Source organism: Canis lupus, chromosome 36, assembly GCF_011100685.1.
Source record: "Canis lupus familiaris isolate Mischka breed German Shepherd chromosome 36, alternate assembly UU_Cfam_GSD_1.0, whole genome shotgun sequence".
Classification (NCBI taxonomy): Eukaryota; Metazoa; Chordata; class Mammalia; order Carnivora; family Canidae; genus Canis; species Canis lupus.
In genome coordinates, this window is record NC_049257.1 from 28,989,942 (window position 1) to 29,125,935 (window position 135,994).

Consider the following 135,994-nt stretch of genomic DNA (forward strand, 5'->3'; position numbering starts at 1 on the left):
AGTGGTGGTGACAGAAACCTCAATCAGAGTGACTGCAATTGCTCTAATTTTGAAAGAAATGCTAGAGTCTTAATTTATGTGTCTCATTCTCAACTCTCTCACCTTCCAGCGGGTCACATCAATATTAAATGTGTAACTTAACTGAGCTCTGTGAGCGTTTGACCACATGAATCGTATTATGTAACACAAACATACACTCCCACACATGCACGTTCACCCCAACGCCCTTTCCTGGTGTTGCTTATGAGTTTAGAGATACAAGATGATAATGAGTATAATATGGAAGCTTCTGAAATGAAACATGTCCCCCCGGGTAATATGTGGGTCACCATATGGATCTCTTCAGCTTTGATCCAATCAGAGCAGGAGCCAAGGAGACTAGAACCCAGAACTCGGTTGCGTCTAATCTTAAGTAGCCTCTTCCTTTTAGCTCATATGCCACATTATCATTCTCTGCAGGTGTCATAACATGAAAAAGTTTGGGAAGTGCGATAAGGAGATTTAACATATCTAACAACAAATCTCTAGTGTAAACATCATTTTCCTCATCTTGACTTGCTCTTCTTAGTCTTGGATTCTCTATCTCACTGGCTTGTTATCGTCACCCACCCAGTCATCTAGGTTGGAGATGTCAGTCGTACATGACCCTTGCCTCTTTCTCACGATCTCCCTAATCATTATCAAATTTAACTTCTAAATATTTCCCCAATACCATGGTCCAATTCATCACCAATGCTTAAATGGATATGGTCTCCTGGTCTTCGGTTTTGTCAGCTTCAAAATTATCCTCCGCGGAGCCCCCTTTTCAAAACAAATCTGATGAAAGCACTCTACAGCCTAACCTGACACAATGGTTTCCCGTCATCAATAGAATGAAGTCCGTGTGTCTCAAAACTGGGTCACAAAGCACACTGCGACACGGCAATGCCTGCTTCCTGAGTTCCATAGTTAGCTACATCCAGTGGAAATTCCAGAAGTATCACACTGCTTATATTTTACGAGATATAACCAATTCCTGTTTTCACTCCTTATGCAGCGAAGCGGTATAAATAGGCCTGGGGGAGAAGGGGATGTAGGTAGAACCTGGTTTGTAACATTTGCTCATTCCTAAACAGCAAATACTCCTGTTACGGCCTACGCCAAGCTACCGGCATGGAGTCACTGAAGATGGACCTAGGAAGACATTCCCAGCAGCACATAATTACGTAGCGGTCCCACCACACAGACACAACAGACATAAGTAACCTTAACAAAGCATAGATAATAGTGAATGTGGTGAAATAATTAGAAAGTGATGAGTTTTCTGTTTATTACTGATGCTTTTAATGTGATCTGTTTAATTGCAAATTCATATAAATCTAATTTTAATAATGGCTGCGTTTAACAAGCAGCACACAAAATTCCTGAAGATTTAGCTGCCAACTTTGGCAAGCCAGTATGAGCGAGCTCCAGCATACCACCGCTTTTATATGGCTTTGTTCAAGGTGTTCCTGCGCCTGGAATGCCATTTTATTCCGTTATCCAGACTCTTTCCTGCCTCTCTGAGGGCCCCTCATCTTGTAAGGCAGGTTATTCCAGAGCGTGATCATGAACCGCCTGCATCGAATCCCCTGTAGTGGTTGCTAAAAATGCTGCTTCTGGGGTTCACCTCCCAGGCCTGCTGAATCTGAAATTTCCTGGAAACCTAGGAATCTGTAGTCCAACAAGCGAGCTTCTGGAGTACTCTCCAAACTCCAGAGCTTGAGAACTCTTTGAGTAAGCTATTTTTCTGCTAAGGTGTCCTATCACCCAGGAAATCTTCCCTGAGTGATTCGCTCCCAGGAGGGCAGGATGGGGAAAGAATCAGCCAAGTCGCAGCGGCTTGAAACAGCACAGCAGAGAGAACTGTCACTGTGCACTGCGAAGCACAGGCCTAGACCAGTCACCATGGGCTCTACCGTGGAAGGCTTCCCAGTCCACACTGGGGACGTTGGACTTCACTGTAACAGCAGCGAAAAATGATTGAAGAGTCTGAGGCCAAAGAGTGACAACCAGTATTAAAAAAAAAAAAAAAAAAAAAAAAAACTACTCAACCTTCCCCTTCCTTGGGTAAACTTTAAGAACTTGAACAAAATAAACCATTCTAAATAAAACGACACGGCCTTTTTTCTCGGAATAATTAATATCTTGTATGTCTTACCAACATGGAACATGATCTCCTGCATTAAAAACAAAAAGAAACAAAAGAAGAAAAACGCAAGTTCGAGTTCTTTTATTCCTGGGTAATGACCTTCCTTTGAGCAGTGATTCTGGTCCTGTTAGATCTTCTCCATGGGATTCCTTTACCCTGATCAGTACCACCAACCCCAATGTTACTCCTCACTCTGCTCACTCCTTATAAAGTTTTTATAGCTTTGACCCATCAACAACCTCAAAAAAAAAAGAAGAAAAAAAAAAAAAATCTTTGATAGACATTCTTATCCTTCCACTGCTACCATTTAAACTTTCCAAAAAAGGTTTAATAAAAATGCTAAGTGAAAAACTAAAAAAGAGGCAATGAATCACCAAAAGCATAAAATAATCTCAGCTTACGAAATGATATATCCTAAAACTCTCTTAAACGTGGAAACAATGGATATAAATTTACTCCAAGATTCCAAAACCAAATAACTTCACAAGAATTATTACATTCACACTTAACAATAAGTAGAGAATTACAGAGTCAAATTGTGATGTGCTTTGTGGCAGCCAGCTAACTTCACTTACCAGATCATTTACTTGTTGCAGCTCACGTGTTTTGCAGCAACTTAAATTCAAATCTGTGCCTCAGCAACACTGTAAGTGATCACCTCGCGGGCATATGTGGAAAAGTTGCAAATGGAGGAACCTTAAAATATGGAAATGCACGAATATCTATTAACATTTTTCTTAAGGAACACATATTTCTTTCCAATACATTATATAAATGCAAATATTATTTTCATTCTGACTCCCTGAACATTGTAGGATCATGGCAAACATTAGCACCTGGAAACATCTAGTCCCTCGTTCACTAAATCTTTCTCTGATCCCTGAAGAGTGATTTATACAGAGTCGACCTTCAATAAATAATCCGTGAATGAATGAAAGAACGAATTTAAAAATTCTAAACATGATTCGGTTTGAAAGTAATATGTCCATCCAAATTTTCCAATTTCATGAATAAATGTGAAGCTTTAAGAATCTTGCTGTGCAATTTGGGCACAGTTAGAATAGAGACATAGGCAAATAAATGTTCTCACAATTAATTACTTATTCAAACTACTTACTCAAACTCATTGATTTGCAATCACTAAAAAAATTCAGATATGCCTCTAATTCCTTTTTATTGTGTTTTAAATAAACAGATTTTGTGAGGTTTTAAAAATAATTTCTGATAAAATGTCAAGGTGGTCTCAATAATTCACAAAGGATACCTTTAACCAAGGAAGCACTTATCTGGGACTTTTAGCTGCTAAATGGTTAAATACATTACCTTTGGTCCTGTAAGTTTAAAGTTGGAGAAAATAGTTTAAAAGAAAGTTGCACAGATTATAAGGGTGAACACAAATCTAAAATATCTCCGTGTAAAAGTTCCCCCTTTGTGAAGGAGAACGCAGAACTGTGTCGCCAGCTCGAACCCAAGACCTGACCTTGACTCCTCATCTGCTTTGCCCTCACTAATGCTGGTCTTCGTTTTTCCTTCAGCTCTTCTTCCAGCTCACCTCTTCACTCATGCAGTGACACCTGAAACCAGCCCTCAGGTGATGGGGACTTTCCTGATGAGACCTCCCCCTGGCCCAGACCTCCCAGGCGGTGGAGCTACACCCCAGACTCCCAACTGCGCAGACGGACCATGGAGTAACCTCTGGAAGACCTACAGTTACGTTTACCTCATTATCATAGCAAACTCCCCACCCAGGGAGGAACCTCAGCCTCATTTACATAACATACAATGTATGTAAAGGCACTGCCCCTTAATGGGTGGGCGACTTCATGCCCCCTCTACATACAACAAGGAGGCCTCCCTATCTAAATATGCATCCCAACCCTACACAAAAGATACCCATCCACCCCCTCTCAGAGAGTTAGAGCTTTGGAAGCCTTCCCAGGATCTCCTTATCTGCTGCAAGTAAAGTTGTCTGTGCAACAACTCACCTGGTGCAGTTCTGTGACGTGCAAACTCATGTGGGTTGGGTCACACTTCCCCACCCCTCCCTTACCGTTAGCATTCCTTCTAAAAGATCTGAAATTATAAACGCTTTCTCGGGACGCCTGGGTGGCTCAGCAGTTAAGCATCTGCCTTCAGCTCAGGGCATGATCCCAGGATCTGGGATCGAGTCCCACGTCGGGCTCCCTGCACGGAGCCTACTTCTCCCTCTGCCTCTCTCTGTGTCTCTCATGAATAAATAAATAAAATCTTTAGAAAATAAATAAATAAACGCTTTCTCCGTCTTTCGAGATTTAAATATATGTAAATCTTCTTAAAAGTTAAATGATCCTCCAAAAAATGTTAAATGAGCTCTTTGGCAGCTTTGTACTCTGGGAAGGTCTTTCTGGGAGGGGTTGGGGGTGGAGGCCTGAACTGTCCCCTTAACCTGTGAACTCATCAGGGAGGACGAAGCCCCAGCTCCCTGTCTCTGTCAGAGTTGAGCCTAGGTGCCTGGGCTCCAAGTTGTAACCTCCTGGTTGTCAAGAAGATAAATGCAGTTTTATTCTTCCTTGGATAAAGACAATTAACATGTGTGTAATGGATTGTATCTGCCTGGCTACATAAAAAAGGAGTATTTCCTTTTGTCTTTGCAATCTCTTTAGCATATTGCCTGTGATGCACACCACAGTTGGGTTTAATGACTATAAATATTAAAATTGTTTCATTCTTTGCTACCTACACCTTGTGGAAAAGATTCACGGGGTTGGCAGGAGATTTTATTTTTAATTATATTTTCCCAACAGGACTCAGATATACTGATAATTTTAAAAATTCATTTTTGTCATAAACTCGGAGTTGAGGGAAATAAAAAGCTATGTTAAGACAAGAAAAATGAGCAAAACAAAAAAAATCAAGACTAAATCATTGAAATGTCTCTTGTCTATTAAAAGTGGGGTAAATGCCATGTACTCGTCCTGGCAAGAACAAAAATTATAGAACTAATGTGCTGTAGAATGGATGTTGGGAAGCAGAAGTTTGAAAAGCCCAGAGAATTCAGAATTTTTGGTCTTAGCTAAATCCATCTGTATAGGTTAATAAAAGGAAATTCAATACTTCTCACATCAAAGCCACCTATTTATTTGAATGACAACTACAAAGGAATTAAACCATGTATTAATAAAAATATTTAGTTGATAAAAATTGAAGCAAACACTCTCAAAAAAGCAGTAAGCCAAAGGAAATACCCTCATCGATTAATATATTGAAACTTAGCTGCCCACGTAGTCTCTAAACTTTTCAAAACTAAGAAAGCTCACGTAAAGTCATCCTCCACTATCGGTACCATCAACGACGGCCACGTGATTGCATTTTACATCATCGAGCGCATGAAGGAAAGTTACTGAAGATCAAAACACGTGCATACGCTTCTTCAATACCAAAGTATTGTCTGCATAATTAGGAGCTTCAGATTTATAAGCAAAAGATTCTGATCAAATAAACAGAGCACAAGAGTCTCAACAATCCCTCGGCCTAAGAAACAGTCTTCTTCCTGAGGCTAGGCCCTGGCCCCTCTTTTCTTAGACCATTTTCTTTAGAAAATTTGTAGTTGTAAATTATTGCTCTGCTCCTTTGAGACGTAAATCTTTCTAACGGCCTCTCATCAGTTTTGCTGCCCAAGAAACCCTTCTCAAAGACCTGGGAACCAACCCTTTTGAAATGTAATCATCAAGAGAAGCCCGTCTCTGGCAGTTTCTAGGAGGGTAGGAGCCTAACTTCTGAGTAGGTACCAATTACAAACACAGATGGCCTAATCATGGAGAAAAACAAAACAAAACAAAACATTTGCAAACTCAGGAAGTAACTGAAAGTGTTCGGCGCATCCCACTGACCAACCTCCCCTACAAACACCTCAAGTACTTTTCCCCTTGCCCACCCAGTGCTTACAACTCATCCAGCTCTCCGCTTCTGCTATCATTCCCCTACTGCAATAGTCTTAAATAATGTCTTTGTCTATTATTCAGCTTGGTCCAATGCAATTTTTGCCTTGATAAACCTATCCTAAGAATTCTTAAAATCTCTACCAAAAAAAGGAAGTTTGAAGAGGCTAAGAACTTTTTAGTCATTCATTTTTTTATGTTTCAGAAAGGATTTTGTTGATTGTAGAGAGAGAGCATAGATGCATATTCCAAGATTATAATATTTATGTGTATATACATATATTTATATATAAATAAAATATTTTTTTGTCAATATATTGAAAGAGACCAAAATATGCCACCCCAAAATATGCCTCTTTGTTGTAAGGACTATTTTGAACTGAAGGCAATTGAAGAAGAGCATCTGCAGGAAAAGCTCTAAGAACTGCATAAATTTCCCTTCTTGTATAGGAAATTTACATTATAAAGGAAATTTCCATTTGTAAAAGTGTCTCTCCAGCACCAAGAAGGACAACTCGTAATTTAATTTAATTTAAACTTTTAATTTAAATCTCAATTTAAGAGCATCATTTTTATCTTGTTAAAATCATTTAGCTAATTATGTACTTAATAATGTTTAGTGAGACAGAGCACAGGAATATAGACGGAACACATTTAGCCAGAGGGAAATGTTGAGTGAGCTCTGCTCTCTTGCTACAGATACCACGTAGGAGTATATTGAGCAGACTCTGCTGCTAATGCAGGAGTTTTTTTATTATTTTATTTTATTTTATTTTATTTTATTTTATTTTATTTTATTTTATTTTATTTTATTATTTTATTTTATTTTATTTTATTTTTTTAGATAATTCAGGAGTTTTATTAATACCTCTGTTTTTCTAGGAGAAGACACAAACCAACAATGTGACTTTCATATCATTTAACCCATGTAATAAAGAGTAAGATGCCATGTTTCCTATTTTGCTAGTTTTTTGATGTGTAAACATTTGTCTGTTTGCCTATTGGCTTGTTCTTCTGTTAGGCACTGAGCAGTAGGTTGTTATATTTGATGAGGAAAAACTGAGAAACGCTAGAGAAGATTATTTGATATTTTATTTCATATTTTAATACATCAACAAAGAAAAATGAGCAAACCCCCCCCCCCCAAGGAGAGCTTTTATTAAAATATCCTCACTTTTCCTATGAAAAGGATCCAAGGGAAAGAGAGAAAAAGCTTGCAAAGATGTTTCAATTTCTCTTTTTAGTTCTTTCTTTGATACTTGAGGCACTAAATCATTTTTCCCTTGTGAATAAAACAATATTCTAAATCCTTTGTTCCCATAGATTAAGTGAGATAAGTGAAAGTCCTCTCCTTTTTTCTTCCAGTGTAGTCAAAAGCAGAAGACTTTCATTCCAAAATCTGATTAGAGCTTAAGCTTCTTCTTGAAGAAACTCTGGTAAGTCTTCCATGTCATCTCTTAAAAGCCTAACTTGTGAATTCCTAGAGTAGATGGAAGGTTGATATCGAAGCCCAAATGACAACAGCAGATTCATAATCACTTAGTGTATGAGTAACGGTAAAAACAGAATCAAATTTAAGAACCTTTGAACCTTACTGTCCGGTATTTTACATGTCGTATACAATCCTCTAATCCATCACAGACCTCGTTTCATTGACGGATCACATACTTAGTTTAATTGGCAAAAATGTAAGAAAAAGACAAAGGCATCAATGGCTTCTAGGTTTTTCTTGGTCTTGAAAGAGTTTTTTTCAATCACTTAGGGCTCCCCAATTAAAACGTGATTAGAGGCTGCCATTAGAAAGGCTAGAAAATATTTCCGTTTTGGTAATGATGGCCACTGCAGGCCCCGAGGCTCCCACCCTGAGCACTGACACTCACACCTTCAGGTCCCAATGAGCTTGAGATTCCCCTTCACCCCTATATGGCTGCACCTCAATTCCAAATTATGTGGACTGAGTCAAGAGACACAGCTTTTGTTCTTTTTCTGAGATACTTCCTAATAATAAGCAACTGACTAAAAAACATTCATAGAATCTCCTTCCTCACACTCCCCATTGCCTCCTCTTCTTTTTGTGTGTCATGCTTGACTTAGTAGTTGGCTTTCTGCCACCCTGTTGACACTACTGCCTACTCAGGAATCCCTCTGGCCTCCAGCTCCTCATCCCAACGGAAGGACTCCCTCCTGGTTCTTACACACCAACACCACATTGGCTCCTGGGTTGCTGGATTATACCTCTTCTTAAAATGCCTCCTAAGATCTACCTTAAAGTCTTTGCCTCCCTTTCCACGTTCTAAATTCTCTTTTCAGCTTTTCCCTGACCTTGAGTATCCTTTCTACTTTGAGGGTTCCCCCAAATACCCTCTACAACCATAGTGCAAGACCTAGATCTCCTTTCCTCAAATTAGGTCACACTGCCTGCACTTTAGATAACATTCAGCTGGGTTTATAAATTATGAAAATGTCTCAAGTTTGGCCGTGCAAATTCTATTTCCCATAGTTTGTCCACTTCTATTTTCCATAGTTTCTTTCTTAAAGACAAGTTTGTTTGTTTGTTTTTAACTTCAACTTGACCTTCCATTTTTAATTTTGGTCTTCCATACTGTAAGAATTTTCTTTAAAGACAGTATTTTCTGAAGACTCCCATATAACCAATGTTTTCCCAAAAGTCTGAGCAAATAAAGCTTTCAGATTCAGAATGTTCCAAGCAACGACTCCTAAATATTCCTTCCTGAAAATAAAAGGGAGAGGGGGCCTGGGTGGCTCAGTCAGTTAAGTGTCCAACTCTTGATTTCAGTTTGGGTTATGATCTCAGAATTGTGAGATTCAGCCCTGTGTCACACTCCATGCCAGACATGAAATCTGCATAAGATTCTCTCTTCCTCTCCTTCTCCCTCTGACTCTCCTCTGCCCTCTCTCAGAAAAAAGAAAAATATGTATATTTTTTTCCTGAATCAGTATTTTTTCTATATCTTGAGCTAAGTTGGTTTCTTTTTTAATTGCCCACGAAACAAAATATTTCATCATATTTTATAGAAGGATTTTACCCTCCAATACATGCCCATGATGAAGATTTACTTAAAGTCCATTAGAGATCTAAAGATTCCCAAACAAAAAAATAAAAGAACAGGGGAAGCCCTGGACACCCAGCACTCAAGCCTTGCAAATAATGATGAGTTGATATCTTTTCATATGTACATAGGTACCCATACATTTTATTATATCCCCAAACTCTAGTTTCTCTCAAACACTCAGTACCAAAAAGCAGAACAAGTAAGTCCAAGTAGATTGCTGAGAGACTAGAGACCATCAGTACAGGTGATCCTGCCAGTGCTTCCTCCTGAACCCTAAAACCAGTGAAGAAAGACGTTAGAAGGCCTAGGAAATGAGGTCCTGGTGCCAATCTCAAACTCAGGAAACATAGACAAAGGGAAAAAACCTGAAGCCAGTATTCTAGAATGGCATAAACTAATAGTAATAAAAATAGTAATAGTAATAATAATAATAAAGAAAATGATATAGCAAGTGGGTGAATAGGGAAAAAAATTCCCAGTGCCACAAAAATGTTTTTTTGCTACCTGAGATGAATGGAGAAGTAACAAAGAACATGGTATCTTCAGACTTCTCCTGAGGCCTACAAATTCTAACAGTGAATGAAAAATTCTTCATTCCAAACATTTAACATATCATAAACTTTACAGTCTCAAATTAAAATATGTGAATCTATGCTATATTTTTCCAGCTAATAAGTTTATTGTGGATCTGATTGAAGTTGTTCAATATTTTAGTACTTCATGAATTATTAAAACTAAATATACTTGTACATGATTGCCTAAAACTAAATCATTACAAAGTCTATGCCCTAAAAAGAATCCTATGCCTGCAAGAGATAGATTAAAAGTGATTAATGACTCTCTTAGTTGAGTATTATCATTTACTATAATTGAATTACTTTAAGAATTTGGCTCAGTAATGTACTATTATTAACTATATACAGAACAGTACAAGTAAAACGTGCCACGAAAACAATGTCTTTCACCTCCAAAAAATTCAGTTTAATTACTTAGCCAACCCAATTTATGATCAACAATGCAGAACAGCCTCTCGGTGTAGGATTCAAATATATGCCATATGTACTGCATTTGGAACACTTCCAGAGCATTTCCTCAATCCATTGTATATTATGACATACCAAACGTCTCCTGTTGCTATAATTTGAATTTTGGAGGCTATTTATATCTGTTATAATTTTTCTCAAAATGACCTAGTTTCATGATTTGCAAAGTACTATGGCTTTATCATTGTTTATTTGGATGGGAAGAGAAAGAAACTGTAACCCTGATTTTTAATTTTATATAACTTTTTTTTGATATTCTAAAGAAAATTACTTATCCTATAAATTATAGAGTATATAATAATATAATTGGACTGAATTATCTTAAGATAACACTGTTCATTAAGCAAGTCTGTGATTTGCAAAGTTGATATACTGAATTGCACTAATTAAACATGTTCTTCAGATACGTTTTTTTCTCCCAAATCTGACATATTTTTATCTGCCATTCTGTTTTATTTGCAACATTCATTTTCTAACAACTTTATAATTTTACATATGGTAAAATTCACCCATTTCACATTTATAATTCAATGATCTTAGTAATTTCACCAAGTGGTGTAACCATCATCAAAAATCAGTTTTAGTACATTTTCATCCCACCAACAAGATCTCTTATGTCCATGAAGTTCATCGCTTTTCCCACTCCCAGACCCAGGAAACCACTAATTTACTTTCTGTCTTATGAACTTGTCTTTCCTAGTCATTTAAGGTAATAATATAAACTGGATTTTAAGTAGTATCAGACCATCTACTGGGGAGAAGGAAGTTAAAGGAACTAGACTGTGATTCATTTCCCTCCTCATTTGGTAGGAGAGTAGAGATTCTCCTGGGGAAAGGAAGAAGGCATGTGTGCCCGTTTAATGATCTTGTAAAATCTTGGTAATTAGACTGCCTACGAAATAGAATAATCATATTTGATGGAAGGTTAGTCTTTATCTATGGAATATTCTGAGAAGGATGTATATGATTTGGGATTATTTATGGTAATCACACAAAGAATCTTTAGATTTATAGGGGGAAATGTCACATAGGCAAGGTGACCATCAGGGTATAAAATGGCTATATTTTATAACCTAAAGGCTATATTCTTCCCACAAAGCCTTCAGCCAAAGACCACGGCAAGGGTATTAGGTTCTAGCCATTTCTTCCCACATCAGTGTCCCAATGGGCAAACTTAGCTCCAAAGTTCTCCTTTGAGTTTACTATGATCTCTATTACTGGCTAAGGCTTTCCCCACCATCTTCTGCTTCCTTCCCTCACTCCTTCCATAGACTTACATCATGGCTTGAAAGCTTTCCTTGCCTAAGCAATGCATCTTTCCCTTTTAATCTTCCACAGGTGTTACCTCTCCATAAAGCTTGTTCTGGACTGAACTGTGACTTGTATCCCCTCAAAATTCAGAAGTTGAAGACCTAATCCCAAATGTGACTGTCTTTGGAAATAAGGAGGACCTTTAAGGAAGTAATCAGAGTTAACTAAGTTCATAAGGATGGGACCCTAATCCAATAGGACTTTTATAAGAGGGAGAGATAGCTGGGTGTGTGTGTCCAAAGAAAAGGCCGTGTGAAGAGGGCACAGTGAAAAGACAACAGCCAACAAGTAAAGGAGAGGCCTCAGAAGAAAACAAACATGCTGGCACCTTGATCGTGGATTTCTGACCTCCAGAACTGGAGAAACTAAATTTCTGTTTAAGCCACCTAGCCTGTGGTATTTTCTTATGGCAAACCCAAGTAAAAAAATAAATAAATAAACAATTTTTGCAATCCTCACTCTCTCATCATTGCCTCCCAGAGAACCTAAAAGTTACATTCTCTAAAAGTAGAGTGTAACACCTTAATCTCACTAAAGGATTGATTCCCTAGTTCATGAGATCAGGCTAAAGCAGATTCCTTTGTATCACAATAAGGAAGGTTTTGCAGAAACACACCTACTTTTGAAGTCTGGTTACAATACAAACTACCCTAATGCTGCTTCCTATCCTCGTGAAATCCAATGGGAATGGAATCCTAGCCAAAGAAAAGAGATAATGTCCACACAAACACTTGTATAAGACTTTTCATTATAACTTCACTGATAAGAGCCAAAGACTGGTAACAGCCCGAGTGTTCATATAAAAGAGAATTAATAAGCACACTGTGGTGCATCCACGGAAGGGACACTACTCAGAAATAGAAAGGAACAAATTACCGACAGCCACAACAGCATAGACGAGTCTCAAAAACATGATGCTAAGTGAGAGAGACTTATCCAGAAAAATCTATAACTCTGCCTACATGAAGGTCTAGGAGAGGCAAAGCTAATTCATAACAAATTTGATCATACTTTGATCATAATCATAATGATTGCCTCTTGGAAGGGAGGAGGACAGAGATTGACTGGAAATAGACTCATGGAAATTTTCTGGAGTGGTACTAATGCTCTACACCTTGACAGAGATTTGGTTTATATAGGGCCATGCATTTTGTGAAACTCTAAAACCATAACAAGTTCTATGCATTTTATCAGATGTACATTTTGTCTCTAAAGGAAAAAAAAAACATAAAAAATTGAACTATAGTTAATGATATGCATGCTAAAGTATTTGGAGACATGTACTGATGTCTGCAGCATCCTTAAAATGGATCCAAAAAGATGGATTGGTGATAGAGGGATGAATGTCATATAGGATAACGCAGTAGAGTAAAAAAATAATAGTAGAAACTAGTTGCTGTGTTAATGCTAAAATTCTTTTCAATTTTGCTGGATGTTTGAAATTTCACATGGAATACTGTTGGAAAAATATGTGTATATGTGTAAAGGCCAACTACATATTTTTCAAACACAGTATTCACACCTAATTTAAACTGCTGCATTACAACCAGCTGCATCTGCCAGCTTTATCTCTAGCAACTTCTTATCCAAATTAATCAAAACTAATAGTTGATCAATTAATCTGTATGTCAGTTAAAAGAGAAAATAACATATATTGATGCATGCATATCTTAGGCATTTTTATTTTTAATTCTAAACATATAGATATATAAATATATAACTTTTTTTCAATTTAAAAAATTTTTCGTTTCTTTATTTATTTGAAAGAGAGAGAAAGCACATGCACCTGCATGCACAAGGACAAGAGCAGGGGAGGAAGGAGAGGGAGAGAATGTTAAGCAGAGTCTGCGCTGAGCATGGAGCCCAACACAGGACTTGATCCCAGGACCCTGAGATCATGACCTGAGCGGAAATCAAAAGTCAGACGTTCAACTGACTGAGCCACCCAGGTGCCCCACATTTCATCGTAGGGTTCATTTTTTAATTATTGTTCTACTAAGTCCCCATGATGCATCATATATTATTTTCTTTTATGGTTTCTTCAAATTCAAGAGAAAACTTGACCTTGCGAAGCAACTGAATGCAGAATTCTTATATATTTTTATTTTTGCTTTTAGTTTTTAGATGCGACCCATTTGATCGAAAAAAAATATTTGGATCTTTAAAGAGTCTTTGCAAATCATTCATTTAAAAGTCCTCTTTTCTTTATCATATTTCATTTTAGGTATAATTTAATTAATAATAAAATCATAAACAATAATATCATAAATCATAATCACAAAATAATAAAATCAGCCCCAGTGGTGCAGCGGTTTGGTGCCGCCTGCAGCCCTTGGGTGTGATCCTGGAGACCTGAGATCAAGTCCCACATCGGGCTCCCTGCATGGAGGCTGCTTCTCCCTCTCCCTGTGTCTCTACCTCTCTCTCTGTGTCTATGAATAAATAAATAAAATCTAAAAATAAATAAATAAATAAATAAATAAATAAATAAATAATAAAATCTTTTAATTAATAATTTATAAATTATTACCTCTAACAGCAAGTACACTTGACATAAAGAGTTTAGGTCAAAAACCATATCACACTTATATAATAAAAATGTTATAACAAATAAAAATTCAATCTGACTTTAGTATTTTTAAAAATTTAGTTAAAAAAAACACTTTTTTAGTGAATGCTATTCAAAAACTATTGTTTGCTTATATAGTAGCTATAAATTCCTTTCAGTACAGTCTCATTTCATTCCTGTTGAGAATTTCTCTCCTGATAAATTCTTCAAAATGCTGACTGGGTGTCTCACATATTACATCTCCCCTTGCATTGCCTTGTCTGATTATTAGAGTTTGAGCTCTCTCTCTCTGCCCCCCATCTACTCATTCTCCCTCCCCACCCACTCCCCCGGTGCATTTGTTTTCCACCATTATCAGTATAGTAGCTAAGGTACATTGGCTCACTTGACATCCATTCAAAATAATGAGATTCCCAGCCCACCATGCACCCAGTATGGCCACATTGGTTAGCTCTGGGCATTGAAAAATAAGTGGAAGTCCTTAGAGAGTGCTTAATTTCCTATATATAGTCGAATAGGGATCTTAAGGAATTTGCATTTTTCAATCCACCAAGAAATATTCAATTATTTCATGCATCCAATATTGTCTCAGTCAAGAAAATATTCCAAAAAAAAAAAAATTTACAGGGTTTAAAATTTTTAAATGGCTTTCTGTGTAACAAATGGTAACAGACTTTGTTATCTAAAAGCCCTATTTCATGAATTGATTGGCATATTTACATATTATGAATAAGAAAAAAAAAGTAGTCACACACTTTTAGTGATAGCCTGATCTTATGCTATCCCTGCTCAGCAGAGAGTCTGCTTGCGATTCTCTCCCTCCCCCTGTCCTGCCCTCAAGTGCACTTGAGCTCTCTCTCTCTCTCCCTCTTTCTCTCTCTCTCCCTCAATAAAATAAACAAATACATCTTTACAAATTAATGAATTAATGTCAACATTGCGTTTCTGGACTCAGACGACCTTTTGCTCTTTCCACGGACTCTGTACTAGTCGGCCTGAGTAACAAATCATAGTTGATACCTGCGCTTTCTCATCAGCAATCACCATAAGAAACAAAACCGAGATGTCAGGAACTCTGATGCCTGAGTAAGTCTTCAAAACTGCCTTCAAAAGTCTGCTTTTAGGATTTGCCTCTTGTCTGTATCTCCAGCCAGGGAGTGAGGAGCAGTACAAATTGCAAACACTCTCCCCCAAACCCTGACTCTTGAGCAGGTCAGACAGTGATATTCTATCCGCACTGATGTTCTCTTCAGCAGCATCACAAGGGCAGGATGTGGCCCAAAGGCTTCCTGCAGGGCAACCCCACAGGTGGTCCTCTTCCAGGCCCCCAGCCCCACCCACAACTCCCTTGACTCCTGCTCTTTTTCCAAAATTGGTCCTTCCGATGCCCAACAATTCTATGAGCTCTTTTGAATATTTTTTTTTCTTTGCTTCAGTTAACCACAATTGATTTCTGTTTCTAGGCAACAAACACAGACCCCCTGGACTCAGACAACAGGAATAGCAAGATGCGTCAAACAGGACACCTTCAAAGTCACACAAGCAATCACAACACCAGGATTTAATGGCAAGTAGGAGACGGTACCAGGCTTTACACTGACATTACTCTACAGTAACTACTTAGACTTTGTTAAGAAAAACGGTCCTGTTTTTCAGACATTCCGAAGTTCTGGCAGGACTCAGAGGAGAAAAGAAATGTGCCAACCACCCACAGTGAATCTCAGGATGCAGCTATGGGAACCCACCCGGGGAGTGAATCAGAATCTTTAGAGGGAGACTGAGAATCTGAATTTTAAAGGCCTCGCTTTGATGTGTATGCAAATCAAAGGTTGAGAACAATTGGCTTGGGTGAATTTTTTAAGAGGTACTAAAACAGACATTACCTGTGTTTTATTATGTGTTTAAAGACTACTTATTAGAGAGAGAGAGAGAGAGAGAGAGAGAGAGAGCACCAGCAGGGAGAGGGGCAGAGGGAGAGGGAGAAGCAGGCTCCTGGCTGAGCAGGGGCCCCGTGTGGGCTCAACCACAGGACCAGAGATGGTGGCCTGAGCCCGAGGCTGATGCTTAACCGACTGAGCCACCCAGGCACCCCACGTGTGCTTTATTAACAGCAGTTAAAAGTGTTATTCTTGACCCTTCCGATTAAAATAGCATCCTGAGCACAACCGCGGTGCTCTATTATAAAGAGCTAATGCCTGAATGTCCCCTTCTAGCTCTATAAATAACAAACTGTTATCCTCTAAAATCAATAATATGAAATCTTCCTTTTTTATGTCCTTCCCCTTTATATCCTCTTCTTCATATTCTCTGCCCTGGTGACTTAACTGATAAAACTAAAAATAAATAAATAAAAAGAGGGCAATAGCACATCCTTCACAAAGTTTTACGCATTGCGGCATGTATCAGTTAAGTGACGAATTGCATACGCTTGTTAGTGACTCAACAACTCGGTTATTCAGTTATTTTGGAGTTTTCAGTCAGCCTCCTTGATTTATTGACTTGGGAAATGACAATACATTCCAAGACCAGAGCGATAACTCTACACGTATCTAAATCAGAAGATAAATTTTATTCTAGAATCTAGGGCATGAGAGAAACCGATGAGAGATTACCAGGAACCATGCACGATCTTCTTATTTCTATAACACCAAGAAGTAAGGGAATAAGTGGACAAATCTATAGTATTCAGGAGAGACAAATAACTACTCCGTTGTTCTCCTTTTTTCATAACATGATTTCTCTTTAATAATAAAGTCTTTGAAAACTCACTTTTATACATCAAAGTCATAATGATACATGGGTGATATCAAATATATCACTAGGCTTTTAAAAGAGTATTTGGATGGGAAATCCCCAGAGTCACAAAAGAGAACAGAATGCATAAAAGGATATTGGGGGCTTACAGCTTACAGAAAGGATCCTAAGGCCCTCTCTTTGCCGCTGCCCTTCCCCAGACCTCCCTCCAGGAAGAGCCAGTGTGAGAAGCAAGCACATTCGGGCGGATCTCGGTACAGGATGTGACAGTCACAGTCCTGGGTACAACAGTTAAAGGTGGGGACGGGGCTGGGGGCCCCGCCCAGCTCCCTGGGGACCAGCTCCCCGCCCAGCTCCCTGGGGCCCCTGAGTATGCACTCCCACCAGCTGCAGGAGAAGAACCAACAGGCGCTCAGCAGCTACAACCCCTACTGAGATCTCTGGGTCTGCTAAGTAGACCGGGCGGAATCACAAAGTTCTTAAGGGTTGGAGCCAAAATTCAAGATTGGCCTTGTCTAATCCAAGGGCCCTTCCTCATCAGTACCATGCCATTTCCAAAAAAAAAAAAAAAAAAAAAAAAAAAAAAAAAAAAAATCACACATCACAAAATTTCACAAAGGACCTGAGCCAATGCTGCACCAAGTCTTAAAGGTGACCCAGCAGCCCTACCCCTTCTACGGGATCATCACATTTAGGGTGAACATAACATGGAAAATCACTTTGATTCTAGGACAGAGTCTATGTCCTTTCGATGTAAACGATCCTCAACATAGTCCCAATTGGTTCACTAGGCAGCAGAATCATGGCGGGAGGAGTTGATTATGATCCAGTGTTCGTCTTCCCACCTGGATGTCATGAGCCTACCTATCTTCCCAAAGACAAGAAAAAAAGAAAGGATGAGGTGGAGGGCAGACGATGAGGGAGGTGACCCTGTAAGTATAAGGCTGTGTGATCGTCAGTCTTGAGCTCAAGTAGACTCTCTTCCCAGGTATGCCCCTCTCACTACATTAGCTGATGGAGACTTTTCCCCAAAAATGTTTGAGTTACACAAAGTTTTATATATATAAATATGTGAGTGTATATGTGTTTATGTTTCTGTGTAGGTATATAGATCAAAAAATGTGATCGTTTGTATCTCTAATCCAGCAGTAATTCGAAAGGCTGTCAATCTCTGCGCTACAGTATACTGCAATGACAGTATACACAACACTGTAGTCTCACATTAATATAGTGAGAATTGAAAAAATGGATAATGACACATTTTAAAAGTCAAATCCTCATGTTTTCTAGTGTAATATATATGATTAAAATTTTCATAGTGTGTGTATATATATAAAGTTTGTTGCCATTTATATATATACACAATATATATATATACATGCATACTGTGAAAATTTTAATCATCTTTCCTTAGCCAAAAAAATTAACTTACTTTAATTTGTTAATAAGAGGAATAGTTCTTATAAATATTCCTTCCAAAAACATATTATACCACACTTTACTCTTTAAAAAAAATCTATTAGTCTATGAACTAAATAAGCAAAATTGTGGGTTATCTATACTACTGGTTACTATTGTGTATATTCTACAGAAAAACATTTGCTTTAAGTAACTGAAATCACCCACCGCTCAGGGAAAAGTTTCCCACACACTGTATTCACTTTCTAAGAAAAACAAGGACGTGCCCTCTTTCTTATATTACAGTCGTCCTCGGATCTACATTACTAGCAAAATTAGTACCATATGTCCTTTGCAATTAGAATTTGTTAAATACCCCAGATAAAGGACCTGCTACAGACTTTTAAGGATCTTCCTTCATCAGAATAAAGACTGACTGAATATTTTTTGGTTAGGAAATACTGGCACCAGACAGCAACCTGGTGTGCAGGTGGAAATAAAAAAGGCAATTTAATTTCAAGAAAATCATACAGGATCCAGTGAAGTGGAAAAGTAGAATAGGCCAAACATGAGTCATCTCCACCACAATTTAATGCCTGAATAGATGTCCTATCAGGAATATCTTCTCAGAACATATTAGGTAATAGATATACAAAGAAAAGAGACTAACTCTAATTACTGCTTAAGAGTACACCTACCGAGCCTCCTACGTGCTCAGTCATAATAGTTTGAGTGCTTTCTACGTGGGTCTGCATTGTATTTGGTAAGAGTTAATAATAGCCGACGGTTAATAAATATGTATTTGTACCAGGCACTGTGCTAAATATTTTACATGCATTATCTAATCTAATGCTCAGAACAAGTACATCAAGTACTATTAACCCCATTTTTTACCGCTGGAATAACTGAGTCTTAGACTAAGTAGACCAAGAGGAATCACAGTGTTCTTAAGCGTTGGAGCCAGAATTCAAAACCAGCCTTGTCTAATCTAAGAGCCCTTCCTCATCACTACCATGTCAGTTTAAAAAAAAAAAAAAATTGCAGATCACAAAATTTTACAGAGGAAGAAAAAGGGCACCAGAGGTAGACAGAGTTTTACAGTGGACTCAAAACTATTTATGCTCCTCGATGATGCCACATACCACTGCTCTGTCAACAAAAAGAATCAGGAAAAAAAAAAAAAAAGATTATTAAGCTTCAGGAACAAAGACTGGCTTTGAAAAAGTAATCCCTAAAATGAGATGCAGATTTCACCATTTCCATTAATCCTTCTCTTATTTACAAGGATGGTGCTCTGTGGAAGCAATACAACAGCAGGAAGCAACATGCCCACGTCTCATCACTCACCAGGCAGGGAGGAATAACATTTTCCAGGCTAAACATTATTTTGAAATCGCTTTGCACTGAGATTGCCAGAAGTAGCTGTCGTGGTTTGCAGTGAAGAAACAAACACATGACTCCTAAGGGGCATAATATTCGGTCCCATGATAAGTGGGACCTGAATCAAAGAACTAAAATCCCAAACTAGACACAAGAATTGTGGCTGCTAAACTCAGATGACGAGTGGAACTTTTAAAGGCTGTTTTTCTAATAATGACTTAAGTACATGTAATTTTCAATCATTTCAAACGGTTTACATCTAATCGCATCCGTCTACTCACATCTCTAAAGCACACAGTGTGCACCTCCAGTAGTTGGGATAAACTCAGAGAGAGGGGCATTATCACTAATTGAGAAAAATAAAGACGGCTCAATTACTCTGAGCACAAATTAAACACATAACAGTAGTTTGGAGTTAAGGGACCTTTAAAGATGATCTAGTCTGACATTTTCTACCTAATGAGAGAAATTAAGACTCACAGATTTGATTTTCTGATTAAGACGGCATCTAACTAGAAAGCCCTTAGTTTTTTACGAATAAAACGTCTAAGTAGAAGAGCGTAACACAACATTCTCACTGACATATTGATGAAGACACAGAATATATATATGAAAACTCAACATCGTAGCCAGACCTCCAGGATCCCAAGTCTTCTTTAACAGACAGAAATCCATCTAGAGACTTGCGTGATCTCTTCTCCCACCACAACTTGAAAGTACATAATCAATCGCTCCTCACAGTCACAGCGCAGCTTTCTGCCCAGGGGTCCTGTCCCCCTTAATAAAAGCACCTTTTTGCAAGAAAGAAAAGAAAAGAAAAAAAGAAAAGAAAAGAAAAGAAAAGAAAGAAAGAAAGAAAGAAAGAAAGAAAGAAAGAAAGAAAGAAAGAAGAAAGAAAGAAAAAGAAAGAAGAAAGAAAAAGGAAAGAAAGAAAGAAAGAAAGAAAGAAAGAAAGAAAGAAAGAAAGAAAGAAAGAAAGAAAGAAGAAAGAAAACAACACTGTAAAACTTTCATTTACATTCAACATACTAATAGTTCTATAAAGAAATTTCATACACTACAAGATTTATGGGACTTAATAACCATAATAAAGGTTGACACATGCTTTCTCATTGCTTATGATGTTGCAACAACATTATACTAAAAGTTGGTAGAAAATACTCGGTTCTGTTGGTTGCGTACCTTAGCCGAAAGTCCTTGGATTTGTACCAGTTATGAAGTAAGCAGGCGTATGATTATTGTTTTATCAAATAACTAGACTCCTCTCTTCACCACATTAAGGTTTCACCTGCTCCAGATATTCAGAGGCAGCCTCCATGGTGGGAACTGGAAAAGGTTAACGGTCAATCTGGTAGACTGAAGTACTATATAGGGCTTCAGTGATGCAACGTGGTGCTGATCACAGAAACACCATCGCTGGTGACCCTCCGTGTTACCATGGGGCACTCAGTTACAGTCGTTTTATACCGTAAAACCACTTGAAGCTTAAGTTAAAGCAAGTCAATACAATTTTCTTTCAAGAATGTTTTGAAATTTAAAAAAAAAAAAAAAAAAAAAAGAATGTTTTGAAATTGTTCCATGGCGACTTGACACAAGGCATGCCCAAGAGCTCTTATAGTTTCAACATAACTGATTTAAGAATATGCTTAATAAAGTTTATTTTAAGAACAAAAATTTTACACTAAGCGACCCACTAGTTCACCTCCATTTTTTTTTTCCGGTGAAACTGAGGCTCATAAGGCTAATAAGCTTGTCCAAGTTCAAATCTACTTAGGACAGAGCCACTGTGTGTCTAATTCCACTATTATTACACCCAATACTGTGCGACCATACAAGATTAGAAACAGTTAAGCTTCTGATTCCTAACACTAGGAAAGAGAGGTCATATAAAGATGAGAAGGCGGCTGCAGGAGAATTGCACACTAGGTAATTACCTCTCCCTTAGAAGGGGAAAAAAAAAAAAAAAAGTTTTCTTTTTTTCTTTTTTTCCTAAACAGTAAAAGGGTTGTATTTATATGAGCTTCGCTTACATTCATCATTAACTTTTCTGCTGAAATTCTGTGAGTGATTAGAGTGAGCCAATTTTTCTTCTGTTAATGAGCCAATGTGCAAGTATTACCTCTAGTTAATTAATCTTAACAAGCAAGCCAGGGTTTCAACTTGGATTTTGATATGTGAAAAATAACTCATTTTTAGGATCTGATCCTGGTAAATCTTACTGAATAACCTATAATTTAAGAAACAGGAAGCCAGAAGTCACTCGCCTCATGGCCTCACTATACTAGAACACACAATTTCAATATCAAAGCAGGTAAAGGCAAGTTTTTTTTCTCCGCTCCTCATCAATGGTTAGTTGAGACACAACGATTTATGATGGGACTTATTTGTGAATGGGTGAATACTGATTTAAAAAGAGATTTTTTTTTTTTTTGTTATTCTAAACTCTGCCTTCAGTAATTAAGATATGTCAGAAGAAACCTTGACACAGAAAAATTACCAGTAAATCATGAGTCATGTTTACCAACATCTGAATTATAATAACTTCCCATACTTTATGTTTATCCGTGATTTTTTTACCCTGCCTTGTTCCTCTTATGAACAAGGGGTGGCTTGCAAAAATACATAAAATATAGCAAGATAGCAGAAATTTAAAGTTGTTTAAAAAATGCAGCAAAAGGAAAATCAGCTCAGGAATGTCTGAAGGAACCACATAAAAAGGAAATGGAGATTAAAAAAGAAAAGTCTAAATATACTAATGTCTTTATTTGTAGCTGACAATCTGTACCTAACCTCTAATGTTGAAAAAAATATACCTAACTCTTGCATTTTTTTAGATTTTTATTTTTAATTTTAGAGAGAGACTTCACGGCCTAATATGGCTTTGTGATAAAAAACAAATATTTAGTCTGAAGTTAAGAAATTACCTCAATTTCAAGATGTTTTATTAAATCTATATAAAATGTTAAAATTTTAATTAAAAATTACATGTAGATAATTAGCTCATCTGCTCCAAAATTATTTTTACCAGATTATCTATCTGTATATATACAGAGATATATTTAGCGTTATTCAGCAAATATTTAAAGTGATTGTAATGAAACCGTTCCATTATTATGAAAATAATAAATACATTATTCTTTTTTTAAAATCCACAAGTTATAATTTAAAAAACATTTTAATGTAGGCATTGGGCATTTGGATGTGCTTAAAGTGTACATTGCAATTGAATCTACTACTAATCTTCTTCACTCCATTGTGTCTCATTTCCTCACCTATAAAATGGGTTATGTCCTGATGTTGTGAGACTAAATGAGATAATTGAAGTTTTCTAGCACAACATCTTACCATCACTCAGGAATTCAATTCACCTTTCCAAGTCTAACTTTCTTGCCTCTCATTCTTGCTCCGTTCCTTTCTTCCTTAAATACTGTCTGATGAAGTTTTGGAATACAGGTGAAGTTTGGTGGGGTGAGGTCCTGAGTCGATGACCACAAAAGAATTCTTGAGATGCCTTTGGTGCAAAACAGTGGTGTTATTAAAGCCCGGGGACAGGACCGGGGGCAGGAAGACAGGCTGCCCCAGACCTGGGAGGGGGCTGATTATATCCCTGGGAGAGGGGAGGGGTTTGGGGATAGGAGAGTCTCTAAGGGATTTTGGAAGCAGGTCTCCAGGACCTTGAGGGGGTCAGCTACTGGTGGGAAAAGGTCACTGATGACCGTCTAATGAAATCTGAGTCAGGAGGCCCTTCAGATGGATATCGTGGGCCATGTGCTTCGGGGGTGATCGCCAACACGTATCTTGGGGGGTAGAGACAAAGGAAGTTTCTAAAGGAATTTTTCTGTTACAGTAGGCTTACAGGGTCCTGGGGGTCAGGCTAGGATTGCCTTCTGCCCTGAGCACACCATGAACATCGAGGCAGTTGCATTCACAGAGGAAGGTCCTTCTGCCTGTTTCCAGGACTTGTCCATGTGCTGGCCCCCTCTTGTGCCTTGTCCTCTGCAAGCCTTGTGTTCCCTCATCACTGTCTTTCCTTTTTTTTTCTTTAGTTCTTCTGTTCAACTGCTCCTTCCCCACCCATCTTGCTCTCTCCCCATCTTCATCCACTCCCAGACCATCAGGCAGCCTTCATATCATATTTCCCAGGGAAGTGCTAATCCAGAGCTCCTGAGGACCTGACCATCTGTTATAAACTCATTCTAATGACTTTCCTAGGAAGTATAGGAAATCCACTGGAAATACAAAACCTGAATCTAGACTTGACATTTCATAGGGCCTGAAGTCAGTAACCACATTAGGCATTACAAATCACATTTATCTGTCCAGAGTTGAAGGGAAATGGGGCATTATCTTGACCTTTTCAAGAGCTAATGAAGGAAAAAAGCTGGGAATAAAATCTGTGAAATCTCGGTTTATGATATAAAATTAATATAAACCGTGAGTTACTTGAGACATAAGTATTAACCATATGAGACATAAATATACACATAGAGTTAAAGGCAAATTAATGTACCTATTTATAATGAAAATATCAACCTTAATCCCACATGGTTCAGAGTAGGTTCTTCTGCCAAAACTTAAAACAATTGGAAGAAATTTTTTTTTTTTTCAATTGGAAGAAATTTTAGTTAAGATGTCTGACTTCTATCCCCTCTCTAAAACTAGTTAGCTTTGTCACCTCAGAGTAATACTTTGGCATCTCTGGCCCTCAATGTCCTCGTTTATAAAAAGAGGAGTTGGGGTTATACCATCCAAATAGCCCCCTTGGCCATGAATTCATGAGTTCATTCTTGCTTCTTATTTGTAAGAATAAGATGGTGACAGTGTGTGCTACACAGCATTCCATTAAAGAATCATTGATCCGCATGGCCCTTGCTTGTAACTATCAGGCTTGTAATGAGAGTCTAGAGCCTCTTCTTTTTTTTAGAATATCCACATGGTAGCACAAAACATCAACATCAATTACACCCTGGAAGCTCTGCCTGCCTTCTTAGTGTTCATTATCCACCCCCAAATGAAAAGCAATGGTATCTGTGAGTAAACATCTCTTTGGTTTATTGCTAATTTCTATGAAAATATATATGATAAATACAAAAGAGAGGCAAAGTAGATAGCTATTTGATATTCAACCTTCTGTCAGAAATTATTCACTCCAATTAACTAGAATGCTGAGGTGTTCCATCTATTTTAAAACACTCATTTTCTAGCCCAGTAGGCTTAGAATTTCAGGAAACAGTATTTGTGTTCTACTAAGCTCAAGGAAAATGATGTTTTCCAAATATCCCTAGGAAATGTTATTAACATTTTGCTTAAAATAACCATCCGTTCATTTGTCCAACATTTAATGATTATCTATGAGTGTGTCAAGAGCTAATGACACCTAGAAGAATAAGACAAATTTCCTGCCCTCCGGAAGCACATGGTTCAGTAAAAGAGGCAGATAAATACACAGATCGTGACAATTCAATTTGATGATGGAGATGCACACGGGGCAGAATGAAAAGTGCCTGGTAGTAAAGGAATTATTCACAAAGGATTGACTAGCTCGGTGCCTGGCACATAACTGATGCTTAATAAGATTTGCTGAATATTAAATGAGTTGATTTTAAGCTGCGAGCTTAAGGCCTATGTAAAGACTTGGAGACAAGATAGGGAAGGTCGTGCTAAATAGAGAAAACAATATCTGCAAAAACATTTTAATATTATACCCTGAGGTATGCAATAGTTTAGTGAGATAGATGAGGCTGAAGAAGTAGACACAGGCGACCACTAGCAGTCTTGAACGTCAAATTAAAACGTTTGAGTTTTACCCTGATAGATAGGGGGATAATATTTGCATTTGAGAAAAAGACTTTAAAATAATTTGCAGAGAAAAAGGATAGAAGGCAAGTGACCAGATCAGAAGAAATTAATCTATACAAAGAGGGCCTGAAATACAGCCTAGCTTTTGGAAAAAAAAAGATAAAAGCATATTGAGAATAACTTAGGAGGTAACAATTGATCACAAGAAGAAGGTAGGACAGAGGGAAGTATCTAGAAAAATTTCTAGGACACTGGCTTGGAAAAGTCAATTAACAGACACCATTCACTCAGAATTTACAAAGGAATACATCAGGAAAGGAAGAAGATAATCCACTAAGTTTTGGACATGTTAAGTTTCAAATATTTGTGTCATACTACCTAGGAGGGTACATTCAGCTTGCTGTAGTAAAATGGATGTGAAACTGAAGAGGACACATTCTACTAAACATAAAAACTTGGACTGAAATTCGTCAAAATTGTGGGCATTAGAGAGATCACCTAGGAATAGTATAGAGAAAAGGACAGAGAATGAGACTCCAGGAGAGGTCAATATACTGGAAAGAGAAAAGATAATCCAAGAGCAGAGTATGCAGAGGCCAGAGGGGGTGTGAGAAGAGCCAAGAAAAGGGGGTGCTAGAGAAGAGGAAAGAGGAAGGGGAGTTAAGAAAAGAAATCACCAGTAACACTGAACTCTGCAAAATGTGAATTAAGAGGAGGAAAATCAACATCATCAATTGATCATCCATATGAACAAGCCAATTCACTAAATTCTTCCCATAACTTATCTCATTGGACAATTCTCAAAACCCTTGAGTTCTGTATTATTTCACCCATGTCACAGTCAGGAAATAGAAGCTCAAGGAATTATGCCTTTCCTAATAAGAGCAAGAAATGGAAATTAAACGTCTGCTTGGTTCTGAAGCCCTGTTCTTACCAGAAAAAACAAAATTCCCAGAAAATTAACATTTTCATCCACTAGTATGAAAATGGAAAAAAGAGGATGGTAAAGTCCCCAGCTTCACCAGCGAGCGGAAGGCTAAAAACCAATGATGGCTGCATTGGTTTGTCATTAACAGCAAGTTAACTGTGCACAAAGAAAACAATTTGTATATAAAGGGTTTTACAGGGGAAAAGTGGCACGTACTGAGCTCATATGGGATTCCCACAGGAAATGGGGGTTTCAGGTCTGAGCGAAGTACAGCCATTGTCACCTTGTGGAATGCAGCACCTGCACGGAGCCCTATCCATACACGGAGCCTACATCTGCAGGGAGACAGGTTCCCCATCTCCTCCCTGTCCAGCTCCCAATGTGGTTTACACACCACTGTCAGATTATATCTTCTAAAGCTTGAGTCCCTTTATTTTCCCTCCTGACTCAAGAATATTGCGGTTGTCCGCTAATAGCCAAAAGTCCAGACTTCAGAGCCAGGTATTCAAATCTATTTATAATATTTTTCCCAAATTTATCTTCATCATATCCAGAGATACTCAGCCAAACTAAATTCATCTCAGCTCCCTGCAGACACTAAGTTTCCCCTCCAATCTCATTCTATTTCTTTTTTCTCCCGGGCACTCCTTTTTCCCATGTCCTCTTGTGTAACTCCTCCTCCTCATGCATCAGGGCCTCCTAAATATTACTTCCTCCTTAAAACTCCTCCTAATTATGCATTTCTGTGTCCTTTAACCACGAGGAAAAAAAACAAAAAAAAAAAAAAACAAAACAAAAAAAAAAAAAACCTCTGAAGCTCTGAACTCAATAGGCTTTTGTAATAGAAACGTTAAATGGATCCTCTCTTGTTGGATTAGTTACCATCTCTGGTATTTAAGTAAATTCATTCCAAGCATTTTTTTCATTACATGGTTCATATCAATTTGACATAATGAATGAAGAACAAAAATCAATTTTATATCCCATAAGGTTCTTCTGCGTTAGGATGCCTTCAACTTATGAATAAAATGTCTTCTTTCGCCAATGCAAAACTGCTACCTCTTAACAAAAATACTTTGAATAATCATCAAATCTATGTAATATTAACTAAGTGCCTGAAGCAAATATAACTTATATTTTATAATATAACTTAATTCCCTAAAATCATAATCATTAACTTACTTGCTATACACATATGTATATATTATGGTGTCTTACATTAAAGCACAATGAAAATCCTGCCCTAAGTACCCAATGTGCAATAGTTTAATCAGACATTCCAAACCACGTTTCCACTCTGGTCTAAAGTATGTTGTTGCTAATTAAAATTTATACCAATAATCCCTCCTTGTACCATTAATGTCTCACTAAACATTTGATTAATTGCTCTATAAAAGCATGCTTTCTACATGGCTTTTAGCATTTGGTGAGAATAAAATATTCCTACTAATAGCTATTTTACATTTAAACGCTAAAGATCTAAGATAGATAAATTTCCAAAAGAGTTCTTATTCCTATAAAATTTACTTTGATCCTGGAACAACTTTAAACTCCATGCAAACATATTACCATCATGAAAGCTTGCTTTCTTCACCACACAGAAAGTTTGGAGGAGGAAAAGGTCTGCAACACGCCATTTGCAGGCTAAGTGATGATGTCGATAAGAAACAGATGTTGGTGTGAGGCTTGGAAGTAAAATTGGATTAAGACTGAAATGTATGACTCACTCATGCTGAAGGGATAATTGAAGTCATCGAAACCCTAAGATAGTGGGCAATTACTATGGAAGAATGTATAAAAACTGAAGGAAAAAGGGCTAAATTCAGAGAGAAAGGCAGAAAGAAGAAAAGAAAGAAAGAAAAGAAAGAAAGAAAGAAAGAAGGAAGGAAGGAAGGAAGGAAGGAAGGAAGGAAGGAAGGAAGGACTGAAGAATTGATTAAAAGTAATTGAGGAACTGCACTAATAATGATAATAAGAGAACTCCTCCTCCCTGAAACCTCCTCACTCCCCTCCTCACTCACTCTCCATCCGCCTCTCGCCCTCCTCCCGCCTCCCCCCCTCCTCCGCCCTCCCTCCCTCCCTCCCCGCCCTCCCTCCCCCCATCCCTCCCCCTTCCTCCCGCCCTCCCTCCCGCCTGTCCCGCCCTCTCCCTCCTGCCCCCGTTTGTCCGGGACCCATGAAGGCTGTGGATATCCAAGTTTTAGGAGGAGAATGAACTGTAATTATTCAACGTGAAGAGAGCAGTTTACTGGAATGGGAGAAGGAGAATCTAGAGCGACATGGGGATAAAATTGAGTGGCTGGACTATAGGTTACTTTGAAGGGAAAATAAGTGGAGAGAGGAAAATTAGAACAGAGTTCAAAGATTCTTTAAAGCAAAGAAAGGGTTTTGGATTTATTTGTTTTGGGCTTTTTGTTTGCTTTTTAAGTTCCCTGTTTTGTTTTTGTTATTGTTGTTGTGGGGCTGTTGTATATTCAATTTTTTGTTTTGAGTTCTATGTATATCTTTCAGTTCATCTTATTTTCTCAACTCACACCATCCTCCATCCCTACAATACCTGACACTCCACTTGCTAAAGTCGCTATAATTTCTCTTCTATCTAATGTCAGAGACCACTTCTCTGTCTCAATTGTATTTGAAATGTTGGTTGCATTTAAAATAATTGATCTATTTGGTCTATAATGTTGTTCAAGGCTGCTGATTCCTTTTTGATTTCCTGTCTGGATGATCTACCCATTATTGGAAGAGGGGTATTGAAGTTTCCTACTATTATTATCTATGTCTCACTTCAGATCTGTCCTTGTTTGCTTTATATATTTAGGTGCCCTGATATTGTGTGCATATATATTTATGACTTTTATATCTTCCTGTTGAACTTACCCTTTTCTTAATACAAAATAACCTTTTTGTCTCCTGTGACAGTTTTAACTTAATCTATCACAAAATGAAAGACAACCTAGAGAATGGGAGAAAATATTTGCAAACCATATTTCCAATAAGGGCTAATATCCAAAATGTATAGGGAATTCCTATAACTCAAAAAAAAGTAAATATAACTTGATTAATAAATGGGCAAAGAAAAAAATAATAATAAATGGGCAAAGAACTGAAGATACATTTCCTCAAAAAAGGCATACAAATGGCCGATAGGTACATTAAAAGGTGTTCAACATCACTGATCAGGGAAATGAGACTCATTCTCATCAGGGAAATGAGACTCAAAGCCACAATGAAATGCCACTACAAACCTGTTATGATGGCTATTATAAAATTAAATTTTTTTTAAAGATTTGCTATTTATTTATTTATTTATTTATTTATTTATTTATTTATTTATTTAAGAGAGAGAGTGGAAGACAGAGAAAGCAAGTGAGCAGGGAGAAGGAGCAGAGGGAGAGGGAGAATCAGATTCCCTGCTGAGCAGGGAGCCCGATTTGGGGCTCAATCCCTAACCCCAAAATCATGACCTGAGCTGAGCTGAGTACTTAACTGACTGAGCCACCCAGGTGCCTCAAAAGTAAAAGTTTTTTGAAAAGATAATGTTGGCAAGGATGTGGAGAAAAGGGAACCCTTGTGCACTATTGGTAGAAATGTAAACTGCTGTAGCCACGATGGAAACAGTAAGGAGGTACCTCAAAAAATCAAAAACAGAACTACTATATAACCCAGCAATGTCCTGTCAACAGGAGACACAGGACACAATTCCTATATATCCACAGGAATTGAAATGAGGATCCTGTAGAGGTACTACTTTACTTCCATGATCATTGCACCATTATTCACAATAGCCAAACATGGAAACCTGAATGGCCACTGATGGATGAATGGATGAGGAAAATATGGTATATAAAATGGAATATTATTTAATCTTTAAAAAGGAGGAAATCCTGCCATTTCCAATAACATGGATGAACCGAAAGGGCATTATGCTAAGAAAATAAGCCAGACACAGAAAACCAAATACTACATGATATCACACCTATGAGGAATCTAAAATAGTCACTCATAGAAACAGAGAATAGAATGGTAACTGACAGGGGCTGGAAGCAGGGGGAAACAGAAATATTAATCAAAGGTACTAAGTTTCAATTATACATGATAAATAAGTCCTAGAGATCTGTAAAGGACGACACCTATAGTTATCAATGCTGTATTATATGCCTAAAACTTTGCTAATACAGTAGATCTTACATTTAGTGTTCTTAACAGCCAACCAATAAATAAATCAATAAAAGGGCAGGAAGAAACTTTTGGAAGTGATGAATATGCTTCTGTCATGGATTGTGGTGACGGTTTCACAGATCAACACAACACTAAATTCATCAAGTTGTATATATTAAACATGTACTGGGGCACCTGGGTGGCTCAGCGGTTGAGCATCTGCCTTTGGCTCAGGGTGTGATCCCAGGGTCCTGGGATCGAGTCCCACGTCAGGCTCCCCACAGGGAGCCTGCTTCTCCCTCTGCCTGTGTCTCTGCCTCTCTGTGTGTCTCTCATGAACAAATAAATAAAATCTTTAAAATAAATAAACATGTACAGCTTTTTGTATGTCAAGGATACCTCAATAAAGTGACCTTAAAAAATAAAATGAAATAAAATAAAATAATTGATCATTTCCTCTATTTTGAAATACTTTCTTTTCTTGGCTTCAATACCCAACTTTTTCCTATTTACCTCTACCTCATTCGTCAAACTTCTTTGTTGTCTCTTCCTCTTCTGCTTAATCTCTAAATTTTGGGAGTGCTCCAGTGCTGGCCATGGAACTACATCTTATCTCTGTATTTCCCTTACCTTTAGGAAACCGCATGTCCTTAAGTACCATCTTTAGATAAATAATTCTAAAACCTACACTTGTTCTAGACCACTTCCTTGAGTACTAGACTCATATATCCAACTGCCTACTGGACATCTCCATTGGTTATTTATTTGGCATCCCAAACACTAGTTGGTCAAAAGAATTCTCAGTCTCTCCACTCCCCAATCCCATCATCTCCACATTCCTCAATCTCTTACCTCTCTCCTCATGTCTTCTCGAGCTCAGTAAACTGCACTATTACCTAGTCAGTTGCTCAAGCCAAAAACCTAGAGGCACCCTTGGCTTCTCACCTTCAATCCATCGTCAAAGTCTATTAACTCTGTTTTTGAAAATATTACCCTACCCTATGTATTTCACTGCGTCTCCACTACCACCTCAGTCCAAGCCCACATTGTCTCTCACTTACACTCTCAAATTGCCTTCTAGTTGCTTCCTGCCTGACACTCTTGTCCTACTTCAATCCATTATCCATTTAACAGCTAAATGAATCTTCTAAATTATAAATCAGATCTTATCAATGCCCTGCCTGTTACTTTTAATAAAATCTAAAATGTTGAACTTAAATTCTTTCCTAAAAAGCCCTTATGCCATCAAGCCTATTTTTAGACCTCATCCTGTGCCACTCCTCACCCTGCCTAATATGTTCCAGCCCAGCCTCAGTTTATAGCCATAGTATTAATTAGTATTTATGTAAAATGCACTCTCCTCTGAATTTTTTCTTGTGGACTTTTTCTTCTTATTTAATTGCTTCTGATTTTTCTTTGTTAATAAGTTATAAAGAAAAAAAGGCACTTGCCTGATCAGTAGCTATATACCACAAACTACGAACAAAGTTAATTTGCTCAAGTAAAGAAATCACATCCAGAGCACTACTTGCTAATGAAGTCACTATCTGATTAAGTCCTTCTTCAAGTGCTGTTGTCTTCTGTACAAAATAGACAAGTTTAATAGGAATGTAATATGAATCATCATTCTTACTTCTTTTAAGTGTGTGATGATGCCACAAACGTCTGAAATCACAGCAGGAAAGCTCTAATGCATTTATTAATATGGCAGGAAGAAGCAGCTCCGGGGCCTTCCATTTGGCCCTCCTTGTCACTAAATAGGTCAGGGAACCAATATAAGCATTCCCACTAATTGTTGAGTACGTGCATTTAAACAATCGCTGTTCCTGAGTCAAGCAGCAATGGCACGTGGCCATCTAACTTGCTGCCACATTTGTCATCCCTCTCTATGTGTTATAAAAACAGAAAAATCCGTGTAGACAGGACTGATCCTTAACTATTCACTTATATCTAGTGCTATCAACATCAGCTTCAGTGCATGTCTCTCCCCTCATATGTGTACAAACACAAGACTGACACAACCGTGTTTCAATCTGACTGAGACTAATTCATATGCCTCCTCTAACATCCAAACAGCCTTGGGTTATGCTATGTGTAGCAATCAAGGCTGCAACTGCTTGATTACACTGCCCATGTGGTTAAACCAAAGAAAGGTAAAGGTCATCCAGATCAGACTTGCCAACAAATTCCAAACTGAAGTTACATATGCTCTTCAAGTTTTATGTTTGTTTGTGGAAGAGAATGGTCCACAGAATGTCCCCTCATTGGGAATAGGGATTGGTTTTGTACAATCTTTGTGCCCCTGTAACATTGGCAAGGAAATCAAAGATCAGCAAGTCAATCTAAACTCCTTTGAAAAGGAGTTTAATTGGTCATAATGGGTAATAGACTGGACTTAGATTATATCCTGCCAGTCTGAGATGAAATGTACTGATCCTCTGAGGATCTGAGGTTACTTACACGTGACCTTACTCACACAAGCCCATGACCTCGGGAGGCAGAGAGGAGGTTAATATTGCAACATGGCCACATTCTGATGCTTGGAGTCATGTTGATAGTATCCTTAATTAAATGTTGTATGAAATAAATTGAGTGGATTTTGTCTTGGCTTCAATCCTTTAGTTTGATCAGAATGATCGATGAAGTGCATATAAGTGAGAAAGTCTGAGTTTTGCCAAGAGCACCTAAGACCAAGGAGTAGATTTACAGGAATGGCATTCCGCCACAGACTCTGAGCAAAACTGTATGCTCTTGCCAGTTCCATGAATGCCAGGCCCTGATTGCTCTTTACCCAAACTATCTCCCATGGTTGTGTTTTCAGTGAATCATTTCGGGTGTGAAGTAAGGTCTCCATCAGTCAAAGCATAGGTTTCCCAAGCTCATTGTTCCTCATCTACAACACAAATCCATAGCATGCACATCATCTACTTGTTCCCTCTGAATCATCCTTCTGAGACGTAGAGAACAGGGGAAATGATGCAAAAGCTATGCCCGTACTACTTGTTATGCATTAATAAAGTTCTTTCTATCTGACCCCAAGAGTCTTACATATTCCATGAAACTGTAACAGGTTAACTTATTAGCTCATAAAGAAAGTAAAATCAAATCCCAGATTCTGACAATAGCCACTACTGGGTTCAGGTTTTAGTCAACTAACTAAGTAAACTCGTAGAACCTCTCCCAAGTACTCAAAAAAACACTGAAGCCACAATCTTTGCTTAGAAGTATCATATAGTGATCGTTTTGGCAAGTTTGGTATCTCCTCCCAGGTCACATTTTGTATCCATCTTCCTGTTGCATATAGAGCTTTCTGTATAATTATAGGTCTAGAAGAAATGATAAAAAGTGGAACTGAATATTTTAAAGATGATTGACATTTTTCAGAAAGACAATTATTTCAGGGGAGCTCATAATACGTTCTTCAGGCAAGGGAGGCTAATCTCAAACAGTAAAAGAACTGCTTCTGTTGGCAAAGGAGGCCCACTGGAACTTGGAAGACTTTAATCTAGAACCATTCAAAACAAAGAATTCTTCAAAATGTAGTTCCCAGCCTCAGAAGGAAGTGGTAATGGAGTTGAGTTGATATGAGACAATCCAGCACAAACCCAGATAAGCAGTCATTTATTGGATGATTTTCAAGCACAATAGTAGCTTAAATTCCACCCCTCCCCCAATTTCCCCCAATTTCCCCACTCCCATATATGCCAAATTTGCACTTCATTTATAGGTATAAGCAAAAGAAGAATTTTGTCCTGTGTTAAAACACAAATTCACAAAATTTAATAAAATATCCGTTGTTTTGAACGAATCAAATGATCTTTCTTAAGATGGAGTTTTAAAGACACGACAAAAGAACAGAAAACATAAGAACTTTAAGTTCCTTAGAGGGATCAATACCACAAAGTAAGAACAAGGGGAGAGAAGAGAAAAACAAGATACTGAGAGGAACTTGCTACAGTTTTGCCTAAGGGTTGCCTGAATAAAATGAGGGGAAAATTGTGTTTGGTTTCCATGTTAAAGCAAATAAAATAAATGTAAACGTCTTTACTAAATTGTCACAATAACATTACTGATTTAAAAATAGGTCATTTTACTGAGAAAGAACTATTATATTTTACAATTGAACTTCCAAACATTGAAGCATGGAAACAAATAAATTCACTGTGACGCTCATGCTATAAAGCATTAATATGTCTTTATCACTCAAATTTGAATTCTACTTCATTCCTCTTACTAGTTGATAGGATTTTCCCCCAATGTTTCATTTAGAAAAGTTTCCAATGATAAGACTGTGCTTATGGCTCCATTCTACCAAAAAAGAAAAGCAAACACGACTTTTTTTGTCTTAGGAAAGTCATTTACAAGCTGTTAATTGGTAGAAGTCAATCACCTGAGAGGCAACCATACAACTGGGAAAGCTCAATCTCTTAAAGTGTTTATTAGGAATATAAAAGAACCGCTGTGAGATTGGGCTAGCACACACACGAATCGGCAAAGTTGGAGTCCCTAATTCCTTTCTACTACTTATTAGAAGAGACCCCACGAGACATTAAAAAAAAAAAATGTAATCCCCCAAAAAAATGCAGAGCAAAATTGCCTGAATGATATGAAAAAGATATCTTGGTAAGGGGAAAGAGAGAGGATTAAGATAAATACCAGAGTTTTCAGAATACAATCAGAAGAGCTGAGACTAGTAATCCCCTGCTGATATATGATAGCAAGCACTGATGTAAAGTACCTTTCAAGATACTGGCACGATGAACTGAATTCACAGAAGAACATTATTTACCTGTGCTGGGTCTGGGAACGTGCTATGTAGAAAATAATGATAGGAATCAAAAATTTCAATCTTACTGACAGTACCTAGGGATGATGCTGTAAGATTGTGCTGGCAGCTTCATCTTAAAGTTCTGCTTTCAATTGTTATAAATTTTCTCAAAAAATAACACTTCAGTGCTGATATTTTTCAACTGGTCCCTTGGTGACTATTGTAAAGAAGATTGAGCAAAATCTATTCAACTGTTTTGTGTATTTCATCTAGTAAATATTTATTATTTCCCAATATTAATCCATAAACCTGTCACTATATGATCAAAATACATTCCCTGGGACCTAGGATCAGATATATTCTGTAAGCACAATAAATAGTGAATTAAGGTTTTAACACAACAGGAAATGAAAACAAAAGATCAGGTAAGAAATACATAATATAAAATATAATAAAATGTATTAGCCCTAGTCACACTCTTAGGCAAAACATATTTGTTAACTCATATGCATATTTTCACCCCAACTTAATAATGTCACATCAAGAAGACCCCTAAGCCTGTCTTAGGAGTAAATTTACTTGGATGATTTCATCTTCTCTGACATCTTACTAGTGTCTAAAATTTCATGATTGCAGATTTCTCTTTTGAATTAAAACATTAAATTGGTTCTTGAAAATGTTACATTAAACCTTTTCATATCTTCCTCCTTTAATGTAAAGCATTTATCTGATATCTTTTTTAATATGAATTGCAATATGGCAAGAGTGTGACCTCTGGAGCCATGAAAATGATCTCTTCCCGTCTCTTTCCAAATCTCTCCCAGGACCTACTTTGATCCAAAATCCCAGGGAGGAAAAAGTCTAGGAAAACTATAACTAATCTGTAGGGTCATCTCAGAAAGAAGGCAAGTTTCCAGTGCAGGGCTTTCTGAGGAATACAGCATAGCTCATGAGGAAACAACAACAAAAAAGATTCAATTAGTTCACACCACGGTTTAATGAAGAGGCAAAGATTAGAGCAAGAAAGAATCTGAGCAGGGTGCCTGGTGGCTCAGTTACTTAAGCATTCGACTCTTGATTTTGGCTCAGGTCATGATCTCAGGGTCGTGAGACAGAACCATATATTGGGCTCCATGACAAATGTGGAGCCTGCTTGAGATTCTCTCCCTCTCTCCCCTCTTCCTAACTTCCCACCCCCACTCACACTCTTTCTTTCTCTAAAAAAAGGAAAGAATCTGAGCAAATTCATCTATCATCACTTTCAAAGTCCCCTGAAAAACATAATACATATATATTAGTACTAAACTATATTGTATATAGATATATAAGAAAATATATCACAGTATATTATATTGTTAGTATAGTACTAGGAACAGTAAACAGTGATATCAACTGATCAAATACATGTGGGCATTTGAGGAAGATTAATTGACAGAGAACGCAAAACAAAGACAATTCGCAGTCAATGAATATAATAAGATAAATCTATATACAAAGGTAAGAACAATTTCAGAGATAAACAAATTTCAGAAACGGTATATAGAAAAATAAATTAAGGGGCCCTGCAGTAAATAAAGAACCTCATAACTCTACAGCTAAACCCAAAGAACCTCTTTATTCTCCTCCTTCCTCTTGCTGAGCCAGAACCAGTAACAGCTTTAGCAGAAAGTGAAGTTTGTCTAGGAAGAGCTCCCGGGGCCAGGTAATATTACACATTAGGGTTGCGCAGGAAACTTTTAAAAACCCCAGTGCCCAGGCATTAGCCCTCAACCAATTAAATCATAGTTTGAGGAATGGGAAGAGACCCAGACCAGATGTCACTGGTCTTTAAAGCTCTGCGGGTGTATTCAATATACAGTCAAGTTTGTGAAGTATTATCCTAAAATAAATAGTGGTGCTAGAAAAGGAAGTAGAAAAAAGCATAAAGAAATTCTAAAATCTAAAAAAAAAAAAATTTAATGAATTCTAAAATTCATTAAATAGAACTATAACAGAACTGTAGAAAAAAATTAAAGAACTGTAACAGAACTGTAGAAAAAATTTTAAGAAAAAAACATTAGTATCAAATACTGTCTATCTGAAGTAGAGGTTCCAACAGGAAGATTCAGAGTTGATTCAGGGTCCAGACTGGCAACGTGCTTGCTTCTAGCCAATTGCCCCCTTAAGCAGTGAGCGGAGTCATGGGTGCCAGCCCTGTAACTAAGAATGTACCAAGGAGCACACCGACTCGAGGATTGGATCTGCTGGCCTGAATACCTTCACAGGACAGGATCCCAAAAGAAATGAAGAAAGGTATGCAAACATTACAAACCAAAAGAAACTGATGGGGGTAATATTAATGTCAGTCTAAATAGAACTTAAGGCAAAAAAATGAAGACATCGACAGAGATAGATGTTACATAATAATAAAAGAAGCAGTTCACAAAAATAAAACAATCATGGCTATCTGTATACCAAAGTGTTCAGTTTTAATACATACACAGTCAAAGTGGGTTCAAATACAAGGAGAATGTGAAAAGATCTGAGTCATTTGGGGAAATTTTAACCCATTTTTGTCAAATATTGAGAGAGCAAGACAAATTTACTGAGTATATCAAGTGCTATAAAACAAAGTTAGCAGGGTTCCTGGGTGGCTCAGTCAGTTAAGCATCTGAGTCTTGATCTGAAGGTTGTGAGTTTAAGCCCAGAGCTGGGTGTGGAGCCTTCTTAACAAAAAAAAAAAAAAAAAAGAAAGAAAGAAAGAAAATAGTATGATGTAAGATCCATAAGCACTGAACCTTTTTTTTTTTTGAAACATACATGAAATATGTAGAAAATTGACCTCATAAGAGATAACAAAGGAAGAGTCAAAAAATGCCAAAGCACTGATTCATATGCATGGTATTCTATGATTTAAAAAAAAAATGTAACTGTAAATCAGCAAGTACAAACAGCCTCCCTTGGGAGGAAGGAAAAAATAGATGTTAATAACAAAAATATTAAGGATTAATTCAGGCACTACGCAGGGGATTCAGCTAAAGTTGCATCAGAGTTTAATTTATAGTCATAAATACCTGTATTTTAAAACAGGAGACTAAAAAAATAAGTGAGGTGTACTCAAGTCAATATGTTAGAATAAGAATCAGAAAATAAATCTACTAAATAAATAAATAAATCTGCAAAATGAAGGTAGGATGAAATAAAGAGACAACAGAAGACATTATAGAAGACAAAAAAACCATAAAGAAAATTTCAGTTAATTAAAGAATATATCTCCAATAAGACTACAGAAAAAAGGGAAGCTAAAACTAAACAATATTGAAAGTGAAAAATTGAACAAGACTTAGGTACACTAAAGATGTCAGGAAATTTGAAACATGGGGCGCCTACGTGGTGCAGTCATCTGCACGTCCAGCTCTTGGCTTCAGCTCAGGTCCTGATCTCGGCGTCATGAGGTGAAGCCCCCACTGGGGCTCCCTGCCCAGCATGGAGCAGGCTTGAGACTCTCCTTCCCTGTACCTCTGCCCCTGCCCACCATGCACTCTCTCTCTCAAATAAATAAATAAATCTTTTCTTTTAAAAAAAAAAAAAAAAGACATTTGAAATGTAATTTTCCAGAAAGAGATCACTAAATTGACCAAGAATAATGGAATTAAGCAATAAATATTAGATAAATTAACTACATATCAAAGTGTCTTCTTTCAAGACATCATGCCCAGACAGACAGCAGCTTTTCAATCCAGTTTTCTTAACCTTACAAAAAAAAAAAAAAAAAAGTCAGCCTTAAGCAAGGATAAAGAAAGACAAGAACTCACATGCTGCTGAGTTCAGAAGTGTTAAAATCACCACAGAGAGCAATTTTCCATCATCTAATGAAGCTGAAAATTCCCACAGATAAAATACAACAGTGCCAACTCTAAGTATTGACAACAGGAAAACTCTTAAATATATTCTAAAGAGTAATATACCTGACCTTGTTGCAGCATCCTTTAAAATAGCAAAATTTGGAGACATTTCGAATGTTCTTCAACAGGAAAAGGAGCACATGTATGTTGTGATACACTCATAATGGATACAGATCGGCAGGTAAAATAAATGATGTAGAGCTACATATTACAACATGGATATTTCTGAGAAACATAATATTAAATGAAGATAAGACATGGCTCACAATGATGCTTACAAGTAGATACCATCTAAATAAAGAGAAGGAAAGAAGGAAGGAAGGAAGGAAGGAAGGAAGGAAGGAAGGAAGGAAGGAAGGAAGGAAGGAAGGAAGGAAGGAAGGAGAAGGAGGAGAAAAAGAGAAAGAGAAAAAGAAAGAAGAAAGAAAAGAAAAAAGAAAAGAAAAGAAAAAGAAAAAGAAACAAGCTCACCACCAACAACAACAAAAATAGTATATGTTGTTTATGGATATATACACCTATAATACCATGTAAAAAATAAAAATTATCTTTAAAAAGTGCTTTCCTCTGGAGAGAAAAGAAGAATATCTATAATGAAGAAATTCAAATAACATAATTAAGGCAGGTAAAGAATATTTGAGGTTAGTTATTTTTTAAATATACCCTGATTTAAAACTACATTTTTAGGGGATCTCTGGGTGGCTCAGCGGTTTGGCGCCTGCCTTTGACCCAGGGCACAGTCCTGGAGTCCCAGGATCGGGTCCCGTATCGGGCCCTTGGCATGGAGACTGCTTCTCCCTCTGCCTGTGTCTCTGCCTCTCTCTCTCTCTCTCTCTATGTCTATCAGAAAGAAAGAAGAAAGAAAGAAAGAAGAAAGAAAGAAAGAAAGAAAGAAGAAAGAAAGAAAGAAAGAAAGAAAGAAAGAAAGAAAGAAAGAAGAAAGGAAGAAAGAAATCTTTAAAAATAAATAAAATTACATTTTTATTTTGGTATTTTAAATATCCTTAAAAATTGAGTATCTCTCTTTGCTGGTAATTTCAAAGTTCCTAAGATATACCTAGCTCTTTTTATAATGTTTGAAACTACTACCCAATTTTTCAACAAATATTCTTACTATGCTCTATGTCTTCTCTTAATACTGAAAAATCCTGAACACTGACCGTAAGAAAATGAAAGCCAAGTACTTGTCCAAGTGTTGGGCACGCAGAAATGCAATCAAATTCCTCATTCTTAGTTGACACTCTTTTCTAATGCTTTGGAGAAATTAAAGACTGTAAGCACTGGCTGATGAAAGGGAATTATGATAAGTACAAAAAGGTAATTGTGTAAACCATGAGATGCTTATTCATTATCTGATAATAACTTCATAGTAACACATAGTAGTTTCCTTGTGTTTAGAAAAAAGCACAGAAAACCTACTACAAAGAAGAAAAAATTTTGTGCATGAGACCCTTGAATATCTCATAAATGCCTATCTGGCAGTCTACTAAAATGACATCTATAGGAGCACCTGGGTGGCTCAGTGGTTGGGCGTCTGCCTTTGGCTCAGGGCATGATTCTGGGGTCCCAGGATCGAGTCCCACATCAGACTCCCTGCATGGAGCTGCTTCTTCCTCTGCCTGTGTCTCTGCCTCTCTCGGTGTCTCTCATGAATAAATAAATTAAAATCTTAAAAAAATAAAAATAAAATGAAGTCTATAGGTGAACATATGCATATATACATAAAAATCAGGGATAATATTTTAAAAACCTACCAACTAGTATGGCACAGGCATCAGACAATCAGACAAGCAGACTGCCAAATAGAAGCTGACCATAAAACAAAAAAAGGAAAATCAGATCCTATTAATAAGGGACTAAGAAAAACTTTAAAAAATCATTTCCTTATTATATATAGTCCAGCTTTTTCATTTGATAGACGTTTCTCAAACTTTAATATGCATATGAATCAACTAGGGATCTTACTAAATGCAGGTTCTGATGAAGTAAGCGCATAGGGGGCCATGAAACCTGTTATTCTAAGGGTGGTCCTCAGTCTATCAAAACAGGCATCATCTGGGAGTTGGTTAGAAATAAAAATTCCTTTAGGGCACCTGAGTGTCTCAGTCAGATGGGCAGCTGACTTGATTTCAGCTCAGGTCATGATCTCAGCATCCTGGGATAGAGCCCCACGTCAAGCTCCACACTCAGCAGGAGGCTGCTTGACCTTTTCCCTCTCCGTCTGCCCCTCCCCCTGTGTGCTCTCTTGTTCACTGTCTCTAAAACAAATAAATCTTTAAAAAAAGAAATAGGGGATCCCTGGGTGGCTCAGCGGTTTAGTGCCTGCCTTCAGCCCAGGGTGTGATCCTGGAGTCCCGGGATCGAGTTCCACATCAGGCTCCCTGCATGGAGCCTGCTTCTCCCTCTGCCTGTGTCTCTGCCTCTGTGTGTGTGTGTGTGTGTGTGTGTGTGTGTGTGTGTGTGTCTCATGAATAAATAAATAAAATCTTAAAAAAAAAATCTTTCAACATCACTTATCATCAAGGAAATGCAAATCAAAACTACAAAGAAATATCACCTCATACCTGTTAGAAAGGCTAAAATGAACAACATAGGAAATAACAGGTGTTGGCAAGGATTCGGAGAAAGAGGAACCTTCTTACACTGTTGCTGGGATTGCAAACTGGTGCAGCCACTCCAGAACACAGTATTGAGGGTCCTCAAAAAGTAAAAAGTAGAGCTACCCTAACCCAAAGAATACAAAAATACTGAAATGCTGATTTGAAGGGATATATGCACCCTGGTATTTATAGCAGCATTATCTACAATAGCCAAATTATGGAAAGAGCCCAAATGTCCACTGACTGATGAATGGATATTATATATATATAATATATAATAGACAATTACCCAGCCATACAAATGAATGGATGAGACCTTGTCATTTGCAATGACATGGATGAAGCTAGACAGTATTATGCTCAGTGAAATAAGTCAGTCAGAGACAAATACCAGATAATTTCACTCATATATGAATGGAATTTAAAAAAAAAATCAGACGAAAATATGAAAAAAAGAAGAGAAGCAAACTATAAAACCGGCTCTTAACTATAGAAAGCAAATTGAGGTTTTGCTGGAGGGGAAATGAGCAGGGGGATGGGCTAAATGGGTGATGGGCATTAAAGAGGCCACTTGTGATGAGCACTGGGTATTGGAGGTAAGTGGTGAATCATTAAATCCTACACCTGAAACTAATGTTACACTGTATGTAAACTAACTGGAATATAAATAAAAAATTAAAACAAAAAATAATAAAATAAACAGTTTAAATTCTAAAAATACTAAAAATAGAGAGAAGTGCTGGTTTCCAGGAGAAGTGGGTAGGGAGATGGGTGAAACAGGTAAAAGGATGAAGAGTACATTTATTGTCATGAGCACTGAGAAGTGTACAGAATTGCTGGATCACTATATTGTACGCCTGAAAATAATATAACAGTGTATGTTAATTACACTTGATTTTTAAAAATAATTTTTAATTAAAAAAAAGAAATACAAGATCTTAGGTGCCCTTCCCAAAACTACTGAAGAAGAATTTGCATTTTGACAAAACCCTTGGACAACTTACATCTCAAACATTAAAGTTAAGAAGCACTATTCTATACAACATATGACCTGAAGCTTCTACTAAATCACAGACCAAGAAAGGCATAGGAAGATTCTACAGAATAAAAAATGAGTCAAGAAACATAGGGATCCCTGGGTAGCGCAGCGGTTTGGCGCCTGCCTTTGGCCCAGGGGACGATCCTGGAGACCCGGGATCGATTCCCATGTCAGGCTCCCGGTGCATGAAGCCTGCTTCTCTCTCTGCCTATGTCTCTGCCTCTCTCTCTCTCTCTCTCTGATGACTATCATAAAAGAAAAAAAAAATCATTAAAGAAACATAATAACCAAACACAACATATGGAACATGGTATATGGATTGGGATGATACTAGAGAATTATTGTTAATTCTGTTAGATGTGATAATGACATGTGACTACAAAGAAAAAAGGCAAAATAATGACTATTATACAAATTAAATAATGGGTATCTGAAGGTAAAGACGTTCATACACAAATCTCTCTACTTTGTATATATGTGAATATTTCATAATAAAAGATTAAATAATGATTCCCAAAATTTATTAATTCATTTACTCAAAAAATAAATATAGAGATATTGTGTTTAATTTCTTTTCATGCCAACCTGAGAATGATTCAAAGTATTCCCATTAGGTATATTTTCCATAGTGTTGAATCCAAAATTTTATGTATCCAAACTCTAATTTTCATAGCACATGAGTATGGTCTTCTATGTAAATATCCAATATGCACAAGAGATAACAGAGAAAAAAAAGGTTGTGAAAAGTTAACATTGCTTCTATTAAAATATATTCGAGGATGATGACCATAATTCTTAGTACCAAAAATGTTTTCTAGTTTTTACAATAGTTTTCTTCACTTGCATGTCAGTTATCTTTTCCTGTCTGAATCCAGAATACCTTAAGAAATCTTGAATTTAGATAGCTCCCTGAATAGTTTCCAAAATGTTACCTATGCATTACTTGTATCGGGATTATTGAGTCTGTTTATGAAAATATAGATTCTGCACCAATTCCCATAGACTCTTAAGTGGGACCAGAGAATCTCGATTTATCAAGACACCCATATGATTTTTAGGCACAATAAAGTTGACATTTTTTAAATCTAAAAATGTGGAAATGCTCTGAATGGATTTCTACATCCAACATCAAGGATTAATTTTCCTCTCAGTATAAACAAATGGAAAACTGGACAAAACATGTAAAATTACTATTTTGAGATATAAGAGAGCAGACAGGGCAGGACTATGATACCTTAAAAAATAGAAACAAATGAGATAAATGCTGGGATTGTTCTAGCTCGGTGCCTGAGGCAGTCTCACCAAATGGAGGAAGAAAATATCGAGTTCAGAGAGTCCTAGGGCTAGAATTTACAGAGGAGAAACTACAAGAGGAAGGAGGAGCAATAAGCAAAAGCTTGAAGATCTACAAGGAGATCCTCCATATTCCTACCTGCATATGCATGTGATATAATCCCACAACACAAGGAAAAAACTCTCAGAAAATACTGGGATAAACAATTCCAGGGCACACACAAGACTGGGAATAATTCCTATTTATTTCAACCAGAAAGGAGAGCTAGACTGATACACAGGGAATTTGATTGGTTCTTCAGAAAGGTAACACCTTGGGAGTGGAACAGCAAGTAAAGTCTATTCTTCATTCCCTCAAAGCTTCCAAGAAAGTGTGAAAGAATCAAACTGATCTATAAATAACTTTGTCAGAATAAATTCCAACATTCTAAAGAAATACAACAAAATTCTTCCACTCAATAATTCATATTTCACAACATCAAGTGCAAATCAAAAAACATCTGGCATGCAAAACACAAGAAAATATGAATCTTTAAATAGGAAAAGAATAATCAATACAAAAAAGTCCAGGTATAACAGAGATTATATAATTAGCAGTAAAAAGCCTTAAATTAGCTGTTAAAAATATAAAAAGCCTCAAGGATTAAAGGGAAAAATATAAATACAATGTCTGAAATCAAAACATACTGGAAGGGAATAACAAGAGATTAGATACTAAGGAACAAATATCAGTGAACTTGAAGACATAGTTATAGAAACTATCCAAAATGAAACAGACAGAAAAAGTAATTTCTTTTATTTATTTATTTTTTTGTTTGTTTTTTAGAGAGAGAGTACGCAAGCACATGCAAATAGAGGGAGGTACAGAGAGACCATCTTAATCAAGCTCCATGCCCAGTGTGGAGCCCAACTCAGGACTTGAATCACAACACTGAGATCATGACCTGAGCTGAAATCAAGAGTCAGACACTGAGCCACCCAGCCATCCCAAAATTAAAGAATAATAATAATAAACAGTGCCTAGGATGCATGTGGGACAACAAAAAAAAGTCTATAATGTATATCACCTTTCCCAGAGAGGGCAAGAGGAGAAAAATTATGTGACAACGTGATGGCCAAAAATTTTCCAGATTCTTAGAAATTTAAACAACGCATATCCAAAAAAATCAACAAAATCCAAGTATAATAAACAAAACCACCACATCAGGGCATATAACAACCATATTTCTGAAAAACAGGCATAAAGTGAAAATCATAAAAGCAACAACAGAAAAAGACTCTGTACAGTGGAACAAAGATAACAATGACAGTAAAATCTTACTAGAAACTATGCCACCAGTGAACAATGGAATGATGTTTAACTTGTTAAAAGAATTAAATTGTGAACAGATTAACCTAAATTCCAGACCCAGTAAAAATATCTTTCAAAAATGAAGATTAAATAGAGGCTTTTTAAAACAAAAGTTTAGGGATCCCTGGGTGGCGCAGCGGTTTGGCGCCTGCCTTTGGCCCAGGGTGCGATCCTGGAGACCCGGGATCGAATCCCACATCGGGCTCCCGGTGCATGGAGCCTGCTTCTCCCTCTGCCTGTGTCTCTGCGCCTCTCTCTCTCTCTGTGTGACTATCATAAATAAATAAAAATTTAAAAAATAAATAAATAAATAAAACAAAAGTTTAAAAAAATAAATAAATAAAACAAAAGTTAAAAAGTTTCACTGTAATGTCATCAACCTAGAATAGAATTAAATGTAAAAGAAAGTTCTTCAGACAGAAAGAAAATGATACCAGATGGAAGTGGTAAATTTATGGATGACTATAAAAGACAAATTTTTATATCTTAATCTTATAAAGATAATTAATTGTTCAAACCAAAAATAGTAACTGTATTTTGTCATTTATAACATGTAAAGTAAAATATGTGTCGTGTCAACGATAGCACAAAAAGGTCTGGGGGAATAGAAATACTGTGTTGTAAACCTCTTTCTGATATTTGTAGCGATGTAACACTATTTGGAGGTTGTCTTTAAAAAGTGAAGATGTGTCTTGGAAGCTTAGAGAAATTGTGAAAGTTTTAAGAAAAGGAGATTTAACTAATAAGTCAAATGTAGAGATACATGTAGAATTATTTTTTAAAACTCAACTAATCTCAATTAATCAAAAAGAATACAGTAAAAGAGGAAATGTGAAAAAATATATATAGGGCAAATATATATATATAGGGTAAATTTAAACCAATGATATTGATACTTACACTAAGTGTATGAATGTAAATAATCTGAAGACTCCAGTAGAAAAACCAAGTTGTCAGACTGCACAAAAGAAGCAAGACCCAGTTACACGCTACCTATACAAAGCCAGCTTTAAATAAAAAGACACAAATAGATTAAACAAAAACAGATGGAAGAAGACATGACATGTTAACACTAACCAAAATAATTTGGGATGACGTTAGACAAAATAGGCTTCAATATAAGGAACATTCCTGGGGATAAGAAGATCATTATGTAATGATAAAGGGGGTCATTTTATCAAGAAGACATAAAGAATCTTTAATATATATGCACCCAAACACAGAGCTTGAAAATACATGAAGCAAAAACTCATAGAACTAAAATGAAAAATAAGCAAACCCATATAGTTGGAGATTTCAGTGCTATTCTCTTGGCAATTGGTACAACAGACAAAACAATCAAACAATAAATTTAGAATCAAACAAAAATACAGAAGAGTGAAACAACACACAGGAACATTAACCAAAAGAAACCACATACTGAGCCATAAAAAACTCTCAATAAATTTTAAAATATTGAAATCACACAGAATATGATTTTTAATCAAAACTTTTCATGTAAATAAACTATAAATCAATTAGAAAGAAATAGTAATATAATAATCCTTATGTATTAGGAAATTAACCAACATACTTCTAAATGACCCATGGTTCAAAGAGACAAATCACAGTAGAAATTTTGAAAATATTTTGAATTTAAGGAAAATGAAAAGTATATAGAATTATAAGATACAACTAAAAAAATTTAAAGTATAGATAGAGTCTGGCACTTTCTCACAAAATGAAACTTATAATTACCATATGACCTAAAAATCCACTGCAAGTTATCCAAAGAACCAAAGACATAAATATATAAAATATGTATAAATATATGTATATCTCTACTCAAAAATGTTACATAAGCATCAGGAGCACCCAGCTGGCTCAGTCAGTAGAGATGTGACTCTTTACCTCAGAAGTGGTAAGTGCAAACCCCCAGTTGAGTATAGAGATTACTTAAAAGCCAAAAATCTTTTTAAAAAATTATGTGAATATTTAAAATTATTTCACACATACTAGGATAATTTTAAAAGGAAACACTTAGCAGAGATAATGATAATGCAACCTATGTAAGACCAGGAGAATGAACATTACAGGGAAATTAAGGTAGAACCTAAATGAATGAAGAGATACACCATCTTCAGGAGACTTGAACGATATGGTATCAATTACTCAAACTATATGATATCAATTGTTCCAAAATAGAGCTACAGATTCAACAATAATGCCAATTAAAATCCCAGAAGGTGATTCTCATAAAAATTGACACGTTGATTTTTAAAGTTATAGAAATGCAAAGAACACAGAATAGCCAAGACAATTTTTAAAAACAACTTTTTGGTTGGAAAACTTTGTATAAATATACAGTAATCAAACCAGTGTAGTATTGGTGTTAGATTATGTGTTTAGATAAATAAAACCGTATCGAGCATCCAGAAAAAAACGACTCATAAGCAATGACTGTGCAAGCTGAAATTGTACGGACTGACCTTAATGATCTATTGGAAGATTTATAATTATGTTGTGACGTTTATAATTTTTTGTCACAATAGTCAAAATTCTCTTACTGTTGACTATAAATATAGAGGGAAATGAAAAAAAAATAGCAAAGCGGGTATTTATTCAACATACTGTATTTTAAAACATTAGAAACATTAAGGACTAGAGTGCTTTAATTCTTCATATAAAAAACCCTCTAAACCGTAGTGTGAACGTGCTTCCTTGTCATATACTACAACACAGAGTTAGCACCTCTTCTATGCCTTAAAAATTGTCATATTCTTGTTTGGATCACTTTCCACCCTTTTATCTTTGGATTTTCGATGATATGAAATATCCCCAAATGTCCATTTAATGTTTTTATGCTAGTGTCACTTTCTCTGGAACATCTTTCTCCTTTTCATCACAACGATTTTCCTCCTGTATGTTGACAAGTTGGCCCTTACTGCATTTCTCAGGCTGCGTATCTAGTCCTTCCAATGGCAGGCAGCATTAGCAGTCCCACAGTCAGCCATTCCCTCTATAGCTCCATTTACATTCGATTGGAATTTCACTTCCAACACTATTGTCTTCTGTTTCTTCACGGTACTTCCAACTTGATTACCCAATTTCCTCTCCCAAGCATCCTTTTGTGTAAAATGTCACATGGGTTTATCGGCGTGTGACAAAGCAGGTATACAACTTCACATTTCCATTAGCTGAGTAATAGGACACTGAGAAAATCAATATATTCTGAATAGAATGACATGATTGGTCAACTAATCATAATGCATATCTGTTATTCATTTATTTATTTATTTATTTATTTATTTATTTATTTATTTAGAGACAGACAAACAGAAACTGAGAGTGCGTGTGAGTGGGGGTGGGCCGAGAGGGGCAGAGACAGAATCTTAAGCAGGCTCCACCCCCAGCATGGAGCCCAAGGCAGGGCTCCATCTCCACCCTGAGAGCATGACCTGAGCTGAAATCAAGAGTCAGCCACTTGACCGACTGAGCCACCCAGGCGCCCCTCAGATGGGCACTTCTAAAACACAAAGGAGTCCGTGTGTCCAATAGGCAAAGAGAATTTTACTTGTCAAACACCTATCCAGGTTATGTGCCAGGAGTCCTCTAATCTATATGCTTTAATTTACATAAAAGGCTTTTGGGGTCCAGGAAGATAAAGGTCTCATTGCAAGTGAAGTCAGCCTGGCACCGGAATTTACATGGTCTGACTCCCGTTTCAGTTCTCTTGACTTTCTACCAAATGGTAACAATTTGCTCTCACTCTCATTCTATTTTCATCATTGCTTATTTGCCCTTTAATCGAATTCATTTCAAATTCAAATATTAAAATGAATTCAAAGATGAAAAATATTAAGCTGCTAATAAACGATACAACTGGAAATTACTTCAAAGCCAAGTCTGTTAGGTGTTCAAATGAATACAACGTAAACTATAGATTCATAAACGGGCATTTATAAGGCATTTTCGGCTATCTCCCTTAGATATGATGTGATAGATGAATTGTATTTAATTATCGGCACAAAGATAACTCATTTGTGAAAATCTTAGCCCTTAGTGCTGACTTTTATATGCCACTGCTACGTGGTTTCTTATTTCCTCATGAACATTAGACTTCCTTAATTAAACAAATATATCATCTATACCTTGTGATTACAATTCAACAATTAAAATCTTGGAGTTAGAAGAAACATCATTTATTTTAGAGGATGCAGAGCTGTTCATCTTTCCCAATAACCAGAAAAAAAGAGGCTCCCTATAGTTCATATGCTGCTGATGAAGGTGATATTGTGTAATCCATCATGAGATAAAACATGACAGGCAAGTTCAAAGGAAGCAACGGCATTTTAACTTTTGAGCCTAATGAAGCATATAGAACAGCAAAGCATTCTGCTTGTTACCATCGCATGATATTGGGTCGTGAACTTTCTCTCACCCTAGGCCCCAGTGCACTTTACTATTAATAACTTCAGTTTTATCCTTGAACTGTTTCTATCTTCCCATATCCCATACATAAATAGGTCTACTTTACATTTTCTTCCACTACTCTTGCTTAGATATTCAGTTATTATCTACCACTTTTAATTTTTTTTTATTCTTTGCCATTCTTTTTTTCAACTTGCCTTTTGAGATTTATCTTCCCATTCTTAAATCTCATATGACACATAGTAAGATATGGTCTGTGTCCTGTTGAAGGAGGTCTAGACCCTTCTGTTGTACCCGGAAATGTGTATTGTCATCATTAATTAAATAGATCTCTACCTCAAACGAAGTTAAATGTTCATAATTCGAGGATAAATTATTTACACTGAGTTCCGAACTGACTACATACACAAAGAGTGCCTATTCACACTGCAGATTATCCAGGTAAGTAACCAGGGCTGAAATAACCCTGATTCCCAGGAAGTTAAAATTTAACAGGAAAAAAAAAAAATCTTACTCTCCTGGAGAACTGGATGAGGATTTTTAATGTAAAATCTGACGTTCCTCATTATTTCCTATGACTTGGAGCCCAATCCAGTAAAAATTCACCAAATATTTCATCAACATCTTACATATCAAAAAGGGCCCAGATTGCTGAAATGACCTTGAATTCGAGGAAAGCCCAGAAACAAGTTATCAGGAAAAGAACATGTAGAAAACTTGGAACTAATATCATGAAGATAAAATACAACAACAGAGATAGACTCGAGGTCAAATAACATTCTAGAAATAAGTAGGCTTAATCATCTAAGAACAGCCTTGTATCCAAAACAGAACGAAAGAACAAAGACACCAGGGAAAATAGCTCAATCTAAGGTTAGACGCTGTCTATAAAATACATTTAAAACAACTAACATGGGGGCACCTGGGTGGCACAGTCGGTTAAGCATGCAACTCTTGGTTTCAGCTCAGGTCATGACTTCAGGGTGGTGAGATCCAACCCAGCCCAGACCCCATGCTCAGCACGGAGACTTCCTGAGATTCTCTGCCTCTGCCCCTCCTCTCACTCCAGCACACATAAGGATTCACACACACGCTTTCTCTCTCTTTCTCAAATAAATAAATAAAAAATCTTAAAAAATAATAATAACTAACATGGAGTTGTTTTGTCTTGAACAATTAAGATTACAGACACATAACACGGTTTCCTATGCATTTGGAAAGAAACTAACCAGGATAAGAATTACCCACTGAGAAAGAACTGCCCAAGTCCCAAACAAGGTAGCCGAGGACCCCAAACCCCTTCCCAAACCTGTTAATTATGCTGACATGATAGCACTAGTACAATGAATCAGATGCCCGCGTCGATTTGTGGCACAAAATAAGCAGCATTTTGGAGACTATCTAGGAATCGGCACCCACTGTTCCCAGAGTAGAAATGGGAGGAAACACTGTGAAGAGAGGGAGCAGTATGGGAAGGGCACGACTTGTAATTTGTAAAAAGCAGGTAAATTCAGGCATGCTTATTTAGAAAATCTCAGGCCTGTAGACCTGTCAGCGCTGCCACGGACCCAGCAGTCAATGAGTGTAAGTAAATCAACATTATCTGACTTCTGTTGCTCCTCCGCCCCTGCTCCTCGGCCTACGGGTACCTCCACAAATTCTTGGACTAGGAATCAGAGGGGGTTAAGTCTCTAAACAGTACTCTGGAGTTGAGCTGGCTGGGTAACCACACTGACAACTAACTAACTTTTCTCATATTCCTTACATCTGCCTAGGAGGTTACCTAGATTAAGGAAAGGTGGGGAGGAGGGTCAGTCAAGTACAGCGGAGTACAGTGGTCCCCCCATGTTCACAGTTGCACTTTCCAGATTTTAGTTCACCAAGGTCAACAGCAGTCAGAAGCAAATAATCCTGCTTCTGTTATCATCTCACATCATAGCGGGAAGACAGGTGGCTACAGTACAATAAGGTATTTTTGAGAAAGAGACAAAGACCACATGTACCTAAGTTGTACCACAGTATATTATTGTAATTACTCTATGTTGTTGGTATTGTTATTAATCTCTTCCTGGGCCTAGTTTATAAAGTAAGCTTTACCATAGGTATGAATAGGAAACAACATCATGGATGTAGGGTTCGGTAGCATCCATGGCTTCAGGCATCCACCGGGGTCTTGGTGCATAACCCCCCAGGGCTGGCGGTAGACGACCATAGAAGGACAGAACGTGGATGTCATAATGAAATTGAGCGAAGGCTAAGAACTGAAGTAGGCACTGGGAGGAAGGGATAGCCAGTGGAAACTTCATCTGGAAAACTATAAATTAGATAACCTGCAAATTAGTTTATCTCAAATAGTTCACATGATTAACAGGCCTATTAATTACGGTCAGGCAATCATCACGGGGGAAAAAAATTCAACTCTCAGTGCCTGAATTCATGGTAAATCCCATGCACTGGGAGTCTAGAGACGTGCTTCTTGACTAAGAATTTGTCACTAAATAGCTAAGTTATCTTGAGAAAAATGGCTATTCTGTACCTCAATTTTCTTATTTTGAAAATGGTCATTTTTATTAGCTTATTTCTTCTAACATGAAAATTCTATAACTCAACTAAAATGAAGTATATCAGACTTTCAGCAGCAAAGAAACAGCGTTCAGTTCAAGAGTTCTGAGTGCTTAGCCCTTGACTTCGGCTGCGACATTAGACCCTCCAACACCACCGACCATCACTACCACATTCTATACTGAAGTTGTTTAGTCTTCTTTCCCGTGTTTCTCCCTCCTTCATTGCACTCTTGCCAAGGGGCCCAAGACCACACACTGATACCCGGACGTCACTAGAGATTGACTCACTGGTCAGCATACGGGTTGCTGGGTGGCCCGTGAATCTTTTCTGAATCTGGTCTGCATCCCAGACTTTTGGAAATGGCAGAGGGGCACAAGTCCAACATAGGACAAGCTATGAAATACAGAAAAAAAAAAAAAGCAATCTTTTCTCGAAGATTAAAAAGAGAAAACCTATATATCTTGGGTAGCAATTCAGGGTGTTGGATACATTCCTGTATAAAATGATTTTAAACGTTTGCCGCTTCCCATGCATTCCATACACACCAACACATACACGTACGCTCACAGTCACACTCACTCCAGGCATCTGCCTCCCCTTATTCTCTAGCAAACCTAACTACAGTCTTCCCTCCAGAATCTTTTCAATCTGAAGAATGACACAAATAACAAAAAGCGATTTGTAATCCCCATGCAACTCTTACGAGTTCCTCGGAAATAAATCCATATGAACCCATCCAGTAATCCTGGAAAATAATACCCATTTCCACCGTTAATTTTTCACCTTTTAATAAAAAGGCTACCAAAGGAAAGGGGAAAGTTTAAACTTTAAAGTAAAAGGAGCAAAATGAAATAGCAGGATCTAGTAGACCAATGTTCTGTCCTCTTTGGTTCCTACGATGACCCTCCTGTCCCCTGAAACCACACAGGAAGCATTTCCACCTACAACACACATGCCAAAGGGGCATAATGTCAGGAGGCAAAGTCACCGACAGTCACTCGTTCAACAGATGCTCATGTATTTTGTATCATACAAAGCGGCTCCGATCAACTTACATTCAAGTCTAACACGGTCAAGATATTAGCTTCCAGAACATCTTGTGTTTGGAGAACAACAGATAATAGCCAAATGAAAACAAGTTACATTCCTGTCTTATCCTGGACCCTCTCTTTTGGAAAGATCGAGGAATCAGACATTCTGGCCTGAAAATCACAACTGATTTATTCCCATTTCTTCAACAGAGCGGTTTTTTCCCTGCTCCAACCGCAGTGGCTTGGGTGAGAGTCCTTGATGATCCTTAAACACACACCTTCGCGTATGTACAAACACACAGCCAGATACAAGGCTTCAGAACAAATAGTCACTCAAAGACATATCTTTAGTTATTTTATACTTGAGAACTTATTTCCAAAGAAAAAAAATTAGTTAATATATATGCCTTACGTGTCTACGGGGATTGGATGTTTCGCAAAGATGATGAGCCAGACATTGGCCTTCCAACAGACTGGAAACTCGGAGTAAGAGCCCAGCAAACCCACTCAAACAGAGAAGAAAAATCTATAACGTATGAATATGAGACAAAAACAGATACCTGAAGGTATTTGTGTATTTGTCATCCCCAATATAGGCTTGTAAGCTCCTTAAAGGCAAAGTTATTGAAACATCCTCATTTTATTTTATTTTATTTTATTTTATTTTATTTATTTTATTTTATTTTATTGTTATTGAAACATCTTCTACCCTCCACGTTATTTAATTCACGACCGTGTTTTCCCCATAGTCCTTGCATAATATATGTTGCTGGAACTGAATACCTGTGCTCAATAAATACAAGAATGATTAATTATCATTGATATTAGCAGAGCTACAAAAATAGACAGAGCTACAAAAAAACCCTTTCCTGGAGCTTCTAGGTGGTTCAGTCAGTTGAGAGTCTGACTCTTGATTTCGGCTCAGGTCTTGATCTCAGGGTCGTGAGATCAAGCCCTGAGTCAGGCTCCAAGCTCAGCAAGGAGTCGGCTTGAGATTCTCTCTAAAATAAATATTTATTTTTTTAAAATGCCCTTTCCCTGGCCAGGCTGTCCACACCGATTATAGGTACAGATGCACTCTAAGAGACCCAGTTCTATTGGCATAGTCTGAACTTTACACTGGAAAAGCACAGCAGGAACACCTTTCTAGAATTTTCTCTTCCATCACAAATATGGCATCCGTTGCTACAAAAGGAATTATCTCTTCACAGTATTCAGAATTCTTTCTGGCTAACCCTCCTGGATTTAGGGGGAAATAAGAAAAATGTTAATAGCATAGGAAAAAAAACCCTGGGGATTATCCTGGATCACCTCAACTTTTAAGAATGACAGAATTTTGAAGAAGAGAAGAAATAATTAGAGCCTAACTTATTTTCTTCTTTTACTCAAGGCCAGATACAAGATAGCAGGTCAGTCCCTAGCACACTCTGACACGTAACAGGAATTTTCTGAGAATATCCTTTGTGACATCAATGAGCATCTTTGTCTGAGCTCTATGGGTGAAATTTCTCTTAAGTTGCAATATTAAAAATAACAAAACGTGTATTGTGAGGAAGTCTTGAAGCTCAAAAGAGATAATATACATTAAAGTGTTTAGCACATGAGGACCCTATAAGTGGTACTATTACTGTAACTAGTAATACATTCCAAAATAACTGTTTTATTCATAGCTGTGAACACTTTAATCATATAAACCATGTGTTCATAGAAGCCACAAAGTGAAAAATCTAATATTTATCTTCAGATACTCATGGATTTCCTACTGTGTCCAAGGCTCCTTCCTCTTTCCGCAGGATAATTTTATGTAATATTCATAACATGCTGCTAATACCTTATGCTCACAAAGAGAAAATAATTCAACTGGTCTTATAGCCACTGGATGATGCAGATTGACGCTTGGTCTTGACAAAGACTCAAGAGCAATGGAAGGAACTTATTAGTCGTCCTTAATGGACCAATGTTAATAGTTTATGCTGTTTATGGCTATTGTGTTTGTTTCTCATTTGGGTTTGTTTTGGGTGTTTTGTTGTTGTTGTTGTTGAGTTTTTTTGGGTTTGTTTGTTTGTTTTTGTAGTTAGAATAACATGAAGTAAGGAAACCCTTAGTGAAGGCACAAAAGCCATAGCCAAGAGTAGTCAGTACACTAACCGGGTCAACCAGGATAATATCTTACTTTAGCTGGTTACTGCCTCAGCAAATTGTGTAAAGGAGTAAATTAGGAAAAGAACTCCACAGTCCCTACCACTAATATCCAGAGTCCGAAGGATCAACACAAAATTATCAAGGCAATAAGCAGATAGTATGAAATCAAGAGAGCATGTATGTGCTAATGAAGGAATGAACAAGGTGGCAGCAACCTGGAAATTGGGCAGGTGCAGCCCTTGGTAAAGCAGCCCCTGGGGAGCAATATCATTGCTGAGTATTCATGGCTGAATCCTTTTTAATAAGTAGGGTGGTGAATACAGAGAACCAGAAAGCTACGTCTACCCGAACTACCCCTGATGCTGCTGTCAAATCGCATTCAATATGTGTCATGAATAAAAATACACTTTTTTCCATGTGTGGACAAAAATCACAAAGTCATTTAGGACAATGCAGTTAATCAGGTTCTGGAGAGCATCTGAGGCTGTAGAAATTGTGTCATTCACAAAATGTAACCCAACAGATCTATAAAAAGATGCTCGAATCACTAATCATCAGGGCAGTGCAAACCAAAGCCACAATGAGATACCCCCTCACCTCACCCTGCCTGTTAGAACGGCTGTTAACAAAATTACAAAAGAAGTACTGGTGTGGACGTAGAGACAAGGGAGCCCCTGGACATTGTTGCTGGGGATGTAAACTGGTGGAGCCACTAGAAAACGGTATAGAGATGCCTCAAAACTTTAACGTTAAAACTACCAGACGATCCATCAACCTCACTTCTGGGATGTGTTTAAAGAAATAAAATCAGGACCTCGAAAAGATACCCGCACTCCCACATTCACTGCGGCAGTATTCACAATAGTCAAGATTCACGCAGAAACAGCAGAAGTGTCCGTGGGCAGGTGGGTAGAGATGCTACGGTGTGTGTGTTTATATACACAATGGAATGTCAATCAGCTTCCAAGAACAAGGAAGCCTTGGCCCCTGCAGCAACATGGATCAACCCAGACGGTAAAATTAGCCAGGTGCAGAAAGGGAAATACTGCGTGACCTCCCTCAAACAGACACTCTAAAAAAGTCAAACTCATAAAAGCAGACAGTGAAGATAATGGAGAAAATGGGGAGATGTTGGTTAAAGGATGCAAACACAGAGTTTTGCAGGATGAATACGTCCTGGAGCTCTCAGGCACAGCACAGGGACGTCGTTTCAATACTGTATATGGGAAGTGTGCTGGGACCGTGTATCTTAAATGCTCGCACCACAAAAATAAAAATAACTATGTCAGGGGGTGGATATGTTAATTAACTTGATTGTGGTCATCATTCCACAACGTATACGTGAAATACACACAATTTTTATTTCTCAACTGTACCTCAATAAAACTGAAAATATTTTTAAACGAAATATTTCTTGGAAATCAGAAGGTTCTAATATCAGAGTTATGACGTCTAGAAAGTAGGATAAAAGGTAACAAACTCACAAGAGAGTTGTCCTTCTCTTTTATTTAAAAGGAAATACTGCACTTCTCCATCTTTGGATAGATTATCACTACTACTAAAAGCCTTATATATGAATTTTTGAAAGCAGTAATGCATCTGCATTACTTCTCTGGCTTTTAAAATCCATAATAGAAACTTAAACGCCTTAGAAAAAGAACCTTACGTATATATGTCTAGGAGTAATCCTACCTAGTAATCATGAACATACTTAGAAGCTCATAATCAGATTTTATTTAGAAACGTCGCTGTTAAAAACGTCAATACTTTGATCCCCCCAGACTCCAGTTACGCTTCTGTAGCGCTGTGGTAACAGAGCAGAATATTTTGTCTTAAGTGAGTAAGCTCCTTAAAGGTAAAGAATCATTAACATTTTCAAGTGTCAAGTTGTCATCTTGCCAAATTTTATTTACAGCTAACATTTTGACGGCAGCAAGACATAGCAGATGTATACAGGAGGCCTCGCTTCCGATTGCAAACTTTCACTAATAACGTGAACTTGAACAAACCATTGTCCTTTCCTGGTCCTCAGCTGTCTTAGTGGTAAAATAAGTTGAGTCGACTTTAGGATCAAGTGGAAAATGCTTTGAAATAAAAGCACTAGAGCCTAGAACATTCTTCTCCAACTTAACGTTGAAATAATGACACTAAGTGAAACAAAAGCGAGACAATGACACTAATTTCAGGAGAAATAGGACCGCGAGATGAGGTTCCATCTAATACACAGAGGGGGCCAATTTAGTCCGTAATCTTTATTGCTAAAGACAAATGCTGAATGGTAATTTGTTCGAGTTGTGTAGCAGGTAATTTCTTGGAACAGTGAGTTTTCCTCAGTGGAATCTTTGAATTTTTTTTCTGCATGCTGAAACCTGAAATGACCTTTCATTTCCCTAATATGTAGCTCAAAAATTGGAGGACTGGATCAAGTTTCAATGCCTCTACTATTGTCACAATGGCTAAGCCAAACTCAGACCACCAGTCTTCCATCCTCTATTTGTGGGGTTCAAGAGTTAAGTCTGTTTGAAAAATTAAACATAAGAAATACATAGTTAATATATATACATCATTGTCCAGATAACAATATCTAATTCTAAAAATAAATGTTTATGTTTTCATGGCTATGCTTCACTTCATTCACAAATAAAAAAAAAAAGAAATCAGGTAAACTTGACCTATATCATTTAGAATGATAAAATAAATGGTTAGCAGACCTTGCTTCTCAAATAAGTATTAGACTTTTTATACTTTTTTGCACAACAGGATTCTGTATCCTTTTATGGTTTGAGAGGTGATGGCCAAGCACAAAGACGTGGGAGCCATATGGGGTATGTACGTCAGGAATTTCTAATAAATGTCTACATCTATAATGTTTCTACCAAATATCTACATTAAATGGATCAACTCTGAAAGACGTGGCATTTTTCAATAAAATTCAGCTTTTGAGCAGTGATTTTTTTAATCTATCCTTCCAGTGAAAATGTTGCTATTAAATGAATATAACTGTACTTCTAATTCCTAAGTACTTTGAATTTCAGCCAAAATACAGCATGATTTTCATAATGTCATTGGATATGGTCATTGCCATTGTCTACAACTTGATTGCTACCATAATTCTTGGTGATTTTAGTAGCCAGGCAGCTCATTGACCTCTACTCTTTAAATAATTTTGATCTCTTCTCCTCTTAAGTAACACGGTGCCCTAAATGACATCTCCCCTTTACGATCTCAATAGTAAACATTACTCTCTTTTGTGCCCACCTCCTCCTCCACATTTCCTCATTCTCTCTGGTACCAGGTTTTCAGTATTTCTTCTACCCACTGGAACCTACAATCTTGCAATTTTGTTTTCACAGCTTACTCTCGCCATTCCTTACCCAGCCTTTGTGTCCGTGTAGGTGCAGGTGTCTGCAGAAAAACACAGAACCACGCTTACTGGTCTCACTTTAAAGTCAAGGGCACCAACCTTAAGTAGCCCCTTCATGCTGCCCAAGCCATCATATTGTATTTTCCTACCATATGTTTTTATTTTCCTAGTATTTTACAGCCTTTTCACTTTCCTCAAACCTTCAATGCCTCCACCCTCAGATTATGACCACCTTCTTTCCTTCTATCTTTGCATGGCCTCTCCATGTATGCCCTAGATCCCAATATCCTCTCCTACACAAGAGTATTGTTTCCAGGAGTTCTCCTCTCTTTAAGGGAGCATCACGTTTTCCCATCTGTATTGGCTCATCCCCCACTAGCACACTGACGTGCAGTTATATATTTCATCTTAGAAGTGACTTCCTGTTACCCCATATCACCTTCACTCTGCCCACCTTTAGAGCAAAACTCATCAAAAAATTATATATATATATAATATATATATATATATTATATATATATATATATACACACACTCCCTGAAGATTTTTTCCTGTTGAATGCAATCCAGTCAAGGCTTCTATTGCATCCAGTCTTGTGAAGTCCTCAGTGATCATCTCCTCATTCTCAGACTTCCCCTTAACTTAATGTATCCATAGCATTTGAACCAGTTAATCACCCAGATTCCTTGTCTAAACCCTTTCTTCAGTTGGTCTCCATGCATTTTGTCTTGATTTCAGTCTCTCTGCTTTGCTTCTCCTTATTTCTCTGCTCTCTTAACATTGGAATGCTCAGTACTTGGACTCCTCTCAATCTTCACTCATACCCTAGGTGATAGCTTCAGTTACGATCTCCTCTATCTGCTCACTGCTCTCAATTTAATAATCAGCCCAGAGTTCTTGCCTGATCTCAAGACTCAAATATCCAACGACTTACTCAACATCCACTGAAATGTTTAATAAGCACATGCCCAAAGCTCTGGATTATTTTACTCCTAAATCTGTTTCTTTGGCAGGATTTTCCATCTCATCATCTCTATCATTCCAGTTGCTCAACTTCAAGAGTTAGAATCATCCTTGTTTCCTCTGTTTCTCACATTTCACACATCCAAGTCACCAATACATTCTGTTGGCTTTATCATCCAAATACATCCAGGAACTAACACCTTCTCATTATTTCACTATTACCACCTAGTCCAAGCCCTCACCCATCTCACTGACCTGGCTCTATTAACCTCTGAACTGCTCTCTCTTCTTCTCTACTTGACCTCTTTAAAGTTTTTCTCAATACAATAGCCGGGCAATTCATTTTATAACATAAGTTATATAATATTATTTCTCTGCTCAAAACCCTCTCATAACTTCCTACTTCATTTGGAGTGAAATCTAAAGCCTTTACGATGGCCTAGAAGTCCTACAAGATTTTGCACCATCTCTCCACTCTCCCCCTTCCAAGACCTTTGTAATACCATCTGCTACCACTCTTCCCTTTTCCCAATCAAGCCACTTGGGTCCCCCTGCTTGTTTATGGACATGCCAACTATGCCCATACTTCAGAGTCTCTGCTTTCTGTGTTGTCTCTTCAGTGAGGACTTTCCTGACCATCGTATACAAAATAACAATACAGCCTCCCCACCCCAGAAGCTCCAGCCCCCTCCCACACTCATTTCTCTTCATAGTACTAATCATTTGGCGTACAACATATTTATTTTTCTATTGTGCCATTCCTCACTAAATATAGGCTCCATGAGTGAAAGAATATTTTTTTGCTTATTTGTTCATTCACTTATTTCAAAACCTAAATAATGCCTGGGTATATAGTAGTAGCTCAATAAATATTTGTTGAGTAAAGAAACCATTTTTACATAATTCAAAACGGAATTTTGATCCAAAGGGAGTTTGTCATTATTTAAAAGCACAAAATCTCAAAGCATTAGAACTGGAAAGAACATAAGGACCACCCTCCAAAAATAAAATATTTCCATTGTCTTCTCCGGAATCCTTATGGGCAATGGGATCATGAGTCAGGACTAGGAAAATGTAAATGCTCAGTTACCCTATCCCAGCCCCAACCAAAGCAGCCCTATTTTGTTGTTGTCATTGTTTTCTATTTTAAGCTTCAACATAACGGTTTACTAAATATTTTACTAAATATTTTAAAGTTCTGAAACCTAAAAACTAGAACTTCAGATCTGGTGTAAATCTTCAGTCACAAAGAAAGATTGCATCCTGGAAAATGAAGTGAGTTAATCCAGGTCAAATCACAAGAACTTCAGAAAACCAGGGCTGGAACTCCTGGCTCCTCAATCCTGTCCTCATGTCTGCCCTCCTCCAGGCCAAGATTTCTCCATGGAGAGCTGTTCCTCAATGGGCATAATGCTTGAATGTGTTGCCCTTCCAAAAGATCCAATTATTATTTCAGATTTAATTATCACAGTCTCGGTTTCTTACAAAATTTTTTAGATTTAAAATTCAATAATTGCTCTTTCAGATTGCTGAAAATAATACACATATGTTTGAGCTTTTCATGATTTCTCATAAAAACTAACCTGTGTTCACATTGCTAAAGCAGGGCAGGAGACTGGATTGCAGTTTGCCACATTTAAGTATTTCCTTAAATAGATTATGGAATCTAAATTTTCTGCACCCTATTTCTCAATTTCTCTTCAACGCATCCATGGATAGACTCTTCAGCACACAACCCACAAAGTTAAATTGGTTTGTGATTGGAACAAATGAAAAAGAAAACGTATGACCCGTGTGTATTCCACCAAGCTGACACGATGCATGTGTTTCTCTGCCGGGTTTAGATTAACCGCTGATTTGATGCACCAACTGGCCCATTTCTCATAAATGGGTTTTCTTCTATTCAGTGTTTGGTAAGCTCCTTGTCAACAAGATAACTCCCTAGGCTGAATAAAAGCCCCCTTAGACCCTGACAGCCTTGGAGGATTATTTGCTAGGCAGTGATTTTAGGGACCTCTGACAACTTCATTTTGATATTTTCCAAGAAAAAAAATATGACTAAAACCCCTAAACACTTAAGCATTTCCAATTTTAAAGGCTTAATGCTCAGAAAAAAAAATGGGAATCCTACCAGGATTTTTGATGGCTACTTAAAAGATGGGATATCTAATCCATTCCTTCATTTATTGCAAAGAAAGCAAATTCAAGGCAGCAGTAATTCACTCGATCAAAAGAAGTTTTCAGCCCCAAGGGCTCTTTGTGGTTCTCAGGATTGGTTCTGTGCAAAAAATAAAAAAATAATAAAAAACAAAAATAGAACAAGTGCAAAGAATTATCCCAGCATGGGCTTCACCTATCATCTACATTTCCAAGATCTTATTTGTTGGTGGTTGAACCTTGAAAACCCCATCGCGGCTCCTGTTTACAGCTTGAGTTGTAGTCCATAAAATATCATTTACAACACAATAGAATGTATTGCTTCCATACTTTATACAGTCAGTAATCCTTGTGTACTTAAAATTATCTGATAGATAAATTCAGTAAAATTTATAGTATAAAATTATTATATATATAAATTATATACACTGAGACCTTAAAATCTCCCTCAGTCACTAATTAGCAGTTTGGTTTTGATGTTGGCCCCGTAGAGATCTGAAGACAAGGTGCTCAGGGTGCTTAGGGTGCTCAGGGCGCCAGCACACCAATGGGCTCCTAATCGTTTCCCCAGCAAAGGCTGTCGGTGCATCAGCCGGAGGGGCCCAGGCCGCAAGGCCTCACACTAACCCGGGCCAAGCCAAACCCCAGGGAGACACAGACTTCCCTCAAAGTCTTTTCTTCCTAAAATGAAGCTGAAAACCTCTGCTCCCCACCAGGGACTGAACCTGTGGCTGAGCGACGGCGTGGAAGTGGATGGAAGTGGATGGAGAGGACCGGAGACTCGCTGGCCCGGGGTCAAGCCTCCCAAGGGGATGACTCACCTGCGATGACTTCCACGGGACATGAGGGGGTCGTCGGGCCCCCGGGGCTGGGAGAAGCACATGCAGCCACTCCGCTAAGGCCCCGTGGCCTTCAAAGCTTCTAGCACCTTCAGGGCCGCTGGGACTCTTCCGGGAGTGTGGGCAGGCAGGTGACAGGTGAGCAGGTGACAGGTGAGCCACGGCCCCCAGTGTCCGGGCCCGCCAGCTGTGACCTCGGGTTGGCAGGTGCAGCCACATCGCGCCCCAGCCTGGCCTTGGGCCTGCGGCACATTGTCTCCCTGTCCTTCCCCTGTGTCCACAGAGGGAGAAAGTTAAGGAAGGGGGGAGGGACGGAGGGATGGACAGAGGGAGGGAGGGAGGGAAGGGAGGGAGGAGAGAGAAAGGGGGAGGGATGAGAGAGAGGAGGGAGAGAGAGGGGGAGGGAAGGACGGAGGGAGGGACAGAGGGAGGGAGAGAGGGGGAGGGGGAGGGAGAGAGGGAGGAGAGGAGAGAGAGGGGGGAGGGAGGGAGAGAGGAGTGAGAGAGAGTGGGAGGGAAGAAGGAAGGGATGGAGGGAGGGAGGGAGGGGAGGGAGGAAGGAAGGAAGGAACAGGAACAGTGGGGGAGAGAGGAGGGGGAGAGGGAGGGAGAGAGGAGGGGGGAGGGAGGAAGGAAGGAAGGAACAGAGAGGGAGAGAGGAGGGGGGAAGGAGGAGGGGAGAGAGAGGAGGGGGAGGGAGGGAGGGAGGAAGGAAGGAACGGGGGAGAGAGGAGGGGGGAGAGAGGGGGGAGAGAGGAGGGGGGAGAGAGGAGAGGGGAGGGAGGGAGGAAGGAATAGGGGGAGAGAGGAGGGGGGAGGGAGGAGGGGGGAGGGGGGGAGGAGGAGGGGGAGGAAGGGAGGAAGGAACAGGGGGAGAGAGGAGGGGGGAGAGAGGAGGGGGAAGGGAGGGAGGGAGGAAGGAAGAGAGAAAGGATGGGGGAGGGAGGGAGGGAGGAAGGAACAGAGGGGGAGAGAGGAGGGGGGAGGGAAGGAGAGAGGAGGGGGGAGGGAGGGGGAGAGAGGAGGGGGAGGGAGGAGGGGGGAGAGCGGAGGGGACGGAAGGAGGGAGGGAGGGAGGGAGGAGGGGGGGATGGAGGGGTTCATGATTTCCCGCGAGGCCCTGAGCTGAGGAGTGACCCCGAGCCCGCGCCCCTGCCCCGCCCGCACGTCCGGTGCGGAGGAACCCACCTGAGCCAGTCGCTGTCCCGCGTCCTGAAATGTCATCCCCGAAGCGGACGCTCTCGAAGCAGCTACACAAGTCAGTCTCTTGCGGGGATGGGGACGGGGACGGTCGCCGAGCAGCGGCCGGGCATCGAGGAGGCCTGGAGCACCCGCGCCCCGCTGCCCCGCACCTGCCCGCGGCCTCCACCTGCACGTCGGACCCGGGGGTCAGCTGGGCCGGGGCCTCAGGCTGCGCCCCTGGGAGCCCCCAGCGTGGCCGCGGCGCCACGGACGGGGACCGGGTCAGGCCCCAGCACCCGGCACAGAGGGGCACCGCACCCCCCGGCCCCCACGGGGACCCCAGCAGCGTCCAGTGGAGAGCACCCCGACGCCCCCTCCACCAGGACGGACTGCAGCGCCGTCGCGGGTGCTCGGGTTCCCTGTCCTGCCGGGGGTGTCACTTGCCCCCCTCCCCCACCAAGGCGCTCGGGGGGGGGGGCCGACTCCAGCCCACCCCCACCCCCCCACCCCCCCCCCCCCCCCCCCCCCGCCCCCGTCACCCAGTGTGGCCAGCTGCCTGCCCGACCCGGGAGCCAGCCCAGCGGCGGAGTTCAGTGCGGGGCAGAAAGGCCCCGGGCAGCCCCGCGGCTCGCAGGGGGCAGGTGCGCAGGGTGTTTGGGGGGTGCTGGGAGCCTGGCGCCCAGTGCCCGGAACACCCACCCCCACCCCACCCCCCGTCCCCGGGCGAAGCTCAGAGGAAATCGGCAGGGACGCCAGCACCGAGGGAGACGGACAAAGCTCCAGCCGCTGACCCTAAGGGAACTCCGACCTATGAAGTTCCTAAAGAATTAAAAACAAAGGGGCACCTTGCTGGGCTCAGGATGTGGAACACGCGAGCCTTGGTCTCTCCGAGTGGTGAGTTTGAGCCCCCGTATCGGAGGTAGGGATTACTTAAAATACTAAAATCTTAAAGAAAAAAAAAAATGAGAGAGAGAGAGAAGTACAAATGGAACTCGCGTGGGCTCCAGCAACCCCACTTCTGAGTGTGCCACCGCGGGTGTGAATCCCTGGGGCGCCGGCCGCCCGCACGCACCCTGCCCCGGGGCTCCCGGCCGAGGCAGGGAAGTGCCCCTGGGCTCCAGCAGCGGACCCTGAGACAGAGAATGTACGAGCGTTATCCGGCCTTTATAAAGGGGGGGCGTCCTACCGGTTGGGACCCCACAAATAAAGCTGGAGGACAGCGTGCGCACTGGGTAAGCCAGGGCCAGAACTGCACGTTCCCACCCTTAGGAGACCGTGAAAGGATGGAGGTCCTAAGGGGGACAGTGGGACGGTGGTTACCAGGGCGATGGGAGGAAGCCCTGCAAGGTCGTGAGCCTCGGGGTCCCCCCTGGGCCCTGGGACTGAGCCCCCCCACCCCCCGTCCGCCGTCAGGGAACCACGTACAGCAAGCGTCCCCGTTGTCCCACTGGTGTGGGGGTGCCGGCCTCTGCCCCCGCCGCTGGGGCCTCTCCCAATCTTCCAGGTGGCCACAGTGCACCGCAGGCTTCCAGAGAACTCCCTCGACGGCGATGAGATTCCGAGGCTCAAGATGCAAACTGGTGAGGGTGCCAGGGAGTCCTAGGCAGGTGCAGGTAGCCCAGAGCTGCTGTGGCGACACGGAAGGGACCGAAGAACACCTGTTGCAACAGCGTATTAGGTACCCATTAGGTGGCAAAGGACAAATAATCCCCCAAATCAGGGGCTTAATACAATAAAAAGTTTATTTCTCACTTAAAATTCGCCGGGTGAGGTGAGTCGCTGGGGCAGAGTGGAAGAGCAGCGCCTGCCTGCTCCTTGTCTGTACCAGGAAACCCCCAACGGGGGGAGGGGGGAGAGGGAAGAGCACCTCGTGGGGACGATGCACTGAGGGTAACGCTGCATGGCCCAGCCACAGCCGAAGCGCTTTTGGGGCCATGGTGCACCTGCGTGCCTTGCAGGAAGGGACCACAGGGAGGGACCGTGGGTGCCAGCTGGCGAGTCTGCCATGGGTGCCAAGGGGGGGCGGAACGCAGCACACGGTGCTCAGGGAAGGCTGAAGGGCACAGGTGACCCCCGAATGTAGAGGTAGGGGGACGGAGGGGGGGTAACCATGTCAATGGAACTGGCTTGAGAGAAGCCCAGATACTGGATTAAGCTTCGTTCTGGCCAGTCTGGGGGTGGGGGTTGTAGCTGAGATTAACACCTCAACATTGCTCCCCCCACCCCAGGAGGGGACATCCCCATTGAGAAGGCCTGAACAGAACACACACACACACACACATACACACAGACACACACGCGTGCGCGCGCACGCGCGTGCAGAGTTGCAGAGAATTTGCTCTGTGTGCAGGTCTCTAAGCCGGGACAGGAGTTTCCTCCTGCTTTGGGACCTGGGCTGGAATTGGCACCACTAGTTCTGCGGGTCCTCAGGCCTCTGGAGCCGGAGAAGAACCTACCCCAGCTTCCCTCGGTCTGCAGCTCCCTCCCTGCAGCCCCTGGGACCTGTCGCCCCCATGGTCCCTAAGCCAACTGCTCACAGTAACTCCTACACGTAGGTGGCCCGTCGGGTCTGCTCCTCTGGGGCCCAGGCTGATGGCGGAGAGCAGAACGTTGTCATTGGCCGGAGGACTGAAAGCATCCCTGGGGTGGGACAGGTGGGTCCGGGCCCCGGGACAACAGAGCAGGACCCAGGCAGAGGCAGAGAACCCGGGTACACTGTCCTGGTGGAGCCCGAAGAGGGCACGGCCAAGGCAGACAGGACCCCACGGGGGACCCCGGCGCTGACACCCCTGCCTCTACCCAAAGGAGGAAAGGACGGGCTAGAGGGCCTCCATTAGTGCAGAGTAACACGGGGTCAGCACACCACTTGGCAAACGGAAAGAAGGACGCTTCGTAAGGGCAAAGGGATTTTCTGCTTCCTACAGTTGACCCTCGGACATCTCAGGGGTTCGGTTGGCCGACACCCTCCACAGCTCAAAATCCACGTGTACCTTTTTTCTGCTTTCTTTTTCCGGTAGGCTCCACGCCCAGTGTGGAGCTGGAGTCATGACCCAACGGTGAGAGCCGCGTGCTCTACCCACTGAGCCAGCCAGGGCCTCCCAAAATCCACGTCCCACTTGAATCACCTTACTGATAACATAAACAGTCAATTAAGGCATAATTTGTATGTTGATTACATTATACGCCTTATTCGAGAGCACAGTGAGCTAGAGGAAAGAAATTACTAAGAGAATCGTAAGGAAGAGAAAATGCACTCACAGTACTGCACGCTATTTATCTAAGAAACTGCCCGTAAGCGGGCCTGTGTAGCTCCAGCCTGTGTTGTTCAAGGGTCACCCGTCGTGTTAGAGGTGAAGCGCCTGCGTCCTGTGAGCTCCCGAGGAAAGATGATGAACAGCCCCGCGGGCCTGGAGCCAGGGGGACCTGAGGTCAGCGTTACTGCAGGTTAAGGTGGTTTGCACGTGAGCTCCTAGCGTGATTATGACAAATAGTATGTGCTCAAAGGAAAACGTGGCTCCCTTCTTTTCCCTCTCAACAACAAATCAAGCAGAAAGCACACATTTGTCCGAGAACAACAGAAAAAAAACGCACCAGTTGAAGCTCTGATGCCAGAGATCTGCTTGATATTGCCAATTTTCTTTGTGAACAGTTGTGCCCTATGAAGGTAAGAGCCAACAAATTTTCAGATTCTTAAGCCAATAAACTCAACCTCCGAGTGAGCCAGCCCAGGTCCTGCTGGTATCCACTCCCTGGGTTGGAGAAATGTGCAAAAAGATAATACTGAGCCCAGTGTTCATACGGAAAAACATTATCAATTTATAATGACTTCATAATAAAAATGAGCAAGAAAATACTAATGTATTGAAATCATGGACTATTTTTTTTTCCTTCCGGGGGAGGGTGAGGAAGGGACAGAGGGAGAGAGAGAATCCTAAGCTGAGTCTGCCCTGTGTGTAGGGCTCCGGTCCCCACTCGGGCTGGATCCCTTAACCCCGAGATCATGACCCTGAGCTGAAACCAAGAGTCAGACACTAGCCTATGAGCCCCCCAGGAGCACCAACTATTCACTTTTTAATGAAGTGTTTGTCTCTTAACAAAAACTTTGATTTCACAATTAGATACATAATATTCATGCCTTGTGATCCCCACAGGAAACAATGTTTTTTAAATAAGGCAATATATTGAGGACAATGTATCTGGGGCACCTGGGTGGCTCAGTCAGCTAAGCCTCCGCCTGCGGCTCAGGGCAAGCAGGGCTCCCTGCTCAGCGGGGAGTCGGCTTCCTCCTCTGCCCCTCCCTCTGCTCCTGCGCTCTCTCTCTCTCTCTCTCTCTCTCTCTCTCAAGTAAATACATAAAGTATTTTTTTTAAAAAAAGAAAATCTATTTAAGTCATGACAGGCTGAAAGAAAACTCCATACAGTGAAATCGGAAGGAAAAAAAACAAACCTTATTTGGTAGTTTAAGACCCAAATAAGCAAGGCTTATTTCCTGAAAATAAATAAAAGGTAAATTAAAGCTTTTAAATAGTGATTTTTTGGGGGCAGCCCGGGTGGCTCAGCGGTTTAGCGCCGCCTTCAGCCCAGGGCTTGATCCTGGAGACCCAGGATCGAGTCCTGCGTCGGGCTCCCTGTATGGAGCCTGCTTCTCCCTCTTCCTGTGTCTCTGCCTCTCTCTCTCTCTCATAAATAAATTTCAAAAAAAAAAACTTTAAAAATAAATAGTGATTTTTTTTTGCATGATTAAGAAACTAATTCACTTTGTGTTACTATCATGTCTCCTCCTCAGTTACCTTTATTCTGCTTGATAAAGAGGAGACGTATAGCTTAATTCAAAGCTTCCAACCCATAGAGCAGCGCTTCTCGACATTAGCTGCATGTTTAGAACTGTCAGGGGAGCTTTTTTTTTAAGTTTTTATTTACATCCTGGTTCGTGCAATATCGGTTTCAGGGATAGAATTCAGTGATTCATCACTTAACATACAACACCCAGTGCTCATCACAGGTGCCCCCCTTAATGCCCGTCACCCACCTAGCCCCTCCCCCCACCTCCTCTCTGGCAGCCCTCGGTTTGTTCTCTCTAGGTAAGAGTGAGTCTCTTATACTCTGCATCCCTCTCCTTTTTTTCTTTCCCCTCTGTTCATCTGTTTTTCTTGAATTCCACATACGAGTGAAATCATATGGTATTTGTCTTTCTCTGATTTCACTCAGCATAATACCCTCTAGGCCCATCTACGCCACTGCAAATGGCAAGATTTCACTTCTTGATGGCTGAGAAATATCCCACTGTGTATATATCCCACATCTTTTTTCTCCATTTATCAGTCGATGGACATTTGGGCTCTTTCCATAATTGGAAGGCCGCTTTTAAATAATACTCATACCTGGGGCACCCAGGGGGCTCAGTGGTTGAGCATCTGCCTTGGGCTCAGGTCATGACCCCAAGATCCTGGGATTGAGTCCCGCGTTGGGCTCCCCACAGGGAGCCTGCTTCTCGCTCTGCCTGTGTCTCTGCCTCTCTCTCTCTCTCTCTCTCTCTCTGTCTCTCATGGGTAAATAAAATTTAAAAATAATAATAACAACACTCATATCTAGGCTTCACCTCAGATCCATTGCAAAAGAACACTTGAGAATGAACTCTACTCAAGAATTATTTATCAAATTTCCCCAGATGGTGGAGAAATTTGTAACTGTCCTCAGTTTGTTTTCACACTTAACCTCCATGTTACCTGTGCCTTGGGTATCATTCACCTGGACTGCCACAGTACCTGCCGAAAGTGTCCCCTCGCCATCTTCCTTGCCATTCCCAAATCAAGTGTCCTGAAAGGGCACTTAGGAAACTTGAATGTGCATACAAATCATGAGATAGAGGCTCTATTCAGTAAACCTTGGGTGAGGCTTCAGATTGTATTTTTCTTCCAAATTCCCAGATGACGGTCACTGCTGACCCACAAACCACACTTAGAGGATCAGATCCTAATTGCTATTGCATCAATAAACAAATTGATTAACAGTTAAAATGCGTTTTTCATTTTCCACCTCGTATAAACGTAATAACAGAGAAAAGTAAACATACATTCTTGCAAATGTAGAGAGTTACATTCACCCCAAATATATACACATACATATGCATATATGCAAATTAGTGTAGTAAAGTGTTAAATATTTCAATTACTGATCATTCTCTGGAACTTTTACTCTGATCTTTTTTTTTTTTTTTTCAGATTTCTGTCCACGTCTCTAAGCTCTTTCTTTGTTTTCCTTCACTTTGAACGATAAAATTATCTTCAACAAATTAACAGATAAAAATATATTGACAGCCGTACTGCAGATTAAGACTTCCAGAATCATAAAGAAAACTGCTAGTACTGCTTCCTGATTCTGGAGGTTGTTTTCTCTTTCTTTTCTTTTTCTTATGTCACCTAATTAATTTGTCATTTTACATTTAAAAAGTGGACTCTTTCTCCTGCTGTTTGATGATTATCCATGCTGGTTAATATGTTTAAGTAAAGACACAGATTCTTTGAAGGCTTGAAGCTCTAGGACAGTTCATAGGACACGTCTGACGTCAGCGGACTCTGACCTCCACAGTCAGGCACTCGAAATAAATTTCTCCCCTGAGCAACTTTAGGTCATATAAACTAAATATGTCAAAGGTTGGCAAGTACCCTTCATGGTGGGTAAGAGAAAATAGAAAGAAATAGAATTGGAGGATTAGAGAAATACACTGTGACAAACTTGATTCCATATTCTGCCTACCCATCTGTTATTGCATTTTTAAAAATATCTTCTCATTATGATCACCTAGAAATTAACCATACTGTGTGGGAACTAATACATACCTGGTATTGCTATACTTATGTTAAGTATAAATAACAGCAAACATACAGACTGGAAAAATGTTTTCCAGGAACTGTTGACAAATATTACTTAACCTTGGCGTACTTATATATTTCCTGCCCCATGGTTACCCAAAACCCATAAGAAGAAAACACTCCTCACTGAAGCCTTTGGACTCAGACTGGGACTAAATCTGCTCTCCTGGGGTCTCCAGTTGCAGATCCTGAGACCTCCCGGCCTCCGTGCTCACCTGAGGCAATTCCTTATAATACATCTCTTCATGATATACGTAATTTAAAGACGTGGATACCTCTTATCTGTTGCTCTGAGGAATCCTGACTAATACACTGAGATTTGAAAGATGAAAACAGGGGCACGTGGGGGGCTCGGTCGGTTAAGTGTCTGCCTTCTGCTCCAGTCGTGCCCCAGGTCCTGGAATGGAGCCCCGTGTCTGGCTCCCTGTTCAGCAGTGAGTCTGTCTCTCTTTCTCTCTCTCTCAAATAAATAAAATCTTTAAAAAAAAAAAAAAAAAGATGAAAACATTCTAGAGATCCTTAAACAACACATTCTAGAGATCCTTAAACAACACTATGCTTATAGTCACAACGGTGTACTATACACTTAAAAAGTCAGTGAGAGGGCCGATCCCATATGATGAGGGTTTTTATCATGAAGAAAAAGTGGGGAGGAAATTTCCTTTGTTGAGCCCAATATATTTTGAATGCCAGAGTCACTGAGATAAGGGCACACGCGGCCAAGGTTTGCATACTGGATACGGAAGTTTTGATGTTTCTAACGTCTCTCACTACCTGTCAGTGTTTAAATTATATTTAACTGTGGGTCTCATCACTAGAAAATAAGGAGCTTCAGATAACCATTAAGATGTTGAAGGTGGAATGTTCTTTACATGGATTGCAACTCCTAAATTATAGAGAGCGTCTTCATAAGCAGACAGCCACCCTCCCTCTTTAGTCGTCAGTGGCTTATCCCGAGTGAACATCAGGAGAGCTGCAGTTTTAATATTTAAACTCATCACCAGAATCACAAACACATCACAAGCTATTACACCTGTGAAACCTTGAAAGTGTAACCTGAGAGTCTTTCCAGCCCAAAATGAATTATAAAAAGTGAAGTAGATTACAAATACGTCCCCAGCCTGAGGTTAGAGAGCTCATGAATCACTCCACCGAAAGAGCCCCCGAGCCCTAAATATCATTGTAAACCTCATATACTCTGTTGTTATGCATAGAACTATTTATAATATCAAAATAATACGGTATTTGGGATTTTCCCCGTAGTCCCGGTATTCATAATGGTTATAGTTTGCTTCTCAAACGACCCTTGAGAAAAAACACACATTAACATGATCGTAATGAAGTCACTGGAGGACTGCCGTTGCTTAGGAACATCACAGATTTCTAGCCTGGATTGAGGATTTATTATCATCTGAGCCATTGAAATCAGCAATTGGGTGCTTTTCCTTTGATTAGACGCTATTTATCAACGTGGCATCGCTAATACTTCCCAGTTAAGCTGATGGATGAAATCAATTCTATGTTGCATTACTCATCGTGTGTTATTTAATTTGGAAATAAAACTGTACCCTTACACATCTAAAAATACAAACTGTAGAAATGGAAGCACTGCATAATAAGCGGTCTTACGGTGGTAAATATTTTTACTGTTTTCTAAGCTTTACTCATTTTCATGCTTTTAGTTCTCCTTGTCACCTCACCTGTTTATCAAAGACAACGCAGAACTGATACATTTCTCAAAGGCTCTCGATGCACAAGCACTCACTCAAAGGGCCATTTCTGATCACTAACATACTGTGAGCCAGGGGATTTATGTTGACAACGGCCAAAATAAATGGCTCCGGTTTCAGGTTTTCATGAAAAAGACAAGCCTCCAAACTCGGAATTTTATTATATATAGCACTAATTTTTTTTTTAAGATTTATTTATTTATTCACAAGAGACACACAGTGAGAGGCAGAGACACAGGCAGAGGAAGAAGCAGGCTCCCTGCAGGGAGCCCAATGCAGGACTCGATCCCGGGACCCCAGGGTCACTCCCTGGGCCGAAGGCAGGTGCTCAACCGCTGAGCCACCCCGGTGCCCCAATGTACAGCACTAATTCTTAAAATGACATCTTAATGTAGAAGATGTAGAAACCACTCCAACCATCTGCTTTGTCAGCTAACCTTACAATTGTGTGCCAACTCGTTTTTCTCAGATTAGCTCTATAAATTAGGCAGTTTGGGAAAAATACAACTCATCTTCTGTTCCCTTTAAAACCTATCCATTGATGCAGAACACAGAATGTGTCACTAGAGTCTGATTGCTCCCACTTTCTCCTTTGTGTTCTATGCATGATTGTTGGGTTAAAGGGGCAGTGGGAAAACAGAGGGAGTGGAGAACTGTTGGCCATATAACAAACTCAAATGCTGAGAAAACAAAGGAGATTAATGTACCCTGTTTCAGTTTAAATACCAGAGTAATTATTGGAATAAGATAAAGAACAATTTGCCACATTGCTTGGAAATTTGTTTATGAGGCATATCAAATACAACTCTAGCGCAAGCCTAAGAATAATGGTTTTCACATAATCATAGTTAAAAAGTCTTCTGAAATTCAAGAAACTACATCAGATCATTCTGACACAAAATGATTCATTCTTATCTCAGGAGAATCTAATTTCATAAACAGCTCTTTCACTCATTTGATCAGCAGACACTCACTGAGCTCCTGACTAGACACTATTCTAAATGCTAATAATGAGGGTGGGAACAATACAGACAAAATCCCCGCCCTCTGAGAGCTTTCTTTTAGTAAGAAAGGCCTGAAACTAATATTACACTGTATGTTAGCTAGCCGGAATTTAAATAAAAACTCAAAAAAAAAAAAAAAAAAAAAAGCAGTCATAAAGGAAATAGATAACAGTCTCAGGCAGTGATAAATTTTTCAAAGAAAAATAAAACAGAAATAGAATAGAGAACTATGTTCAAAAGCTTTTATTTTTAGAGTTAACAAGAAAAGCTTTCGGGGATCCCCAGGTGGCTCAGCGGTGCCTTCAGCCCAGGGCATGATCCTGGAGTCTTGGGATCGAGTCCCACATCGGGCTCCCTGCATGGAGCCTGCCTCTCCTTCTGCCTGTGTCTCTGCCTCTCTGTCTCTCTGTGTTTCTCATGAATAAATAAAATATTAAAAAAAAAAAAAAAGCTTTCTAAAGAAATAACATTTGGGCAGAGACCTGAAGGAAAGTAAGGAAGTAAGCCTCATGACTACCTGGTGGAAACACAATCCAGGGAGTGGGAGCTGAAAGTGCAAAGGCCCTGCAGTGGGAGTGTGCCGGGCATGTCCAAAAACAGGAAGGAGAGCAATACTAGTATAAAGAGTCAAGAGGAAGAGCAGCGAACAGATCAAAGAGGTAGCCAAGAGCTGCCATAAACTCTATCAATTATAAGAGTTATAATCCAACAATTGAGGTAAGGGAACCCTGGGGAAGAAGTGATGCAGGTGAAGGATTCCTGTTTGAGGCACCAGGTATCTATTGGAGGTTAACATGGAGATTTTGAAAGAAGACAGTTTGATAAGTGAGTCTAGAACTCCTAGGAAAGCCTGGAGATGTAAGGTTGAGTTAGTGCGTTGACGGAAATCAAAGTCCGGGGACTGGATAAGAGGACCTGGAGAATGGGTATAACTTGAGAAGGAATGAGGAGCAACAGAGAAGTTAGGGAAAGGATATAAAAGCAAGGGATAGTGGGAAGGGTACGGCCAATGAGGGTAAAACCAAATGAGAACGGTACCCTCAGCCCAAGGAAGAGAGGGTTCAAGTTGTTGCCAAATACTGCTCCTAACATCAGGTAGGATGAGAACCAAGATCTGGCCATTGATTTGGGCAGTTTGCAAGTTATTAATGACCTTTGCAAAAGGGACCAATAGAGGAAGAGAGATAATGAAAGTCTTATTGGAGTGCGTTCAGGAGAAACTTGAGGTCAAGTCATAGAAAGAAGTGATAGAGAGAGCCCTTCCTAAAAGGGTTAAGAAACATGGAGACAATCAATGGGTTAAGATAAAGAAGATAAGAAAACTCAGAGTGGTACCTGGAGGGGAGGAGAATGTGAGGTCAGGGAGGGTTATTTTATTTTAAAGATGTCAAATCTGTGAGTGATCGTTGGTAAAGGTCCAGCAGGGAAAAGGAAATCGCTAATAAGGAAGCAAGGTGGGTAATGATAGAGTCAAAATCTTGCAAGGGGGTGGGATCCAGGAATACTGGTGGAAGTGCTGTCACAAATAAAAGTAGAGCGAGTGGGCCAAGTGATGTAACGAGTGATGGGCAGGGTATGTGGTTGCAGATACAGGAAGGTACCACCTCCTCCTAGTTCCTGGGTGCTCGCATATCTATGAACCCTCGCCAGCTGCTAATCAGTTAAGTCTGCCTGTTTACTCCAGGTGAATCAACCTGAGGGAGGGGTTCGATTCAGCCCTCTGTGGCCAATTGGTTATTTCTGTTCTGTGGCTACGAGCTCCATCCCATGTGAGAGAGATGCCCTTTGGCAAAAGCAAACCAGAGCTCTTATGATGGAATCTCCTAAAAGAAGCAAATGGGTGTGTGAGTCTCCATCTCCATGTACCTCCATCTTTGGGTAATGATAGCGTGCTTCTTTTTTTTTTTTTTTTTTTTTAAGCTTAACCACATCTACTCCCCCAAATCAGAGAAAATCTTGTATGGCCAACACTATATTAGAAGTTTCTTCCTCGGTGATAAATGAGGTTTACAAATAGGTCAACGGTCTCCCCACCTCCCCCCACTCAGACTAGATGTGTAGGAGACGGAAGCAGAAAGCAGGGTTAAGGAGCAGCAGAGACGTATGGGAAGGAAGGATTCTAAACCCCGGTTTCCAAGTGAGCAGCCAACAACCACTTCACTATCTGCTCCTCAGACCAGGTCTCTGACCCCATGCCTGAGTCCTGATCCAGCTGGTCTGGTAACAGAGGACATGGACCCCCCTCCTAGTTCCTTCGGCCCCCTTTGCCAGGCAGTACCCACCCCCCGCAACCCCAATCCACACCATGAAATTCCACAAGAGGAAACGATTGTCTAGAAACATTAATCCTAAGTCTGATTTCAACATTGAATATTGATCGTGACCTACATGAATCAAAATGTTTTCTACCTTCATGCCTCAAGCAGCCCCTCGGCCTTTGATCATTGGAACTACTAAGTCTCCTGTCTTTATTCTTCTACTCCTTTCTAACTTCATTCCCCATTTCCTATGCCCAGTTTGTCTCGGACAATGACCAGCATTTCTGTTGAAAATAAATAGGTCGAGGTCTTTTATGACTACTTCCCTTCTCACTGTTTTCCCTTCTCTGGTACTGAATACCTGTTGAGCTGCCTAAACCTGTCATGGCGCTTCATCACCCTTTGCCTCTTCAAAAGATGCCCTTTCTCCCTGGTATGGCATCCCCTAATCTCTTCATACATCCAAATAAAACTCAAGTCTCAGATCTTCTGGGACCCCATCTCCAAATATCTTGACCTGTGTGGTTCTCAAACTTGGCTGACATTAGAATCACTTGGAAACTCTAAAAATAAAACTGAGGCCTGGGAGCCACCCTCAGAGATTCTGACTTAGTTGGATGGGGATGCCACCTGGGCGTAGGGATTTTCAGCACCTCCCCGGGCGATTCTGATGTACAGCTGAAGTTGAGAATCCCACCGTAGATGACATATGCCCTCCTGCTGCAACTGCAGATCCTGTCACAGATTCTTATCAGAACTTCTCACCCTGTACAGTTGGTTGTCTGTGGACCATACTTTATTAGGACTTTGCATCTCCAGTGCCTGCCTCAAAAAATAGAAGAATATTCAATATACAGGTTTTGAGCAAATGAAGGAATAAAATTATGTCTATATATGAATGTTGTGACTGCTTAATGAGGTAAGAGAACCTGAAGTATCTTGGGGGAAAGAAAATCACATAAATGGAGAATAAGGGAAATAGTATAGCTGGAAGTGGTTGCATGATGTGAGAGCCATGTTTGGAGCTACTTAGAATGATCCCTGAGCTACACCAAAAAGGAAAAAAAAAAAAAAAGAAAGAAAGAAAAAACAGCAGGTCTTTCACAAAAGTTACAAAATGAAATAACTGACAATCACACTTTTCCCCCGGTGTCCTCAAAGTGTCAACAGAAACGAGTCTCTAGAATTGCTCTGGTACCTGCCGTTTCATAACAGATGATTAGATAACATGTCAGCACTTTTTTTTAAAAGCAAGCTCTGAGCCCAACATGGGGCTTTAACTCACAACCCTAAATCAAGAGTTGCATGCTCTCCCCGCTGAGCCAGCCAGGCACCCCGACATGTCAGTGCTTTTAAACTAACCTACCTATGATTTGATCCCAAATCATAAGTTGTTTTTAAGTTGGTGGAATCTAATGCCCTTTATATAAAGTTGTTTTTAAGTTGGTGGAATCTAATGCCCTTTATATTACTAAGGCATCTGGATTCACCTCAGTTTATTATCCATACTCTATCTTATTTGAAGGCAAACATAAGAAGATTTAAAAAAAAAAAAAAAGTACAGTAAAATAAGCATGAAAAGAAATCCAGGAAGCACTAGGAGACTAGATGTAATGCCAAACATCATTATATTGGGACATGCTCCAATTATGGTATGTTTAATCTTGAGCAAATATGAACTAAAGATTCAATGATTACATTAGTAGGTAATATACACCAATTTTGCAAAACAAGTAAACAAAATCTGAATTTTAGGTTCATGCTTAGGTATATGTTATGAGAACATTTACTTTTTCTTAAATTTGTGAGAATTGCAATGAAAATCAAAGCATTTGGAACCTATCATTTTCAAACTAAAGAGAAAGAAAACATTTTTAAGAAAAGTTGTCCCTGCCATTGAAGGTACAATCTCCAAGAATTCAACAGAATTCTATCAGTTTTCAGAGGATCTGGAATTGAAACTTTTGAATCCTAAGATTTCTATGATTCCTGGCTTAGATATAGACATGTCACAAAATAGGCCATGCTGAAAATAATGCTATTTACAGAGGGAAGGATGCTACCATTCTGAAGCTGAAAAGCAAACTAGATCATTTTTATCTATTTAGGTGAAGTTGATTTGTTTTGCCCTTTTCTGTTTTGATATAATCAGCTATTATTTGTGTTAGTACTACTATTTCTTTGGCCTTTGAAAGTAGCAGACGAGCACAAGTATCTGAGTTTTTATTACTGTAGCTGACTCTCTGGTAGGCAATTTCCACATTCCACTCATAACTCAGGAAAGGGAATTGTCTTGCCTAATAATAGATCCTTAGGATGAATGCTTGAAGTCACAGACAACAAACAAATATTTACAAGAACTATTCAGCTACTATAAAAGAGGGAAGCTGGCCATTAAGACAACAGGAAATGCTGGGAGCTAAAGAGAATTGCGAATCTTAGGTATCTGTAAAGGCATTCAGATCGTCATCCTCATCATCAAAATCATCATCATCATCATCATCATCATCATCATGCTGTCCTTCATTTGGCCCCTACTTTGAATTCAATATTTTACATAATGGTTTTCCATAAAACAAGGAATTCTAGCAATAAAATTGGTCAAGAAATCACACATTAAAAAAAATAAAAAATAAAAAATAAATCGCACATAATAAATTTTTGTTTAGAGATAGATACTCCAGAGTCCTAAACCAACTACATCCATCCACAAAATTGCATGGCTGAAATAACTTGGCACAAAATCACACAAGTTTTTCCTTCTCTTGCAACATATTTTTACATTTACCCATTACCTAATAGACTTTGCAACTAGAACAAAAGAATAAAGAAAATGTACATATAAAATGAATACCTACTATTTCTAGAGTCTATACCAGAATAATTTCATATATTCATTTATTTAATCCTCACAATAGATTATGAAAAAGGTTTTATTATCCCCGGCACACATGATAGAACTGAAAACAAAGATATTAAGTGACTTATTCAAGATCATACTAATAAATGACAGATTTAGGACTGGAACTCATGTATTTCTGTCTTTATGCAGTCTCTTTCCACATCATAAAAAAAGTAGATATATATATATATATATCCTCAAGAAACCACTATCATGATGACATTAATGTTTATTTAAAAAGTTGTATAGGTATATTTTGAACCTCATTGTCCAAAATAGTCTTTACCGAGATTGCTTTATTTGGTAATTTCTCTGTAGAAACGCTAAACAGTGAATTTTTTTTTTTTTTTTACAATACATTAGTAAAGTCTATCTTTCGTCTGCATTGGCATAAAGCGAACCAACATTTTAAAAAATGTAAAATAATTTTACTGATGGAAATCACAAATATGCTCTCTTGTAGAAAATAGCTAAGAGCAACATTTGGCATCACAGAACACTCTATCATGAGAAATTTGCATTAAAATGTTATTCTGGACAAGAGGTATTTGTCATTCTCATCCAAATATCAAACATAGAAATAATTCTCAAATCAATTAAATTCTGCTAACTTAAAAAAAAATGCGGGACGTTGCCAATTCAAAATAAGATATCATCACAACTATGCTTGGAAGCATCTGGAAGGCACAAATTTCAATGTGACTAAAAGCCTATTAATACTTTAATTGCAGGATTGCATGACCTCAATCATTCAGTTAGATTTGTACGTAACTACTGAGAGGTGCCTCTAGAATATGGGATCTATTTCACACTTGAAAATGAATGTTTTTCAAATATGTTTCATCATTTCTGTCAAATTGATTCAGTCCAAGACGTATTCCGAAGTGCGAATTTATAAGCATCTCGAGAGAGGATACCCATAGGTATAGACAGTCGTTAAACACAGGTGTGGAGAATGGTCTCCCAATATCCTCAAATAGAATGACACATGCCTGTTAGGAAAACCAGAGAAAAGGGGAAACACTCTAGCAGCCGTTTCCTAGGTTTTCAGCACTATTGTAATCAGTGAGTAATGTTTAAATATTTAAAATACATGCATTTCCAAAGCCGGGAATGACCCCTTCACCCTGCCCTTTGCTGAGGGCAGGTGGCCTTTGCACCCATCCAGATTTTTAGCCCAGAGTATAAAGGAGAGAGCGCCCGGCAAATCAGAGCAGCAGGGATTCTCTGCCGCAGACCCCCCTGTCCTTGGTAGGATGTTGACAACCACCCTGCTTCCCGCTTGGTCCCTTCTCCAGGGTTCGGCAGCCTGGATGCAGGACCAGCGCACAGGCCTCCCGGCACCTGCCCTCCCCACCCCACCCTGACCTCTCTTTGGGGGATCTCAGCACCTGTGCCCCCGACCCTGAGCTCTCTCTGCAGGATCTCGGCCCCTCCTACCGCCCAGGCCAGAGTCAGGATGCTGAGTCTCGCCCCCCGGGGCCGTCGCCCTGTGCTCCGCCCTCGCAGGCGACGCTCACCTTCCCGGCCCGTGTTGCAGGAGCGCAGGAGGCCTGGGCCCCGGTCTGCCCCCGCCCCGCCCCCAGCACTGGGCAGAAGCCGGTGCGGCCCCAACAGGACAGGTGCAGCCCTTAGCCGGAGAGCGAGGGGCGGAGCTGTGGGCGGCATCCTCAGAGCCCTGGAGGCCCTCGCCCCCCTCCTGCTGGGACAGGGACAGGGACAAGGACAGGGACAGGCACAGGGATAGGGACAGGCACAGGGACAAGACAGGGACAGGCACAGGGACAGGGACAGGCACAGGGACAAGGACAGGGACAGGCACAGGGACAGGGACAGGCACAGGCACAGGGACAAGCACAGGGACAGGCACAGGGACAAGGACAGGGACAAGGACAGGGACAGACACAGGCACAGGGACAGGCACAGGCACAGGGACAGGCTCAGGGACAGGCTCAGGGATAGGGACAGGCTCAGGCACAGGCACAGGGACAGGCACAGGGACAGGCTCAGGGATAGGGACAGGCTCAGGCACAGGGACAGGGACAGGCTCAGGGACAGGGACAGGCACAGGCACAGGGACAGGGACAGGCACAGGGACAGGGAGAGGGACAGGCACAGGGATAGGGACAGGGACAGGCACAGGGACAAGCACAGGGACAGGCACAGCCTCCGTGCGCACCCCACGTGCCGTGGCATCTCCCCCTCGTGGCCAGTGGCCGAGGCCAGGCTGCTGGGGGCCGGCACAGGCCTCCCCGGTATCTGTCGCCCTCCACCCCCATAGCCCGCCGGGTCACCCAAGAGCTCCCTGCTGAGCATCTGAGGGCCGCGGGGACTGGCGCTGCCTGTGACACCTGCATCCGCAGGACTGTCAGGCTGCAGCTGGCCCCGCACGGTGACCGTCTCCTCCTCCTGGGCCTTGACCCGCCCGGTGCAGGACCCCGCCAGGTGTCCCTTCAGCCTGGGCTGAGCCCGGCCCTGGGGAGCCGCACCTGCTGCCCTCACAGGAGCGTGAGGCCCGGTGCAAACCCGCACCCAGGCACTGACTGGGGCGAAAGGGAGTCCGAGGGCTTGCCATGGAGGGAGACGACACGGCCTACTCACGGGCCCAGGACACTGCTGCTCACTGTGGGGCGCACACGGGTGTCACACTACTGTGGTGGCGGCGGGGGCTTTGTTCCTGTTTGTTCTGTTAGGGTGACCTCCTGATTCGCTCCGTGCAGGGCCTTGCAGAGCTTCGTTGCGGAGAACCCCCAGGATGAAGTCTCCAGAAATGTCTCAAAAGTGTAAGATGTTAATTTACATCGTTTTTCTTTTTTTTTACTTTGGTGTGTGTCGTCCTTTTAAATTATAGAAAACATTTTAATGGAAAGCAAACATGAAAACTTAAATATAGGGCAGAGCCTACCTTTCTATGTATGATACTACCTGTTTGCTAAGAAATACCTAGTAGTACCATGTGACTGCAACAGAAATACTTCCTTACTCATTCATTAGGAAAGCAAATACGCCTACTACTACTTTGACATTTTACGGAAGCTACTTTTAAATCAGAATATTTAGTTTTCAATAGTCATATAATCAACAGAGGTGTATTTATATATATACATACATATGAATATTTGTAGGTGTATGTATGTGTGTTTATTATATATTATATATATATATATATATTTTTTTTTTAGTAGGATCCACACCCGCCTGGAGCCCAATGTGGGGCCCGAACCCCTACCCCTGAGATCAAGACCTGAGCTGAGATCAAGCATCAGGCTGCTTAACTGACTGAGCCACCGAGGCGCCCCAAGGTGCATTTATATTTTTTAATGGGGTATAATTCCTTATGTATTTTTTTGCATATTTTCCTACTACACATTGAACTTGTATGTTTTTAAAATTACTGCATCTAGACAAATGTAAATGTTATTTTCCAGCTTTCTGATACCTACTATTTTAAATAGATATTTTTGTCTTAGAAATAAAAGCAAAAACAAAACAAAAACAAAAACATATACATTGATCTGGGTTTAAAATTAAATAAGCCTTTTTCAGTAAAAGAAGACTGGAAAAAAGTAGATTGTTTAAGTGCTAAAATATTGAGAAATTTGAAGTTGTTCACTATTTGTATTTCCACCGTTATAAATATTGTCTTGGTGTATATACGGTTACTGCAACAGAACTGATATCACTTTGTTTTTTAATAAATATAAATCTGAAATTTTTATATTTAGAAATGCTTGAACTACTTTGTTTTTAATTTCAAAAATTTAATTACCAAAATAGGAAAAGTATTTTGATACAGTGCACATAACTTTTTTTATATATAGTTTCAGAATTTTCCTACTTAACTCTTCTTCTATAATTGCGATGTTTTTGTTTTCATAGTCATTAAGCTTAATTGTTCCCACTTCCTTTCTAAATAAATACCTGTTTGGAAAGTCGCTTCAATTTTGGAAAGATGGGCTATTTAAAATGCTGTTTTCCCTGGCCATAGAAAAACTTATATTAGGAAAGCATCGGGTAGCTAAACTCCTAATTCAGGCTAAATGGGAAATGAGTACGTGCGGTGTGTGCCTGTTACCTGAGAAGTGTTGTTACGGAGTAAGTGATTTAATGATATTTCCTTTAAAAAAGATGACTTTTGCCCCAATGCCACGCTGAAATCCCCACTGCGCAAACTCCTTGATGATTATGTGTGCACCGTTAGCTGGAAAGCCCCCTGTGGTACTGTTCAAGGAGACGCTGCTTTGGGAACTATCCATCCTGTAGGTACCGCAGGTAAAGCCTTCCTGTTCCCTCCTGTCCTCTGGCTTACCTGTGTCCACCAGGTGGTGAGCCCGGGCTCAGGTAACAGTTGATTTAACTCCCTGAAGTGTGTAGTGACATTGCTGGGTGCTGCTCTGCTAAACTTCATGACCTGGGTCTTCCTTTCCTCACTACGTCTCCTGGATGATTTCCCAGCTCTGTGGCTGACGCCTTCTGCTCACCTTTTAAATACATGTTTTCTTAAGATGTCAGCTCGCAGCCTTCTTCTCTTTCCTACAGGCCAACCTCTCCCCGGGCAACACGATTTTCTTCCTGACTTTCCTTAAGACCAATCTCAATATGATGTTCAAATCTTTATCTTCAGCCCAAACTTTTGAGCCTCGGAACTGTCTCTTCTAGGCCACTTAAAAAAACAACCCACTCAAACGCCGTGAAAAGGAAATCTAAGTCAGTATGATCACCACTTTCCCCCCCAAACCTGCTTGTCTTCCACAGTCCGCTTCAGTACGTAGGATCACTCCCCATTCCGTCTCGTTCCTTCATCTCCCCTCCCACACTGAGGCAGGAGTTAGTTACTAGGTCCAACGTACTCTCTTTCAGACTATCTCTTAAGCCTCCCCCATTTGTCTGTCATTTCTGGTCCCACCAACTCCTCATATTATTGAAATCCTCTCTGATCTATCGAACCTCCAGAGTGATTGGATGAAAATATAAGTTGCTCCTGTTACTCGTCTTGCAAAAATCTCTAATGACCGTTGGGCCGCCTGGGTGGCTCAGTGAGTTAAGCATCCAACTCTTGATTCAGCTCAGGTCCTGACCTCTGAGTCATGAGATGGAGCCCTGCCTCGGGCTCCCTGCTCAGTGGGGAGTCAGCTTGAGGTTCTCTTCTCCCTGTGCCCTTCCCCCTGTGCTCTCTTTCTCTCTCAAACAAATAAGTAAATCTTAAAAAAAAAAAAAAAATCTCCAATGATTGTCAATAATCTATAAGATAAAATTCAAATATCTTCACTTACAAAACTTATTGCCACATGGTCAGAGCTTGGCTTTTCAGGCCCATCCCCTACCACTTTCCTTACATGTCTTAAAATCCCTCATGCCAAACTATTTTCTCTTTTCCAAACATGCCTTGCATTCCACACCCTCTACCTTTGTTTATTTTTTTTTTTCTCTGTCCCAAACCTTCTGTGCCACATATCTCTTCCTGGAAAGATTTATTTTTTTTTTTAATATTAAAGATAAACATTGTCTCTTCTCTGGAGTCCTCACACATGCTTTCCCTAGTATAATTTTAATTGTTCATTCACCTGTCTTCCCTCAGTACATTAAATATACCCATAGTAGAGTATTAAAACATAATGTATTATATTGTGCTGTGGTTCATTGAACGTGTTTTTACTTCCTAGGGAAAGGAATCTTGTCCTAGTCATCTTTTATTCCTAGCACTGAGGCATGCTAAATCAGGAATTTAATCTAGGTTTATTAAATAAATGAACTAATAAATTCATGACAGTCTGAGTGCACTACCACTCCTGTCTCTTTCTCATTTTTTCCCTCAACATTGAATTGGTCATAAGCGCCTATTTATTTTACTTTCAAATTATCTCCTCAATGCAGTCTTCCTTCTTTCCTCCATTTTCATTGGTTTGGTGGAGCACCTAGATGCAAAGGGACATAAAATTGTTTAAGCAAATGATGTAAAAAGAGGCTTTCGATTTTTCTTTTTAGTACTAAGTGGGAGTTAAGGCAGGGAAGAAAAGAGTTAATGCCTTACTGCTGACACTTGGGTTGGAGTCCGTATTTGACTCTTAAAACTATAATGAACAATAAAATGATCTTTGAAATCTTAAGGTAATATTTCTGTAGCTTATAGAAAGTTCTGGATTATCTAATTACTGGATATGCAATTATAATTCATGTTGAATTACTCAAATACATTTCAGTTTCATCATTTCCCTTAGCTGACTTCACTACCAACTCTTTAGGAACCATCAACTGACATATTTCTCACCATACTTCAAGCCAAATCTGTGCTACTTTAACTTCTTAGTGTTTGATAGCTCATCATAACTCTTTGTATTTGTGTGTTTATAAATTTGTGTATGTGCTTAACACTATTAAGTACCTTCAATGTGATGATAAAAATAATATCGTAAAAACTTAGGTAGGGACAAAACTCAGAGAACTCTACTCACTGACTTTCTAAATTATAGAATTTTAAGTGATGTATAGGAAGCATGTGATTTCATGGCTTTAAATACTGGAATTAAATTTCTGTCCCAAGTAGGAGATTTTCAATGATGTTTGCACAAATAAAGTACAAACTATAATCCAGCTGGTCTATCTGCTACATACTCAATTTAGTGGATTTATTAAATAAGTGCCTGCTGTCATTGGTATTAAACACAAGAAAAAAAACGGCAAAAAAAGCCATACTCAAAATATACTTTTAGCCAAAAATACCCGCACTCATTTCCAACGTTTTGGAAAGGATTAAATTGTTTACTTTCATTAATTACTAGATAAAAGAGAAATTATTTAACTTATTTAAATAGCAAACAAAAAATAAAATACTAATCATGCACAACCATATACGTTTGTTCCACCAAAGTTCACTTGATTTCTTAAACTTCCATGTATATTGTATTTATCTGTTGACATAGTATTATATTGTACATTCTAATCTACAGTTCTGCACTGTTGTAATTAGAGAGTAAGAATGGTCACATTTCCCATATAATATACTCCTATTTTGTTTGGAATTCTAGGTTAAAACTCTAAGATTCCTGTTTTCAACCATGACTGAGTACTCAGGATTAGATTAACTATCCTGATTTATCAACTATAAAACCCAACAAAATAGGTGAAGCATCAGATGACACATTTTTGGTGACAGGTAGCACAGAACAATAATCTATGAGACAAAAGGGAACTGCTGAGATGAGTCCCTCAGTTGCCCAGACTTTCATCTGGAGGCACTTTCCAAACCACTGCACAAACACGTGGAGCCCAGACATAGCATAGAAGTCTCCTTTTTGTAGAAATTAACAGAGCTACAAAATTTGTATGAAAGTGAAAAGAATGCAGAATAGCCAAAATGATCTTGAAAAATGAGAACAAAGTTGGAAGATTCACATTATCTGATTTCAAAACCTACTACAAAGGTTACCGTAATCAAGACACTGTGGTGTTGGCTTAAGGGCAGACACGTAGACCAATGGAATAGAATAGAGAGCCCAGAAATAGACATGCAGTTATGTGGTCAATTGCTTTTTACACACATCAAAGTAATTCAATGGAGAAAGAGAAGTTCTTTCAACAAAAGGTATTGGAACAACCAGATATTCATATGGAAAAAAACTAACTTCAGATGTGTCTCTCACAGTACTCAAAAATTATTTCAAGAAGGATAATAGATCTAAACACAAAAGCTATTATAAGGCCCTATGAATTCTTTATATATTCTAATAAAAACCCTTTTTTCAATGTAAGTATTGTACATATTTTCTCAAATCTATGAATGTCTATTCACTTCACTTTCACATTACTTTCTTAATGGAATCTTTGATAAGCAGAAGTTTTCCATTTTTATGAAGTCTACTTTGTTATCTTTTTATGATTTGTGCTTTGTCTTGTCTAAGAAATCTTTGACCCCAAGTTTACAAATATATTCTCTACGTTTTCTTTACTATGCAGACGTTCAAATACAAAAGGTTGCGTGTAATGACTATTCAGGTGTCTTCCTCAGTGGGTATTTTTTAAAATAAAGGATTTAGCAAAAGTTGCTAAAAATATTAACTCATACTTTTAGAGGAACACAAAGAATAGTTACAACTGTCAATTTTCTCTCTCTCTTTTTTTAAAGATTTTATTTACTTTATTTATTTATTTATTTATTTATTTATTTATTTAGCAGGGAGGAAGGGGCAGAGGGAAAGGGAGAGAATCTCAAGCAGACTCAGTACTGAGGGCAGAACCCAACACAAGGCTCAATCCCAGGACCCTGAGATCCTGACCTGAGCTGGTCACCCAGACATGCCTTCTCTTCCTTTAAATATGATGTCTTAGGGGCACGTGGATGGCTCAGTCAGTTAAGTGTCCAACTCTTCATTTCAGCTCAGGTCATGATCTCAGGATCCTGAGATCAAGTTCCACATGAGGCTCTGCACTAATGGAGAACCTGCTTAGGATTCTCTCTCTCTCTCTCTCTGCTCCTCCCTGCTGGCTCACTCTCTCTCTAAAAGAAAAATTAATTAATATTTTTTTAAAAGTTTTAATATGATATCTTAAAGTCTGGGCATTAACATGTCAGATCTCGAAGGCTCTTCCAAGTTCATCTATTGGTACAAATGATCAATAGATCATGATAAGAAACTGATAAATAAGAATACTAGATAAGATAATAGATAATAGATAAGAAACTGTGAGGGAGGGGCTACATCTGGGCAAGTGGCCAGGCCAGCGCTCAATGTTCTACCTATTGCCTACCTATTGTTCTACCTATTGATTCAGAAAGTGAAAAAAATTACATGGTATCTTGCTCAATTTTCTTGTATATCATAACAATAAACATTATAGAGCAGTAAAATAAAAATAAACTGCCTCAGTAGGTAGAGCATGTGAATTTTGATCTTGGGGTCATGAGTTCAAGCCCTATGCTGGGTGGAGAGCTTGCTTTAAAAAAAAAAAACAACGAAAAAATCAAAAACAAAAAAATATTTTTGACCCACATGACACTCTTGGCAAAGAAAATTTGTGTTAAGATTCACTAGAACTGCCCCACCTTGTGTTAAGCCTCAATAGAACTGTTCTACCGATACATATTGTATTTTCAATCCAGTACCATGCTGAAATTATGATAGATCTGTGTCATTTGTTTCTGATTTGACCTTTATCGCGTGACCTGTATTTTTGAAATTACACACACACGAGAAATGTCCAAATCTATTCAGTCATACAAACTAAGCCTTGTATGAATTTCAAGGAAAGTGTAACATGCCTGACACCAAAAGAAACAGAACGTGAGTGTGTAGCAAAGTATTGCCTTCACAAGGCAATAGGTAAAACGTTGAGTGCTGGCCTGGCCACCTGCCCAGATGTAACCCCTCCCTCACAGTTTCTTATCTACATTCTTACACTTGGGGTATTACATTGATCATTAAACTAAGGGCACATCTCCATGAACAACTGGAAATTTGAAGGAACCATAGCCATGCATACATATCCATCTGGTGGTGTACAACCTTTGTGTTCTGGATTGCTGATTCAGCAGAAAATCAATGAGGAGGCCAAATTAGATTGCTCATGTGTACCAATAGATGAACTTGGACCAGCCTTTGAAATCTGACGTGTAAATGCCCAGACTTGTGCTAGGTTTTGGGAATACAAAGATGAACGAGACACAACTGAAGCCCTTAAATACCTTAAGCTATTGAAATAGCTCTTAAATATTCTGAATATAGCTGATTTTGTTGGGACATGACCCACAGCTTACCTTCCTGACTCTTGATTTAAAAACAAATTTTGGGAGCATTATGTTTTAACTTTCTTTAGTGAGAGAGCTATAAATGAATTATTTTAAATTAGAATCCACCTGTGCCTTAAAGTCTCTAAATCTATTGCTACAAACTGTTGGATTGTATGAGCAGCCCAAAACTGATAAATCATTGATAAAATCACATCAAAAATAGTGATCTTTTTAACCTAATATCAAGAATAGCAGCAATCTAGAAATCAGAACTAAGAAGGGCTCCTGGCTGGCTCAGTCAGTGACTTTTGATCTCGGGGCTGGGGGTTTGAGCCCCACTGGTGTAGAGATTACTTAAAATCTTAAAAACAAAATGAAAAAAAAAAAAAATCATGGGACGCCTGGGTGGCTCAGCGGTTGAGCATCTGCCTTCAGCTCAGGGAGTAATACCGTCCCGGGATCAAGTCCTGCATTGGGCTCCCTGCAAGGAGCCTGCTTCTCCCTCTGCTTGTGTCTCTCCTGTCTCTCTGTGTCTCTCATGAATAAATAAAATCTTTTTAAAAATCATAACTAAGAGATGATGAATTGTAAGACTATCCTTCCTGAAATTACTGAGACTTATAACTAACATTGCATGAGAAAAGAATAATTGTAAAAAGAACATAATAAGGGTGCCAGGTGACTCAGTAGGTTAAGCGTCGGACTATTGGTTTCTGTTCAGGTCACAATCTCAAGGTCCTGGAATCGGGCCCCAGGTTGAGCTCAGAGCTAACAGAAGAGACTGCTTGTCCTTCTCCCTCTGCTACTACTCCCCCAGCCCATACTCTTTCTTTCTCAAATAAATAAATATAATCTTTAAAAAAATAAAATATTTTAAAAAAATTAAAAAGAACATAATATGTAATAATAACATAATAGAGTTTATGACACAAATGTCAGTAATCTTTATCACTCATTTCAGAAGCAATCCTTTTCATTCATAAAAAAAATTTATTTTGAGGGTCTTACATGTGCTAGGCATTCTTCTAGGTGCTGGAGGTATAATGATGAGAAGAAAAATAGCAAAAATAAATGCATTATCAAGGCATAAGCACTGTAGCTGGGAAAACATAGATATGATTTTGTTTGAGTGTGGGTATATCCCTATATGTGTGTATATACATATATTTGTGCATATACACACACACTGAAGGACATTGGCTTAATCATAAGGGCAGAGGAAGTCTCCTGAGAAAATAATCTCTGAGTTAAAGATCTAAAAGATGAGTATGAGTGAGTTAGATGAAGTTACATTCGTGTGAAACATCAGGAATGGCATATACAACACCTGTGGTGGAAGCAAGCCTGGGGAATACGGTGGCCTCAACAAAGACCTATGTAGCCAACCCACATAAGTGAGAGAGAAAGCACAGTGTGTGGTGAAAACAGAAAACTGGGTTAGGAAAAAAATACATAAGACCTTATGGGTCTTTTTAAGGGTTGACAACTAACAGGATGGAGTGTTTCGTTTAGTGTTTAGTTTACAGGATATCTTAACGAGACTGTGAATAAGCTAGCAGAGTAATTACCCCATAAGAAATACTTGGTGTCAAAAAAATAAAAAAAATAAAAAAAGAAATACTTGGTGTCCTCTTTTTTGGGGAAGACGGCGAGTACATTCTTACATGCAAGAGATAGTTGTGTTATGCTGCATGATGTAGTTGCTATTGTCTGAATGCGGATAGTTCAAATTTGGATGATGTAGACCGTGCTGGATAGTGTGTGTCGATACTCAACAGAATAATATGTAAGCTCAAGGCCCATATGAATATAATATGAATTATATTTTTAAATATACATTAATGGTACTATGAATATGTGATCAAAGACATTCAACATCACCCTTGTCCTTCTAAACATCTGTTCTCCAATACCGCAAGCAGTAAAAATCTAAAAACTACATTTCCCAGACATCTTTGCAAGCAATTTTCTGTTTTCAATTCTGTCAAAGAGAGGCACTCCTCTAAAATGTGGAAGTCAATTGGAAAAGGACAAACATTGTATGTTCTCATTCATTTGGGGAATATAAATAATAGTGAAAGGAAATATAAGGGAAGGGAGAAGAAATGTGTGGGAAATATCAGAAAGGGAGACAGAACATAAAGACTCCTGACTCTGGCAAACGAACTAGGGGTGATGGAAGGGGAGGAGGGCGGGGGGGTGGGGGTGAGTGGGTGACGGGCACTGAGGGGGGCACTTGACGGGATGAGCACTGGGTGTTATTCTGTATGTTGGCAAATTGAACACCAATAAAAAATAAATTTATTATTAAAAAAATAAATTAAAAAAATAAAGTGAATTTGAGCACCAAAAAAAAAGTAAATAAATAAAAAAATAAAATAAAATGTGGAAGGTTGAAGAGAAAGAGAAGGATCGTTCTCCTCCAGAAGCAAAGCATAAAACTTGTGTTTGTCAGACCAGCAAATAGCTGGTTTTGGAGTTGATCCAGAAGCGGAGAGGGAAAATCAAACAGGGAAGGAAATAAAGCCAATAAAAGGACATTGATGGGGTAACAGGATTACATTGTCGTCAGCCAGGGCTCAGTCCTGCTGGAGACCCTCGGAGAGACTGTGTAACGAACCGTTCAGAGAGAAAATTGAGGAGCAACCAAAAAAAAGTAGAAGGAAAACTGAAAAAGAGGGAAGCCAAGGAGGAAGAAAATGTCAAGACCAACCACAGAATCAATTGAACCAATTTGGCAAGAAAGATAAGTTCCTAAGGTGTCTTTGAAGTGGGCACTGATGGGGTCATTGTTAATTGGGGCAAAGGCATCTTCAGTGGTATAACTGGGACAACGCTTGCCTGAAGCAGATTGAAATTTAGAAATTTAGCTGTGAAAGTGAGCAGAGGGTAAGGGAGGCTGTTACAGAAAAAATATATGAATGTAAGTGTCTGTATTATGAATTCCGTAATAGATTCTTATATTATTCATTTACTTATGTATACTCAAGTTCACAAAAGCCATAGATACAAATACTAAGTTTTTTATGTTCAACATTTCATCAGGTTTTTAGGACTTTGTTATTCATGGTGGGAAAAGCATAATTTTCTCTTGATTTATTGGTTTATCTGAGTAGTCATTTTAAGTGTACAACTTTTTCTCACATTTAATAAAATTAAATTAAAAAAAACACTGAGGTCCCTTATATACTCTAATCACTTGGCTGCTTATGTTTTCTCCGTATTGAAAGTGACAAAGCTTTTAATACACTAGAGCCGCCTACTAAAAGCTCAGAATTGCTCGTACTAATTGAGAATTTGTCAGTATGTTACCCTCGGATGCACGTGGCTAAGTCACAGTGGTGTCAGGGGAATCACAAAAAAAAAAAATGTGATGCAATAAGGCTTTACGGTCTTTTATTTTTTTTTTAACATGATGCATGGCTCATGACATACGCTGCCCCTAAAAATGTGAATTTCGAAACTCCTCTCCTAAGCATAGCGGAAGCGGCATCTTTTTTTCTATATTAGAATTTACCTTGGCAGAACTATCTAAAATAATTCCATGGGTCTATGTTCAACCAACAGCGCCAGAGTCTAGGCTAAGCATCAGAGATACGAGCACCGGGAAGACATGCCTTGGAATAAGTTTTTTCAAACCACAGCTTGAGATCAATCAGGGATTTGTTAAATCAATGTACGGGGTTGCACTAATGGTTCTAAAGAAATGGAATGGGATGGAAAACATCAAGGTTACATTTCCCTTGGCAAATATAAATATTGTTTCATGAAATTCACTTTCAACTTCATAGGTCACCCACGTAAAAGGTATTCCTTGCTATGGTTGAAGGCAAAAAGATTTGAAAGCTATGGTTATAGACGGACTCTTTCATAACCCAGAGTGGTGGCTGAGGGAGGAGGGGCTGTCTGATGACAGACGTGTAAAGAGAGCGTTTCAGTATAATGATATTAGTTCTATGGTAAATGATATTCAGGGTTGTATGGCGGCTGAAGGAAAGGCATTTATTTAACCCAGCCTGTAAGATAACAGGTATTTTTAAGAAGAAAATAAATTCAAGTGTCTACCAATTATACTATTCAACAACCCAAGGTTATTTGTTAAATAAACTCATAAATGTGTTACATAAAAATAACTGGAAGTACTACTCTTGAAAATATTTTATGCCTCCTAAAATGCTGTACAACACTGCTTCGGTATTGAAACCTCACAAGCTACAATAACATGTTTTTTAGATAAATGAAGAAAAACGTTATATAACTTTTATCCACAGAGTTCTGGAGTTTACTTTTGAAGTCATAAAATATGGATTAAAACAAACATGATGTCATCCACATTTGGAAACCCTTCAAATCGATCTTTAGCTTCATATTAAAGAAGAAGAAGCACACATCAAGAATGCAACATACATATTTAAAGCAGCTTCTAGGGAGTAGAGTGTTTCGGGTCTCGATAACCCCTCACACAGTGATGATTCCCAAGCCTATACTCGGTTCCAAGCCTGTGTCTTCCAGTATTGAGCAGCTCCTTCTGGATTCCCACAAATACCTCAAATTCAACATTATCAGAATAAATTTTTAATTTCAAAAATAAGATTCTCTTTGGGGTGCCTGGCTGGCTCAGTAGGTGGAGCATGCTGCTCTTGATCTTGGAGCCGTGAGATTGAGCCTCCCATTGAGTGTAGAGCTTACTTCTAAAAATAATAATAATATTCCCTCTTATATACCCGACCTGGATAGTAGCATTGCCACCCAACTAGATACTTGAGCCGGGAACCTAGTAGTTATCTTAGATTCCTTCCTCTCTGTCGTATATCATTCCCAATTATGAAAAAAAAAAATCAACCTAGTAGATTTTCTGAACTTAATTTACCCTTTCCTTTTCTTTCATCTTCTGCTGCTTTAGCTCACTTCACTTCTTATGAAAAGTTGAGTAGGCTTCATACCTCCCATCTTGGCCGCCTCAAATCCAAACTCTTTTCTGCTGTCAGGGTGACGTTTCTGCAAAAGAAATCAAATGACATTTTTCTTCTACTTAAAATTCTTCACTAGCTCCTTATTTCTTATTAAATAAGATCTTTAGAATCCAAGATTTTTCTACCAGCTTGCCTTCAAAGATAGGAATCTGACCGGTGAGCATGTTTAATGTCAGGTGTCCATTACTGGCTGTTACCTGCTTTCCCCTTGCAACCTCCATCATCCTGCCCCCTCACACGCACATCATCTTCTGGGAATCCTAAGCCACTTGTTGATGCCTGAGGACACAGTTGTGTCTCAAGCTATGATTTTCCACAGTCAAGTCCTTTTCCTGCAATTGTACCTCTCCTTTTACTATTAATGCTTCAAGACTCCACATAAATGTTCACACATGGTTTCACGCCTGTCTTTTTTTTCTGAACTTTTTGATATTTTCTTTTCTAAATTCCTGGAATTATTAGTAGAGGCAAAGTTAATTATTGTCTCTTCTGTATTTCCATTGACTCTTGTAAGTTTTATTATATTTATCATATAAATATTTTATTAATACATGATATAAATTATTTTATTATAATAGAAAGTTTCTATCCCCACCACTATATAGTGAACCTTCACGGTTTGGGGCTCTATTCACCTTTGTCTCCTGACCTTGTGACACAATCTGAAGCCTAGGAAATGGATTTAGTAATAAAGGTTGTTGAATAAATAAATTAGCATAACAACACAAATATCATTAAGTGATTGTTATTCTAAACACTGCCTCTCTCCCAAAAAGAGTCCATGGTAATAATGTGCGATCATTAGGCTACATCCAAATTAAACTTGGAGATGATTATCATTGCCATATGCTTATATACACTCAAAACCTTAATGGTTATTACATTATTTCTGGGTTTGTTTTTTTTTTTTTTTCAGTATTAGAGGGACCAGCTTCGACTTGGTCAGGATCCTTGTATATCAGTATGCATTTTGCATCATGGATACCTTTTTTTCAATATGGAAAATCAAGTGAGGGGAACAGAAGAAAGACTAATTTGGGATGAACTGATCTTGGCAAAAATATGCTTTCTCTTCATGACTTGGTCAACAATCCCTCAACATTTTGCTCAGCATCCATATACCAGACTGTAATTTATAAGATTCACTTTTTCCCATCCTGAAAACCCAAATTGTTTGTCTCTAGTAGCTTATCTTAAAAATCAGAGTTACTTGTCTAGGCTTTGGTTCCTTTTTATGTTTCTTTAGCCTTCCTTAGAAGTTTCTGGTAGTTCTTCGATCACATATATGAAACACTATTCCTGCATTTTTAAAAATGTAAATCAGCCCAAAAAGGTGAATTCATTCAAGTAGCATACTTTTAATTTATTACCAATTTTCAATTCCCTCTTAATTACATTTGCTTCATAATTTGGAGACTTTTCTCTTTTAATAGGTGAGATAGGAGCAAAACACAGGTTTGAGTACTTATGCTTTCTCCTAACAAGGTTAATACTACACCAACAACTCCAAACAGCAAATCTGACTTTACCTCATGTTCCATCTCCTTCTTCTTGCCTCAAAATATGCTTTAATTCCATTTTAAAATTATTTATAGCATATCTCAAAAAATGAATTTATTATGAACTTAGTCTTCCTAATTATCACTTTATAAACCCCTACTACTCTCGGTATTCATTTTCTTCCCATCTTCTATACGAAGCCTTTAAACTCTCCCTGAAGCATTTTATTCACGTTGTTTTCTTCAATTTCAGCTCCCTATTCATTATCAATGGAACACACTATATACTTTTTACATCTAATTTCAAACTTCCCAACCTTCTCCAGCCACATTTCCAGTTTAATTTCCAACCATGGTTTCATGCCTAACTTTTTTCTGAATTTTCTGAAATTTTCTTTTCTAAGATCCACCATCTATACTTGACTATATTCAACATCCCATAGACTTTTGGCTCAACGTGCACATCATCAATCAGTTCTTTCTTATTTAGAATTAATCACAGAATAGCAATTCCCCTTAGTCTCTGTTGACCTTCTCAGAGATGAGATTATGAGAAACATGTGGCAAGAATTTATCAGAAGATCAGCTGTTAGAGAATTTGATTTCTTGAAGATACAGAGATGGGGTGATAAAGAGTGATATATTCATAATAAATCTGAATTAGGTTCAAGAGCTTTTAGATAATGCTGTACTACTTATTATTTGTGTGACTTTAAGAAAACTACTTATCTCTGATCCTGTTTTCTCATCTGTAAAGTTTAGTTAGAAATACTTTCGACAGTTGTTACAAAGATCAAACAAAATGATATGAATTTAATTAACATGTGGCAGACAATATAATATGGATAATATACACTATAAAAATTATGTTGTTGCAAATGGCAGGATTTCTTTCTTTTTAAGGATGAATAATATTTCATTATTTTTTATCCAATTATTTGCCAATGACCACTTAGGTGGTGTTCTAAGTCCCAAAAATACAATCTCTTCTGGTAGGTAGAATTCTAAAATGGCCATCGAACTATATGTTAACTAACTGGAATTTAAATGAAAACTTCAAAAAAAAATAAAAGCTTGGTAGGATCCACCTGGGGAAAGTTAAAAAATTTTAAATAAAAGTAAATTAAAAGTTAAAAATTAAATGGCACCAAGATTCACAGCCCCTCATGTACACACATAATGTCGCTCACTTCACTTAATCAAACGCTAATGTAGGTGCCGATGTGACAGCATTTTCTAAGATCCCAAGTGTGTTGACATGAAGATAAGGAAATTATCCCCAGTGAGTCTGGCCTAATCAGGTGCACCTTTAAAAGGCACCAGGTTCCTCCTGGCAAGGGATTCAGAGCCTGAGAGGGATGCGTGTGACAGAGTTTCACTTTTGCTGGCTTTGAGTATGGAGGGGGCCACAAAGTTAGGAATTTGGGTGACCTATAAGGGTTGAGAACAGCCCCTGGGTGACTATCAGCAAAGAAATAGGGATCTTGGTCTTACAAGCACAAGGAGCTGAATCTTTGCCACCCCGCGTTAGCTCCGGATGAGAACACAGCTGAGCCAACTCCTTGAACCGAAAACTGAGCTGAGTTATGCCCAGCCTTCTGACCTATGGAAATGTGAGCTGATAAATGGATGTTTTTTAAGCTATTAAGTTTATGGGAATTTGTGGCACCGCATTAAAAGACTAATACACTGATGTAAAGAGTTCCTTATTTGAATTTTAGAATTCAGAGAAGTAGTTTCCCAGGTCCATACTTATCATTGATTAATGACCCAAAACAAGACAATGCCTTTCTTTATTCTGCAAATCCCCACAGCAAAACAGCTTAATATCATACAAAATAATATATTTACTAGGTTAAAATGGCCTCTCTAAACAAATACATATACAAAATCTTCACTATATTGATCCTCTTCTTGCTTTATGAAGAATATTTCCTACCTACCATATAAATGGATTAATTTTAATTATGAATTCAACAAAAAATGGTCCATGTTATTCAGAAGAACCTCAACTATCAGTTCTGACATACTTTCTAAATGACAATATTAGTTTATGTGTTTAATTTTTAATACTGCTGAAATGGTCATTAATACTACAATTTATTCTTTAATCTTACTTCTCTATAGGTTATTTTGGGTTAATATTCTAACAGAAACCACTGCTCTGTAGGCAGGAGTTAAAAGAAGGAAAGAGAAATCTATTCGGTTTCCCTTGTAAAACATTCTGAGCAATCTCTTTAAAGCCCAGACAATGAGATATCTACATTTAGAATTTCAGTGGTTTTTATTCTTTTAATGATTGCTTCAGTGTTGATGCTATTGAAATAAAGAAAAAACATCAAAATTACCATGACAAAGTATCAACATAATTTATTTTACAAAAGATGTTGGCTGCCATCTCTTGGACTGTCTGAGCATTGTGCTTTCAAAGAGAACAAACAAATTAGGCTTTCAACCTTCATACTGCTAAAATTTCTCCAAGAAAGAAATAGGACAAGTTATAATATTATTTTTATGTACTTGATTATTTTACTAAAAAGCTGGCTTTTAAAACACTTATGTATGTGGTTAAATTTCCCTGAATGTGTTCAAAGAGGTTTATCCAAACAAAAGGAAAAAAATGTATATTATCCTAACCTTAAACTTTGTTTCTACTTAAAATATTACTGGAGGGGTACCTGGGGGGCTCAGTCGGTGAAGCACCTGCCTTCATCTCAGGTCATGGTCCCCAGGTCCTGGGATGGAGCCCCAGGTCGGGGCCCCTGCTTAGCGGGGAGTCTGCTTCTCCCTCTGCCCCTTCCCCTGGTTCTCCCTCTCTCCCTCTCTCTCAAGTACATAAATAAAATATTTAAAATAAAATAAAATACTCCTTGAGGGGCACCTGGTAGGGGGCAGTCGGCTAAGTATCAGAGTCTTGGTTCCAGCTCAGGTCCTGATCTCTGTGTAGTGAGATCAATCCTCATCTCGAGCTCTGTGCTCGGTGTGGAGTTGGCCTGAGATTCTCTCTCCTTCTGCCTCTGCCCTTCCCACTCAGGCGCTCTCTCTCTCTCTCTCTCTCTCTAAAATAAGTGAATCTTTTTATAAATGAATAAAAATACTACTTGAACAACTCCACTTGTGACTCTTCTTTTTTTAATTAATTAATTTCACTTTTTTAAAAATTTAAACTAAATTGGCCAACATATAGTATAACACCCAGTGCTCATTCTTCCAACCTGTCATGTAGTTACAATTACAACACTTCTCTCCTTCATATGTCAGCGAGTTGCCAAGGCTGATTCAGTTCTACTGAAGCTAGTTGATAATGTGAATCAAGAGATGAATAATTATTGTTTCTCTCTCTGTGTATATATATATGTAGAATCAGATTTGTTTTTATTTTATGGACATCATACAGCTAAGACTAATAGGGCAAAGAGAAAGCTTAATTATTAGGATAAAGCTACAGTATAGGTAAATAAATTCATTTTATAGAAGTAAATGATAAAAATAATCTTCCTATCACTCGTGATGGCTTCTGCGTGATCGTGCATTCATGATTGCATGTTTATATTTTTAATATTAATTACAATTTTCTAAAAGTTGAGGAGAAAGTATTTGAGATGCCTCCATCTCTAAATATTTAGTTTTACCTAGAAAATGTTGAAAAAGCAAGACCACAAAAATTAAAAACAGAATATTAAAACAAAGCCATTTATCCTTCATTTATAAAGGAATCTCATAACAACCTACAAATAACTAAATTAAAATTCTTAAGTGATTCTGCTTTTCAAAGTAGTAAGTGTTAATAAGGGGGGTTCACTACGTGTGTAAGCAGTAGAAATCTTTGTTGGCAATTAGGAAATTGCAGTAATGGTATGAAAATAAAAGAACATTTTGTGACTCTTTAAAACTTTGGTTTTCTGTTTTTAATGTGTTCTATTAGACAATTAGAGAAAGTAAAAAGAACACCACTTAATTGCTTCTGAGGTTGTGAAAATTGCTTGGGCATTTGATATGATCTAACTTCAAAGCAATTGTTATTATCTTGTTAGGTAATGCATGTGCATGTAATTCATAATGATTAACTCTCAACAGTCCGATCATCTAGGATGAGATTATAGAAAAAGTAAGGGACGGTGGGTCTGATATACAAATGATTTGAACTTGCGCTCATTGCTTAAGTGGTAAAATCCCTATTGCTTGATTTCTTAATTAGGCAAAAACCTCAGGTGAAATTAAAAATGTGCAGGAAGCAAAAACTATGTCACGACAAATAGAATTCCAACAACTGTCACCAAGAGGGAAGAAATTTGTTGGCGCCTCTGGCTTAGAGTTGTAAACTCATTGTGACATCTGGTGGATGTTGTTGAAAAGGCAAATAAGAGCCTGTGCTTCCCAGAGAGCAGCCACTAGCCCCCCCCCCCCCCCCCGGGACTATTCAGCACTTGGAATGTGGCCACCCCAAATTGAGATGTGATGTTTCAAGACTTATTATGAAAAAAAATGTATAATATCTCACTGGTAATGCTCCAAGTTGATTACATGTTGATAATATCTTGAATATGTTGGTAAAATAATATTAAAATTAATTTTGCAGGTGTCTGGGTGTCTTGGTGGGTGAAGCGTCTCCCTTTGGCTTGGGTCATGATCCCAGGGTCTTGTGATTGAGTCCCTCACTGGGCTCTCTGCTAAGCGCGGAGTCTGCTTCTCCCCCCCACCCCCCCCCCCCTGCTTGTGTTCTCTCTCTCTCTCTCTCTCATTCAAATAAATAAATAAAATCTTTAAACAATTAACCTCACTTGTCTCTCTTTATTTTTTCTTTAGGTGGCTATTAAAAACCACAGATGTGGTTCATATTTATGGCTTGGGTTAGAGTCTTGTCAGGCAGTCCTATGACAGCATCTAAGCCTTAGATATTACTGTAAAGGCATTAACAAAAATTCTTAGTTCACTTGTGAAACCGGGGATCACTTCTCGGCCTTTTGGCTAAGATCAAGTGCACTTGTGAAAACGGGAAAAAGATTTGTGATTTAAGATTGATAGGTGTGATTGATGGGCAGAATTTTAAGATGACTGCCAACGACCCACATCCTCGTATAATCCCCTCCCCTTGAGTGTAGGCCTTGCAGAGATGATGAGGTATCATTCTTTCGATCAAGGCACAGTTCAGAAACAAAAATGAAGGGGTGTTGCAGGTATAGTTAAGATCCTCGATTGGTGGACCTTGAGTTAATCAAAAGGGAGATTATTCTGGGTGGGCCTGCCCTAATCAGAAGAGCCTTTCAAAGAGACTCAAAGTAGCAGCAGACACTATCCTACTGGCCTAGAAGCCAACTGGTATGTTGTGGATGGAGCCACGTGGCAGGAGAGGGCAGAGGTCTCTAGGGCTGGGGATTCAGATCTTCAGCTGCGAGGAGCAGAGTGCTGCCAACAGCCAGGGTCTGGGGGTCCACCAAACCTCGGGTGAGCCGCAGCTCCATGGGCAGCTCACCGGCAGCCTCCCCAGCCTCTGAGAGAGAGGACGCCCCAGAGCGGCACCTGGACCCCGACCCACAGAAGCTGCATGGTCACAAATATCGTCCTGTGAAACTACAAGGTCTGCAGGAATTTAACATGCGACATTGGAAAACTAATACACTATATACCTCAAGCCATTTTTTTTCTTGTACTTTTTGTGTTACGATCGTATGAATAATAGTGATATTAGTAATAACAAGTCTTTCTCTTTTTTCACCAAGGACACACTCTTTACGAGAAGTCAAAACCGGCGGTGAAAACCTTAACTCCACTGTAGCACACTCGACTATGACCTTACTGTTGCGTGCATTTTATCATAACAGACGCATGGAAATAGGAATAAATACCAGAAAGCGGTATGAAGTCTAATACAAACCTGTCCACAGAGCTGTGCTGCTGCGTAAATTGTGGTAGCCCCCACCTCAGAGCTAGTTTAAATTTAAAGCAGAGACACCTTCTTTTTCTTCATCACTGAGTGCTGGTTGGGCACTTGAGGTCACTGGATTTCTCCTGTTGGATGCAAATATGTGCTCCTTAGGAGAAACCCAGGGTAGGTGGGGAGGTGAAACCAATCGGGAGGACGTGGGGCCTACAGAGAGGCCTCTGAACGGAAGGTCCAAGGATTTGGAAGCTCATCTGGCATCAGCGACCTTTCCCTCCGCTGCCTTGAACTCCCAAAGGTTGTAGCTCAGTCTCGACCCGCACTTCTTCCAGCTGCAGGCGAGCGCACAGGACGGTGGCCCGGGGAGAGGACTCTGGCCCGGAGCCTCCCCGACGACTAAGCCTCTCCAGCCCACTTACTGTTCATCGGACTCCCCATAATCTTTCTATATTCTCGAGCCTGTGCACACACACGCTTTGCTTTTCCTGGGATGAATTTGCCACCGCTCCTGCGCCCTGCCAAAAGGTCACCTGTCCTGAGACTCTTTCCCATCACCTTGAGTTGACCTCCTGAAGAGCTTCTGAGTTGTTCTTTCCAGTTCGTTTCTTTTGTTCCATGAGGCCAATGAGCAGAACAAGTACGACGACGTTGGGTGGCAATCTTGTGATTTATTGTCTCCACTGATTTCATCAGAGTCCGTGAGTGAAGATACAGGCTTGCAAAAAAAGTTCTCAGGTACGTAGGTTTAGATACACACACTCATACCAAAAAATAGAAGCTCCTCTCTTCCTTGCCTTCTTTCACCTCTTGCCCTGAGATGGTGTTAGACCCACTCCTCGGTGTCTCCCATTTGCGTGTTATTAAAATACATGGACTTATCCATCCCTTTCTTGTCATAGCTCCCCAGTGTCTGCTGGTTTCAGGCCAATGGATCTGTTTTTCCCACTATCTCTGTTTTTCGGCTTTTTTATAAGAGACTTTTATAATTTTTATAAGAGACTTTCCTTTCTTGAATTACTTTTTACTATGTCAACACGTTTCCGAATACAAGAACACCTGCTTTCGTATCCTATTACATTTCTTGTCACCCTAAGATAGAGATCATTGTTCCTGGCACCAGAGTTTTCAGAACACTTTGCAGACTTCTGTTACAGAATAGACCCTACAGTAGAGTAATGACCTCACGTCTACACTGTCGAGGCCAATGGCAGGCTGCCCCATGATGGGCCACTTGGGCGCGAAGATTATTTTCAGTTAAAAAGTAATCGAAACCCAGCAAATTAAATTAAATTAAATTAAATTAAATAATTAAAAAATAAAATAAAATAAAATTATAAAATAAATAAAATAAAATAAAATAATAAAATAAAATATAAAATAAATAAAATAAAATAAAATAAAATAAAATAGAAACCCAGTATACTCAGGAAAAGCTCTTTATCTCCCCTTCAACTGTCTTAATCCCTAAAAAAGCAAGAAAACAGTAAAAGTATACTATCTAATTTATCTTAATTAAAACATTGAAGACAAACATTATCACTAATGGTAAACTGGTAAACTTCTTATCCATCTGCAATAAGCTGATGTGTTAGACGGCTGACCCAATGGAGATGGGGGAAGGAGAGGACTATGTGTGAGGAGGTCACAAGAGTTTGGGTCTACCCCTCCCCTCACCCGTAGTGTGAGGAGGAGGGCTTTCCTCTGGGTGAAGCTGATGTTGTAGATTTGTAGAAAAAGAAGAAAGTGGGAGGAGGTAAAAAGAAGAATGTAGTTCACGAGAAAGAAAAAAAATAAAAAATAAAAATACATCCCAGTTTTCCACATTGAAGGTCATGAATACCCTTGAGGTGTTTTGGTTAGCTTCACTTCTCATTACTGGTGATATTTACTTTGATAATTATAGTGTAGAAAGGTTTTTAAAAGTGAACATTTCTCGACTCCTATATTTATCTGAGTTATCTCTGTATGAGGTTAGCTATTGTTTGAGCCTGTCTCAGCCAAGTTTATTGGCAATTGGAGTGTATTTGCCAACAACTTAAGGAGCACTCATTTTAAACTAAAGTACACCCCAATCCTTAGATGCAATCCTGCCTCATGGTTCATAAAGCCGAATCAATAGAATCATTCAAATCCAAGGTTAACTCTTATCTTGGAATCAAGCTCATTTCTGTTGATTAAACTTTTTTTTGCCTTATTATAAAGAACAAAAGGACCTTGGGCAGGCTGTAGGAGGAAAAGCACCATAAACAATCTATTTATGATCCTTTGAAACACCAATTAATCCATATGATTTTTACTTCCATCTTCATTCCAATATACTAAGGTATCTTCTTATTATATACAAATTATTTTTCCTGATTGATAAAAAGCTGTTCAAATGCCAACGATTACTAGTGCTTTCTCAAAATATTGAGGGAATAAGAAGAATGGGACTAAATCAGATCTATCACACGTGAAAGAGTCACAGAGGTCTCTTTAAAATGGAGAAGAAAAAAGTGTGTTTTGTTGGTGCTTATTTCTAAGAATTAATCTCTTTTTAAGGACTAATTTACACTAGACTTGTAATTGGCTCTAGAAAAGTACTTGATATTTTTATTTCCTCTGCTTTTCCCTTAAGGGACATCTCAATAACCTCTTTTTTTTTTTTTTTTTTTTTTGTCAATGACGAGAAAAACAACAAATGCGCAGTAATTGTAAGGATAAAAGATTTATGGAGCAAAACTAAAGTTTTCCAGAGGAGAAGGAATTTTGGCTCAAGTTGGTAACAAGACTGCAACTATTGCTTGAGTTTATAGCCTGCCCTCCTGCCCTACAAATTTCAGGCATGCCAGCTCCCAAAATTACACAAGCCAACTCCTTATAATAAATACACACACACTCATACACACATTTCTTTGGAGAACTCTCACTGACATAGTCAGCATATACTGTATTTCCAACTATAAACACATTTGCAAGAAATGTCAAATTCCATTATTTCTTATAAATCAAATTAATTCTATCTCCAAGTCCCCATCCCATGAACTAGCAGGAAGTTCTTCCTAGGTCCTTAAGAGTCACAAGCATCCTCTCATCTTCCTTTGCTGTATTCCCCTGTGATGTCTTCCAAGGTCACTTGGTTCCTGAAGGCAGACAACTCTGCTCATTCCATGTCAATCGTGAGCTCTGGAATCTTTGTCCAAGCTGGGAGTCCTATTGCCATGGACCTGGGTCTCTCTAGAAGCACCACACAGTGACTCTCCTCAGACGTCTTGCCAGTTCTTGAGGGTACCACCAGGGACTAGACTGTGGATCATGGAGAGTGGGTTGATCACCTGACAGCGCCACCCACATGCCCCCATAGCCACTCATTTTAAAGTAAAAATAGGGGTGCCTAGGTGGCTCCATAGCGTAAGTGGCTCACTCTTGGTTTTGGCTCAGGTTGTGAGCAGAGGCAGAGGGAGAGAGAGACTCCCCAAGAAAATCCCCCGCTCAGTGTGGTGCCTCACTGGGGCAGGGTGGGGCTAGATCCTAGGACCCTCAGGATCACTCTTGATTTCAGCTCAGGTCCTCCTCTCAGGTTTGTAGGATCAAGTCCTATGTCAGGCTCCTCACTCAGCGTGGAGTCTGCTTGACATTGTCTCTCTACTTCTCCCTTGGCCCCCTCTCTGCTCTCTCTCTCTCGCTCTCTCTCTCCCTCTCAAATAAATAAGTAAATCTTTAAAAAGTAAATCAAATAAAACAACAATACACGTCTTATGTGTTAACATAAATAACATATTTTATTAAAAATAATATTTTCCAGACAAAAAATTCATAGAAAGAGTAGTATCTTTGCAAATTCCTTTAACATCTATCAATAGGAGATGCTTGGGTATTCATATCTGCTTTATGATTAAAATATATGATGAAAATCCATCTCATACAGATATTCTGCTAGAAAAGAGAAGAAACTGTAATATTTTTAAAAATCATTGGGAGAAACATTATTTGATAATACACCATGACTCAACAAATGGTAGTTTTTTTAAAAGGTCAGTTACAATGTGAAATCAAGCTATGTCAATCAATCTTCTTACTCTGTTACATTAAAATGACACACCTTGCATTTTTAATGGGTATTTTACGCACATATGATCTTGTTAATTCACGTGCTGTTCTTTTGAAGTACATCAGTTCAATTAGTTATATAAATTTTCCAAATGCTTATTTTATTTTAGTTTGTATTTTAATTCCAGTTAGTTGACACACAGTGTACCATTAGTTTCAGGTGTAGAATCTGGTGACTCATCCCTTACAACACCCAGTCCTTATCACAAGTGCCCCCCTCAATGCCCATCACTCATCCAGCCCATCCCTCCCCTCACCTCCCCTACACACCCCTCCATTTGTTCTCTGTAGCTGAGTCTCTTATGGTTTGCTTCCCTCTCCATTTTTATCTTATTTTTCCTTCCCTTCCTCTTGTTCATCTGTTTTATTTCTTAAATTCCACGTATGAGTGAAATCATGTTGTCTTTCTCTGTTTTATTTGATTTAGCATAATACCCTCTAGCTCCACCCATATCATTGCACATGGCAGGATTTCATTCTTTTTAATGACTGAGTAATATTCCATTGTGTGTATAAACCGCCTCTTCTTCATCCATTCATCAGTAGATGGACGTTTGGGCTCTTTCCGTAATTTGGCTGTTGGTAATAATGCTGCAGTAAACATCGGAGTGCAGGTATCCCTTCAAATCAGTATTTTTGTCTCCTAAACACCTCGTAGTATGATTGCTGGATCATAGGGTAGCTCTATTTTAACTTTTTGAGGAACCTCCACACTGTTTTCCAGAGTGGCTGCACCACCAGCTTGCATTCCCACCAATACTGTATGAGCGATCCCCTTTCTCCACATCCTCTCCAACATCTGTTGTTTCCTATGTTGTTAATTGTAGCCATTCTGACAGGTGTGAGGTGACATCTCACTATGGTTTTGATTTGCATTTCCCTGATGATGAGTGATGTTGAGCCTCTTTGCATGTGTCTATTACCCGTCCCAATGTCTTCTTTGGAAAAATGTTTATTCATGTCTTCTGCCCATTTTTTAACTGGGTTATTTGGTTTTCAGGTGTTGAGTTTGACAAGGTCTTTATAGATTTTGGATACTGATCCTTCATAATACGCATCATTTGCATATATCTTCTCTCATTCCAAAGGTTGCCTTTTAGTTTTGTTGATTGTTTCCTTCACTGTGCAGATGCTGTTTGTCTTGGTGAAGTCTCAATAATTTATTTTTGCTTTTGTTTCCCTTGCCGCGGGAGACATATCTAGAAAGAAGTTGCTACAGCCCATGTCAAAGAGGTTACTGCCTGTGTTCTCCAGAATTTTGATGGTTTCCTATCTCACATTTATGTTTTCCACCAATTTTGATTTATTTTTGTCTGTAGTGTAAGAGAGTGGTCCAGTTTCATTCTTTTGCATGTTGCTGTCCAGTTTTCCCAGCATCATTTGTTGAAGAGAGTGTCTTTTTTCCACTGGCTATTCTTTCCTGCCTTGTTGAAGATGGGGTGACCATAAAGTTGTGGGTCCATTTCTGGGTTCTCTGTTCTGTTCCATTGATCTCTGTGTCTGTTTTTGTGCCAGGACCACACTGTCTTGATGATCACAGCTCTGTAGTACAGCTTAAAGCCAGGCATTGTGATGCCCCCAGGTTTGCTTTTGTTTTTCAAGATTGCTTTGGCTCTTCGGGTCTTTGGTTCCATACAAATTTAGGATTGTTTGTTCTAGCTCTGTGAAACATGCTGGTGGTACTTTGGTAGGGATTGCACTGAATGTGTAGATTGTTTCGGGTCATATAGACATTCTAACAGTATTTGTTCTTCCAATCCACGAGCACGGAATGTTTCTCCAATTCTTTGTGTCATCCTCAGTGTTTTTCATCAGTGTTTCATAGTTTTCAGAGTACAGATCTTTTACCTCTTTGTGAGGTTTACTCCTAGGTACCCTATGAGTTTTGGTGTGATTGTAAATGGGATCCATTCCTTGGTTTCTCTTTCTGCTACTTCATTATTGGTGTATAGAAATGCCACAGAGTTCTATACATTGATTTTGTACCCTCTGGCTTTACTAAATTCCTGTTATCAGTTCTAGAAAATTTTTTTGGTGGAGTCTTCCAGGTTTTCTACATGGAGTATCATGTCGTCTGCAAATAGTGATAGTTTGACTTCTTCCTTGCTGATTTGGATGCTTTTTCTTTCTTTTACTTTTTGATTGCTGTAGCTAGGGCTTCCAGTACTATGTTAAATAACAGTGTTGAGAGTGGACGTCCCTGTCTTGTTTCTGACCTTAAAAAAAAAAGCTCTCAGGTTTTCCCCATTCAGGATGACATTAGCTATGGGTCTCTTCTATATAGCCCTTATTATATTGAGGTATGTTCCCTCCAAACCATTGTTGAGGTTTTTTTTTTTTATCAAAAATGGATGCTATACTTTGTCAAATGCTTTTTCTGCATCTATTGAGAGGATCATACGGTTCTTGTCCTCTCTTATTAATGTGATGTATGTTGATTGATGTGCAAATATTGAACCACCCTTGCAGCCCAGGAATAAATCCCACGCGATTGTGGTGAATATTTCTTTTAATGCACCATTGGGTTTTATTTCCTGGTATTTTGTTGAGAATTTCTGCATCTTGTTCATCAGGGATATTACCCTGTAGTTCTCCTTTTTAGTGGAGTCTTTGTCCAGTTTTGGGATCAAGGTAATGCTGGCCTCATAGTATGACTTTGGAAGTTTTCCTTCCTTTTCTATATTTTGGAATAGTTTGAGAAGAGTAGGTATTAACCCTTCTTAAAAGTTTGGTGGAATTCTCCTGGGAAGCCATCCACCCTGGACTTTTGTTTGTTGGGAGATTTTTGATTACTGCTTCCATTTCTTTGTTGGTTATGGGTCTGCTCAAATTTTCTATTTCTTCCTATTCAGCTTTAGTAGTTTATATGTTTTTAGGAATTTATCCATTTCTTCCAGATTGCCCAATTTGTATATAATTTTTAATAATATCCTCTTATCATACTGTTTGTATTTCTATGGTGTTGGTTGTGATCTCTCCTCTTTCATTCATTATTTTATTTGGGTACTTTCTCTTTTCTTTTTAATGAGCCTGGCTAGGGGCTTACCAATTATATTAATTTTTTCAAAGAAGCCGCTCCTGATTTCATTGATCTATTCTATTGGGTATTTGTTTGTTTGTCTCTGTATCATTTATTTTTGCTCTAATTTTTATTATTTCCCTTCTGCTGGCTTTAGGCTTCATTTGTTGTTCTTTTTCTAGGTCCTTTAGGTGTAAGGTTCGTGTATTGAGATTTTTCTTGTTGGTTATTTCTTTCAATATTAAGGGATTTACTAAACTGAAATCAGAAAAATTGACTACCAGGGTAATACACAAGTATTTTTGTAAGAAATTAAACTCCATGAACAGAGAGATATGTGATTTTCTAAGTTAGTTTAAAAGCACCAAATGATGGGATCCCTGGGTGGCGCAGTGGTTTGGCACCTGCCTTTGGCCTAGGGCACAATCCTGGAGACCCAGGATCGAATCCTACGTTGGGCTCCCGGTGCACAGAGCCTGCTTCTCCCTCTGCCTATGTCTCTGTCTCTCTCTCTCTCTGTCTCTCTCTCTCTCTCTTTGTGACTATCATAAATAAATAAAAATTAAAAATAAATAAAAGCACCAAATGAGGGACACTTGGGTGGCTCAGGGGTTGAGCGTCTGCCTTCGGCTCAGGTTGTGATCACAGGGTCCGAGGATCGAGTCCCGCATCGGGCTTCCTGCAGGGAGACTGCTTCTCCCTTTGCCTGCATCTCTGCCTCTCTGTGTCTCTCATGAACAAATAAAATCTTTTAAAAAAAAAGCACAAAATAAAAATTAGATTTATAATTTAATCATTTTTGAAAACCAACTTCACCAAGATAAAGCACAGTATGTGGGGGTTCTCAATGAACGCTGGTTGAACTGAAAACTGAGGACCAGCAAAACCTGTGCTGCCTAATTACTTAAGAGCCTAGACTTTGAAGAAGAGGGTTTCTGGATCTTTGACTTAAACAAGTGACTCTAGACAACTCATATGTTTTATATAAGCCTAAATTTCTTACTTGAAAACTATATCTTTAAAAACAGATTTTTTATTAGCTCATACTAGGTAATGTAAGTAAAAGTATTCTGCAAGTGCTTAGAACAGTGTACAATTCTTACAGCTATCCAAGCAGGGCTATCAGACCACAAGCACCAAGACTAATTTTCAAATTACAGCAACTTAAAAACCCACTTTCCATTTAACTGGCAAAAAAAAGTGATTTTTATTTTTAGCCTTGACATATGGCAATGAAATGCGAATTACACATTGAATTCACATGTAAATGTCCAAACATTTCCGTATTTTTTAATATATTTTTTAATATTCCATTCGGAGGATCAGTTGCATTTTCATAGGAAATTAATAACTTGATCAAAGCCATGAAATAAAGCTTGCATTTATTGTGTCTTCTGTCACATAATGGCCTTTTCAAACCTGTATGTGCTCACCTACCTTTGCCTCTCAATACAGAAAGGGGACCATTTACTGAAGGAGACCATGTGCTCCGTGTATCTTTGTGTTTCGTTTGCACTTGACATTTGAATTAATATGTCCCAATTCTCCCTCCAATTTACTTGAGCGTTTATTGTAGTCGGTTTAGAAAAAAAAAAAAAAAAAACCTGCAGGTAAATCAGACAATAAACTGATTTACTAAGCCATTCGTCGTCAGTAACGAGTAGGAGTCAGAGAGCGGCACAGACAACTGGGCCGTGGCCTTCAGTAAGCCAGCAGAGAGTCAATCAGCTCGTCCTTCGTGGGCCCTACTCTGCGACTGGCATGTTCCTCCTCTAATGGAAGTTACATAACATACTCCATTTAAAGAAAAACCCTTACCTCACAAGAACATACAGGAAAGGACGTATTTTAAACACATGAAGAACACCAAGGAGCATGATTTTCTCCAGCAGTCCTCAACAGTAGCCGAGCTGGAGGGAAAGAGAGAGATCAAGGAGGAGAGACTGAGCAGGAATGGGTACAGACTGCTTCCCAGGGAGGCCGTAAGTCACCTGCCGCTCCCCCCTGCTCTCCTTACTTTTCGCCAATGGCTTTTAAATAGACTACGGGGGGGGGGGGGGGGGGTGACCTAACTTGTTTTTACCTTTCCCTCCAAATACCTTTATTTGTATCCACCCATACTGCATTTCCTCTTATTTTATAAAGACTAGTATTTTCCCAACCTTTCCAAGGAAAGCATTTCTTCCTATGTTTTCTGTGAAATCGTATTCAGCCTCCTTGATGCTAATTCACCTATAATTGCTACAGCTAGGGGCACCTGGGTGCCTCCTCAGTCAGTGAAGTGTCTGACCAGCTTGGGTCACGATCTCAGGGTCTTGGGGTCAAGTCCCACATCGAGGCCCACATAGGGCTCCCCACCCAGTGGAGAGTATCCTAGTCCCTCTCCTTCTGCGCTTCCCCCTGCTTGTGCTATCAAATAAAATGTTTTAAAAAATAAGATAATTGCTGCATCTAGGCTATCTTTGACCTCTCAATCTACCCATTCAAGCTTCCCCACTACCTTGGACAGATCTTTCCTTGTTTTTGTCATTCCCTCAATCTTCATTTTTTTCTTTTACTGCCAATAACCTTCGGATGTCATTTATATTCATTATTTCCATCTTCTAACTGATGTTTCTGTGTGGCATGCATTACCATAAACTTTACTAAAATGCACCTCACTTAGATCAATGCCCTCCTAACCAGAACCAAAGGTCCTTTCCAATCATAGTACTTTCACCTATTACATTAGACACAACCCCTCCTCCTAAAAACTCTCCTCTTGGTTTTCTCAATGCTGTTCTTTCCTTGTTTTCCTCCCACCTCTCTGACAACTCCTTGTCCTTCTTTCTTCAATGTTTTCGTGTTAGTTATCTATTCCTGTGTAACAAATCTCCCCTAAAACTTAGAAGCTCCAAACAACAAACACCCATAAACTCCAAGTGTCAGGAGCTCAGGAGCAGCTTGGGGCAGTGGGACAGGGGCATTCTGGCTCAGGCCCTGTGATGAGGTGCAGTTAAGACGTTGACTGGGGCTACAGTCATCCGAAGGACTGAGTGGGGCTGGAGGGTCCTTTTCCATGATACTTCATCCACGTGGCTGTTGGCAGAAGTCCTCAGTTCCTCTCCAGATTTTTACAGAGCTCTCCATTCCTCACTGGCTGTTTGCGACAGGCCTCGGCCCTTGCTACACGGGTGTTTCTGTAGGCTGCCTGTAGGCTGCCTGGGTGTCTTCACGTCGTGGCAGATGAATTTCCCCAGGTCAAGCAGAGACCCATAGGCACACAGACGGAGAAGCTGCAATATGGTTTATACCCTAGTCTCTAAAGTTGCACACTGACATTTTCCTTCTGTGCGGGGTGGGGGTGCGGGGAGCAGCAAAGCGAGCCTTATTGAGAGACAGCAGTGATAGCACAAAGCTCCCGAGGAGGTGGGGACCTGAGCCGGTCGCCCGCTGCTTTTATTTTCACTCTGTTGGAAGTAAGCTGATAAGCTCAGCTCAACCCTCAGGGAGAGAGGCGTTAGGCTCGACCTCTTGGAAAGAATCGGTTCATTTGTGGACGTGTTCTTATATGACCGCAGACTTGAACGTTGCATTCCTTGACTGTTACTGCTCCTTAGGGCCCTCACCTCAGTCCTCTTATCTTCTCACTTCATTCACCCTTCTCAGTGATCTCAACTATTCCCACGGTTCCGAATGCCATCTATATTGTTCGCTATATTTGTCTGTATTGAATCTCAAGTCATTATTTGAGATTCGTTATTCTAGTTCTGACCTTTCTTCCAGAACTCATGTTTGCATTGCCCACTGCCTGTCATACATCACCAGAAAGCCAATTCAGCTCAACCAAAACCCAATGCCTGCTTTCCTCTATCCTGGCTTCCAGTTCAGCTCTTTCTTCTAGATCTTCGCCCCAGTTTTCCAAGATGGAAAACATGAAATTATCCTCGATTCCTACCTCTCCTCTCCTCTCGTAGCCTTTGATATAGATTTATCCTCATTGTTGGTACCTCCTAAATAACTCTCCATTTATCTCCTCTCTTCATCATCGCTCTCTCTGTAGAGGCTGTCATCATTTCTCCCTAAGACTACTACAGTAGCCTAATAATTGATCTCTGTGTCTAGTCTCTTTTCTAATTTATCTTTTGTCTGATTTATCTTGGCTAAAATATATATCTGAGATCATATATCTCTATAAAAACCTTGAATGGCTCACTAATAACTTCAGCTTAAAGTCCAAGTCCTTTAAAATGATATATAAGGCCCTTTAAAATCTGACCCTAAAATGCTTTTAACTTCATCTCTTGTCACTGTCCCGTCTTAACACATCTTCACCTAATCACTGGCATTCTCCAAAAATGTCGTGTACTTTCACACGGTCATAAATTTGCACATGCTATCTTCTGGCGGAAATACCCACTCTCTCCACTCTGCTTGGCAAATTCATATTCAGAGTCCAAACAGCATCTCCTCTAGGCTCCTCTCTCTGACTTCCCCAGGTGAAAAGCCATTTTTACCACACAATCACCTCCTGCATATACTGATGCCATATCTTAGTCACCTATGTGTCATGGATGTTTTGGGGACTGCTTCAATTTTAGGTGTTTGTCTTTATTTCCTCATAAGAATATGAATAAATCTGTCCATGTTTCCCACGTTTTAATTCAGAAAATGTGACTGCTAGTGACACTACTTGTCCCCTCTGGGAATTACGGGATAACCTATTGTGGCAAGACACTTTCTCTTGTAGAATTTTTGGAACATAGGTAAATTTTATGTTGCAAACACTCATCATTAAAGAAGACAAAGAGTCATTTCAAGCCCAGACCACAAGTAAATACTTTAGTAACATTTACACTCTGCTCCACACTGCCCATTCCCCGTCCCCACAACCCCCAATACACCACTACAAATCCACACTTCAGGGGCACCTGGGGGCTCAGTGGTTGAGCATCTGCCTTCAGCCCAGGGCGTGACCCCTGGAGACCCAGGGTCAAGTCCCACATCGGGCTCCCTGCAGGGAGCCCGCTTCTCCCTCTGCCTGTGTCTCTGCCTTCTGTGTGTGTGTGTCTCATGAATAAATAAGTACAAATCTTAAAAACAAAAACAAAACAAAACAACAAATTCACATTTCATAACAAGCAGCTGAGGTGTCATCAGAACTCGAAGAAAGGAAGCCTACAAATGTGTCTCTAGACTTAATTAAAGATGTTTATCTTCAGAAATCTCACCTATTCATTTTGTCCTTTCCTTGCAGAATCTTGGCATTTAGTGACATATAGCACATCCTCATAATTACTGGAAAATTCCTCAGGTGGAACTGGATGCTCAAAACATCTTGACCCAGAGGCTTCTACTAAATTCATCTTCATAGATAAGATAAATACCAAAACGAAATACTCTTTTACAGAGCGAATCGGAAGGGACTCTCAGCTCTCACCTTAGTTCTCAGCCATCATTTGCTTTTTAAGAAAATGCATGGGTTGAGTTCCTTCTGAGACAGGTTGTGTTCGGTGCTATTAATCCAGTGGTAAACAAGAGACTTAGGATCCCTACTCCCATGAAGTCTACATTCTGGGGCAAGAGACACGCAATTACGAAATAGAGAAACAGAGGCACAAAGTAATTACAGATTGGGGCAACTGCGACTAAAGAAATGACGAGAGGTGAGACAGAGATTAACTCACGGAGAGGGAGTGAAGGATGGAAGCCCTTTGGATGGAACGGTTAACAGACAGGCGTTTGGGGGAACTGGCATCTCAACGGACACCTCTGAGATGAAAATGAGCCAGTCGCTTGCAGATTGGGGAGGATACACCCTGGGAAGGGAACAAGGACAACCATACCCTAAATACAGGACCCTAATCACAAAATGCAGGTTACCAGCAGATGGCAGTATCCATATATACAAAGAAAGAAGGGCCAAGACAGTCTAAAACGTCTATAAATAGCAGACCTTTAGGTCTTACGTTGGATGCCTGGGTACAAGTCATCCTAATTCTAAATGAGTGGCCGTATTTTTCAACCAACTCCGGACTCAAAATTACCCTGTTGACAATATCCTACCAGAAAGGTTCTTCTCCCTAAGCATCCCTGTCAGTTACCTCTTCGCACTTTCTTTGCTGAGCTTTTTCTGTATTTGCCTTTTTTAATGCTGTTCCCCTGTAATCCTAATGTTTTGTTCTGTATAATCCCCCTCACAGTTGTCCATCCCCATTGACGCCCCATATGTTCCAAAGTCTCTCCTGAGTTTCCAATATGCTGTATGTCAAATACCCACACGCCGCTGGGTTTCTCCACATGAAAGTCCTGCTGGTACCCGAAATTCAGTAAAACCCAAACTGGCTGTATTAGTCCCGGCCCTGCCCACACGCTCTGCACGGTACCGATACAACCCCCCTAACACCATCACTGATCGGTGGGCCCTGCTCGACACGCAGAAGTCCCCTCCTCACGTTCTGACTTCTTCCCCCTCAGCTCCCACCCCTAGTCACCCCATCTGCCACTTTTACACTCCTAATACTTCTTGGGGGAAGTTCCTTTAGAAAGTAATGCGTCAACACTAAATTGCTTACTTCTTTATGCTGTGACCTGGATTACACAGGAACGTAAACTAATTTTGTGCTTACTACGTGCCAGGCCCGCTGATGCACTGTATCACTTCATCCGTCCAGTAGCTTTATAAACTACGCACACTGGGATCATTTCTCTTTTATTTGTAAGGAAACCGAAGTTTAGAGGTGTTCAGCAATTTGCCTAGAATTACGTACAAAAGGAGAAGGGATCAGATTTAGCCCACATATTCCTGACTCTAAAATTTGATCTTTTAAACACTGTATCACAGAAGAGAAATTAACTTCCATAACAGAAAATCAAGCATTTAACTTGATAGTTCTTTCCAGGGACAAACTTAAGACCCGCTTCAAAGATGTTAGCATCCTGGGATAACTGGCACCAAATCCAGATACGTAGGTTATTCTAAAATGTGTTCAGGTAGCGAACATCTGGAGTTCTGGTGTTTTTTGGGCAATAACAAAAATACACATTTAATTTCACAAAAGCCGAGATTAGTTTTGAACAGAAGACTACATTTCATAGAATATCCTCATTATGTGCAATGTATATGAGACATTTTTAGTCACGTGAAGTATTTTATCCACTACTGCTTGGCTCCTCTCAGTTCATTTATTTGATGATCTGCTAACTAAGAATGTTAGTAATCTACTAACTTCTTAACAACACACATGAAGGAGAACGATTGAAATCGAAAATATGAGTTTTTGGCAATAGCTCAACCAAGAGATGTGGCCTAGAAATAAAGTAGTAAGGTAGGAAGGGCATAATTTTAAAAATATTTATTTATTTGTTTTAAAGATTTTATTTATTTGAGAGAGACAGTGAGCAAGAGTGGGGGAGAGGGAGGGGAAGCAGAAGCAGACTCCCTGCCGGGCAGGGAGCCCAACATGGGGGTGGGGGGTGCTCCATCCCAGGACTCCAGGATCATGAGTTCAGCCGAAGGCAGACACCTAACCAACTGAGTGGTTAATCGACCCAGGTGGCTCCAAAAAATATTTAAAAGGTACAGTAATTAGGGGGCACATGGGTGGCATAGTCGGTTGAGCATCCCACTCTTGGTTTCAACTCAGGTCATGATCTCAGGTCATGGGATCGAGCCCCACATTACGCTCTGCACTCATTGAGTCTGCTTGAGGCTTTCTCCCCCTCTCCAGCTGCCCCTCCCTGCCCCAGGTCTTTCTCTCGTACTCTTTCTCTCAAACAAATAAAGCAAGCAAGAAAAAAATCAGAGTAATTCGGACTTGACTGGATTTGGAAGCTGAAGGAGAAATTGATGACTCATCAGTTTCTATTTAGGGTACCTAGATGAAAGGTAGACATTTCTGTTACATACATGAGGCTATTTATGAAAAACACAAGAGTGTAGAGTCTAGTGTGTGGGGTACAGAGGGGATAGGGAAAGTTGGCCTAAAATGGAGTATAAATTGAAATAACCAGATAAAAAATAGATATTATTGGGCTGAGGAAAGCAGAGAATCCTTAAGTATTGAATTCAAAGGGGCATGGGAAACCATCCGAAAGCTACTACTAGGGAAATGACATGATTGATGGGAAATGGTTTTAACTTCAATCAAGCAAAAAATATTTGGAAATTGTACATCTTGATATCTTGACAAATGCCATAATAACTATTACCAGAATGGCACCAAGCAACGTTTCAAATAGCAACAGATTAAGTCACCCACGTAAGTTACCATTTAAGAAAATTTTATGACAGTGTAGGTTGAAGTGAAGGTTTACAGAACTGAAACTCAAACTGACAAGTTAAAAGAGATTTTTTACATGCTCTGTTGAAACACTGGCAAATCTTTTGTGATAGTTTGTTATTTTGGAGAGAGAAAAAAATATGTCTTAAAAGAAACTGCCTACGTGTCACAAGTATTTTTGAAGAATCCAATATTTAAATCAAAACGCTTTCTAATGTGTACCGCCTCGACTCATAAAAATGCATCGGTGACTTCCATGACCAGGCTGCTCTTGTCTCCATGACGAGAACCTAGTTAGATGAGCCAGCAGTCCTGCCTCTGCTCACAACAGCAGCAGCCACAGCAGAGATGGGTCCTTCATCGGTCACGGGCTGTACTGGTTTGCTAGAGCTCCCGTAACAAAATACCACAGATGGGTGGCTTAGCCAACAGAAATTTATTTCCGTGTGATTCTGGAAACTAGAAATCCAAGAGGAGGTGCTAGTTTCTTCTGAAGCCTCTCTCCTGGGCTTACAGGCATCTTTCTTGCCGTGTCCTTCTGTGGTATTTCCTTTGAGTGTGGACATTTCTAATGTCTTTGTGTGTCCAAATTTCCTCATCTTATAAAGACACCAGTTAGGTTCACTTAGGGACAACCCTGATTGCCTCATTGTAACTTACTCGGCTCCTTAAAAGCTCTAGCTCCAAAAACAGTAACATTCGGAGGTACTGAGATTAGTGCTTTAACATGAATAAAGGGGGGCCCCACGTGTCCCACTACAGTCTTCGGTGGTCAATCACTAAAATCAAGCCTAACTTAAGTAAAAAGTGAATTTATTGGAATTACTGCTCGGGGCATTCAAGGAACCGTGGAAGTCTTAGTGAGTAAGAATCTTGGGGAGCCTAGAAAATCAGGCTAGGAAAACAAAAGCCACGAGATAATAGCAAAGAATGTTAATTAGTCCAGTGTGGATGCTGCCACTGGCTCCACCACTGAGCGTGTCATCTGTGTAATGCCCTTAAAAATCCCGGGACTCTTTGGGTCTTACCTCATTAAGAACAAAAGCTTTAGGCATAAGTGGGAGAGAACAGAAGAATCTGCCTGCCCTGCTCTCAATTGTGTATCTAGGATCTGACTGTGTGGGATATGGGAAGAGAAACTTGCCCCCATTTAGCTCGTAAAGTGCGAAGTTTAACATAATGGGTAACTTCTCTGTCTCTCTCACACACACAGGGACGGAGGACACTTGTTTGCTTTGTTTTGGATCCTGGATCTCCACCCCCTTTCTCTCTTTTCCCATTTTTACTGATATATGTAGGTAACATGTAACACTTTAAGTTGAAGGTATACAACATGATTTGATATATTGCAAAACTATTAGTACAATAAAGTCAGTTAACACATCCATCACCTCACATAGCCACTTCCTTTGTGTGTGTGAGAAAACTTTAAGATCCGTTCCCTTAGCGATTTTCAAGTAAACGATACAGTATCATTACCCATGACCAGGAAGGACCTTTGGATGTTGAGGAACAACAAGAAAATCTACTTGCACGCCTACTCTCCTATACCCTAGTGACTCAGGCTCAAAAAGTATATTGTCTTCTAAAGATGTGAAGTCTTGGGAAGGGTATCCAAGGCAGTGAATTCATAGCCTGTCCATCAAATCAGCCTGGGTAGGTTTGGCTTTTTGTTTTTGTTGGTTTTTTTTTTTTTCTTTTTGTTGGGTTTGTTTTTGTTTTTGCTTTTAGCTCTTTAATGGTGGGCATTTATTTACTTCAGGCTTGGCCCTGGTCTCACTATTCCCTAACGTATTCCTCAACTTTATATCCTTGCCTTCTGGGCATTTGAATTCGGTAACCCCAGACTACAACTTTACACTTCACTTTGTGAGAATTTAGTTTGGATCATGAGGAAGTGGAGTAGAAGGTATGGGATTCCTCCTCCTGTTGTCACTGTGTATCAGAGATTTCAAACCAAAAGTACCTTTCAGAAAACAGTGAATTCAAGTAGTCAGACTTATTCCTAATCTAGAAGAAATGACTAATAAGAGAGGGAGAGAGCTATCAGAGAAGATATCATGTTTAGAAACGTTTATTTTCCACCTGACACCAAGAAGAATCTTTTTTCTTCTGCATAAATCACAACTTCAGGGCAGAAACAAAAGCAAATGTGAAAGGCAGAAGGTACTTAAAAATTGTGAACCTTGGGATACCTGGGTGGCTCAGCGGTTGATCACCTGCCTTTGGCTCAAGGTGTGATCCCGGAGTACCGGATCGAGTCCCACATCAGGCTCCTTGTGAGGAGCCTGCCTCTCTCTCTGCCTCTCTGTGTCTCTCATGAATAAACAAAATGTTAAAAACAAATTATGAACTTGGTCCTACTATTATAATTTATGAGACTCTAGATTCTTTATATTTTCCCCATATTTGTTACTTATTATTCATCAGATTCATACGAACGATTGCTAGTAAAATTCTTCAAAACACAAAGGGCCTAAAGGTGTATCCTTGAAAAAACTAAAAAATAATAACAATTAATTAATAAATAAATTAAGGCAACTACATCCCACCCTCTTAAAGGAGAGGATCCCAAACAATCAAATCGACTATAAAACTGAGTAAAGGGGTAAGCAGGCTGGTCCCTCTGTGCTCTAACAATCAATCAATCAATCAATCAATAAAAGACAGGGTAGGCCATCAACCTGGAAAAGGAGGCTGGTCCCTCTGTGCTCTAACAATAAATAAATAAAAAATAAAAAATAATAAATAATAAATAAATAAATAAATAAATAAATGACAGGGTAGTCCATCAACCTGGAAGAGGAGTGCAGACGAACTCAATTTCCCGAGTGTGTATACAGACAGTCCCCGACCTGTTAAGGTCTGACTTACAATTTTTTGTCTTTACAAGGATACAAGAGACATGCATCCGGTAGAAACCACACTTCAGATCTTGAATTCTGACCTTTTCCCAGGATGCTGATCTATGATAAGATACGCTCTCCTGATGCTGGGCAGAAGCAGCAGCCACAGCTCCTGGGCAGCCACGTGATCTGGAGGGTAAACAACCAGCACACCCATGACCCTTCTCTATCTACCGCTCTGCTTTTCAGTACAACGTTCAAAAAACTGCAAGAGCTATTCGATACTTCACTATAAAAAGGCTTTGCATTAGACGATCTTACCCAACTGTAAGCTAATGTGAGCGATCTGAGCATGTTTAAGGTAAGCTAGGCTAAGCTATGATGCTCAGCAGAGTAAATACATTAATTGCTGCTGGGGCTGCCAGTGATCCTTTGGGATGGGGATGGGGATGGGGATGATGATGATGCGGATGATGGGGATGGGGATGATGATGATGGGTGGGGATGGGGATGATGATGGGGATGAGGATGATGGGGAGGGGGATGATGATGGGATGGGGATGATGATGATAGGTGGGGATGGGGATGATGGGGATGAGATGATAGGGATGATGATGATGGATGAGGATGGGGATGATGGGGATGGGGATGATGATGGAGCTAGGGATGATGATGATTGATGGGGATGATGGGGATGATGGATGGGGATGATGGGGATGGGGATGATGGATGGGGATGGGGATGATTGATGGGGATGGGGATGATGATGATGATGGGTGGGGATGGGAATGAGGGATGGGGATGGGGATGATGGGGATGGGGATGAAGTATGGGGATGACGATGAGGATGGAGATAGGGATGATGATGATGGATGAGGATGGGGATGATGGGGATGATGATGGAGATAGGGATGATGATGATAGATGGGGATGATGGGGATGGGGATGATGGATGGGGATGGGGATGAGGGATGGGGATGAAGTATGGGGATGACGATGAGGATGGAGATAGGGATGATGATGATAGATGGGAGTGATGGGGATGGGGATGAGGGATGGGGATGCGGGCAGGACAGAAGCATTGCCCGTCCTCGGCGAGGAAGAGGGTGCAGGGAAGACCGCAGCGCAGCAGACGCCAGGCAGCTCGATGCCCCCCGCCCCAGCAGAGGCCCGCCCCGCACCGCCCAGGCCCGCCCCCGCCCCCGCCCCCGCCGCCTCCCAGGGGCCCCCCGCCGCCTCCCAGGGCCCCGCCGCCGCACAGGACCGGCCGAGGACCCGCGACCTCACGCGCCGCGCCAAGCCCCTTTCCCACGCCCCTCCCCGCCCCTCCGGGCGGCCGCGGCAGAAGCGCATGCGCAGCCCGGCTTCCGGCCGTCGCTCCCCGCCGCCCACAATGCCCTGCGCGGCCGACCTGTCGCAAAGGCCGCGATTGGGCGGCGAGCGAGCGCCTCGCTTTCCGTGCGGTGCGGCGGCGGCGGCGGCGGCGGAGGAGGCGGAGGCGGAGGCCCGCGTCGTGTCCCTCCTGCCGCGGGGCCGCATCCCCTGCGGAGTCCAGCCGCGCGGGGTCCGGTGCCACCTGCCTCCGCGATGCCCCCCAAGAAGCAGGCGCAGGCCGGGGGCAGCAAGAAGGCGGAGCAGAAGAAGAAGGAGAAGATCATCGAGGTGAGCGCGCCCCTCCCCCACCCGCGCCGCGGCCTCGGGCCGCCCCCGCCCGCCCCGACCCCGGCCCCGGCCCGGCCCCGGCCTCGGCCCCGGCCCGGCCCCGAGCTCGCCCTCCGCTGCTCCTGGGCCCACGGCCCTGCACTGCGGGGCGTCCTGTGTTCCTCCATACGGGGCGCGGCGGGGGCCGGGCCGCCCGGGGGCCTCGCGACCAGCCCTCGAGCCCCCCCCCCCCCCCGGGAGCCCGGCCCGGCCCCGCCGCCCCGCCCCCGCCCCTCGGGGGTCCGTGCCTCGGAGCGCTCGCGGGTCGGGCCCTGCCGCCTCGGCCCGGGGAGCCCGTGCGGGACCGCCCCGGAGGTCGGGGAGCGAGTCTGCGAACCCCGCGGGGTGGCGCCTGCTTCCATCCGCAGCCGCGCGCCGACGTGCGCCCCTGCAGCGCAGCCTGCGGGCCTTTTTTTTTTTTAAAGTTTCCTTCCCCACCTCCCCCCCCCCACAGCCCAGCTGGGGGCGTGAACTCCTGACCCCGAGGTCAAGGCCTGAGCTGCGGTCCGCAGCCCGACGCTGCACCGACCGCTCATGCCCTGCGCCCAGCGCCGGAGTGTGCCGCGCAGAGCCCCCCAGGCACGCGGGCTGCATCCGCACGCTGTGCACCGCCCCGCCCTCAGCAGCCCGGACCCCGCACTCAGGTAGATCCACACGCTGTGCACTGCCCTGTCCTGAGCAGTCCGACCCCCGCACTCAGGTAGATCCCAGGAGGCTGCATTCACAGGCGTGTGCACCGCCCCGTCCTGAGCAGCCCTGACCCCGCCCTCAGGTAGATCCCGGGAGGCTGCATCCACACGCGTGTGCACTGCCCCGTCCTGAGCAGCCCTGACCCCGCCCTCAGGTAGATCCCAGGAGGCTGCATCCACACACATGTGCACCGCCCTGTCCTGAGCAGTCCGACCCCCGCACTCAGGTAGATCCCTGGAGGCTGCATCCACAGGCGTGTGCATCGCCCCGTCCTGAGCAGCCCTGACCCCGCACTCAGGTACATCCCTGGAGGCTGCATCCACACGCGTGTGCACCGCCCCCGTCCTGAGCAACCCGGACCCCTGGCACTCAGGTAGATTCTAGGAGGCTCCATTCACAGGCGTGTGCACCGCCCCATCCTGAGCAGCCCGGACCCCAGCACTCAGATAGATCCCCAGGAACAGTGCCCTCAGCATCTAGTGCTGTGTGAGCCAGGAGCCTTCTAGGGATCACGTTCTACTGCTCAGTCTCCTTTAACTAAGATTGAACTGACATGATTAAAGAGAAACTCCCTGTAGTCCTGAAACTAAGTGTCCCCTGACAAGGTATGCTTCGTGCATTATTGAGGTTTTAATTCCATGCAGTTTTTTTGTGGTAGATTTTTGTTTTGTTTTGTTTGAAGGAACCGTATAGGAAAGTCGTTGATAGTGTTTATCAATTTAAAATGTAGGTCTATAATGGCCTCATTGATCTCGTGCGCAGACACTCTCAAGGTAAAGAGAAAGCAGCCTTAGTTTCCTTTAATGAAGGCTTAGCCAGAGAAAAATGCAAAATAAGACAGTTGCATTCTTTGACAAAAAAAATACTCTAACAGATGAAATTAGCCTGCCTCTCCCCTCCCCCCACTTCCCATACATGATGAGCTTTTTTTTTTTTTTTTTTTTTTTAAGGTTTTATTTATTCATGAGAGACAGAGAGAGGCAGAGACACAGGCCGAGGGAGAAGCAGGCTCCATGCAAGGAGCCCGAAGCAGGACTCGATCCCGGGACCTAGGGATCACGCCCTGGGCTGAAGGCGGTGCTAAACTGCTGAGCCACCGCGGGATGCCCTTTTTTTTTTTAATGGCAGTAAGGTTTTGTAGACTCAAGTGTGCTGGATGCATATTTGCTACCAGTGGAGAGGTACAGCAATACTGCAAATTTAGTGCTAACTTTTATTATTTATTGTGAAATAGGATTTATAGAGAAAATTCTATTACCCAGCCTGGTTAGGAAACAATATATTCCTCTTCGTTAAATATTATAGGTGATTTTTTTTCTTCTTCCCTAAAACCCTGGCATGTCTTGATGGCTAGTGCATGGGATTAGGGATGAAAATTGAGGAGCTGGGAGCAAAGACTGATGTGCCTCTGTCATCCGCAAAATGGAACCAATTCCTGTATTACAGAGCTGTGGGTTAAATGAGATGACATATGTAAAATATTTGATTTTTGATACATGGTCAATAAGTGGCAGCTGCTATTTTTATTAATATTATAAGAAAGAACTAGTTAGGGTAAGTAATCAGACTGACCTGCACTGTCTATAATAGGGTTTATTTCCTGTCACGTCAAATAATTTCCCTCTATTACCAACATTTTTTCTTTTCCTCTTTAAACCTTCTAAAATTTATGAATCCATTTGGATTAATAGGTATTTTCTTTCTGAAATGAATATATCAAAAGATGTTAACGGTTCTGTTAGACATTCATGCAGTTGTCCCAAATGACATATACCATTTGCCTTTTTGTTTTTTTTTTTTTTTTTAAGATTTAATTTATTTATGAGACACACACACCGAGGCAGAGACACAGGCAGAGGGAGAAGCAGGCTCCCTATGGGGACCTGATGTGGGACTGGATCCTAGGACCCCGGGGTCACGCCCTGAGCCAAAGGCAGACGCTCAACCACCAGCCACCCAGGCGTCCCCCAGTGGCTTATAGCTAACATTTAATAAGTTGGAGTCAGCTCTGAGAAATAGGTGTAATTATGGAAAGAGAAATAATCTTTGGGGTAGGGCATGGAAATAAAGGGTGTCTAGCTAAGGACTTGTAGCAGCAAGGAAGTAGTAATGAGAGACCAATGGAGATGGGATCCAGATGTGTGAAGGATGGAGAAAGAGAAATAATTGGTTTCCAATGAAAACCTTCCGTCAAGGTTAACTATTGATTACTTGAAGCTAGATTAACCAGCTGCAGAATATCCGTTGGATGATGAGACAACAGAAGTATACCAGACAGTACGCGTCGCAGGCGGGAGAGACCAGCACGACTAAGGAAATAAGACCGTGCTAGCGAGCTTCTGCTTCCCTTAGTGTCCCAAAGCATAGACTCTAGTTGTCTTGGAGCACTACTTAGTATTGACCTGCTCTCCCAACCCCTTCTTTTTTTCAGACATCTTATTTAAGGAGTGGAGGCTGGCTATAGAAGAAGCATGATTATTTAATGGGTTGAGAAGGGGAAGAAAGGATCAGTTTTAAGTGATGTCTGGAGGTCACTGAATGTGAAGGCTCTTGGAGCTTTGGGGAGCCATCCTTAAAAAAAAAAAAAATACTCTGCGACTTTTCTAAACTTCTTTGTATTCAGTTTCCCAAATCTGAAACATCCACACACGCACTGTCCTTTCTTTATTACCTAACCTTTGGGATCTTACTGATCCAATGAGGACTACCATTTCCCAGTTGTATTTTAACCATTATTTGGGTTTGATTGTAACCTCCAGTCTTCCTGTCTCATATCTCCCCAGCCCCAAATCCATGTTAATCTTCGGTACCTGTTTGTCCTAGATTCAAAAAAAAAGGGGGGGACAAAGCCCTTTTGAAGTATTCCAAATTATAAACCTTGGTATTTTCAATAGATGTTGTTGGTATCCCAGATCAACAGTCTGGTATTCAGAAGGCTTTCTGTGTACCAACCTACACATTAAACTAGATTACTCTGGGAAATATTTTTTCATGGTGGAAAGAACAAAGGCTTTGCTTGGAGTCAAATATACTTTGGTTCAAATCTCATCTGTGTCACTTTTCTTTAGCCAGACACAATTATCAGTGTGTTGGAGAAAGGAGAGAAGACAAGCCATCTGCAAGTGATAAGTTTTTGCAGCTTCTTTAGTTCTCTCAGTGAGATAAGTATTATCACCATTTTTATAATTGAGGAAACAGGCACAGAGGTTTAGTAATAACTTGCCCAAGGTTACCCTGGCCATTGGCAGAATCACAGTTCAAACCCAGGAAGTGTGGCTGCAGACTCAAGACTGTTAGCCAGTATACTCTCTACTTTTTGTAGTATATCTTTTAACCTTCACAACAATCCTAAGAGGTAAAAGTGAGGATCCACTTTACTAATAAGGAAACTATGGCAAAGAAGGTAATTTGCTCAGTTTTGTTTGAGCTTAGAACTTTGGCAGTCCCCCTCCAGAGCTTATACTCTTAAAGCATTGCACTGTACAGTCTGATGTCAGATGAATTGTTGAACACTTCTGAGCTTTAATGTCACATTTACAGAGTGGGATAATAATACATCATAGGGTTGTTAAGAGGATTCAATAAAATACGCCGAGGAGTTTAGGTTTCATAAATGCTGAATAGATGCGTCCCCTATCTCTCTGGAAGAAAAAATAATTTCTGAGCTCTAACTTAATTAGAGACTTTAAAAACACAACTCATTCATTATCTCTTTTAGGCTGGTTAATTATGTGCTAAAGCAGTGTAATTAAACCTGAAAAACTGTTTTTCTTTGGGATCTGGAGCTTATACACCTCTACCAGAAGCTATTGTCATGAGTACTTGTTTCTAGCTGGCCAAGTCCCCATAGCGCACTTCCTTTCTTTCCTAAATCGTCGTATGTCACTATCTACCTTGCTGTTTGGCCTTGTTTATTCATAGTTTGCTTAATTTCTGTGGTTAACGTATGGGGCATAGTTTGAACCCTAGTCACACTCCTTTCTGGAAAGGTTTATGTCGATGCTGTTGCACTTTGATCTTGATATTTTTATCTAGGATTTTCCATCCCCCCCCCCCATGAGAATTCACTTTTTGTAAAAGGAAAGTATGCGTTTCACACCTGATTGCTGCATGTGCTCATTTCTCTTCATGTATCACGTTATATTTGATCATCTTTTCTTCTTACTGAATTGAATGTTAAACTCTTATCTATAAAAACAAAGGAAACCAACCATAAAAAAACCTCAATTTTGGCATGTGCATATTCTACTATCTTTTTTTTTTAACATGCGTAGATTTAGAAAATCCACACCGAGTTTTAAAATACGATGGGATATTAAAACATGAGAATAGGAATTTAAGTAGGAGAAACAAATTTTGACATATGGATAGATACAGATGTGGTGAATGAACAAAAAGGTATTTCCCAATGAAAACCTCCTTGAGCTAAAATTGTCTTCAACTTTGCAATGTTATTCACAAAAATGAAAGATCCAGTTTATTGATTTTGAGATTCTATAAAGTTATGTTGGGTTGGATGGTGTGTTTTTTTTTTTTTTTTTTTTTAAGATTTTATTTATTTGAGGGAGTGAAAGAGAGAATGAGCAGAGAGAGGGTCAGAGGGAGAGGGAGAAGCAGACTCCCCACAGAGCAGGGACCTCAGTGTGTGGCTTGATCTGAGGACCCCGGAATCATGACCTGAGCCGAAATCAAGAGTCTGCTGTCCAACCGATTGAGCCACCCAGCCACCCTTCAATAAATCTTTTGAAAAAATTTTTGTCATTGTTTTGAGAAGATAATTCTCATACAAAAACACAGTGCAGTACTTTATCTTCTGCAGGATTCCCCAAAATGTGTTCAGTAGTACATAATCCCTTAGGGTACTCTGAGAAAATGTGCTCTGAAGTAAAAGATTTAGAATTGCTACATACTGCGTCTCTTCTGGTACAGGCTCTAAGATACCAGATGCTTAAGAATTAAAAACACTGTTAGCCAAACCTTGTAGGTCATCTCGTCCTGTATTACAACTCTGCACATCCTGTAGAATTTATTCTCCTAAACATACTTTGGAAAAAGCACCTTGAAATAACATGGTTAATAATGTTGGTTATAAGTATGTATTGAATTGTAAAGAATCCTGGTCATATGTTGCCTCCACTTGATGTTTTTATCTTTTGCGTGTCTCTAAAGCATGAGAAAATAGTTTTCCTACCAGTATGTAAATAAAAGAATGACTTTTAGATATGACTGAAAAATATATATAAGTTAGTATAAATTGCTAAGATATTTTACATTGTTTTCATTTAGGACAAAACTTTTGGCCTAAAGAATAAGAAAGGAGCAAAGCAACAGAAGTTTATCAAGGCTGTCACTCATCAGGTTAAGTTTGGTCAACAAAATCCACGTCAGGTAAATAACTTAAAATTCTTATTTTCTTCATATGGATATGGACGTAACGTGGCATCTGTTACAGATAGAAGTATTTGATATGGTAATCAGAATATTTCAAAATGGAATCCTCCTCTAAAACTTTGCTGCATCTTGCCTTTGTTACTCAGCAGTGTCTCTTAGATTCTCTCCTGGCCTATTTTGATATAGCTCTGTTTTATTCTAATGGCCGTATTCTATTCTATTCTGTTCTATTCTTTTTTTTTTTTTTTCCTCTCCTTTTCTATTCTACAACATGGGTGTGCTCTATCTATCCATTTCACTATAAGTGATTACTTTGTTTCTAGCTCCTGGACGCTAAGAACAAGTACACAAGAACCGTCCTTGTAAATGTGCTCTTACAGGCATTTGTGCTTTTATTTCTGTGGCATAAATTGTCTGTGACACGTTTCTAGATCAGGGGAAATGGATTTCTTTTTTATTCTTGTATCTGTTTTTTAAAAAGAGAAAGTGCATGAGTCAGCAGGCGTGGAGGTGGTGGAGAGGGAGAGAATATCCCAATTAGCTCAGAGCCCACGCAGGGCTCAGTTTCAGGACCCTGAGATCAATACCTGAAAGGAAATCAGGAGTCCCAACATTTAACCCATTAAGCCACCCAGGTGCCCCCGGGTTTCTAATTTTAATAAATTAGATTACTTTCTGCACAGATTATAATCCTTCACATTTTCATTTGCAGTGCATGAGTTATAGGTACTAAATAAAGTTCTTTTGTAATGTTTTCTAATCTGGTAAGTATACATCTAGACCTCACTTTTTAGTTTCCCTCACTGCCAGTAAGTTTGAGTATCTTTTGTTTTTTTTGTTTTGTTTTGTGTACAGTATCTTTTCATAGGGTTGTTGGCTGTCTGGGTTTATACTTCTCTGACGGGGCTATTCATGGCCTTTGCTTTTCTGGTTGTCTTTTGTCAGCTTATGAGAGACACCTTTTGTTTGCATTACAGGTAATTTGTAATGTTTCTGTTTTATTTGCTGTACAACAATTTTTACTTTTTGTATTGTCGGATATGTCTAGCTCTTTAAAAATATAGTTAAAAAGTCTCCTGTACCAGTAAACTACATGTGTTTTTCCTAGATTTCTGTTTTATTTTTACAGTCTGTAACTTGTCAGAAATTTATTTTATATGTCACTAAGTTAATTTTCTTTCAAATGAATAGCCACTTATACCAGCATCATTTATCCCACTGAATTGAAATACCACTGTTGACGTATAGTAAAGTCTCAGATATGTTAAGATCTATTTCTGGATTCTCTTTTCTGTTCTATTAATTGTCTGTTCCTAAACTAGTATCACATTGACTTTGATTATGGTGGCCTAGTAAAACATGTTCTGTTCGCTATTAAAGGAAGTCTTTTTCCCCAAACATTACTTCTTTTATATTTTTCTTAGCTATTCTTAGGCATTTATTCTTCCATATGAATTTTGAAATTACTCTGTCCATTGGCAGTGCATTCAAAAAAGCCCCTTCCCTTCAAGTTCTTCAGGTCTTTCACTTTCTTGAGTTTAAGTTTTCACAGACATGCATTTTTATTTTTTAAAAGTATTCTTTTTGCCACTTTATCCCTTTCCTTAACTTTTGGAAATACTTTTTTTCATCTGAGAATATCAAAATATACATTTGTGACCCCAATCTGAAACAAATTTCTCCCACACATACTGTCTCCAGATTAGTACCTCTTACATTTTTCATTTCTTAATACCCAGCTTGATTCCAGAACCAAAAACTATTGATCTTCCATACTTCTAATTTAGTAGCCTGGTTTAATAAAAATGTATGCTCAGACCTTGAGATCAGATCAACTTAGGTATAAATCCTCCTATCTTATTTGTTCCATGAACTTAAATTATTTAGGGATACTAGTCCTTGTCTATACAGTGAAAGGGCAATTACCCTTTTAAGGTACCTGTGGTGGTTAAATGAGAAGATAATGTGAATCTTCTGGTCCATATAGATGTGTGAAAATTCTCTTTTCTTCCTTCATTCCTTTTTTCAATCCTGTTCTCCTTTCCTTATTTTTTCTTCTAATGGGAAGTATATTGACTGGTAATTTTATATTTCAGAGACCTGAGAAAGCCATAACATTTGTGGTGGTGTGGTGGTGGTAGTTAGGATTGATAGTAGTTCAGTATTATGATTTTGGTAATTTTTGAGTACTTGGGCTTTTATCTGCAAAGTGAGCAGCAGTCCTGCTAGAGCCAGGCTCTCGCACAGGCAAGCAGTCAGTGAGGTCAGCACTCCAGGGCCTACAAAGGTCAAGTTACCCATATTTGTCTTAGGGTATACTGTACTGCCAGTATGCCTGAAGTAGTCAAAGGAAGGGTGTGTGCTAGGAGTGTGGACAAAGCCTGAATCCGTACCATGTCCTCCCCCACACCTTCCACCTCCATGCACACATGGTGGGATGAAACTCCGTGGGAAGAGGAGGAGCCAGGGGTTGACTCTTGGTTTACTGCCATGCTCCAGTGTGGACCTCCATGGAACCTGAGCATTTTAAATTTGAACTCATCCTTCTAGGTTGTAAGGTGTATCTGTCCAATAGGGGTACAAACCATTTATAAGTATTTATAAAAATAGTTTATGGACTTGCCTATATCCTTGTTCTGGGCCCCATAAATGTTTGAGATGTGCCTAATGAGCAAAGAATATTTTTATCAAAGATAAAATGACTTAAATTTTTCTTTTTTAAAAAATGTTTTCCTGTGTTTCCATTTAAACACATCTACTGTATGATCAAAGTCAGGATTTGGGTTGTCTTTAACCTTATAGTATTAGGCCATTCCCTTCTAAAATTTTCCCTTCCTTGAGTACTTTTTTGTGCTGGATTTCTTTCTCCCTGTGTCTTTGACGTTTCTTGGACCCTTTTATGGGCTTTTTAAGGTTGTATTGACTCATATAATACTGGTATTCTTCAAAGAACTATCCTCTGCTTTTGTTACTTTTGTTTTTTTCTTATCACTTCTTTATGCTGTTCTTGAGTAATCTCATGCACAAAGTTTTAATCGGTCATTATCTGTAAGCTGTTTCTAAAATCTTTATGTTAAAATAGATCCTTTCTCCAGGTATCAAGATCCCTGTCCACTTGCCTTCTAAGAAGCTCTATTCAGGTGCTCTGTAAGCATCTTGTACTCAGTATGTCTAAAACTGAGCTCATCTCCCCCTTCTGCCCTGAAACCTGTTACTCCTGTATACCATGTCTTGTTTAACAGCACTAACCATACATGCGATCATCCTAGACTACACCCTCCCTCTTACACGTTGTCTAGTCAGTCGCTTAGTACTTTCAGTTCTACCTCCTTAAGAGCTCTTTCTCCTCTTTTCTCCATCCTTGCTACTAATGCCTATTTTAAGTCTTGTGTTTTCTTGCCTGCAGCAATTGCATTAGCCTCCTAATTTTCCTTGCTGTTCTTGTGCTCCTTCTAGTCCACTTTTTACACAGTTGCCATCGTGATCGTTATAAAATACTATCTGATGTGTCATTGACTCACTTTAAGCCCTTGAGTTTTACCTGTCACCTAATGATACAGTCCAAACTTTTCATTGATGTTTCTTATACCTTGTTCCTTCTGGTCCCTGTATCTTTGCACTGGCTGACTCTGCATTCCTCTTCTTACATCAGAAGAATTCATCCATGAAGTATTAGCTCAGCCTAATTTTCATAAACATATAGGCATTCCTTGTTCCCAGAGAACCATGTATTATATTACGGTTGTTGACATGTCTGTCTTCCCACTAGATTCTGAGCTTCTTTAAATAAGCATCTTTATCTTTTCATCTTTGTATTCCCTGTCATCTAACATAGGACCTGACATATAAATGTTTGGATGAATCCTCTAATCATATTAGGTATGTAAATCGTGTGCCTGGAACTATGTCATATGTCATACTTGTTTTGTTTAATCTCCCACATTGACCTAGCTCAGTGTTTTTCCACAAGGGTAATAGGTATTTTGGGTGGTACAGTTCTTTATTGTGTGGGACTGCGCATTTCCAGATGTTTGCATTTCTGATCTTCAAAACACACCTACGTGTTTCTGGGGAGTGGGTGGTTGTCGTGAGAAGAAACTCTCAGGTGAGAACCATTTACTAAAAATGCTGGGCATGTAGCAATGCTTAATAAATGCTTATTGCTATAAGCTTTTGAATATGCTTTTTACTTGGCATGGTACCATTTATAAATTTTTTTAAGTCAACTGATAAAAGATTTCGCAGTTTCATTTAATAGTTTAACCCACCATTTAATATATACTGAAAGGCCATTGTAACACTGATACTAAGAGGTAAGGACTACATACAGATAAATGTGCAAATGTTTTTGTTCTGTTAGTGATGCTATATGTACTATTGTATACTGAGAACAATTTTATTACATGAAATCAAATTTACATATTATACATGGAAATATTATAGGTAGCACAAAGTGAGGCTGAAAAGAAATTGAAGAAAGATGACAAGAAGAAAGAATTACAAGAACTGAATGAGCTGTTCAAACCTGTAGTTGCTGCTCAGAAAATAAGTAAAGGTAAACGTTAAATGTCAGAAGTACTATTTTTATTAAATGTAATTCATGCTTAAAAAACCCACAAACAGACCCATAAGTACAGAGAATAAACTGATGTTTGCCAGAGGGGAGGGGGCTGGGGGCTGGGATGGGCAAAAGGGTGAAGGAGTGTGGGAGGGTACAGGCTTCCGATTACGGAATGAATAAGTCATGAGGATAAAAGGTACAGCAGAAGGAAGAAGGAATACCGTCGGTGGTATTGGAAGAGCATTGCATGGTGACAGGTGGCAGCAGCAGCCTTACTCCTGGTGAGGGTAGCAAATAGACTTGTCAAGTTGCTGTTTTCTACTCCTGAAACTAAAGTAACATTGTGCATCAACTACACTTCAGTTAAAAAATTCCTCAATTTGTTTTGATGAACATATTTTTTTCAGATTATAAGCCTGTTAAGCCTGTGTGTCTGCTATGGAATGATATTCCCTCTATCAAAATTAAACTGTATCAATGACTTTCTTACTGTTTCTCCATATACGTGCTCAGCTGTGTGATTTTACAACTATAACTCCAGCCACTTGCGGCCCCCCTCCCCCCCCCCCCCCCCATTTAAGGCAAAATTAAGGATTTAGACACTCTACTACTTGATTTATAATATCCATTCTTTGGTGATAGTCTAGACAGACCTATGGTTCTGTAAATTGTCAGTTCCAAACTCTTGGCAGTATAATACTCCATGTCTATTTATATTTCTCTTTTGCCTCCGTCTCATTGACTCAAACTAGACAAGTGACTCTGGGACATCCTACAAGTTTGTTTGGTTTCTCGCCCTGTAAGTAAGGGTAAGAATGGAAGGAAAAATGATAAGAATAAAAGAAATAAAACTAGATACAAAATGCTGTAGAAGGATCTTTAAAGCAATGTTTTAACAATCACCTGTAAGTGGTATTTTCCTCTCACATCGGTGAATGGAAAATAACAAGTTCATAAGTAGTTATATCTCACATAGAAGCTGTACTGTGTGATCTGGCAGGTTGTAATACAAATACCATGTGCCGTTTGACATAGGTGCAGATCCCAAGTCCGTGGTGTGTGCATTCTTTAAGCAAGGACAGTGCACTAAAGGAGATAAGTGTAAGTTCTCTCATGACTTGACTCTGGAAAGAAAGTGTGAAAAGCGGAGTGTTTACATTGATGCAAGAGATGAAGAACTTGAAAAAGGTATTTTTTTTTAAGATATTTTCTTAAAAATATCTTTTGGTTGTCACTGGTACATGAAGAATATTTTGGTCTTAGGCTGTGTTTGTAAAAAAAAAAAATAATTGTTTTTCACAAAATCTGAATTGACAACATTATGTCCTTTGATTAAATGAAGATATCTAAAAACCACTTACTTATTTTGGATTTGTCTCACCCTTTCTTCCAGTACTACCTGTTTTCTCATTTGCCTAAACTACTTAGGATACATTATTTAATCTTCATATTTCTTTTTATTTAGATACTATGGATAATTGGGATGAGAAAAAACTGGAAGAAGTAGTGAACAAGAAGCACGGTGAGGCGGAAAAGAAAAAACCAAAAACTCAAATAGTATGTCCTTTTCTTGAATTGAGTTGCTGTGATATTTATCATTAGGGAGAATTATGTGGCAAGGTATTTGCTGCTATTTTTTACTGGATTATTTTTTAAATTATTGGATCTTTTCATAAAGATAAGGTGCATGGAATTTACAAGTGTAAGTTAAACAAGATCAGATTCTTACTTAAAAGTAGCCTTTGAAAAACATGTGACAGGAGTCCTCAAGTGACATCTGAGGTGATTTCACTTTCTCACATATGTATAAATACAATCACATAGTCAGCCAAGAATTCTTTATTTTTTGTACAGAATGAAAGGAGGGAGAATTGATAAATACCTACTCTTTAATGGCTCAGTGGTTGAGTTTTTGCCTTTGGCTCAGGGTGTGATCCTGGAGACCCAGGATCGAGGCCCACGTCGGGCTCCCTGCATGGAGCCTGCTTCTCCCTCTGCCTGTGTCTCTGCCTCTCTCTCTCTCTCTCTCTCTCTCTCTCTCTCTGTGTGACTATCATAAATAAATAAGTAAAATCTTTAAAAAGAAAATAAAAATAAAAAATGGTATCTTGTTTCTCAGACCCTGCATTCATGTCTACGTATTTATCTGTAGCGTAGTTAGAGTGAATAACCTTGATGTGCTGGAAAATTTCTAAACACTAGTTTTACTTATATCTGTTGTATTTTTTCAGGAAGTGAATGTTGCTTATTAATTAATTTTTACTTATTTACAAAGTTTATTGTTTATTAGTTAATTTTTACTTATTTACAAAGTCTATTACCTGAGGTTTCAATACAATTGTATTTTACACTAAAAGCCACAATCCTTTGTGTTCCTTCTGTACCTTTCTTTCTGTCTTCTTAAATGTGAGAAATTGTTTATAATTCTAGGTAATTCAGATAGTATTTGTATCATTATTATATGTGATTAGTTTTTAGGAAAGATCAAAATAAAATCATTGGTTTTAGTTTTACAACCATTTATATTTTTTCACTTCTTTAAATGTCAGACTTGGATTACATTTATAAAGGCTAACCAGAGGCATGTCCTTTTGTGTAATTTAGAATTTGGAACAATTTTATTTACATCTCTCTAAAGGGAATTTAACATCATATTAATTATTTTAAGATCAATTTATATACATTTTTGCACTAAGGTGCTCTGAAAAATGAATAGCCTAAGGATGTGAATAGGAATGCACTTGTTCCATATCCTTAAGGATTTACCTTGGAAATGAACTACACTGAGCCACTACTTGTGAATAATACTGTCTCTCCAGGTGTGTAAGCATTTCCTTGAAGCTATTGAAAACAACAAATATGGCTGGTTTTGGGTATGCCCTGGAGGTGGTGATATTTGCATGTATCGTCATGCCCTTCCTCCTGGATTTGTGTTGAAAAAGGATAAAAAAAAAGAAGAGAAAGAAGATGAAATTTCATTAGAAGATCTAATTGAAAGAGAGGTAAGTAAGATTTTTTACTACTATAAAACTAAAGCAGTGTTTATTGTGAAATTACAACATTTACCACTTGGGGGCAATAGCATATTATTACGAAAGAGGAAAAAAAATAGGACCTTTTCCCCCAAAGTTGGCTTACTTTTTCTTTAGTTATTCTTGTACATCTAAGATGTAAACCTGACTATAATCATTAGCCAGTCATGACATTAATTTCAGGATTATGAAATGATTTTTTATGTCACTGGTTTATCAAATAAATTCTTTCCATAAGATCGATATATTACTGTATTAATTAATTAAAATACTTAACATTCAGATTGAACTTGAAGTTTTAGATGTTTTCCCTGAGGTCCCATTTTTTAGCCATTTTACTAATCAGTAACATGTATTGAATGAGACAGCTCCTACAGTTTTTCAGTTGTGTGTTTCATCATCATCCCTAGACTCAAAACTTAGACTCTGTTGATAGAGAGGAGCGTGTCTCATTGAAGAGAATCCTTTGCTCCTCATTTCTGGTTCAGCAGAAAAGAGATGAACTCCATGAGATAGTAGGTGGGGCTACTGAGTTCATAGCTGTGGCTCCTGGGAGTGACAAGAAAATATTGAGATTATTGGAAATACTAGATTTAGGGTTGTATATTTCAAATTATATCCATTTTGCCTTTGGATTATCTGAATGTATAAATGTCTATGGTTGGGATTATATATTTATTATATATATTTTTAAATGGCTGTGTTGTGTAGTGTCTCATAAGAGGCACTTTGCTATAATAGAGGGTGTAGACTTTGGAGTCTGGTATATTTGAGATTGTTTGTCCTGTTTCTACCGCATATTAGCTATTAACCTTTGGTAAATTTCCCATCTTTTTCTTTTTGCTTGCTTGTGGAGATCAGTGTGTTAGCATATGTGTAGAAAGCATCTAATACTGAATACCTGGCAGTTGTTCATCAAGTACTATTTTTCTACACATCTATTACTTGATTATTGGCACTGAGCAGCAGATGGTGTTTTTGCCTAGTTTTTTCCTCATTTCCTGAGGAACACAAATGAAACTTGGATATTGTCGTGATACTTTTTATTTTTTGTTTTCAGCAATTATGTTAAAACAGTTTTTCCTTTTTTTTTTTCTTGTTTTTTTAAGATTTTATTTATTCATTCCTGAGAGACACAGAGAGGTAGAGACACAGGCAGAGGGAGAAGCAGGCTCCACGCAGGGAGCCCAGTGCAGGACTCGATTCTGGGTCTCCAGGATCACGCCCTGGGCTGAAGGCAGACACTCAACTGCTGAGCCCCCCAGGCGTCCCATAAACAGTTTTTCCTGACAGGTTTTACTCACCTTCAGTTTTGAAGAAAAATCCAGCTCAGAATAATATATTTTACTGTGTTTAAAAGTCTGTGTATCTCTGGACATTCATTTTGCTCATTGCTATATAAAATGAAAATACATCTGTTTATTCTAAATTTGGTGTCTTAATAGTCACAGGGAAGAACCTAATTGCA

General features: G+C 39.7%; 1 protein-coding gene and 3 long non-coding RNA genes across 11 annotated transcripts in view; 1 reads left to right on the forward strand and 3 right to left on the reverse strand.

Annotated features, from left to right (window-relative positions):
- Positions 1-57,337: 57,337 nt before the first annotated feature.
- On the reverse strand, positions 57,338-63,033 carry LOC111094255. The gene is made up of 3 exons (XR_005384521.1): positions 62,894-63,033; positions 62,047-62,193; positions 57,338-58,103 (listed from the first exon to the last, which is right to left on the reverse strand). It is a non-coding gene; the product is annotated as an uncharacterized LOC111094255 (long non-coding RNA).
- Positions 63,034-65,489: 2,456 nt separating this feature from the next.
- Positions 65,490-120,455, reverse strand: LOC102156220. Of its 8 annotated transcripts, XR_005384878.1 has the most exons (7): positions 118,501-119,633; positions 114,653-114,779; positions 113,711-113,842; positions 113,464-113,597; positions 109,863-109,954; positions 93,454-93,581; positions 84,516-84,774 (listed from the first exon to the last, which is right to left on the reverse strand). It is a non-coding gene; the product is annotated as an uncharacterized LOC102156220 (long non-coding RNA). The 8 variants fall into 8 exon arrangements; XR_005384875.1 differs by lacking the exons at positions 84,516-84,774; positions 113,464-113,597; positions 113,711-113,842 and adding exons at positions 70,241-70,759; positions 71,241-71,441; XR_005384880.1 differs by lacking the exons at positions 113,464-113,597; positions 113,711-113,842 and adding an exon at positions 120,411-120,433 and having other exon boundaries at positions 84,519-84,774; positions 119,253-119,340.
- Positions 120,456-126,414: 5,959 nt separating this feature from the next.
- Positions 126,415-135,994, forward strand: part of ZC3H15 (zinc finger CCCH-type containing 15) — a 13,674-nt gene continuing 4,094 nt past the window's right edge. The window contains 6 exon segments of the mRNA NM_001114605.1: positions 126,415-126,465; positions 126,829-126,930; positions 131,377-131,488; positions 132,530-132,682; positions 132,960-133,051; positions 134,314-134,496. Of these exon segments, the coding sequence (NP_001108077.1) occupies positions 126,415-126,465; positions 126,829-126,930; positions 131,377-131,488; positions 132,530-132,682; positions 132,960-133,051; positions 134,314-134,496 (693 nt within the window).
- LOC119867858 overlaps positions 131,553-135,994 on the reverse strand; it is a 12,093-nt gene continuing 7,651 nt past the window's right edge. The window contains exon 3 of the long non-coding RNA XR_005384892.1: positions 131,553-131,824. This is a non-coding gene — a long non-coding RNA (uncharacterized LOC119867858). The remainder of the gene's footprint in view (positions 131,825-135,994) is intronic.